Below are 144,179 nucleotides of genomic sequence, written 5' to 3' on the forward strand. Positions count from 1 at the left end.
ACATCAGTTGCCAGAAGAGCAATGGTGGCAAAGTATGTTGGAAATACTGTAGACGGGTTTCAAACTTTTGTTTTTTCCCAGAACACAACAAATATCATAAAGTGGAGAAAAGGAGCGAATAAAAATCACGCTAGGCAGCGGTCTATTAAAGCAAAATTAAAAGCACCCAAGAAAGCAAAGCCAGCCGCGTGGAATATCAGTGAAGCATCCACCAGCCGACTCACCAAGCAAATGGTCAACACATCTTACCAACTGAGCGGCTAGCACAACAGAATTTACTCCTGCATTTATTTCTCCCTGTTTTCAAGATCATTTACTTCTCCTGTAGAGTAGGTAAAAGGAGTTATTGCTAGATATTATCTCATTGAGATATTTTGTAGACATTTTTATACAAATACCTCCCTAAGAAAAGCATTAGGGGTTGGTGATACATTTTTGGAACTATGTTGTAACTCTGAAAAATCTTCTGAATAAAAGGTTGCTGGAATGCGTTATTGCTGAACTCTTTGTTTGTGGAATTGATGGCAGAGGACTATGTTGCAGAATTCTCAAATTATTTCATGGATCAATAAGTCTTTTTAACTCATGTTTTACAATTTCTGTGTTTTTATATATCATTTATGTTCATGATTTGAATAACAGGGAAAAAGAATAACCCAGAACTTGCTTTGCTGTACTCTGTGTTCAATCTCTGTTGTTTTTTATGTTTTCTTCAGAATTAGCATAAGCAGGAATTCTTAACTACTCCTATTTCCCCTGGTTCTTACATCTTGAATATAACTAAGGAATTCTTAACTGCTCCCTGGCAATATTCATCCACTTTCCCTCTGTCAGCATGATGAAGGATTTTTAGTTTCCCTTCACCCCCTGACCCCATCTCACCTAATTCCAACTTAGAATTTGTTTCATGGTTGATTACCTTGCTCTGTAGTACCTCCCTCTGTCAAAGAAACCATGTCCAGCAGTTCATCCTCATAGACTCCATTAGCCCAATGGACTGAACTTCTCATATTTACACCCCTGTTCTATTAAATTTCACCATTCAAAAATAAAAAAAAACTCATGTACTTCATAACTAGCCTAATATATCCCAAAACAAAGCCAAACCATAAAGAGAGAGCCCTCTCTGGATGCAGATTGGCTAGAACCTGCATCTAAAAGATTGGTCTGTGGTTACCTCGGCCGTATTTCCTTTTCTTACAACTTTGGGGAACAACCTGAGTGATAACATCATTGGCGACTCCACTGGGGACCTGAATGATTGTTTGTTGCTGCTGTCTATTTTCTAAAGCTATAGATGGATCCTGAGGTTAGCCAGGCAGCCTTTGAAACTATTCTTGCTATGCAATTACAGGAATAAATAAAATCTGCTTCAGTCTATCTCCAGTCTAGTTTTAGGCTTTGAACAGCTGTCTCAAAAACTTGATCAGTTTCCTTTTTGTTTTCAAAAGATCTTTAGGAAAATTCAAGACTCTCACAATTCAAAATTTCCTAGAAAGATATTGTCAAAAGCTGTGTTCTTCAAATATTTCAAGAAAAATAAAAAAATATAGTTAGAAGCTAGCTCCAAAGAAGAAAACCCGTTACACTAGATCAAATCCAGATCCAAATCCTCCAGCTATCTTTGAAAATCCTAATTTGATCCCTAAGAACCTTAGAAGCTGAGACAATTAAGAGAATTCTGCAGATTTAAACCTTGACACACCTCAACAGAACTCTATTCAAACTGAGCTTACTGTTGGGAAAACACAAGTCCTTTCTTCCATTACTGCTGCTTCTTCTAGTTCACCATCATCACTTCAGAACATCTTTTCCACTCCCCCATCCACAACACATATTTCCATTGTTGTCCCTGTTCTTCCCGCTAGTACAAAAATCCCTGTAAATATGGAAAATTGATATGCTCCCCTGCAGTTACCAACAAATCCAGGGGCTATGCCTCAAGATTATCAAAGCAAGATTACCTATTTTGATGGTATTGGCACCTACACAGCTCAACAACATACTAAGAAAATGACAAATTATTTCGAGAACTATGAAATTGATGATGATGATGTCATAATGAAGATCTTTGTTCAAAGTTTAACCAGTAATGTAAGGACCTGGTTTAGGGCACTCCCTATAAACACTATTGCTGACCCAGATGCCCTTTATCAAACTTTCTTGAATAGGTGGGAAAAGAAGAAGGACCCATTACACATCCTATCAGAATATGAAAGCTTGAAAAGAGGCCCATAGGAAACTGTTCAAGATTACTATCCCAGATTTAATAATGTGTACAATGCTATTCCTCATAATCTTAGACCTCCACCAGATTTGGCCTTGATCAAATTCCCTGATGGATTTCATTCTGACATGGCTTACCAGCTTAGGGAAAGAGCTCCTCCAAGCTTAGAAGACATGCAAAGCATAACTGTTAGTGTAGAGGCCAATCTGATTTCTAAACGAACTCGAGCTAGAGCTGAAATAAGGACTCCCTTAAAAGAAGAACCCTCTATGTTTGAGCAAAAACTAGATGCAATTATCAAAGGAATGGATAGATTGTGTGATAGAGTAGAAACAATTGAGAGGAAATCCTCTTGGGATGGTCAACCAAGTAACACCGGAAGAAATCCAAACTTCAGGAAAAATCAGAATCCTAACACTGGAAAGGTTGGTCTTGACCAAAACATTAGACCTCCATTCCAGGAAAACTATGCTGAAGCTTCAACCTCTAGTGAGCCAATAGAGGATACTCAAATTAATTTAATGGGTCTAAACAGTGAACAACAAATATTTTTGACCCAGGATGATCAAGAGGCTCACACCTTTAATCAATTTCAAACCAAATATGGGGAATCATTTGATTTTAGAGAGGTGGTTGAAGGGAAAGTACCCCTAGGGTCCTTTGGGCTAAGACTCTACCAGACTGAAAATTGCTTATTCAAAGAAACACACACACACAGCCATCTTTTTTACTTTCAAGCAAATTCTAATGTTTAGGGTACATACCTAAGGTCCTACGTTCGAGAAGACCGTTAGGGTGCAAACACTTCTTGGAGTTCCCTTCTTCTTTCTTTGACCTGCAAGACAAACAAATCAAAGAACACAACAGTACATGTATAGAAGTTTATATATAAATCATCTTTATGCTATAAAGTTAGTTATAAAAAATCTTTAAGTAACCTCTTTCATAAGAATTCAACACAAGAATTTCATAAGCATAAAGAAAGATTATTCGGGAACAAAGACGTGTTTCTTTATATATAAAGGCAAATAAAGTACATATATCGGAAAGATATCACCTGAACACCTTCAGCAGGCTCCAAGCAAGCTTCCTCCCGGATTCGTTCCAGCCTCAAGCCTTCAACAAGAGCTCCTTCCAAGTCTTACTCAATGATGATGTCAAGGATGAATGATCACCAATACACATGGAAACAAGGGTTTCCTATGCAAAATGGGGGAAGTGCAGAATGCACCAAGGACTTCAGACCTGGTCTAAGGGAAAAATCTCAGCATAATAATCTTGCTCTCCTTTCTCTCTCCCCTTGGCCTTCCCTTTGATGTCTTTTTATACCCTCTCCAAAGTAGTTTTTTAGTTAGGAGTTGGTTGGGAACAGTTGGGCCACGGGCACTAACAGGTGATCCAGCAGGTAAACCCGCGATCACCGCCCGAAAAAGAGGAATTTATATTTTTTTAAGTGTTTTAATAGATACACGCGGGTTGGGTATGACATACCCGCGTGTACATGCGTTTAACACAGGGCAAAGTCGCGTATAGGGAATAAAACACTGTTTTTTAAATTTTTGGACCAGGTCTGGAAGGAGGGGTTGCCCTAGGCCATAAGTGCAGCATCACAAACCATAAGAGTGAGATTTGGAGCTATAACAGATGCCCCCTAATGTATGAGGTCAGAAGGGGAACATGATGGCCGAAATATATTAAGTAAGTACAAGGAAAGGAACTCTGCCGAAAAACCGAGGAGGACTTCACCAGAATTCAGCCTGCCAAGCCACCGAAAGGAGATCAGAAAGAAACACTGTCTGAGGCGGGCATACCCATGCTCAGGAAAAGTAAAGCATGTCCGCATATCAAGTACAAGCGGATCCACTAAGTATACAAGTATAAATGACTGTAAAATACATAATGGATCATCTGATCATAATGAGTAAGTACATGTCTGAATATCACATATAAAACTGTCAATGATGCTGAAAGATGCAACGGATCACTGAAATCAAAGACTGATCCCATAAGGTACCAACTGAACATGATGGAATAGGATGGTACTACACTGCAAACTCAGGTGCCAGCATATAGAATGTCGCCATGACTGACTGCAACATATAAGGTGGAGTGGTATCAACTAGCAGCAACAGGAGCAACTGTCAAGTGAACCAATGAATGTTGATAAAACCTGAGGTCTTCACCGACCGCCGTGGTACATTTCTACACCATGGGAATAAATGATCTGAAGTCGACCATGTGAGAAATAGTTTGATTACCGGTCATTGATGTATACCGTTAACAAACACGAGACTACTCACCGATAATGATAATGAGCGTCAAGGTACCCAGTACAATCTAACAAGTGTGAATAGATGAGCTGAAGTCGAACACCTGTAAGAATCTATCAATCAGGAGACAATGATGGTTTCCCACTGTCGATAGTGAGGAATCTGCCACTAATGACTGCAAACCCCAAGGTATTGCCAAATGGACTCTAGATCTTTGCCCCAGAGCAATGAGTCGGAGTCGATAGGGAAAGATCCGCTAGAAGGAAGGCATTAAGGCATCCTCCATCAATCTAGCGCGAGTGTAACCCGTAGGCCAATAATGTGGAAGGAATCGGACGAAAAAAGATGTAGTAACCCAACCGAAGTACGTTTCCGGCGTACACAAGATGTGGCTAGCGCACGGCAGAAACCCTCTGAACCAACCAATAATGAAAGCTGACACAGAGGCGAGGTATCCACCAATAGGGTCAAATGGAAACCAAGGTACTGCACGAATCCCAATGTGCGATAATGTATGCTGATGTCGAACACAAGGGAAACCACTCAGTCAAAGACCCATGATACTGATCGATGCTGAGCACAAGGTGACCTATCAATAATGAAAATAGGGCCAGGGTGCGGTCTCTAGGTCTGCCCTTAGAGCAATGTGTCGTCGTCGATAAGGACAAGACCCGCCAGCAAGAAGTCAATGGGGACCTTCTCAAACCGGCACGAGTGAAGGACCAATATAACTGATGTGATGATAGACATGATACTGAAAACCAGGGATGGTCGACTGAAAAACGAGTCAAGAGACACCGCAGAAAGGCCGACTCAGGCTAACTTCCCTTGAACAAAAGCACGACTCAATATGACTATGTGGCAGCATAAAATGAATCTGTATAAGTTCGTCATGCAGGAGGCATGAACGAACCCTCCATATGATTGGAAGAGATAACCAATCGGGGGAGAACTGACTCGATAACAAGGTTATGGCTTACCTAAGTCAAACTAAATCCCACCCATGCGGAGGAGACTTTGCTTTGAGTGCTTTGTTCAAGGGCGACACGACTGACTCTAGCTGCCAACAATAAATGGAAATAATGTCCCTGTTCCCGCTCTTTTTGGAATATTTATTTTTTTTGTCTTTTTCTGATAAGCCGGAAAAAGAATAAAAGAATGCTATGGTACAGTGGAAAGAACGAGTGTCGGTGAAACAGATGATCTAGTTCCTGGGAAAGGAACATTCCTATGCTCAATGCAGGGAGGTGGAAAACTGGTCAGTGACACTCAAAGGTATGTTCCTTCCACGGATCTAGGTATGTCAAGCTGCAGAAGTCAAAGGTATGCAAGGTTGATTTTGCAGACATCATGGTCAAAAGTTGGCTTAAACACGAGTCCAAGTGAAGCCGGCTATAGGCCAAAAGGTGCAAATGGTCAACATGCAATGCAGAAGTACAACTCAACACACATAGGAGCCTCTAGGGTATAAGGCCAGAACGAAGCGAAGAAGCACAGAGGAATGAGTCTTCAACGCATAAGTCATGGCGGGACTACAGAGGACTCCCGAGCCTAGGGATGAAAAATCTGCATGAGTGCCAAGCGACAATAAGGTACTAACTAGGGCACCCATGATAAGGTAGGCTCTACCACACAAGTCATGATACTTCTAAGCAATGAGAAGGTTCCGCACCATAACTTGGTGGGGTCGATCCTAAGGCAAAATGGTAAAGGAAACTGATAAGTGCACAATGCAGGCGGAAAAACCTAACCTATATGCCAGTTTTGAGAACCAATACCTGTCAGAACGGACCAACCATAAACTTCCAAAGGAGAAATCTTCCAAGTTCTGTAAACATAAATAGGAACACTAGACACGAAGTTAATACATCCCACATATAAACTTCATATAAGATCTTTGTGTTATAGAATACAAAACTTGAAAATGCGTACCTCATATATACAATATGGTACAGGGAACCACGCAGCCTTGCGGCTTACGCATAAGAGTTCTGCTGAACAAACCCCTTGCAGGGTTCAGGCCAAGGGCTCCTTTGGTAGTCATAACTCATGGCTTCAAAGGGTTCCTCCTGTGAAGGCAAAACAAGATCTGAGAAATCATGAGAACTACAAGGATCAAAAGAGGGAATTAAAGGGTCCCATGTCTCTATAGGAAGAATCTCTCGGTCAACTGCCGGGACCAAGTCCCAAGAAGGAGAATAATAAGTCAAAGGATCCTTCTTAGAAGCAATTGAACATTGAGGATTCAATGCCACATAATTCACCCGTGGCGGGGTAGAGTCTACTTGAACACTTGGAACAAACCAAGGGGCATTCTGCAGTAAAGTTGAATTAGGGTGGTGATTATCAGATGCAAGCTGATCAATAGTGACAATATTCCCGTTATGAGGAAAGCACATTACTCGAAAGAGTGAAGACACCACAGCATTCATAGCATAGACATAATCACGCCCAAGTAGCATATTAAAGTCTAAAGGGCTATCAACCACCATCATATCGATTAAGACAGTCTTCCCACCTAAAGTGATAGGCAATTGAGGAAGAACACCCATAGATTCACCAGGTCTTCTATCATAGGCTAACAACTGACTCTGAGCTGTCAACAACTTTGGGGAACCCAAAGCTTTCCAAGTCAAAGAGGATATAATACTTGTAGAGGATCCTTCATCCACCATACATCGATAGACATTTGTGGAATTAACTCTGACCTTTATTTGGAAAGGTACAGTGGAAGGAAGACGAGGCTCAACAAGACTATCCCAATCAAAGGAAACACTCTTAGCACTTGGAGGGGGAACATTCGAAGAAACCGGAATGTCCCCTATACCAGAAGACTCTGTACTAGAGATCAAACAGACTCTTTTGTTAGGCACTTCACCCCCCAAAAGAGGAGTGTAATCGGCCAGCGATTGCACTGACTCTACCACATTTTCAACCGATGGTTGATGGGATTGATGAGAAACCATATCAGGTCTAGGAGTAGAAGTACTTTCAGACTCGGACCATATCGTTTGAACCTCTGGAATACCAGGGCATAAATGAGTAAGATGGTCTCCCTTGCATATCTTGCAAGGGAACTTAGGTTTAAAACTTCTACGTCCAGGTTTCTTATCAACCTCCATTCCACCAACATAACTAGCAGTGGTTTGCGGAGAGTCCTGAACATGACTTGCAGAGGTTGGTGACTCATTGCTAGTATGACTCGCAGTGACTAGACTTGTGCCCCCAGCATGACTCGCAGCGGCTGAAGACTCATCTCCAACATGACTCGCAGAGGTTGAAGATGAAGTGCTAGTATGACTTGCAGTGACTAGACTTGTGCCCCCAGCATGACTTGCAGCGGCTGAAGACTCATCTCCAACATGACTCGCAGAGGTTGAAGATGAAGGGATAGAATTATTCTTCTTCTTTGACTTCCTTTTTCTCCTCTTTTTAGATCTCTTACTACAAGAAGGAGAAGAAGAAGGAATCCCAGATTTCTCTTTGAAAGAAGATGAACAATTAGCACCCATATGATGCCCCTGAAATAAAGCATTCATCTGAGAAGCTTCAAGAGCATTCGGAATATTCGGAGTGGACCACAGCCAAACGGGTAGTCCAACATTCAACCCAGGAATATTCAAAGTGGCCATCAAGGGAGTACCAACGTTTCCAAAGAAAGGAAAAGCACAAGGATCCCTTTTTGGAAGGGTACCTTGGTTGGTTTCCACAGGAATATTAGCCATATCTAACTGATCCAAAGACCCTTTCCCTTGCGGGAACATAGAAATAACTCTTCAAAGAATATGGATAAGCAATCAAAACCTTTGCCCTTGAGGAGGCAACTCCACAACTTCCGAAAGAACGACCAAAAGCCTTTCAAGATCGGTAGAGTGGTAAGCCAGTCACTCAGACCACAAAGTCCAAATGTGACTAGACAAAAATACCTAAAGCCAACTATATACAAGGAGCAAAGAGCACTCACTATAAAGTCCCTAAAGATACAGCCAGTCAAACAACTTTCAAGTATTTCCACTCCGGGTGATGAGGACCGGACACCAAAATACAAGAAAGCGGAGTCAGGGGCCTTCCGAAGATAGTCTGGGATAATGACGGCCCAGTCCTATCAGCGAAGGTAACAGAGGAAGTTACGCTGACCTCCTAACAACAGCCTGCGCTGGTGCAAGCCCCCAAGCTTCGCAAGGGTGCCCTCCGGAAGTACTGTCGAGAGTGATACAACGTCGACCTCAGGTGCCACGGGATTCCCCTCCGCAGCCACCTATGCAGATCCCTAGGAGAGGCAACTATGGGTACCAACTCGTCGCAGAAACCAGGCTGAACAGTCGTGAGGTAAGTTCAGACAAGTAGGAGAGGGGGTATCTCTCTTCCCTGTCTTCACAGACCCTCGTGCTTAACTCCCAGATCCGGAGCTTTCCTGGTCTTCCTAACGCTATTGGATTTACTCTCTTTAATCAGACTCTTATGTTTGACGTTTTATGTGGCCTTGGAGAGTTAACTCTCCACTCGCCTATTCCAAGGCCCTAAAATCCTAAACTTGTTGGTGTAATAACTAAAACAAAAAGTTCTAGTGGATTTTAATTAAGCGCTTGATTTTATTAGGCTGTTCTTTAAGTCACAGGGTTATGGAGATGAAACTTGTGGTGTTTTTATGACGCAAAAGAAGTTAATAAAAACTTAACTATATGCACATGCACTTTTTCGTTCGATGAAAAGTAATCTCTAGAGGGTTCAGAGGAACTTCAAATTAAACAAAATTTTTGCTTTCTTTTCAAACTCCACACTCACAAAAGCTAACAAAGCTATGTATGCATAAAAAGGGATGCAAATCTTAGCCTAATGCAAGAACTAAATGTGGATGCAAGATTCAAAGACTACTCTAAAAACAAAGAAGGAAAGTTGCTGCTTTACCAAATTTTGTCTTGCCACTAAAATGCTTAGATAGAAGATGATTTGTTACTAATCATTTCGTCCAAACAATAAAAACAAGTTCTAAGATAAAAAACAAAGCACTTTCACTTCGCAAAAAAGGAAATCAAATGAGAAGCAAGTTTAAGAAAGCGAAACTCAAAAACTTTCAAAAGATTTTCTTTCAATCAAACCAAAAAAGTCTTTTTCAAAGGAAAGCTCTCAAAAACTGACACCAATGATTGATAAACAAGCAACCAAACACTTTTGTGAATTGACACCTTTCAAATGATGAAAACTCAACAAAAATAAAATGTGTTCGAAATCGCTTTTGACAATCAAAAGCAGCAATGAAAGTCCAAAATATCAAAAGACAAGTTTCAAGAAAAATGGTAACAAACAAATTTCCCGAAACGAAGGAGCAAATGGTCATAAAAATGATTTCGTTAAGCAAACACAAATGTCATGAAAACAAAATGGACACAAAGATTGAAGACAATCTTCCCACTCTGCCGAAACAGAGCAATCAAGATTCTTAAACAGAAATCTTGTGTGTCAAAAATCAATGACGCTTGCAATCAACGAAAAACAAGACTAGCACTCCTTATAACTAGAGAGAGTTCAGAACAAGATGCCCCCTGTCAAACAGAGAACTGTTACTGGAAAATAACTGCTTAAAACTGACTCAAACTACCAGACAAACATTCAGCCAACAGAAAATTTACAAATCTTGAAAATTATGTGATATACGCGCCTGCAATTATTTGCAGAATGCGTGTATACGCGACTGTAACTAAGGAAACCTGCGTATACGCGGGTTAACTTAGTGCAACTTGCGTATATACGCTTCTGTAATCCAGAAAAAGAGCGTATCTGAAGTCTTTCAAGAAAAAAAAAAAAACACAGACTGAAAAACTGGAAAAGCTTGGATTTCAGGAAAAGATCAGACAGTCAGAGCCAACAAACAGAGGGGCTGAGCCTTGATTGGCTTGAGGACTACCCAAACTAGGAACAACAAGAGTGTTGTCCCCAGCGGAGTCGCCAATTCTGGTTGAAGGGAAAGTACCCCTAGGGTCCTTTGGGCTAAGACTCTACCAGACTGAAAATTGCTTATTCAAAGAAACACACACACATAGCCATCTTTTTTACTTTCAAGCAAATTCTAATGTTTAGGGTACATACCTAAGGTCCTACGTTCGAGAAGACCGTTAGGGTGCAAACCCTTCTTGGAGTTCCCTTCTTCTTTCTTTGACCTGCAAGACAAACAAATAAAAGAACACAACAGTACATGTATAGAAGTTTATATATAAATCATCTTTATGCTATAAAGTTAGTTATAAAAAATCTTTAAGTAACCTCTTTCATAAGAATTCAACACAAGAATTTCATAAGCATAAAGAAAGATTATTCGGGAACAAAGACGTGTTTCTTTATATATAAAGGCAAATAAAGTACATATATCGGAAAGATATCACCTGAACACCTTCAGCAGGCTCCAAGCAAGCTTCCTCCCGGATTCGTTCCAGCCTCAAGCCTTCAACAAGAGCTCCTTCCAAGTCTTACTCAATGATGATGTCAAGGATGAATGATCACCAATACACATGGAAACAAGGGTTTCCTATGCAAAATGGGGGAAGTGCAGAATGCACCAAGGACTTCAGACCTAGTCTAAGGGAAAAATCTCAGCATAATAATCTTGCTCTCCTTTCTCTCTCCCCTTGGCCTTCCCTTTGATGTCTTTTTATACCCTCTCCAAAGTAGTTTTTTAGTTAGGAGTTGGTTGGGAACAGTTGGGCCACGGGCACTAACAGGTGATCCAGCAGGTAAACCCGCGATCACCGCCCGAAAAAGAGGAATTTATATTTTTTTAAGTGTTTTAATAGATACACGCGGGTTGGGTATGACATACCCGCGTGTACACGCGTTTAACACAGGGCAAAGTCGCGTATAGGGAATAAAACACTGTTTTTTAAATTTTTGGACCAGGTCTGGAAGGAGGGGTTGCCCTAGGCCATAAGTGCAGCATCACAAACCATAAGAGTGAGATTTGGAGCTATAACAAGAGGGATATGATGCAACTGTTTACGAGGTTCACAAGCAGTAGAAATTAATGAGCAGAACAATAGATGTCCCTGAAACCAAAAAGCAGAAAGATACCAAGCAGCCTAAAAAAGCAAAGGTTAATACTTCTTCTATAGAACTTCCTGCTAGAATAGACCTCAACCCAAAAGAACCCATGGTTGAGGACATATCTGACTTACAACCATCAAAAAATCAACCTTCCACTTCCTTTACTCCGAAAGAAAATACAAAGCAATCTTCTGAAATTAATTTTAAAGTAGATTCGGTTCATAACAACACTCCTGATAAAGGAAAAAACATTGAAGACACAGTAGAAAAAGAAAATCTTGCTTCTCGAAATGCAAAAGTCCAAATAGAAAAACCTTTCAACCTTGAAACCGAAATAGGCAAGCTAAAAATAACAATTCCATTATCTGAATTGGCTAAACATGAAGTCTATAGAGAGCAAATTAGCAGGTCACTTCAAACTTCAGAAAACAGAGATGTAGTGAATGTTCTAGATGACTAGCCAGAATTAATGTTTGGCCCTGAAGTAAATGGAAAATCAGTAGATGGAGGATTTCCTCCATTCTATGTAAGTATGAATATTCATGACAAAGTACTTCACAATGCAATGTTTGATTCAGGAGCTTCCCATAATCTAATGCCCAAATCTGTGATGGAAAAGTTGGACCTAGATATCACCAGGCCATACAAAGACTTGTTTTCTTTTAATTCTAGCCAGGTCAGGTGTCTGGGCCTAATTAAATATTTATTTGTATCATTAGTCCAATACCCTGCCAAGACAATTTTAATGGATGTAGTGGTAGCTGATATCCCACCCAAATATGGAATGTTTTTGTCCAGATCTTGGGGTGCAAAGCTCCAGGGATCTCTACAGTTGGACATGTCCTATGCTACCTTCTCAATTTTTATCCAGCCAAAGAGATTGTACAGGGAAACTTTGACGAAATATGTGGTCAGCAACCAAGAGAAACCGCAAAAATTTTCCTATCTATTCCATGCATTCTGATATGGACTCTTTCATCCTATACAATGCTCAAGTTTGACCCCCAACTGATGTCAAAATTTTAGCATCAACACAAGGAAAAAGCATAAATGAAGAATCTATTGCCCAAACACTAGAAATTTCTGAAATAATTGACATAATAGATGCACAAGGGGAACCACATAAAACTGAAAATCCAAATCTTCCCACTAAGCAAGTTTCTAAAACTCCTGATGCCAGTTGTAATCGGGAAAACCTATGGTATCTAGAGTTTGATGGATCAGTGAATAAACTAGGAGTAGGGGCCGGGATTTGGATACATAACATGCAAAATGATCATGCTGAAGGACATGCATACAGGCTAAATTTTAGATGCACAAATAATATCGCTGAATATGAAGCCCTCCTGCTGGGACTCAAATTGGTCAAAAGTCTAGGGGTAGTTTGGATATCAATTTTGGGAGACTCTGATTTGGTTATACAACAAATGAAAGGGAAATTTATCACCAATGACCTCAGGTTAAAAGTTTATAGAGGGGTAGCAGTTGAAATACTTAATACCTTTCTAGAATCACAGCTTAACAAAATTTCAAGGAACCACAATTTGCATGCTCACAGTGTGGCAACATTTGCTAGCACTTGTAAACTGCCGTTTGAGCCTAATCATCATTTTACTGTTGAAATTAAACACAGGCCAACTATACCAGATAATGTTAAAAATTGACAGGTGTTTGACAATGACACTCAGACCAATAATTTCTTGACTTTAAAAGAAGAATTTTCCAGTACAAATATAGACACAAGCACCATTTGTGAAGATCATCAAATGGACGGAATTAAAACTCCTATTTCAGCTAAAATAGCTAATCAGATTTTTCATCCAACAATCTTTATCAGCAAAGAGTTGCAAGAGCTGAAAGAAATAAACTTTGATGAAACTGTTGAAGGAGAGTCTAAAGTGATTGACTTAAAGGATATTTTTTTACCCACGGGCTTTGACTTCTCTAGAGGATATTTTTGACTCTAATGATATTCCAAGAAAACCCAAAATGTGGCCATTAAACGCCGAAATTGAGGACTGTAATATAGGAACTGCAAAAAATCCTAAGATGATAAAATTGTCTAAAACTTTGCCTCCTGACCAAAAGCTGAAATATATTGAACTGTTCAAAGAATTTCAAGATGTTTTTGCATGGAGCTATGAAGACCTTAAGTCCTATGATACTTTTGTGATCACACATACCATACCCCTAAAAGAAAATCAAAAACTGTTTAAACAAAAACTTAGAAGGGTCAATCCTATACTCCTTCCCCTCATTGAAAAAGAAGTCAAAAGAATGTAAGAAGCTGGAATAATTGCACTCATTAGATTTTTAGAATGGATCTCAAATTTAGTGCCCACTAGAAAGAAAACAAGAGAAATAAGGCTGTGTGTTGATTTGAGAGATCTGAATAAAGTTTCTTTAAAATACCACTACCCCTTACCTAAGATGGACCACATTTTGCAAAGGGTGGTGGGAGCCTCTAGAATTTCACTGCTAGATGGATTCTCAGGCTTTAACTAGATCTTAGTTCACCCTGATGATCAAGATAAGACTACTTTCACAACACCTTGGGGAACTTTCAAGTATGTAAAAATGCCTTTTGGACTTAAGAATGCAGGGGAAACTTTTCAGCGAGCCATGGACATAGCCTTTGCTAAAGAGATTTATGATTTTTTGGTCATATATCTAGATGACCTTACTGCATTTCCCAAATCAGATCAGCAATATTTAGAACACCTCAGACAAGTGTTTTTAATCTGCAAAAAATATGATATATCACTCAATCCAAAGAAATCATTATTTGGCCTAGAAGAGGGCAAACTGTTAGGTCACATAATCTCAAAAGATGGCATCAGAATTGACCTAGATAGGATACAAGCCATTCTACAAGTTCCTCACCCTAGAAATATCAAAGAGCTTCAAGCTTTCCTAGGGAAAATCAATTTTCTAAGAAGATTCATACCCAACTTGGCTGAACTGATAAGATTGCTGAATAACATGTTGAAGAAAGATTCCAAAGTCAAGTGGACAATAGAAGCCAAGCAAGCCTTTGAAGAAATCAACATAGCTTTAACTAAAACACCAGTCCTCACTAGCCTAAAATTTGACAGAGACTTTATAATCTTTTCCTTTGCATCTGAACATACTATTGTTGTTGTTTTGCTACAGAAAGATGATCAAGGATGTGAAAAGCCCATAGCTTTTTTCAGCAAAGCGCTTAGAGATGCACCTTTAAAATATCAAATCATGGAAAAACAGGCCTATGCTCTTGTAAAAGCTATTAAGGACTTCAGAGTTTATATTTTATACTCTCATGTAATAGCTTATGTACCAAATACTGTGGTCAAGGATATTCTAACCCAAGAAGGAATAGAAGGAAAAAGAGGCAAATGGATAGCTAACATTTTGGAATATGACATTGAAATTAAACCAACAAAGCTGATAAAAGGACAAGGATTAGCTAAATTTATGACTGAAACCAACTTTCAAGCCCTTGACATCAATGAACTGGATAACGAATAGGAGATGGCGACTCCACAGATCAATCAAGCCTTTTTACAATCACCTTGCTATTCTAATATAATTTATATATTGTTAAACCTACAGGCTCCTCCAGGGTTATCCAGAACTAAAAAGAGATTTTTGAAAATGAAAGCTTCAAAATTCTGTATTGTGGATAATGTGTTATTTTGGAAAAATCATGAAGGCATTTTACTGAGCTGCTTAACAAAGGATGAAACTGACAAAGTGCTTAAAGAATTTCATGCAGGGGACTGTGGTGGACATTTGTATTGGAAGTCAACTGCTGATAAAATCCTAAGAGCTGGATTTTATTGGCCTTCCCTGTTTTCTGATGTAAAGAAATTTGTAGTTTCTTGCCATAAATGTCAAATCTTTGAAGGCAAGAGAAAGCTTTTACCTCTACCCCTAAAGCCAATTTCCACTGAGAGACCATTTCAACAATGGGGTTTAGATTTCATTGGGGAAATTCACCCTCCCTCTTCTAGCCAACATAAATGGATTTTGACTGCCACAGACTACTTCACCAAGTGGATAGAAGCCATCCCTTGTAGACAAGCCAATGATTCAGTGATCATGCAATTCCTAGAAACCAATATCCTGTCTAGATTTGGCTGTCCGGAAAAGATTATAACTGACAATGTTGTTTCTTTTAAATCCAAAAGAATGATCAATTTTTGTCACAAATACCATATTACCTTAGGCCACTCCACAGCCTATTACCCCCAAGGCAATGGTCTAGCTGAATCATCCAATAAAATCTTGATCAATATCATTAAGAAAATATTGGAGGAAAACAAGAAAAAATGGCATAAGAAGCTTATCAATGCACTTTGGGCAGATAGATTGACTACAAAAAGATCCATTGGAACAAACCCCTATGAATTGGTTTATGGCATGGAGGCTGTATTCCCTTCATATTTGGGAATCCCTATGATAAATTTGCTGCAAGAAGTACATGCAGAACCCAATGATTTTTAGAGAAGAATCAATCAGACTATTCATTTACAGTAGACTAGAGAAGAAGTGTATCAAAGATCTCAGGTTCTACAAGAAAAACTTAAGAAGATATTTGACAAGAGGACAAAGGCAGAGGATTTTTTCATAGGAGACAAAGTACTGAAATGGGATTCCAGAAGGGAAGATAAAGGAAAACATGGGAAGTTTGACTTCCTATGGAAAGGACCTTTTGTTATTCAGGCTTCACAAGGAAACAACACCTACTTTTTGAAAAGCCTGGATGGTACAGAAGTAGAAGATGGGCCAGTCAATGGTCAGATGCTCAAGCATTATTTTGATCCACTTTGTTGAGATGTCAAGACTCTAACTTGTACATAAGAGTGTTTACTTTCTGCAGTTTACTACAACAATAAGATAGGAATGGATATGTAGCAAATTTTGGGAAAAGGTCAAGGAACTGTGCCACCTTTTTGTATTACCTATTAGTTTATCAGAAGAATTGAAGAAGAAGACTTGGGAGCTGAAAATATGATGGCAAACATTCAGAAAAACTACCAAAATAGGGCTGCAATTGTTTGAATGAGCTTATGAAAAATGTATATATGTTGCAGAAGTACAGTTTTATTTATTTACAGCAAAGGGAAAATTTTAGGTTGCAGCAAGCATTGAACGTAAGGCCATCTGACCTGCTGTTCTTTGCTTTTCACTAGAAGAGTCCATCCCCAAGTGGAGCCAGTGTTATGCTCCTATACCAATAGGTGTCATATTTCATGATTGACTAATGAAATGCCAAATATTTTCATCCTTTCCATGCTGCAAAGGTTTCATATTTTGAAAAAAAATCAAAAAAATTTAAAAATGAAAAGAGGGTATGCCCTAAAATAAAGATCAAAGGGAAAAAAGAATGAATTTGTCAAAAAAGAAAGAAAATGAACCCCAAAGAAAAAGAAAGACCGGGAATGTGTGCTAGCCCAAAATGCCACTACTATTCTTTGTTTACAAAGAAGTTCATTATTTGCAATCAGTTGGCTCTTCCCACACTTGATGGATGGCCAAACAACTTAATTTTGGCCAGTCCATGTTCAAATTTCTTGTTTTAGAACTAGAGAATAAGATCTGTCCAAACAGTTTCAGCTTGGCAGATAAGTAGTTAGGTAGAGAAGCAAAGGAGGTCAACAGCTAAATCTGAGCCCCTGGAAGAAATAAAGGCAGACTTAGATAGGATGGAAATTAAAAGAAAAGAACAGAGTAAGGGTTTGCTAGTTCGAGTGCACCCAAGCAAAAAGGAAGAAAAAATGTTAGGTGTAATAGGCTGGGTAGGTAGTTTTGATGTTGCAGAAGCAGGTTTGTGAGCAATTTTGTCATTTTAAGGTGATTCATCTCATGAATATTATAAGTGCCATGGAAAAGTGTGGCTACAAAGTCAAATGAAGTATGACTGATTTCCCTCCATATTTCTCCAAGGAACATTTACTAACCTCCCCACAAGGACATTGAGATCTGCTCAGTGCTCCTAGATCACTTCATTTCATGAAAAAGACTAAGTGAAATTCTGCTTTTACTAAGGATAACGAAGCCACATTTCTTGTGTAAAAATGTTTTTTTCCATTATGCTAAGTTTGCCAAATTCATAGCTTGGATCCTTTTATTTCCCTAAGCCTAAGTTTTCACTTTTCAACTTAGTGCTTTTGCTTGAATATATCTCCCATTTTTAACCCTTAACTTTATTATGTAGTTCCTACATAATATTTTTCCCGCCCCTATTATATAAAATACATGAAAACCCCAAAAACATTGTAAATATCTTGACCCCCGACTAATTATAGCCATATGGTAATGTTACGGGAGTTAGTGGTTTATTCAGGGCCATTAACAACCCTCCGCACATAAGAACATTGGAATTTATTTAACATTTGGTTAAATAAATAACCGGACCCGCAAACCCCAATAACCAAAGGTTATACCCGCCCACATTAGAAAATGTTGATTTATACAGTGGGTCCCCGCACCATAGCCTTCCGCCATATCCTGTTCACCGCCAACCGTTGGATCGGGGCTCGCCCATCCAACGGCTCAAATCAATATCATGAGCCCCCCTCTGCCTACACTTTAGCACCCATGGGATGGTGGTTTTTCCGCTATACCCTGGGACAGGTGGCAGCCTCCCGCACTGCTCACTGCCCTCCCCTCCAATACCACTTCTGTCCAAAAGCGGTGTGGGGGCCAAACTACTTACCGCCCCCGCTGCCTCCCTGCTAACATCACCTTCGCATCATCTGCTGATGTCACAACCACATCAGCACTACGTCAGCACCATGTCACCCCACTGCACAAAAAAATACCGCGTCATGCTGATGTCATCCAACTAAAAAGCGCCAAAAGCCAGCCAAAGTCAAATTTTCGTCAAAAACCATGAATGTGTCATTTTCACTCATTTCCGCTTGTTTTCTCTATGCGAACTGTGCATGCTGTTTTACGTCCAAAGCAACGTTTAACCACACAGTCCGCCACCAAGCCAAATCAAGCCCGCAATCCGGTCTTCCAGCTCGTCCTGTGACCTATAATTCGCACAGTCCACTGTTAAAACAGGTATTTACCTCGATTTTCACTTCCAAACCCTGTTTTTTAACTTTTCTTTACAATTTTCCAAAAAATACCCAAATTTAAGTTCAAATTCGCCATACCACCTCAAACAAGTGCACTAGAACCACTATTTTTGCCCATTTTTACCAAAAAACCCCGCAAACTCCGTCTTCCTCTACAAATTCACCCACTAAGCTAAATTCAAGTCAGCTTCGGTCTGAAATTCCCGAAGAAAAGCCCCAAAGTTGTCATTTTACCATTTGGCTACAAAACCCCAAATTTCAATTGAAAAATCACAGAGAAGTGAGTAATGGAAGCTCCAGTGGTCCTGAATATTGCTCCCCTTAATGCACCTCATAAGGACTTATAATGGTTGCCCTTGGCTGATAGGGATTTTCAAATACAGGACTTAACTGGTGACAAAAACCACCTCCAAGCATTCTGTGAAATCAGGAACAGTCACCTAAAAAAACTGATCTCTATGGGGTATGGGAATCCAATCTGCTCAGATACTATCTCCCCTCAGTAAATGTATTCCCAGATGTAATCCGCATGTGCTGTGAAAATTATGAACCTACTCAAAGAGCAGTCATGTCTCCAACTAGAACTGTCCTTTTTCATATAACTCCTGAGTCAATCAATGAAATGCTACACTTCAAACCTACTCAGCCTCTGACTCCTCTTTCTATGGGAGATTTGCTGGCTCAAGGCTCTAAATTATCCACTACAGAAATAGTCCAAATTTCCAAGTTATTTATGAGACCAGATTGCCAGCCCAGAGAGCCACCTCCTTTTCACCATGTCTGGTTCAATGAAGCTGGAAGATTCATCATTGATATGATATCCTATGTCCTGGGATTTAAAACAAGTGAGATGTTGATGAGACCATTTTAGCTCTGATTTCCATGTTTGTTCCAGGACATCCTCCTGCTATCAAATTTGATTTTTCCACTTTCATTACCAACAAAATCCATGAAAAATTCATGAGTCTAGACAGAGAAGGAGTCTTCAAGTACACATCATATATATATCATCTGTTCTTGTACTATCAAACAGACAATTTTCAGTTGCCTATCAGAAAATTGGATTCTAAAGGAGAAAGGAGGTCTGTGATCTTTTGGACCTCAGTCTTCCATCAAGTCCATAATTCTCCTTACACTTACTATGAATTCATTGATCTATTTATACATCCGGTCTCCTCTCTACTGATGAGAACTCCTCCTCCCAGACTCTCTAGTGACATCCAGTAAATTTTACAGCTCTCCAAAAGCTATAAAATAGGTGACTAGTATTTCTACCAAAATCACACTGAGATCAGGATATATGGCTGTGAGCTGTGCCCCTATAAACTGCCAAAATATGTGCCTATGAGATTGTTTGCTCTAAAATACTTCAGGCAATTTATCAACTCAGATTTGACTCATTTTTATGCTGCTAAAAAAAAGGCTCAGCTGAAATTAAGAAACTAGTTAGTCCCTTTCATCATTAACAAAAAGGAAGGATGGCAAGATGTTGAAAAGATATTGGGTGAACAACTCAAATTAAAAAGGAGCTTTTGGTGGGTACACTATGACCCAAATGGATTCATCTGTGATAGAAAGGTAAAAAATAGGCTATCAGCCTATAATCATTGTAGGATCCCTGAAATAGAGCAGTATGGTAATCAAGATGAGTGGGTAGAGGGCACATTGATAGAAGAGCTTACAAAGGAAGAAAAAATGGAACAAGCAATGAAAAATCTTGAAAAGACTCTTGACTTGGACTCTTTTGGACAGGTGTCTTTCAAAATACCTCAGCAAACTAGAGTGGGCACATCAACTGCTACAAATTCACATAAACTTGCCCATGAAAGCACTACACTAGTGGCAAGGACACCTAAGGGCAAAGAAGTGCTGGACTCAGAGCAGCACATAATGACAGATCAGCCAACATCATCATACCAACAAGGCCAAGGGCAAATTCCTCCTACCTAGACCAAAGCACTAGAGGTACCAACATTGCAAACTCCTCTAAATGAGGAAAAAGGCAGAAAAAGGGACCAAGAAGAGACCACACCTGTAAGTGGGCCAGCAGAGAAACTAGGGGCAAAAAGGCAAAGGGTGGATCCTCTACCTGAAGAGGAAATCATAGAGGAGATCATTGTTGGAAATAATACTGAGAGGGGGGGTGAATTAGTATTATCTAATCAATAAACTTTTTCATTTTCTTACTTCAGAATCATATACGCTACTTCATTTAAGTATACCCGCGTATATAAGCAACTGTGTCTATTGCACTTAGCATATAACCATTAAACTCATGATTCAGTTATGTGATCTTCAATGGATGCATCAGAACATTATTGCCATATTAACAATCAATAGTAGCAGTAAAACAAATAGATCAGCACACATAAGCAACACACATGAACAACATGATATAAGGCGGAAACCCAATGTGGGTGAAAACCACCTGCTGCAATTCGTTTCTATCTTCCTTTATTAAGAAACTTCTTTTACAATGTACTGGTGCAGTCCTTTACCAGCACGCAGGCTACAACCTACAGAAGGCTACAACCTTCTCTTGTTCTCTAGACTCTCCTGGAAGGGATCTCCAACCCCCTTTGCTCTTGTGCTAGCTAAGATACTAGTACGTAGGCGCCGACCTACAATCTTCTCTCCTCCGGGTACTATGTTTCATACATTTTCAGACTGGATACCCCTGAAGCACAACACATAATCTGAAAGGCCACGTTTCATCCAATTTTCATACTGGACCCATAAATATCATTGAAGCACAAAACAATCAATACTAGCATCATCAATCTTTGAATTACTGAATCACTGAAACCCTATCAACAACACAGTCACCAGAACACCAAGTAGACAACAGAACTCTGCAATAACAATCAGACCCAACTGCAACTTCAAACATCAAACTTCAAAATGTACACGCTACTACGATGAATCAAACCCGCATACATACGTGCTTTTTCAAAGGCCAACCCGCGTACAGATCTAAAAATATTTCTTATAACTTTGCAGTTGTACCAGACATCAGCCATACTCATAACATTTATAGAACATTACATGCGTCAGTATGCAGATCTAGAATAAGCTTAATGAACCATATAAGGATAGTCCATTTCAAACCATTTGATCCTGATCTCTCCTTAGATCTCGTTCTCCATCAACCGGTGAGATCCTCCTTAGCTCAGATCAAGCAATGCATCATCAACCCATAACCTGCATACTGGATCTCATCCTTCATCAAATATTCAAGACTTTTCGTATGCACTTGCCTAATGATCTTCTTCTCCTTTTATATTCTTAGGCCTTGCTCAATACCATGGTCCAAAACCATAACAAACCAATACCATGGACCCAATACTTGGGATCAACATGTCTGACGAGGTACCATGGTCCAAAACCATAGGTTCAAATACCAAGGACTAACTACCATGGACCAAAGGTAAGTTCTCCAACATATACGCGCTTTTCCTTGCATGAAAGTGCATGTATACGCATACGCGCCTTTGAAATGTATAACCCACGTGTATATGCAGCTTCGCTTCACTGAACCTGCATATATATATTTTCTCTTCATTCTTGTAGTCTGATCATCAAATCCTTGTTGCTGACCTGCTGCACTATGATCTGTCATCTCCTTGATTTGCCATCAAGGACAACACTTGTCTCATAATTCCAACAATCTCCCCCTTTGGACTTGATGGCAAAGCTAACTTGTCACACTTAGAACTATCATCTGATTCCTTTGAGCTGTCCTGCATCCCATGCATTCAATCACATCTGATATCTCTCCTAAAGATTCATCTAGTTATAACTAAGTGAGATGTTCTTCTATGAGTGGGTTGCCATCAAGTACAACTCATGCATCATAATGCCAACAATCTCCCCCCTTTGGAATTGATGGCAACAACACCAAATCACTCTCCCCCTTTGACATCAAGGGCAAAGGGGGGACCAAGATATTCTTTTTCTTTGATAAACATTTCGTTGTCCCCTTTTGAGTGAGCTCCCCCTTTGTATATTCCAAGGTGTACCAATCTAACCATGCTTCCTCTGAGTACATGCTAAAGTTTATGCTCTGCTGAAGTGTGCTATCATGCTCCCCCTGACTGTAGGCAAGATCTGTAAAAGATGTTCTTCAAGAAGAACCATGACATAAGCATCATAAAAAACCTTCCTATCACCAAAAGACTCAATACATACATCCATCACCCAACCAAGTGGGGATACATCAGAAATTTACATATGACAACCAAGATCATTACATGTTCATCCCAGGCATAACGGGGAAACCAAAATAGGCCGTTACATGACCTTGATAAAAAGAAGATATACATGACATAGAGACGAAATATCTAGAGCAGCATCTGTCAATCATCAGCAATCATGGTCTCCTTCTGCAGCCAATCCAATTGTCTCTGTCAGACCCATATCAGACTCTTCTTACTGATTTCCTTCAAAACAACATATACGCGACTGTATCCACAGAAACAGGCATATATACGAGGATATTAGTCATAGAACTCGCGTACAACCACTTCCAGATTAGCAACCTGTAAATGTCCTGTAGAGTATAATTCATCAACCTATAACAAAGTATGTCTGCATCAATTCATCCCTTTGAACAAAATTCTGCATATACAGACTCATTCACATTCTATCATATGTGAGAAACACCATAGCCATCTAGATCTGCATGAACCAAGTATCATCAATTGGGAATATCTGCATCAATCAACATATGTACGAAACAACCTATCATCATATAGGTAAGAACTCATCATCATCATGTCTCCAATAATGCAACTTTGAATAATCATCCATGTATCCAGCCAACAATCCTCATCCATATATGTGTCAAGAACAATAGGAATCTTCTCCTTATCCTTATGAAGATCACCATGTAAGCATCATATATGCACCATCTAAGAATCAATCCACAAATATGATCTGAACATCAACCATGTAACCACAAGAATCATATCATGGAAAGCTCATAACCACATCATAGCAAGATATATCATTTAGCCATATAGGCATCATCACCAAGGACTATTAACCATAATGCCAACAAGAATTATTAAAGGCATATGCTCCCCCTCAACCTGTGCCACCTATTAGATCTGATCATGCATATATCAGCAATAAGCATCAAGACATCATCATCATCAAGTTAGGATCAAAACACTTCTAAACATCTTACAAGTATCAAAAACATTTCCACACATCCTCAGCCGATTGTAACCATTATCAAACAGAGAAAATAATTGACTGAAACATAACAAATCCTTTTCCTGAACCTGTCCCTACTGCATTTCTTCAGACAAACATATACGCGAATGTGCAGTATCCAACTCGCGTATATATGCGACTTCCCTTTAAGAAACTAGCGTATGAGATTCAGGACACTAAGGTTTTACATTTTCAGCTCCCTCTGATTCTATTATGTCTATATGTTGTGCTGTGCCACATCTTCCTGACTGTACTTCCTTTTTCTTCCATATCTTCAAGTGTGATGATGATGATTTCTCCTTTTGGTATGGTACCCACACTTTGTTCCTACATTCCTTAGCTATATGTCCAAGCTTGTTACATGTGTAACATCTTACATGTCTCATATTCCTTCTATAACAATCAACAGCTCTGTGACCAAACATATTGCAAGCAAAGCAATATCCATTAAAGTATCTGGAATGTGATGATCTTTCTGCATGATGGTCTTGAACCCTTCTTCTTCTACATCTAGCTGCAACATGTCCAAGATTATGACATACATAACATTCAACATTATTCATAGGAGGAGTAAAAGATTTTCTTTGAAGGACTAATTTCCTTGCTTGATGATGAAATTGACCTTCCATCTCCTTTTTGAGCATTTCATATTTTGCATTAGAGTCCCTTGTCTTACTAGATTCACCTTCAACAATTTCATGAAAACCAAGACCAGTCTTGATAGTAGGAAAACTTTGGCTACTAAGAATATCATCCAAGGCTTTAGTACTATCTTGAAATTGTAACAGTTTATCCTTTTCTTCTAATTTACCTTTCAAGATATTTACCTCAACTTGAAGTTGTTCTTCCTTTTCTAGACATTGCTTCTTCATGTCTTCTTCAGCTTTCCTTCCTTCTTCCAAATGATGCCTCAATTCAAGAACTTCGTTTTCTTGTTTTTGGAGTAGATCTTTATTATGCTCTTTGATTCTTCAAGATCTTCCCTTAGTGAGCAGATCATAGCTTCAAGCCTTTCATAATAACTGGATCTATCTCTGAGTTTCTTGATGATTGAGTTCCTTTCATTGACTTCATTTCTTAATGATGTCACTTCACCCTGCAAGTTTTGACATTGATTTTCCTTGTCCTTGAGTAACTTTCTTACCTTGTTTCCTTCCTCTAATTGAGCTTTTAGTTTGGTAACTTCTTCTTTGAAAGCACATTCCCTTTTGTTCGATAGATCTTGTTGATCTTTAATTTTGTCTGCAAGCCTTCTAAATACTGCCTCTATTTGATATTTTTCTTGCTCACCCATAAGAGCAAATTCAATTGCTTCACTATCACTTTCATCATCTTCACATGGATGGAAACCATAGGATACCCAATTCATACCTGATAAATCTTGTTCATCTTCATTCTGAAGAGATTCTAAACCTGAAGTGCTTCTTCCACATAATCCCCAATCGATTCTCCCACTGTCATAGTTCTTCTGAGATGTCTTCTTCTGCTCAGGCGCTTTCTTCTTAAGCTTCTTTCCCATTGTTCCACGGATCTCCTTCAAGCGATCAAGCTTCTACCAAAGGACCTGTTCTGATACCAGTTGTTGGAAATAATACTGAGAGGGGGGGTGAATCAGTATTATCTAATCAATAAACTTTTTCATTTTCTTACTTCAGAATCATATACGCTACTTCAGTTAAGTATACCCGCATATATACACGACTGTGTCTATTGCAACTAGCCTATAACCATTAAACTCATGATTCAGTTATGTGATCTTCAATGGATGCATCAGAACATTATTAGCCATATTAATAGTCAATAGTAGCAGTAAAACAGATAGATCAACACACATAAGCAACACACATGAACACCATGATATAAGGTGGAAACCCAATGTGGGTGAAAACCACCTGCTGCAATTCGTTTCTATCTTCCTTTATTAAGAAACTTCTTTTACAATGTACTAGTGTAGTCCTTTACCAGCACACAGGCTACAACCTGCAGAAGGCTACAACCTTCTCTCATTCTCCAGACTCTCCTGGAAGGGAGCTCCAACCCCCTTTGCTCTTGTACTAGCTAAGATACTATTACGTAGGCACCGGCCTACAATATTCTCTCCTCCGGGTACCACGTTTCATACATTTTCAGACTGGATACACCTAAAGCACAACATATAATCTGAAAGGCCACGTTTTATCCAATTTTCATACTGGACCCATAAATATCATTGAAGCACAAAACAATCAATACTAGCATCATCAATCTCTGAATCACTGAAACACTGAAACCCTGTCAACAACACAGTCACCAGAACACCGAGCAGACAACAGAACTCTGCAATAACAATCAGACCCAACTGCAACTTCAAACATCAAACTTCAAAATGTACATGCTACTACGATGAATCAAACCCGCGTACATACACGCTTTTTCAAAGGCCAACCCACGTACAGATCTAAAAATATTTCTTATAACTTTGCAGCTGTACCAGACATCAATCATACTCATAACATTTATAGAACATTACATGCGTCAGTATGCAGATCTATAATAAGCTTAACCAACCATATAAGGATAGTCCATGTCAAACCATTTGATCCTGATCTCTCCTTAGATCTTGTTCTCCATCAACTGGTGAGATCCTTCCTTAGCTCAGATCAAGCAATGCATCATCAACCCATAACTTGCATACTGGATTTCATCCTTCATCAGATATTCAAGAGTTTTCGGATGCACTTGCCTAATGATCTTCTTCTCCTTTTATAGTCTTAGGCCTTGCGCAATACCATGGTCCAAAACGATAACAAACCAATACCACAGACCCAATACTTGGGATCAACATGTCCGACGAGGTACCATGGTCCAAAACCATAGGTTCAAATACCAAGGACTAACTACCACGGACCAAAGGTAAGTTCTCCAACATATACGTGCTTTTCCTTGCATGAAAGTGCGTGTATACACATACGTGCCTTTGAAATGTATAACCCGCGTATATACGCGGCTTCGCTTCATTGAACCTCCGTATATATATTTTCTCTTCATTCTTGTAGTCTGATCATCAAATCCTTGTTGCTGACCTGCTGCACTATGATCTGTCATCTCCTTGATTTTCCATCAAGGACAACACTTGTCTCATAATGCCAACAATCTCCCCCTTTGGACTTGATGGCAAAGCTAACTTGTCACACTTAGAACTATCATCTGGTTCCTTTGAGTTGTTCTGCATCCCATGCATTCAGTCACATCTGATATCTCTCTTGAAGATTCATCTAGTTATAACTAAGTGAGATGTTCTTCTATGAGTGGGTTGCCATCAAGTACAACTCATGCATCATAATGCCAACAATCATAGAAAGTCCAAGAAGTGAGAGGGCAACCAGCCCACAGACATCTCTAGTGGTAGAGACATCGACCAGTTCTCATATGCAGGAATAGGAGAAACAGCATAGTGTGGAAATTTCCTCAGCAATGCCACACAGCAAGCAAGGTTCTGATATCAAAAGAACATTCACGGACATCAAGGCCCAGAATGAGCCAATAAGACTGCAACTTTATGATCAGTTTCTCAAGATGACCCCCGCCAAACAGTAAAGGTTAATGTCTGCATATGACATTAAAGAAGGAAAAATGATCTTGAGTCACTTTAAGCGTAAAGTGCAACAACCACAGTCAGTAGATGATTAGATTAGAACAAATCTGGAGGCTCTTGCCAAAGACATTCACGCTATGGACCAGATTGAGTTGCACAAGCAAACTGGAGAGATGGTCTACTCCACATTTCAAGACAAAGCAATGCTAGCTCAACAATTGCAGAATTCATTGAACAACACATCTGCCCAACTGGATTAGGAAAAGGCATCTCCTTTGGCCAAGGACAATAGGATAAAGTCCTTGGAAGAAATTATCATTGAGCTGGGACATGATCCCAAGGATGCCAAGGGAATAAAAAAGCATTAATGAAGAAAAAGGAGGATGACATAGCTGCCCTCAAGAAACAATTGAAGCTACCAATTACTATGCATCCACAAACCACAGAGGTTGTGCAAGAAAAAGCAGAAGAAGACATGATGGATTTGTTAATGAAAATGAATCAAAGACTAAATGAGACAGAGCAGGAATTGGAGAAGGCATTACATGAAAAGCAGGGAGTGTCGACCTCCCAGCCATCTCAAATAGCTCCAATAGCTACAACAACAGTCCCTCCCATTGTTCCAGCATCAACAGCACCCAGTACTCCAGCAGAGAAAACTCTTCCATCTGGCCAAACCCTTTACAACAACATGGAAAATATGTTTTATATTGAGCATGAAGTACAACATCTTTTTAAAGTCCAACCTAACTTCTACAAGTACACAGACACTGATGAGACTTTGATAAAGATGCAAAGACATCAGTTTCCAGAAGAGCAGTGGTGGAAAAGTATGTTGGAAATCCTGTAGATGGGTTTCAAACTTTTTTTTTCCCAGAACACAACAGATATCATAAAGTGGAGAAAAGGAGCAAATAAGAATCACGCTGGGCAATGGTCTATTAAAGCAAATTAAAAGCACCCGAGAAAGAAAATCCAGCCGCGCGGAATATCAGTGAAGCATCCACCGGCCGACTCACCAAGCAAACGATCAGCGCATCTTACCAACTGAGCGGCCAGCACAACAACATTTACTCTTGCACTTATTTCTCCGTGTTTTCAAGATCATTTACTTCTCATGTAGATTAGGTAGAAGGAGTTATTGCTAGATATTATCTCATTGAGATATTTTGTAGACATTTTTATACAAATTCCTCCCCAAGCGAAGCATTAGGGGTTGGTGATACATTTTTGGAACTGCGCTGTAACTCTGAAAACTCTTCTGAATAAAAGGTTGTTGGAATGCGTTGTTGCTGAACTCTCTAGTTGTGGAATTGATGGCAGAGGACTATGTTGCAGAATTCTCGAATTATTTCATGGATCAATAAGTCTTTTTAACTCATGTTTTACAGTTTCTGTGTTTTTATATATCATTTATGTTCATGATCTGAATAACAGGGAAAAAGAATAACCCAGAACTTGCTTAACTGTACTCTGTGTTCAATCTCTGTTATTTTTTATGTTTTCTTCAGAATTAGCATAAGCAAGAATTCTTAACTGCTCATGTTTCCCCTGGTTCTTACATCTTGAATATAACTAAGGAATTCTTAACTGCTCCCTCGCAATATCCATCCACTTTCCCTCTGTCAACATGATGAAGGATTCTTAGTTTCCCTTCACCCCCTAACCCCATCTCACCTGATTCCAGCTTAGAATTTGTTTCATGGTTGATTACCTTGCTCTGTAGTACCTCCCTCTGTCAAAGAAACCATGTCCAGCAGTTCATCCTCATAGACTCCATTAGCCCAATGGACTGAACTTCTCATATTTACACCCCTGTTCTATTAAATGTCACCATCCAAAAATCAAATAAACTCCTGTACTTCATAACTAGCCTAATATATCCCAAAAAAAAGCTAAACCATAAAGAGAGAGCCCTCTCTGGATGCAGATTGGCTAGAACTTGCATCTAAAAGATTGGTCTGTGGTTAGCTCGGCCATATTCCCTTTTCTTACAACTTTGGGGAACAACCTAAGTGATAACAGCTTCCTATAGGTGGCGGCCTACAAAGTTCATACAAGTATTGTCCTAGAGTGATTAGCAGCTCACATGTTCGTAAGTTGTGGCTTGCACAGTGGTGGTGGCCAGTGATTATATGTAAAAGAAATATTTGAAGATAGTAAGAAGAAGACGACAAAGACTATCAACCATTACCCTTTTGGTTTCCACCTTATATCTTGTCTCTCTATGTGTGATGATTGCACATTGACATGTTGTACCTTATTGTTCTTATGGTTGTTTGATGTTTATCTACTCCTATGTTTTATATGTTTACATGATCTACTTTATATATTATGTTTTAGGTAGAGGAGGAATTACTTGTTGTAGAGTTTTATGAACCCATTTAGGTAGAGGAGGAATTACCTGTTGTAGAGTTTTTTCTAATAATTGATGATTCAATAATTGTGTAAAGAAAGGAACCTTTGGTATAAGTTAATCATAGAGCACAATATTGATTCACCCCCCCTCTCAGTATTTTTCAAGGTCTCCAACACTTCCAACCCTCTCATTTATCGCTCTAACATACAAAAGATATTAGAATAAAAACTGAAATCAAACAACAAAAGGCAACAAAAATAAACACATTCAAAATAGAAACCCTAATAACAAGCGAGCATGCATTCAAAGAAAGTATTCAATAATTAACTCGCACTCACAAGTTGACAAAAAGATGAAGGGTTATAGGAAAATGGTGGTAGAGAGGTTTCTAACCCCCTATTTTGTTATTTCGAATCAAACCCAAGAGGATTTAAAACCACTATAAGGAAGACAAATCCACCTATTTGAGGTAGATTTGAGAGTTTCTAATAGAAAACATGAGAAAACATGGCACAAGAATAAATATTTCAAGATAAATCGCAACTAGGAACAAATGCATGCAAGAAAGTTGGAGAAATTTTAGGAGAAACCCTATCAAAACCCCTAGATGAAGTCTTCAATGCTCTGCCATAGAAGTAACATAGAATTGAAAGGGCCAACACTGCTATGGCATAGAGAAAACTAGGGCATTGTTAGGGAGAATAATGATTTATTAGGTCTACAAAGGAGAAATGAAAGGGTTTATCCCATATATGAAATTTTCAAGAAAAAAGGTTTTAGACACAAGTTGTCCTATGAATCCTAACACCATACAAAAAAAAAGGAAGAAGAAGAAGAAGTTGTAAAGCTATGAGACAAAGACTATGAAAAATAACTCACTGGGATTTCTCAAGTGGAGTTACCAATTTATTTATGAATATTTCACCTAGAGTGGTAGGGTCATTTTCACCCAGAAGCCAACCTAGGGCTTATCCAAACAATAGTGTTCACAAACTATCTTTTCCACTCTTATGCATATGCATGGATAGAAAACAACAAGAAGGAAAAGTATGTTGAACCTTCTATTAAGAAATGGATATTTGATCCAACCAGCTCAATAAGTCTTCAATGCTTTTCACTCTTAATTTCCTTGCATTAAATACCTGCAAACAAACAACAATCTACCATATCCATATTCCTGGAGTACCCATTAGCATTAGCATGAAACAAAGATCAAATAAATTAACATTAACAAATTGAAAGATATTGATTTGGTGGGAAAAGGATCAATTTCTTATATTATAACATGGTGTACATTCATCATTCCTCCACATTCCTAATCTATGTTGTCCCCTTCACCACAACCCATTTTCAAGGAAAACAATGTTTGTGGCTTCGCAAGGAAGCCCACAAGTTTGTATTTTGGCAACACTTTGTTATCATAAAATTTTCTCCTTTGTTCCATCAATGGAATTACTTCTATAGATATCTTGGAGAGTTATCACATCAAACCTATACACTTTGATGACCATGTTTTATTTTTCCCTTCCATCCTTATCCTCAAAAATTGATCAACTTTGACCTTGTTTGCACTTATCCATTCACACTGCTACTTTAGTTCCATTTTGTGGTGTAATTGGAGAACGGTTGAGGCATTCAATTCTCCTTCTCAAGTCATCTGGAGCATTTTTTAGCCTAACAATGTTTTCAACTAGTGTCTAGGGGCATTTAAGGTATAAAACATGGTTATTATGAAGCTTCAATGGACCAATTTCTACATCTCAAAATTCAAGATGTTGTTCCTCCCTAATGAAACCAACGGGGTGACATTTTTTATCTATAACATACATCCCTAATTTCTGCATAATCAAGCTCTCACCAATGAATTTCCATTTTCATGTAAGGAGGAGAAAAAAACAAAGAAAACACCTCATTTACCTGTTGGATTGCTATGAAAGTGTCTCATATAGTCACGATGGTCCATGCAAATGCACCAACTATAGTTGCATAGCATACCACATAGTTTTGTCTTAAACAATTGTGTAATCACCGAAAATGTTAAAGCCTTAAGCATAGAGGTATCATCATGCTTATACAACTTATAGTCATGATGATTTCTATATTATTTTCCTTGCAAGTGTGGCACCCCACGTGCAATCAACACATGCAGTCACACACATCCATGTGACTATTCATCCATTTCTTGCATGGTCGTCAGTGCAACTGTGTGATTCATAGTCGCAACCATTGCCACAATTTTTGGTGCCCCATCCACGAGGACCTTACAATTCCCACTAAGTCACTCATATAGGTGTGAGTCCCAAAGCCTAAAAATAGTCATATAAAAATGTACAATACGGAACACCTAACATAGCTAAGGAATTAACAAAGAATATGGTGGTAGTACTCATCTAGCTCTCAATGCAACTCGAATGGATACTCCTATGGATGTCAAATAGCTATAGAAGTGCGTACTAAGTCACTCACCACCTCACCAAAGTACCAATGAGGTGGCACTATGGGCCCCACCACTTTATATACACCCCACCTAGAAATCTTTCAGAGACCCATATGGAAGCCCATGAGCTATATTTTCAAAATTATTCATGATATTGGGATCAAGTAGCAACATACTTCATCATAGAAAATTCAATTCAACCTACTAAAATTTTCCAATGTTTTGGCCCTTACCACACCTAGGATCATCTTCAAGTGCATCATGTTGTTTTTGTATTGTTTCACATATATATTTATATTTATCAATTATATCTATGTGGTACTTTCACATGATATGTTGGTTTCATGATCACATGACATTTTTCCACTTGACATGGCACCCAAACATCTAAAAGTGGGTCAACTGTTAGGTCCCTATAGTACTAGTGTACCTCCATTATTGTTATTGATAGTATAGCCCCCTTATTATTGTTGTTGTGCCCATGTAGCCCCAAAATTTTCACATTTGTGTCCCATTAAGCCCACTATTGTTATTTGTGTGCCCTTACATTATTATTGTTAAGTAGGCCCTGATTATATTGCAACCCCTTAGACTCCTATATATACCAATGAGGTATTGTCATTTGAATCATCTAATAGTTGTTCATTTATGTGATGTAAAGTAGGTTTCCCCCTTGAAGATGTTAATTTTCAAGTCGTTGATCTATCTTTTGTTCTGTTTTGTGATTTGGTTACATAACCTTTAGTATCAGAGCTTTGGATTCTAGGATTTCACTAATTCGAACAAGTCATCTTGGAATATTCGCTATAATTTTTTTTCTACGATGCTTCAAAATCTAAAATGTTAACCACGTGGATAAGATATATTTGTGAAATTTGGGTAAAAATTTTAGAGCTTGGTTCACTATATTTGCTGAGATATTGTCTAAAGAAGTTAGGGTTTATGCATGCTCCATAATTCAGTCTCAAACAAATGACCTAGGGAAAATAATCATAACCTTCTAATCAACCATCAGATTTGAATTTCATGAAATTAGAACAAAATTTAATGGGTTATAGTTTCTCTTGTATCAATTTTAGGGAAGAAGGATGAAACAGTGACATGTGGCATCCCGTATAGCTTCTCTCTACTGAACCAATCCATAATCAGGTCATATTGGGAGATTTGGCATAACTTTACCTTGAAGAATCCAATTTTAGTATGACTTGTGTCATAAGAAAGAAGACTCAGAGGGATACTACAAGACGAAATTTTAGACCTTGGGTGGCCAAAATTACATAGATATAATAGTTTCAATATTGAGATCCTAAGAGAAAGAAAAAGCCGTGTAATTTTTTTAAAATTTTGCATAAATTTTGTTAGAAAAACCAGTTTGAAGTGATTCAAAGGGAATATTGAAGAATATATCTCTTTGTTTTATTCAAAAATTCCTTGAAACAAAAAATGGATACACCTAGTAAGAAACCAGAAAGCTCTATTATGACGCCTGAAGAAGAGGAAGAAATGCAACATGATATATCAAAATTACGTGACCAAGTGCAAAAAATTTCACTCTCATAAAAAGTAACAAAAAATCAATTATAAACCATGATAAATGTTAATATATATGGTATAAAAATGAAAATGTGAGTTTTGAATTATGGTTGAAAAGCAGACATGGAAGAAATGATGAATTCCAAGATGGAAGGGTTGAAGGAAGGTTTGGCAAAGTTGCTAGAAGAAAGGCTTCCCAGTAGTGACAAAGTAATCCATGAAAATCATGATGGGGAAAAAGGCATATGAATTATTATTTTAGAGAATCCAATATTGGGTGTAAGGCCCACCACATTCCAAATATAGATATGAGAAATGTTTATGGCAAGGATTCAATAACATGGATACTACATATGGAGGAATTCTTTGATCTACATTATATGCCACACATACAAAAGGGACACACTGCATATTTATATTTAGAACAAAATTAGTTTGTGTGGCATCAATGGATTTTTTCTCTCAAATCAGTTGTCAATTGGACAATTTTTGTGGAAGAATTGGTATCACATTATGAGGATACAAAGAGAAATACCTTCTTTATCCAATTGATAAATCTCAAACAAAAGAGTTCAATGGCGAATCACATTGAGGAATTCCAAAGATTGAATATCAAGGTAAATGATATTCTAGAGGAGCATGGGGTTGGTGTTTTCATAGGGACTTCAAATAATAACATCCAACATGATGTTCACTTTGGGAACGTAATTTATTGGAAAATAAATTCAAGGTGGAAAGAAAAGTTGAAAGCAAAATTATGGCAACAATGAAGTCTATCACTCACAACTATAAAGATGGAAGTGTTGTTGCTCCTAGCCTCCCATAGCCTACAAGGTTGGCACCACAACAACTAGAGTAACAAAGAGAAAAAGGTATGTGCTTCTATTGTGATAGAAAATAAACCAAGGGTCATAAATGTGCCGAGAAGAAATTATTTTACATAGATTGTGAAGAGGAGGAAGAAAAGGAAGAAGAGACATCAAAAGAAGAGAATATGCACTACGAACAAACCTTAGAGAAAGAATAAATGAATCCGACCATATATTGTAATGCATTGGTAGGAATTACCACTCCTCCAACTCTCAATATAGAAGGATATATCAAGAAAAAAAGGTAATAGTTCTAATTAGTTCAAGTAGTACCCATAATTGTATTCATTGTAAGATAGCCAAGGAATTAAATTTCTTTCTATATCCAGCATTAGGGTGTCAAATGATGGTTGCAAATGGAGGAACTATAAATTTGTCAGGGAAGTGGCATAATATCAATCTAACCATGGGGGAATATGTACTGAATAGTCCAATTATTTCCATTCCAATGGGTGGTGCTAATGTTATATTAAGAGTCAAATGGTTACAATCTTTGAGGATGATAACTTTTAATTTTCAAGAGCGTTTGTTTAGATTTTCTTGGGAAGGAAATGGAATTGAATTAAGGAGAATCATAGGGAAATTAGGGAAGATAATATTCTTTAATGGCATGACAAAGCTTTTGAATAAAGAACAATGAGGCATTATTCCACAATTATGCTCAGTAGATGTTCAAACATAAAAATTATATGTTTCTCCATATCTCCAAAGAATCTTGGACAATCATTCCAAGGTATTTGAGACTCCCAAATTCCTCCCACCTATTCGTGATCATGATCATGTGATTCACTTGATTCGAGGAAGTGTTCCTCCAAACATCAAACCTTAACAATATTCATATGCCCAAAAGAGTGAAATTGAATGTGTGGTTGCAATAATGTTAGATGTAGGTATAATTCAACCTAGCCAAAGTTCTTTCTCTGCTCTAGTAGTATTGATACACAAGAAGGATGGATCATGGTGTACGTGTCTGTATTATAGGGAGCTCAACAAACTCACTATTAAAGATAAATTTCTCATTACTTTCATTAATAAATTATTGGATGAATTACATGGAGCAGTTTACTTCACCAAGTTGGATCTTTGTTCAAGTGCAGTTTACTTCACCAAGACTGAATACATTCTGTAAACGACATTCATAACTCATGAAGGTCATTATGAAATTTTTGTCATGCTTTTGGGCCTTACTAACACACCTTCCACATTTCAATATCTGATGAATTCCATTTTCAAACCCTTCTATAGAAATTTTTTGTTAGAGTTTTTTTATGATATACTAATCTACAACAAGTCTTGGAATGATCATGTTCAACATGTTGATAGGGTGCTCAAACTATTGGAGGAGAAACACTTGTATGCAAAAACCTCCAAATTTTTATTTGGTTTATAGGAGGTGGAATATTTGGGTTATATTGTATGTCATGAGGGTGTTAAGGTATATCCTAACAAAATTAAAGCCATCAAGAAGTGGAAAATCCCCGTAAACCTAAAGAATCTTCAAGGATTTCTCAGGTTGACAGGGTATTATCACAATTTTGTTAAGAATAATGGGAAAATAGCAACACCCCTAACAACATTACTGCAGAAAGATGCATTTTTTGGACTCCAAAATCAACTAAATCCTTTGAACATCTTAAAGAATGTGCCAAGATCTAGTTTTAGCTACTCCAAACTTCACAAAAACCTTTATGGTGGAATGTGATCCCTTAGGAAATGGAATTGGTGTTCTTTTAATGAAATAAGGAAGACCCATTGGTTTTGAAATTCATCCAATCAAAGGAAAGTATTTACATAAAAATATTTACGAGAAGGAAACATTGGAAGTAATAGATTCCCTAAAGCAATGGAGCCTTACCTAATGGGAAGAAACTTCAAGGTAAAATAGATCATGATAATCTTAAATACTTTTTGGAACAAAGTTTATCCTCTGAAGAACAACAAAAATGGTCACTAAGATGTTTGGTTATGACTCTAAAATCATCTACAAGAAAGGGAAGAAAAAATTTGTTGCAAATGCACTCTCAAGAAGGGATGAGGACGTGGAAGCATTTCTCTATGCCATCTCTATTATCCAACCTAACTGAATAACTGAAGTAAGGGAGGAATGGGAGAATAATTAAAAGGTGTGGACACTCATTCAAAAGTTGTAGAAATATCCTAGTACATTTGATACATTTATCTGGAAAAATGACTCATTATGGTTGAAAGATTTCTTATATCTATGTAATAATTCCTTGTTGAAAATGGCAACAAGAAAACAAATCTTGTAATTCTATTCTCATAGAAACTTGTAACAGTTAACTAAGTCAAGTCAACTTAGTAGGCTCAGTAAAATCGATTTGGAAGTCTATCTAGAGTCATGTAGAGTGATCCCTAAATTCTAGGGGCCCGAGTTGAGTTCTTATTGAGTTGTAATTATTTAATTAAGTTTAACTGAGTTAAATTAAGTTAAACTAGTTCTAACTATTGGAGGAACTAGTGATTGGTCAAGTGAATTAAATTGGATTTAATTCACATTTAGTGATCAATTAGATAACTGATAATTCACTAAAAAATAACTCATGCATGTCAGATCATAGCAATACCCAGTTGAAATTAGAGTTCAGGGACAATGTACTATCAATTGTAAAATCATCTAAATTAAACTGATGGTGCATGCAGACAGAGGAAGGCCTATGAGGATTTCACAATTAATAATTTAGAAATTTCCAAATTAAATAGAGGATAATTTCCTAGGAAACTGTGCAAGGAAATAGGAACTTAGAAGACAACAAATTTGGCTAAGTATTGGCTTGAGTTGGTTTGTGAAGTAGTGACATAGATTGTACTTGTGCAAAGATTTTTTGGGTTGAACAAGCATTGTATTTTCTTCTCAGATCTTATGATTAATGAAATATATATATAGCAGGGGCTTTTAGCTGTGTCTTTCCCCAGAAAATTATTTTGTTATGTGTGATTGAAATTCTTCCTTTTATGTTTCGTGATTTCGTCAATTAATTTTTGTTTCTGCTGATGAGTAGAGTAGATGCAAGTCAATTATTTTAGCATATCATAATTTTCAGTTTGAATCTACAATAAAAATCTACATGGTATCAGAGCTTAAATCACTATAGAAAAGGAGAATATGAATTTTTTGTACAAGTGAAATTGAATTTGCAATTTCATACCTCAGAGCCAACAGGATGTCATTCTACGGTTTGAGACGTGAGTATTCCCTTGAGGGTAGCTCGAATTAAATAACTTGGAAGGATAGGATGGAGGAAATATTGGAAGACAGTGAGCTCAAGGAATTCATAGATCATGATATCTTGAAGCCTCCAACATCTAATTCTAAAGATCTGGCAGAATGGAGAAAGTGTGTGGCAAAGGCGACAAGGATTATCCTAGAAGGAGTTCGAGATCATATTGTCTCGAATCTCCACAATAAGGAAACTACATTTGCAATGTGGAAGGCATCGATAGACCTGTTTCAAAACAAAAATGACCACAGGAAGTTGGCACTGAAGGAAAAACTCAGAAAGATCAAGATGGATATGGGCGACTCAATTCTGAAGTACTTGACCAAGTTCACCCAGTGTTGAGATGAGCTTGGAAGTGTCGGGGTTACTTTTGTGGAAGACAATTTGGTGAGCCTATCACTTCTAGGACTTCCCAAGAGCTGGCATAGTTAGCACAACTCTGTTAATGGGAGGGAGAAACTACCAGAGTGGGAGCGGTTGTGGTTTGAATTGGTAGGGGAAGATATTTGGTGAAACACCAGAGATGGGACCTCATCCAAAGAAGTGAAAGAGGACTTTTCAGTAGTCATCAAAGAAAAGAAATCCAAGGGAAATAAGTCCCAAGGTGAGGAGGGGGGAAAGAAGAAGGACTCTTCAAACATCAAGTGTTTTCACTGTCACGAGATTCGGCACTATGCCACGAAATGCCCACAGAAGAAAACAAGAAAGAAGGAGCTTACAGTAGCAGTAGGAGGTGAAGCTCTAGCTTCAAAATTCAAACTTGATTTCACTCTCATTTCATGCATAGAAAGCACTGTAATGAGAATCGTGTGGTATCTCGACAGTGGTGCCTCATTCCATATGATGGGGAATGGAGATGTCTTCAGTGACTTAGAGGAGAAGGACCTCAAGAAGAACATAGAGTTTGGAGATTATGGGAGGTATAGTGTGACCAACATGAATACTGTTACTTTTTAGAGGGAGTCTAGCTCTCCTCTCAGATTCATAGATGTGATGTATGTTATAGGACTAAAGAATACTCTTGTTTCTGTCACGATATTGGATGACCGTGGCTATGATGTGATTTTTAGCATAGGAAAGGTTTTCCTTAGACACACCGCCATGAGACAGGTGAAACAGATTGATGTGTGAGTCAAGAACTTGTATGCACTTGAGGTACAAGATGCATGCAAATCCTTGAGGAGAAAGGAAAAGGTTAGCGACTTGGTGGTTGAGAGGGAGCATGAATTACTTCTCAACATGTAGCCTTAGAAGAAGCCTTAGCAAGTTATGGAGCAACCACAATTGGAGAAGCAGAGAGGAGACTGAGAGGAGAAATCCACACAAGGAGAGACTTCCAATAGGGGGAAATTTTGAACCAAGTGGGAAGAGGGAGCACATGCAACCATACCTCTAGGTGAGAGGTGGGGTGATGTGAAGAAATAGTCCCAAGAGTTCCAAAATTCGGCAAGATCTATTGATATTTTTTTCCGAAAGAAAAATCATAATTTTATTAACGAAAACAAAACTAAATGTTGTAGATGCGAGACACATTCATCAGCAAGTCAAACACTGCTAATCAGATGTTCATAGAAAGCAAAAAAAATATTGTACAGATGGGGAGAAAGGTCATGCTTTTCTCCCTTTTTTCTTCTCAACCTTTTGTCACTCCCCTTGAGTCGATATCGAAGATACAAGTGCAAGTGAAGTGTCAGCGACAGGTTGAGGGTTTTCCTTATCAGAATTAGAATTGTCTGATGTATGTAGTCTCTGTCAGCCACTAGTATCCACTGTATCTGGTATTTTTGCTAGTTGTGAGTCCATCGGCTATTGTGGATTTGTTACCTGTTCTTCTGGGTCTTTGTCCATCTAATTGTTCTCAATGGATATGGGATGTTCCACATCAGCTTCCTCCTCCTCATCTGACAATGGTGGCAGAAATTGCCATCCCTTGAATTGCTTCCCTGCTTTTTTCTTTCTTCGGGTATATTTTTTGGATTCAGGGCACGTATTTTGTAGATGTCCAGTTCGCCGGCAAATTCTGCATCTAAATGTTGTATTTTCATAATCTAGTATTTGCGTCTAGCACCTTTGTTTGTGTTTCAATTGTATGCGGTCTATCATGCCTTTGCTGAGATCTGCTTCCACACAAATTCGTGCGAAAGTGAAAATTCTTTCCTCAAGCCTTTGTGAGTCCATTTTAATTTATCTCCCAATGGTGTTGCCAATACTTGCAAGGACTTGTTGGTTCCAAAGATGTAATATGAGATTGTGTAAATGGACCCATACAGGCATCCTGGATACAACCATAGTATTTGCTTCAAATTTTGGAAACCATGATGTGATGAAGAGGCCTTTGGATCCCCATAACCATGGTCCTTCCTATAATATAATGTCTCTGGCCTCTGTTGAAGGGAAATTTACAATGAAGAAACCCTTGGAACAAAGATGAATTTCATAGTGAGTAGTCCAGTTTGTGAAAATCCATTGGAAAAGCTTGACAGGTTTTGGCCAAAAACAGTTGAATCTATAGATAATAGCTTGTTTTTCAAAACTATTACAATGTTCATTTGTTTCTGGTATATCTATGTTTAATTCTGAGGTATAATTTAATTGCTCCATAATATATGGGCTAGGTTCAGTTCCAACTTGCCTTCATCTCGCTGTAGGAGTATTTTTCCCTTGGAGGATGTTCTTGAAAGAAAGCCCTACATTTTTGTGCTTCTATTGTGTTTCTATATTTTTTGTTGAACTAATCTCTATGCGACCTCCTGTTTGTTTTGTTTTACTGTAGGCTATTGTTGTGCCACCTCTCGATCTCATATGGAGTATTATTGTAGATGCAGATATAATATTATATTCCATGAGAGGTTTGGTGTCCTGGAGAGCTCTATGCCCATATATTAGATGTAGAGATCCGACAAGATCTCCAATATGGTGGAAAATGTGATTCTTCAAATGTAAAACAGAGTTTGTTGCAAGAACCCAAACCAAGATAGATATCCCCAAAGGGGTTTTAATAAAAATTTGATATCGCTGAGAGTTTACCAGGGATTCTGCTTCCATCTGGAGGTTTCTAGGTCATGCAATGGGTGTCTCCGCAGACAGTCCATATAGCGGGACTCGTTGATGCATGTCCATGCACTTGTTCATGAATCAGTGGACTGTTGAGCAATGTTGGTAGCCGATGGTTGTAGAGGGTTCAAGGAAATAATCGTCGGATGTGCTTCCTTGGCCGCCAAATGTTGAAGGTGCGGAGGGGTATGAGGTGGCACTACTGGGCCTAAATGAAGATCTAGCTTGTGTGCCAACAGGAATGCTACCTGAAAATCCATGGCGACAGGAAGAACACATATTGTGTTGAGCCAGCTAGGGAAGTATGCAATCTGAATGGTAAATGTGCTTGCAGGGCATCTCCCTAGCTTCGCCGCTGACCTTGAACAAGTCCTTGCAAATAGGGCAGTGCGAATTGTTAACTAGATGTTGAGTATTGATCTTAATCATGGGCATTGCATCCACAGTTGCACTTGGGGTAGGAGTAGGGCCACATCTATCATTCTGAGACAACTGTTCTATGAGTTGTTCTAACCCAGAGCCCATGAAATATTCCCCAAAGTTTGCAGGCAAGGCCCTACGTTCTTTTTCTGTATCGCCACCCAAAATTAACTCCATGTGGCCCTTAGCCCCCATCAGGCCCCATCTGAGAATCAGAAGGTGACTGTAGAACATATGGTCATGGATGTGGTCATCGCCTTCATTGATTCCTCGGTTGTCTAGCCGGCTAAGCAAGGCGGCCATGAGGTCAGCCCCAGAAGGCCTCTCTTTGTCCTCCATTAATAAGCCCTCAAAGGGGTTTGTTCAAGAGAAACCCTCCACCACAGGTGGGACAAAGGGTAGGGTCTCTAGCTGATAATCTTGATATACGATTGCAAGCGTGGCACCAGTAGGGAGAACTACTTCTAGAACCCATCTCGATAAACCCTGGAAATTCAAAGAGGCGACCTCGCACGTGCCTCGACTCATTCTGTTTCTTCCATCCTAGGGGAGCTGGAAGCTCGATGGAAATAAATTCAACGGAGTTTGGCTATGCTTCCATCTTAGGTTCCTTCACAACATGCTGCTACTCCTTCTTGGCTAGGCTCGAAATGTTGCCGAAGAACCCCTTGATCTATTGATATGTTATTTTTGTCTCATGGATCATTACCTTGCTACAAGGGCACACAATATTTAGTAATAGAAGGATCAATGTTAGTTAGATACTAAGGATTATAGAGAAGTATTTATAATAGAGCAGGAGGCTCAGTAGCAGAGTTAGTATCATCACAATTTTCCCCAGTGAACAGTTATAGACACAATTGATTCAATTTTATTTTTTTTGGATGATTTTGTTGAAGAATCTAGGGAAATTTAGTTGTAGTGTGATTCCTCGTTACTTTATAACAATTTTTGGAGTCTTTTTACTTTTCTTATTAGCTTAATGGTCTTCATCTTATTATTAATGCATGTGTGTGTGCTTCATCAAACTGCTACCAAAACATAAGAACAAGAACACAAGATGTTTCCTCTCTGTCAAGGCCAAAACCTCTCTTCTCTTGAGAGGAAAACCCTTTCGTGAATTTATCTTATTGAAGATTCTATTGATTAATGCCAAACCCTAGACCCCTGACAAGAATATCCTCCAAGCACAGGTCAAGTTCTTTCTTTTTTATTCACTTTGTTTCTTATCACATAGGTTTCCTTCTTCCATAACTTTTCCCTCCCAACACTTCGTCCTCCTTCTTGGTTTCTTGTACAGAGATAGACCTTATTTGATTGATCCTTCTAGATGAAGTGTTCCTCTTCTATCCCTTGCTCAAGTAGACTTATTATTTGACCAAGTGAGATCCTTCTTGATGTATGGGTGTATGACTATACCGCTATTCTACTACCCTAGTTTTCTTATGTGTGGAGGGTACCCTTAGTGAATTAGGGTCCTTTCACCTTTTCTATAGACATAGGCTCCTTTGCTAGACTTGGGAGTCCTTGTAGACTTGATTTCTCACCCAAAAAATGATATTTCATGGAATTTTCACTAGCAGTTGCTATTCCGCAGACATACCCTCCTTTTCCCCATGTGTGAGTGTTTCTAGCCTTATAAATAGTCCTCTTCTCCTCGGCCTTATTCTTTCTTCCTTCGTTTGTGAGGTTCTCTTCTTCGCTCTTAGAGAGAGGCCTTATAGACCTTAATTTCTAGCCCAAACAATGATAAGTATGGGATTGATGTACTAATGTTGTTATGACCATAAAGAGGTCTCCTTCCTTCGCACGTGTGACTTTGTTTGACGCTTAGAAAATCCCTCTAACGTTCGGTCTTGTCTTCTCCTTCTTCACTGCATGAGAGTCTCCTTAAACTCGTCTTATTTCCCTCCTTTCTCGGCTTCCCTTACTCATTGATTTAAAAGATGATTTGCATTGTCTTGGAGAGGTGTAATGACCCTTATATATAGATGTTTTCTCCTTCTTTTGGGCCGACTTGAGGATGAATAGATGACTTGATTCTAACTTGAATTTTATGCTTTGGATTTCTTCCTTTTACGATGTCGTTGCTTGGAGGAGGCTTGTGACTTTGCTTGGAGGTATTCTCCTGACCATAATACATACACATACAAGGTGTAACATGCCCTTAAGGTCTTAAACCTTTTCTTTTTACTATTTGACTCACCTATAGCACTTTAATTAGTGCTAGACCTATTTCAATGAGCAAGAACCTCATTGACATATATTATAAGATAATATTTCTTTTCTTGAATAATATAAATATCAAAAGTACATTTATGAAGACCGAACCTAGTTACATTTCCTTCAACACTCCCTCTTAACTAGGGAGGTATTCATACAACATTACAAGGTGTTTGGATATTATAAATCTTGAAGAATTCACATAAGAGAAATTGGATTTGCAATCCATCCGTTATAGAATCATATTCATCAACATTTTCATAGTGCAAGGCCTTGACTAATGGTTTCATCTCTTCATGAGATCATGAGCTACAATGCTGGTGAGACCAATGATTTATAGAAACCTTCATCATTGTCTCTCAAGGTACATACCCACCTGGGTGTCTTCTGAGTATGACCTTCTAGGACTATTGTTATCTTGGGTTCCCAACCCTCAAAGAATAGCAATCCTCTTGCCTACTTTTGTCTTAGATTCCCTACACATCCTCAAAGAGTATTAGATGCCATATGATTACCTAATCCTCCCATTATTTATTCCCAAGAGAAGACAAGAATGTTGTGTCTATCTTGTGTCTACATTTCCACTCATGTCCTTCATCGTGACTTATGGTTGTTAGTCCTGGTCTAGTGCATGACCCATGAAATGGAAAAACACAGTTGTCACTCCTTTGTAACCAAGGGTGATCCAAAAATCCCTCTTGATCAGGTACTTGTTAGAGCTCCCTCTTAACTAGTGACTCTTTCATTCATCAACAACTTCTTCTTCGTGGGTCCTTCAACTGCCTCAGCTCCTTGATGTCATGAAGTCTTTGTTCGAAATTTTTCTAGGTAGGGCACCATCTATCAATCACTTTCCTTCCTGGTTTGTCATGTCATTACTTCCTTTGTGGAAGTGGATTTCATGTGATACATTAGGTTTTATCTTCATCTGGATACTCTTTTCTCATATCTTCCATGCTTCAGAGTACTCTTCTCATGGATGTCATTGTACTTGTTTGTTTGCATGCTTCAATCTAGTAGCCCATCATGACTTCATCCTGATATTGCTTCAACATTCCTTTTTTTTTTGGTGGATGGCTTCTTCATCATGACATCTTCATAGAGTAGAATCAATTATCTGTATTTTTATATCTCCAAGGCCTTCATCGGTGTCAAGGGTCATTCCTACCTTTGTCAGAGTTTTCCTACCTTATTTCGGGAGATATCTTCAAAGTATCTTATCAGATATTGATTCTCTTTGATCATGGTGTTCTTCACATGATTGATCTCTTTCTTCATTTTTTCCTTCTTAGATATATGGGTCAACCATATTATGCTTCTTGCGAGAGAATTTCTTCATTTCTTACTTCCTAGACTAGTCAACATTTCTTCTTTCTTCATAGTAAGCAATCTTATACTCCTTATGTAAGCATATTATTTTTTTGACCTTCATTGCAATGTATTACATGCCTTCGAGCATGTCCTTGGTGAAAGAGATTCTTTCATACTTGATCATGTTATATAACTATTCCCATGACTCAATAATATACAAATTATAACATGACTAAACTTTGATGCATACATACCTCATCTTTATTCTCCTTTGATCATCTTAGCTTCATTTGGTTGTCCTTGGTGTGGCCCTTCTTGCTTCATATTAGCTTGCCTACATATCATCGTTTTCTTGAATCCCATGAATGGGATTCTCGATGAGACATCTGCTTTGGTTCATGAACCTTCTTTTGAAGATTCCATTATAGGATCTTAAAGACCCTTGCCTTGAAAATGTTTCTTTTATTTTGATGATGGAGGTCTTCTAAGATTCTTAATCACAATCAATATTCTTTTATCATGGATGAGGTCCTATACTAGGTTTGCTCCTTCTGTACGAATGTCTTGAGCTATATCTAGCATGATCCTATATTATAGAAGATATTTCTACCCATGCATTTTTATTTTCATTATAAATGCTACATATTCGTGAGTATCTAGAACTCTATGTACTTCATGCTTCTAGATTCTAGAAGATATTTCATGCAATTTTATTTTATTCATACAACTATCCTACTCAAAACCTTGAAAGAAGACTTTAAGTAAAGAGTTTGACCTAATCATAGTAGAGATCTGGAGGATCTTCCTTCTTTTTCTTCTTTTCTTCTTCTTTCACCTCTTGAGTCATGTGATCTTCTTCCCTCTTTCTTTTGTTGTTGTTGTCCTGCTTAAGCTCAGGAAAATTCCTTTTGTAGTTTCCATATTATTGGAATCCAAAACATTGGATTTTGGACATGTCTTTGTTGTTTGTCCTTCGTGGACCAACTCTTCCAAATTTTCCCTTTCTTGTGGCCATGGTAGAAAATGCTTTCTCCTTTGATCCCACATATTCCTTTGCCTTAAGTCTAGTTTCCTCTGTCCTGCATAGAGACCACATTTCACTGAGAGTGGTTTCTTCCTTCTTGGCATATATTATTGATGTGAAGTTGACCCAATCCTCAGCTAGAGCATTAAGTACTACAGTTGTCATCTCTCTATCGTGAATGACTTCCCCAAGTTCTTGAAGTTGATCTTTCATTTCAGAGATTTTCATGAAGTAGGGAGCTATTCCTTCCTTTGTTATCTTCATCTTTTATAATTCATTCCTCAGAGATATTACTTCTCCGGATGTGGATATAGAGAATAGCTCTACTAGATTATCATAAATTTATTTCGATGTCTTAAATTTGGAGACATAGGGAATGACAGAATCTTTGATTGATTCTATCATAACCCTTTGAGTTCTTGTCTCATCCTTATTGTACTTAGCTAAGGCTTGATTTTGTTCCTTAGCAGGGATAGTGATATTCCCTTTGACATGTTATAGGATTTAATTCTCCTTGAGAAGTACATCAATCATCTTCTTCCATGCAAGAAAGTTATTGGTACCTACCAATTTATTTCTTTCCTTGCAAAAAGACGTTGATGTATATTCAAAAGGGGACATGTAATTACTTGATAAATTTTTGAAATGTGATGGATTTTCTTCTTTCTTGAAGACTTGATGGCTTGCCTTCATTGGATCTTGATGTTCTTCAAGTTTCCTTCTTCAAGTGGACTTGCTTGATGACTTGTAGCTCGATGTAGGTCTTGCTTCAATCTACTCTTCTTTACAGGTGCCTTTTTGTAAGGCTCTTCTTCTTGTTATGTAGACCTCATTAATGAATGATGGATTGTAGGCATTCTTATCCTTGAAGGGATTGAGACTTCTAGGCTTGATGCTTTAACCTTGTAGATGTCCTTCCCTAATGAGTGTTCTTGAGATGCCCTTTCTTTGATGTGTCACCTTAGCTCTGATTCCATGTTGAATAATCTAGGGAAAATTAGTTGTAGTGTGATTCTTCATTACTTGATAACAATTTTTGGAGTCTTTTTACTTTTCTTGTTAGCTTAATCTTATTCTTCTTCTTATTAATGCATGTGTGTGCTTCATCAAACTACTACCAAAACATAAGAACAAGAACATAAGGTGTTAGCTCTCTGTCAAGGCCAAAACCTCTCTTCTCTTGAGAGGAAAACCCTTTCATGAATTTCTATTATTGAAGCTTATATTGATTAATGCCAAACCCTAGACCCCTAAAAATAATATCCTCCAAGCACAAGTCAAGTCCTTTCTTATTTTTGAACTTTGTTTCCCGACACATAGGTTTCCTTCTTCCAATACTTTTCCCTCCCAACACCTCTTCCTCCTTCTTGGTTTCTTGTCTAGAGATAGACCTTCCTTGAGTGAATCTTCTAGATGAAGTGTTCCTCTTCTATCCCTTGCTCAAGTAGACTTATTATTTAACCAAGTGAGATCCTTCTTGATGTATGGGTGTATGACTGTATTGTTGTTCTGCCGCCCAAGTTTTCTTATGTGTGGAGGGTACCCTTAGTGAATTAGGGTCCTTTCACCTTTGCCAGAGAGATAGGCTCCTTCGCTAGGCTTGGGAGTCCTTGTAGACTTTATTTATAACCCAAACAATGATATTTCATGGATTTTTCACTAACAGCTGTTATGCCATAGACATGTCCTCCTTTTTTCTACATGTATGAATGTTTCTAGCCTTAGAAACAGTCCTCTTCTCCTTGGCCTTATTCTTTCTTCCTTCATTTGTGAGGGTGTCTTCTTTGCTCTTAGAGAGAGGCTTTATAGACCTTAATTTCTAACCCAAATAGTGATAAGTATGGGACTGATGTACTATTGTTGTTATGACTGAAAAGGGGCCTCCTTCCTTCGCATGTATGGCTTTGTTTGACCCTTAGAACAACCCTCTAACCTTTGGTCTTGCATTCTCCTTCTTCGCTGCACTAGAGGCACTTTAAAATTGTTTTCTTTGCCTCCTTTCTCGGCTTCCCTTACTCACTAATTTCATAGACGAGTTGCACTATCTTGGAGAGGTGTAATGGCCCTTATATATAGATGTTTGCTCCTTCTTTTAGTCCGACTTGAGGCCAACTAGATGACTTGAGGCGGAATTGAATTTTATGTTTTGGATTTCTTCCTTTTAGGACATCATTTCTTGGAGGAGGCTTGCGACTTTTCTTGGAGGTATTATCTTGACCATAATACATACAAATACAAGGTGTAACATGCCCTTAAGGTCATCAACCTTTTGTTTGACTATTTGACTCATCTATAGAACTTTAATTAGTGCTAGACCTATTTCAATGAGCAAGAAACTCATTGACATATATTATAAAAATAATATTTCTTTTCTTGAATAAATACAAATATCAAAAGTACATTTATGAAGACTGAACCTAGTTACATTTACTTCAACAAATTTTTGGTTGCAAATGTTGCAGTAGCAACAACAACAATGACAAGTGTTGCATGTATAACATTCCAAAGGTATTGGATCAAGATAGAGTTGAATTCCTTTCTTGTTGAGAGGGAGTATTGAAAATAGAAATAAGAAATGTTAAAAATAACATCAAGAAAAAAATCCTAATTTAATTTGTCCTTGAATTAAATTAGGAAATAAATTATAATTATATTCTCATAGCAACTTGTAATAGTTAACTAAGGTAGGTTGACTTAGTTGGCTCAGTAAATTTGAGTTGGAAGTCTATCTAGAGTCATGTAGAATGATCCCTAAGTTTTAGGGGCCTAGGTTAAGTTCTTATTGAGTTGTAATTATTTAATTTAGTTTAATTGAGTTAAATTCTATTAAACTAGTTCTAACTCTTGGAGGAACTATGAGTGGTCAAGTGAATTAAATTGGATTTAATTCACATGTAGTGATCAACCAAATAATTGATAATTCAATAAAAAATAACTCATGTGTGTTAGTTCATAGGAAGTCCCAGTTGAAATTAGAGTTTAGGGACAATGTACTATTAGTTTTAAAATCATCTAAAATAAACCGATGGTGCATGAAGACAGAGGAAGGCCTATGAGGATTGCGCAATTCATAATTGAGGAGTTTCCACATTAAATAGAGGATAATTCCCTAGGAAATTGTGCAAGGAAATATGAGCTTGGTAGGCATCATATTTGGCTAAGTATTGGCTCGAGCTGGTTTGTGAAGTTGTGAGATAGATTGTACTTGTGCAGAGATTGTTCGGGTTGAACAAACATTCTATTTTCTTCTCATATATTTTGATTAATATAGTATATAGATAACACGGGTTTTTAGTTGTGGCTTCCCTGAAAATTATTGTGTAATGTGTGATTGAAATTCTTCCTTTTTTGCTTCGTGATTTCATCAATCAACTTTTGTTTCCACTGATGAGTAGAGTATATTCAAGTCAATTGTTTTAGCATATCAAAATATGCAGTTTGAATCTACAATAAAAATATACATTCCCATCTCAAACAAAAGATTATTTTGGAATTGCACACCTCTACTTTATGAGGGAACTCATGATTTTTAAAAACTTACCACAGGTTTAAGAAGGATTTTTTTTGGGATGGCCTTAAATATGATATTCAGAAGTTTGTGGCAGAATGTTTGATTTTCCAAAAAAATAAAGTTGAGACAATTAAGACCCCAGGTTTGTTGCAACATTTAGTCATTACAAGTTAGTGTTGGGAGGAGGTCTCAATGGATTTTATCATAGGTTTACCTAATTCTAAATGAAAGGGTGTCATTCTAGTGGTGGTAGTTGATAGAACTACCAAGTATGCACATGTTTTTGCATTATCTCGTCCTTTTAAAACCAATATGGTTGCTACTGCATTTATGGAAATAATTAAAAAACTACATGGAAACCCAAAGATTATTGTAAGTGAAAAATATCCCATTTTCTCTAGAAATTTTTGGATGGAATTATTTTATTGTTTTGGTACTAAATTAGCTCATAAATCATCTTATCATACTCGGTCTAATGGGAAAATAGAGATAGTGAACAAATTATTGGAAGGATATCTTAATTGCTTTGTATTCGATAAATAAACACAATGGGTTAAGTGGTTACCTATGTTTGAATGGTAGTATAACACTTCCTTCCATATTGCAGCAAAAATGACCCCATCTATGGCACTTTATTGATATCTTCCATATTCCATCACATCATCTTTAGGATAAAATTATAAGATTAAAGCAATGGAAGATCACATCGAGCATCAACAAAATTTCTCCAAATCTTAAGGGATAACCTCACTCTAGCGCATAATTGAATGAAACAACAAAAAAATCATCATCACAGTGAAAGAAGTTTTGACGTAGGTGACTGGGTATTTTCACGGCTACAACCATAAATATAAATGTCCCTCAAGAAAGCTAAGAAGGATAATAAATTATCACCCAAGTACTATGGTTCTTAAAAGGTGTTGCAAAAGATTGGTAGTATGACATACAAAATGGAGTTGCCTGCATCTTCCCGAGTACACCTATTTTTCCATGTTTCATGCTTAAAAAAGGTTATCGGTGACAAACTCCCAGTTTAAACAATATTTCCAGAACTTGACGATGAAGGAAAAATAATATTGGAGCTTGAAGTAGTCACAGAAAAATAACCCAGCACCTATGGAATTGATCAATTTAGAGTATCCCATTAAGTGGAAGAAATTACTCGTTGAACATTCCATATGGGAGGATGTAAATATTATAAAAAAGCACCCATAACTACTCAAGCGTTGAGGACAACACTTTTTTGAAGGAGAGGGGCATGTTAGGTCTCTATAATACTAGTGTACCTCCCTTATTGTTATTGTTAGTGTATCCCCCTTATTATTTTTGTTGTGCCCATGTAGCCCCCATATTGTTATTGTTGTGCCCCATAGAATCCCATTATTGTTATTGTTGTTCCCTTACATTATTATTGTTATGTAAGCTCTAATTATATTGTGACCCCTTAGCCTCCTATATATACCAAGGATGGCTTTTCATTTGAATTAACAAATAGTTGTTCATTTATGTGATGTAAAGGGGGTTTTCCCCTCAAAGAGGCTAATGTTAAATTCGTTGATCTATCTTTTCTTTTGTTTTATGATTTTGTTACATAACATCAACAATTAAGATATAATTAATCTCTCATATGACATATTGTTCCCCTATAAAAAATGCATAACCAAGTATAAAACCTTGAGTTAACCATAGGGAACTCATCCCCAACCACGTTTATTATTACCTTCCACTTGCACATGGTAAACATCTTCAATAGTCAATAATTTCCTCACCATCATGCATTGACCCACGCAAATAGCACCCATTGATTTAGTTTCATCCATTACCATCATCATCCACCTAGGAACCATTCACTAACATGACTTGAAATATTATCACATTTCTTCTTCTCATTTCATTATTGGTCATCCTTCCGAGCCACTCATTTGATTAATCACCATGAATGCACCATTGCATTTTCACTTAGTCTCTCACACCTCCATAATGCAGTATATAATTTGCACACTCACCCCCATTTAATTTTCCTCACATCAAGACCATCGAAAGCCCCCCACCCACCCTTTGTATTCATTCCCTTGCACCATCAAGAAGGTCACCACACATATGGGGCACTCATCTCCATATTTTACAATACAAACCACTTTTAAATTATTTTGGAAAGTGTACAAATATTATTTGCTAGAGAAAATTCTCACCCATTTTTAACATCTATTACCTAGTGACAATCCCTAATCACCCTTGGTTGGATCACAACTCTCATACACTATCTACTTGTTGGCTTAAGGGGGCCTGACCCAGGTTTAGAGTTGTTTGCAACAACAAAGAAAAAGCTAAATGTTGGCCCTTTCGACAACAACCTACATAACGTAGGCTGCAGTCTCACCCGAAGCAGTATTAGGGGATGTTAGAACCCAGTTTCTACATCCAAAGATAGTGTGATAAGCGGTTTATAGCTCTTATAACTCGGATCTACCTTCACGCATAAAAGTATCCTTCTAGGACTCGCTACTGTAACTCGAGTAAAATGGCATCTAGACCTTCGCGAAGGTCTATGATTAGTCTTTGCAGACCCTAAATAGGAAAATTATCCCTTTTCACACATTAATCAATAACCCTAGATCTTCCTTCGCACAAATCTACCAAATTCTTCAGAAATCATAAAAAAAACCCTTATCTTCACGAAAATAAATAATTACTTAAGTCATGTGTGATTAAGATAGGTTTAGTAATTTCTTGCAAAATTTATTCACATATTATAAAGTGACAAATCATTACAAAAACATAATCAACAATAATTCTCATATTGCAAGATGATTCTTCAAAATCAGTCTTTATTTATCTTCAATGTTCATATTATAGAAGCTTTCACCCTGCTCGCTCAACTGCAGGGGTCTGCGCACTCAGTTGCAAACTTACCAAGGCCTTCTGCACACTCAGTCATAGGAGCCTTCACCTTTCGCCTAAGTACAAGAAGCAGAGCCAACTTGCCTTAGCACTTGCCCAAAACAATTTCTATCTTGACTTACTTGCTCTTTGTTACTTCCTGGACTTGTATGACTCAACTATATATATAGCTTTCTTCAATGCAATACCATGGTCCGCGGATCATGGGTGAGTCTAAAAAATGACCTATTTACTTATCCAAACAAGGGGCTAAGACCCATTTGACTCCTATCTACCTGTGCACTTCACATCCACATTTCACGGAGACTTTACATCTTTTACAAAATTTGGGTTAACTAACCCCAAAACTGATCATAGGGACCTTAAGCCAACACTTCTCAATATTGATTTCATTTCATGTCACTGTGTCCCTTCTAACTAGAACATCATATTGCAACTGGCCCATTTTACCTAGTCAAAACAATCATTTTCACCTCTCATGTATGTCCTCTCGGCTCTAGGGGCTTACCCTTTTACAACCTTGTTTTGACTATTACCAATTTCATACATGATACAACCTTGGGAAATATATTGTATCAATCTCATGTTGTTAGCCTTAGTTATCATGTCGTTATCGCGATTAATTATTCTCTACTTGTATCATCTTCAAGCAAATTTCCTGTAACACCTTTTCTATATGGTAATGCCTTCTTTCCCATTGAAATTAGTTCATATCTTCCAGGATCAAAGAAATACCTTAGTTTTCACTCCCATTTAGTGTTGACCTTTAGTGAAACACTAGGAATCATCAATGCCTTTGTCTTTCATTGTTACCTTTAACGTTTAACACCAAAAACAAATTCACATTATGGGAGTGTCATACTTTGTGATAGTTATAGTTCTCTTGACGTCTAGTTGAAGACCCATGCATCAGGTTAGAACCTCCAGAAACAACGCCCTTTATCTTCAATTATGCCTCATGCATGGGGACGTACCCATAATCCTTTTCCCAAAGGCACCCCTATGGGAAAATTAGTCATGTACTTCAATATACAATGAATGTGTTTTTCGACATATTTTGACAAGAATTGTCTTGTGTATTTATAATCATGTTCAGAGTCATGATCATAAGCATAAGACATGCTCACTTCGTATGGATATTTTTGTACATATCTTCTATCAACAATGGGTTCTATGGTTTCTTCTAAAGGATCCCCTCAAATTTTTCTGAACAAGAATCTCTTTCCAAAAAGTCAGCAAGACTCATCATCAGACAATAAAATGTGTTGTATTTTAGCTATAATTTTTCTCCTAACTTCATATATCAAGCGGCAAATGTTATCAAGGAAAAATAATATACCCAATTGCACATGTTAGAGCATGCTCAACATAAAAAAAATGACATGTACAAGTGTACCAATGAGGCTAGAAAACATCATGAACTAACAAAAGTCAAAGGTTCCTAAGGTTCATTTAAAAAATCAAACCGCAAAAAGGTGTTATATTATTTTTTGTACTGATCCCTATGGTTGTTTGTTTGATAGTCATGCAGATATACAAAAGTGACAACTCAATATATTTTGGACCACTTCACATTGAATGAGTTGACTTCTACTAAAAGGACAAGTATTGATAGCTCAGTCTCGACCCATTCCACTGTCAAATTTGAATTAAGGATCTCCCAAAGGACTCCCCTTGTCTCCCACTAGCCCAACTATCATTAATGAGCTAGAGGGAGCTAAGAATTTGACTTGGGCCTATATATACAAGTAGAATTGGAGCCAAGTAAAAGAGGAGGATTATTGTTACACAACATTTTGTCACTATCCCTATACTCCCCATTCCTCGATCCTGGAGGACCTCTACAGTGAACCCTACATGCTTTCCCATCATGAAGAGACTCCCATTATGTCCCTCTTCATGAGAAGAACATTTCCCTTTTGCATCCTTTCACAATAATCTTCCTTTTACCCTAGTTTACAAGACCAGTGCTAATGACCCGTTTCCTCTTCATGCTGATTTGCAAAGTTTAAAAATCGGCCTAGCACCGTACAAAACAAATGAGCCTTTTCTTAGTCACTTTGATCCTCTTTTACCAAGTTTTTTAAATATGGAGTCGAAGCTTCCAGGTCTAGAAGCCTCATAATAGAAGTCTAGTAAATGGTTGGGATGGATGGAGTCGAGGAAGTCAGTTCGAGATCCTTTACCCTATTAAGATGGAACAAACCAAAGAGATAAGCCCTCTCCATCATAAGAGGAACCATCTCCCCTCCATCACAGCTATATAAACTCCTCCATTTCCAAGCTAATTTAGTCTTAGTCTTTTTGGAGCTTGAATAACCAACAAGATATCTATAGCTTGTAGCTTTCTAACTTATGTTTGTGGAGGGAGAATAGTGTGTTTGGTTTGGTTTGGAGCTAAAGGGAGGAAGCCTTAAAACTTCCATTGTTGGGGCTATCCATGAAATGCTAGCAGAGGTGTGGGAACCTGGATACGTCAGAGGAGACTTGCAATGTCAAGGCTTTGGCTGTAATCTCTTTCTGAACTTATGCAAATACAACTATTGATTGATTTCCTACATTAAGTGTTATCTTACATTTGTTGCCTTAATATTCCTTAACCTTTTAAGTAGGCTGAATGCAATTTGTAAGGTATCACATTTGTTTTTGTTGTTTGTTTGCTTGTTTCAGGTATTCAAAGGAAGGAAACAAAAAGTAGTTGGAGTAAGGAAGTGGGATCATCACCAAGCGGAATAGCATTCTAAGAGGTAGGCCCTCTTATTTGATTCTAGCCTAAGGAATTTTTCACTAGATTGTTTGTTTGTGTCTAGACCACTCTCTTGGGCTAAAGGAATTATCTTTGTCCACATCAAGAATTTACCTACACCACAAATTTGCGACTTTGTTGGGGAAGCCATCCTCTCATTTGGTTGATTTTCATTTCATGGTTTGGATGAACTTTTGTAGTATCACTTTTTCCCTTTGGTTTTCTCTGCTTTGCCTGGTTTACTGCTTTGAGTCTGAAATTTATAGTGGCAGGTCTGGTTTTAGCCTTTGAAATTTTTTATTTTTTCTTTAAATCCTTGGTCAGTGCATTTAATTTTCTGACAGTCACATCGATCAATGCGATTTTATCTAAAATAATCACGTTGTACCCCCTTGTGTCACTTGTTGTCATTTAGGAAATCGCACCGATTCCTGTAGGTGAAAATTAGGGTTTCTCCTGGATCATAACCAATGTGTCTTTCCCCCTACATTTTTGCCTCTTAGCCTATTTTTCCCATGTTCTCCCCGACTGGAAAGCTTCATTAGCTTGGTTTGTGTGCTTGTTTGGTTTTCCTTTTCCTTACTTGAATTTTTGAGTCTTTGGATGGTTTGTGGCTTTAGGGCATCTAGGTCATCGTCCATTTAGCTATTAGTGTGCTCAACAAGTCAAGTTGTTGGTTAGCTGCTCCATGCATTTTGTTTTTAGTCCTTTTATCACTTTGATTTCAACTAAACAAGTTTGAAAAGTTTCGTTTTTTCTTCTCTAGATTAAGCGTCTTTTTTGGGCATAGATTACATTGCTCATCTTGTTTTTGTTTGAGTCTTTGCGTCATTGATTTGTAAAGAAGTATCTTGTTATGCTTTGTATTTGATTGATGTCGATTGTTTGACAATTTTCATTGAAGTGTATGTGAAAAATTCATCTTATCATTCCATTGAAAATACATAATTCTAGTTTGCTGAGTCAATATGTTACATTAGCTAGCATCATTGAAAACTAGAGTTGCATCATCACTTGCATTCAAAAAGAAATGAATTCTCTTTATTGTTGAAAGGACTACTTGAAGTGCATTTTGATAGGAAAGACAGGAAGTGGAAAGAACTTTCATTATTTTGTTTTCAAAAGCAAGGTAGTGAAAAGGTCATCTTGCTTCCAGTTGCTTTTTTATTGCATTGATTGGTTTCTCTACTCTCATTAGTGCAGACATTCATCGAATTGAAAGGGTTTTGTCTCATTTAGATTCATATAGGAGTTTTTTCGAGTCACATCTATAAGACTTGAAAACCGAGACATAATTTCAAGATAAACTTTAAAATGTATTCAATTAACCTAAGGCACATTTGAAACTTAATGCTCACATTTAGAAGGTCTAGGCTAGAGACGTGTTCCAACGTCTTTAAACCTAGCAGTTGTTGTTTGCTTTGGCACTAGATAGTGCTAGTACGGACTTGTGCTCCCCGTATCATCACGTATATAAAGGGAAACCCCACTAGGTTTGCAATCCTTTATCTATTGGAAGCTGAGTCTACCACCTTGTAAACGTGATATACCGAACACAATATTCGGGGAGATTTTCTACCGTACTTCTCGGTTCACTGGGAGGTATTCTATAGTTCATGGTTACCTGGTAATCCTTTTTGCCTAGATTATCCTGAGCAGTCATTTTGATCTTTTTGACTCCCTAAATATAAAATATCATCGAGCACTTGTCCTTTCAAGCTCATTTCAAACTAAAAGTGATAGAGTCATCTTTGTATTTTCCTCGACTCTTAAAACATGAAAAAGCACCAGTTTGTTTCAGCGTCTTAAAAAATTGTTGCCCATGATCACATAACATTCCTATTAGTCTTTTTCTGGACCACATCATGAGTATACCTTTAAATACACTTTAAAAGCCTTGAAATTAATCTCTCTCTTCTTGTTGTTTGAGACAAAGTCATCATGGCTGAACCATCAGGTTCACCCTGTTCCTCTTCCTCTCCTACATCTGAAAGATCATCTGAGGAGCCTCTCCCTTAACTCCTGTAGTCACTTGAGGACCAAGGTGTTGAAATTGGAATTGTTCTGTGTATTCAATCTTTGTCATCACATCCTCCTCCTCCCTTAGATACTAGTTCACCTTATGAATCTAGCCCGGAATCTCCAGATAGTCCTATCTAAACTGCCGAGAGTCCACCGACTTCTAAAGGTTAGCTAGGAATGGTTGTTTATCCTCCAAATCCTTTATTTAATCCTATTGTGATATCACCACAACGTTCATACAGTCTGTATGATTGGTCAGTTATTCCTTTCAATTTATCCCCTCAAACATCTTCGGTTGTCCATCGCCATTTGTTTCCACCCATGGAATCAGAAGGTGAGATCCCAATCTCCTCTCTGGGTCACTCGGAGGTGTCCACTACACACAATCCTCACATTTTCAATGAGCAGGGATATCCATTCCCTCCTAAAATTTTCCCTTACATGGGAAGCATTTCGACCAGTGTTTATCCTGAGTTACCTCATGATTACGTTTCGTTAGCTCAGTTGGTGATAGGCACCCCTAGTGCCTCGTCGTTATATCACAACCCTATCTGGTCATCTGGTGCTATGCCTATCTCAGGTTCATTCATTCAGAACCCAGCCTCTAAGCTGATGGTGCATTCTATAGTCACTTCAGTTTTAGTGCAACCCATCATTCCAAATCCACTTATTTCATCGATCCAAGTTACTCATCCAATTCAACCGATAATTTTGAGTCAAGTCTCTATCAATTCTTTAGTCCGTCCAATAAGTGGATAGGTCATGCCACCACCTAGGGGGAATAATCCAAATGTTTATATGATGTATGGCACAACCAATGTGAGTGGCTCAGAAGCTCACATGGTTGGAATGGACTAGCTCTCTTCTGGTGCTCTTCTGAACCCTACTAGCCCTGTTGGATCAAGTAATGTCTAGTACCAACAGCTGAACCCTGTTGGTCCTTTTGGTTCAAGTAACATCTAGTACCAACATCCGTATGTGGCACAGGTTCAATACCAACCTTATGTTCCACATGGTTCACAAGAGATGGTCTATCCACCTTATGTCCCTTAAGCTGGACCTTATGTTTAGCCTGGTCCATCCACTATGCCTGGTGGATATGGCCAAATCCTATTTGGGAACTTTCAGGGAACTGTCCAAGTACCCTTGCAGCAGCAAGGGCAACCTTCGCAGCAGCAAGGGCCATCCTTGCAGCAGCAAGGATAATTGCAACAACAGTAGGGGAAAACCTTGCAACAATCTCAACAAACCTTGTAGCCGTAGATAAAGTATGTTCCTCAACCCTCCCAGCCTATGTTCTCACAAGGTCAACCTCTGCAGCCATAGGGACAACCTTTACAACCGCAAGCTCAACGCTTGCAGCAACAAGGTCAACCTGGGCAACAACAACCCTTATACTTATATCAGCAAAGTCAACCTTTGTAAGGGAAAGGTTAAGGTCAAGTCGTGTAGCAGCGAGCCCAAAATCCTTATGTACAAGGGAAACAGGTCCAAAATCCTTATGTCCAAGGGTAGCAAGTGCAAAACCATTATATCCAAGGGCAAGAGATTAACCACCCTTACGCCCAAGGTAAACAGGTGAAAAATTCATATGTCCAAGGTCAACAAGCTTAGGTCAACAGGCTCAATAGCCTTTTAACCCATATGTTGCTTATCAGTAGCATATGGATGGACAATTTCAAGGCTATCAAGGTCAGAATCCTCCCTACGGGCAAGGTCACCTATAGTGGGGGCAAAATCAAATTCCATATGGATAAAACCCTCCACTATGGGGACAAAATCCTTACCAACAAGGATGGGTTCCATAGTTTGGGCTTGCTTATAGGCCTCAAATGCATTTCAATACCCAATTGTCATTCTTGGCCACATTGGAGTTGCCAGATGTATCTAGACTCATGAATGATCCTATTATTCATTTGCCATACTAGCCTCTGGTTCCGTCCAAGATTCTGAGTGATTGTCTGAAGTTTGAAGGAAAAGCAAAAGAGGATCCACAAGTCCACATGATGACATATCACCTCTGGTGCTCCTCAAATTCATATGTTGATGATTCCATTCATCTCTGGCTTTTCCAACGAACTCTCATAGGTGTTGCAGCCAAGTGGTACATTGAACTGCCTCGAAGTACCTATCATGACTTTAACACTCTTTCTATGGCCTTTCTCACACATTTTCAACTGCCGCTTTGCTATGAAACTGGTACCCATCTGCTAACATCACTCAAGCAAGACACTGCGACCCACATCTCCGATCATATCCATGAATGGAGACGTCGGCGTCACTTGATCAAGTTTGATATTGCTGATCAGTTGTTGACCGAATGGTTTACCAAATCATCCGTCAACAAAATTTTTGAGGACATTACTATGGGTGGATGTGTCACTGAGGAACAAGCCATCGCGTGTGCCCAGTATTTAGATCTCATTTATTCACAATCTTGCTGGTTATATGATATGTTACCTAATGCACCCAAACCATCATTTCATCTGGTGACATCCAAGTCTCCAGCTACACCTACTGTTGATGGAGTAATTGGTTCAGTGTCCCAAAACCCCGCAAAATCTTCTTCTAAATAGAAGTTGGTCTCAAATAATGATCCCAATGATTCCTCTCGAAATTCAACGGGTCCTGGTAAAACCTCAGAGGTTCACGCTGTCCAGTCTACTGCAGCAGACAAATCCTCTAAAGGTAAAAATAAAGGAAAAGGAAAGGGTAAAGCTGATGACCTGAAATAGGGCCCTCCTAAGTCATCTATTGGTGATGATTCTCAATGAAAGCCCAAGTATCCATGCCTCATCTATGAGGAGGATCACTATACTAAAGATTTTCCTCAACAATTTCAAGTTAGTCATTTTCTCAAAGGGACCCCTACTGTCCTGAATGAGCCCTTTCTATCCCAGCAGACCCAAATGGTAGACAAGCCTCAGTCATCCGCTTCCTCAGGTTCATAAGTGTTCATGATGACTACGCTTATCAATGTGGCTACCAAGTCAAAATATTATCAAACATCTACCCCGACAGTAGGGAAAGAGAAAGAAAGTACCCCTTCTTCCTCCATCCCGTCAAATTCCGGTCCTCTCCATATAGAGTGACCTATTGTTGATTCCGCCATTCGACCACCTTCTCAAGGTGTGCTACAAAATTCCTCGTACAATTTGAATGTTCGTGCCATCCAACATTATAATATTGTTGAGGAGTTGGCTCAGGCGCCTTCAGCTATGTCTGCTCTCGAGGTCCTTCAAAGCTATTCATCTCAGCAGAAAGCATTACTATCAGCTATTGGAGGTATTGATCCAACTGACTCTAATCTCATTTGTTTTGATCTAGAAAACCACATTTCACATTTTCCTCATCAGATTGCCTTTCTCATTCAAGTCATAATAAATAAGAAAACCATTCATAAGACTATCATTGATGAAGGTGCTTCTACCTGCATCATGTATGTCGCTTGTTGGAAGGCAATTGCTTCTCCTACCTTGAACCAATCACTTAACACTCTGGAAGGCTTTGATGGGTATGATTCTCGGCCATATAGTTTCCTTCCTAACCTTACCATTACTTTGGAGGGTAAGACAATACACATCAAAGTAGAGATTGTTGATGCTAATCTTAAATATAATCTTCTACTCGGACGAAGTTGGACCCATGCCATGCATGTTGTAGCCTCCTCCCTTTTCTGCATGATCCATTTTACCCATCAAGGGAAGATTGTCATGGTCGACCAACTGTCCTCCTTTGCCTCTTCCTCCTTAGATGGCAATGTTCCTTATGTCAAACACATCGGTGCTCCTTATGAGAGTGTGGGGACAGGACATTTTAAAGATCACGCTTTGATGGGTATTTTTCCGCTCTGACCTCCACATGTTGCCTCTGTCAACATGATTTCGGTCAAGTCTGATCCTTGGGTCATTCCTTCACCGGATCTTGTTGATACATGGGGCGAGGTTATGCTATTAAGCCCTGCCGAAATTAATTATGTGGAGATTGTTTCGGCCTCGACTTCAGTATCCTCTGATCATTATGTTTCTAGTGTCTCTATCAACATGTATTCTCAATCCTCGTGGCTTGGTTCTTTGGAATCTCCTGATCCCTTAGCCAAGACTTTTATTTCTGATGAAAGTATCATGGAGGTAGTGTCTCTGAAGGAAGTACCTTGGAATGACACTCATCATCATTCCTCATTCTTGCCAAGCCTGATGGTCATGTCTACTTATCTTGAGAAGTTATCTTCTCAGTTACCAACCCAACCACTTCAGACACTGATCATGACTCATGAAGTTTGGTCAGAAGGGAACATGGGTAACATTGCCCAAACGATGCCGATTGATATTTCTGTTAAGACTGGTGTCGTTGAAAATGTCCATATCGGGGTAACTTGTTTTCCTAGTGAGATCAAGCTCTATACTCATTTGTTCCACGAATTCTGAGATTTTTTCGCATGGTCATATCAAGAAATGCCCGGCATTGACTCGAGTATAGTCGTGCACATAATTCTGACTTACTCTCATGCAAAGCCCGTTCGCCAACAACTTTGTCCAATGCACCCTAGAAAAGCGGCCTCCATCAAGGGTGAAGTTGAAAAACTTCTTAAAAGGTGGATTTATTTATCCAATCCCTCTTATGGATTGGGTGTCTAATATCATACTGGTGACAAAGAAACAAGGCACTATTCACATTTGCGTTGATTATTGTGACCTGAATCGTGCCTGTCCAAAGGATAATTACCCCACTCCTTTCATAGACCAGATCATTGATGAATGTGCTGGGAGTGAAATATTTTCCTTTATGGATGGTTTTTCTGGTTACAACTAGATAAACATTGCACTAGTTGATCAAGATAAGACAACCTTTATCTATCCGTGGGGGACTTTTGCGTATAAAAAGCTCCCTTTTGGCCTTAAGAATGTTGGGGATACATTTCAAAGAGCGATGTCTTATGCGTTCCACGACATTAGAAACATTGTTCAACCTTATTTGGATGATCTTCTCGATCATTCACGTAAGCACCATGATCATCCTGATCATCTTCGGCAAATATTTCTTCGCTGGAGGCACTACAACATTAAGATGAATCCACATAAGTGTGTCTTCTGCGTCGAATCTGGATGTCTCCTCAGCTTTATTGTTTCAAAAGAAGGAATTCATCTTGATCCTCTTAAAGTCGAGGATATTGTTAATTTACCCCCTCCCTCTTCGTTGCATCAACTCCAGAGTCTGCAAGGGAAAGAAAATTTTCTCCATTGTTTTGTACCGAACTATGCTGAGCTAGCTTCAGGGTTCAACCAATTTCTTAAGCAAAGAACGCCACTAGTTTGGGATGAGTCTGTCCAAAAATATTTCAATGATTTAAAATTATCCTCATTAACGCTCCTTTGCTACACCCTCTGAACTATCATCCCAATTATTTCCTTTATCTAGCTGCAGCCTCTAGTACCATTGCTATGGTGCTAGTGCAAGACGATGACAAAGGTAATGAACATGTTATTTATTACCTCAGTTGCAATCTCCTCAATAATGAGACGCATTATGCACATGTTGAGAAGTTGACTTTGGCTATCGTTCAAGCTATTCAATGCTTTCGGCATTACATTCTTCTCCGCACTACGACTGTGATTTTCGAGTGCAACCCCATGAATTACATCCTGACTCGTCATTTGCTTGGGGGCAAGTATTCCAGGTGGATTTTCATCCTACAGGAATTTGATTTGGTGTTCACTACTGCCAAATCTAAGAAATCGCTTGTCTTCACTGAGTTGATTTTCTCCCTTCCCTCTGCTTCTCTCCTACTAGTGCTGATGAGCAGCTCCCGAATGATACTCTTTTTCTGATTATCACTCTCGACCCATGGTACGGTGATATCGTCATGTATATCCAAACCACCACCTTCTAGTCTGCATTGACCAAGGATGATCGCTGACACATTTGGCATCAATCCCAACCTTACCGCATCATTGGAGATACTTTATACCACGTTGGTGTTGATTCAATTCTCCGTCGATGTCTAACTCTCGAGGAGGCTGAGAGAGTCTTGAATGAATTCCATTCTGGAGCATGTGACAGTCATCTGTCTGGATATGCTACTGCTCAAAAGATACTCTGCACTAGTTATTTCTGGCCCTCCATCTTCAAGGATTCCATCCTTGTTGTTGGCAAATGCCATGAATGCCAGATTTATCAGCGAAAAGTGCGCACCCCACCCGAGCACCTTCACCCTGTTATTACTGTTGGTCTCTTTTCCAAATGGGGCATTGACTATATGGCATGTAACCCTTGTTCGGTTAGGGGGCATGGTTATATTATCGTTGTCATGGATTACTTCACCAAATGGGTCGAAGAGATGCCTATATATTCTACTGATGATAAAACAACAACTCAATTTCTATTCAATCACGTTATTTCTAGGTTTGAAGTGCCTCAGGCCATTGTCACCGACCATGGCTCCCATTTTCGCGATTACATGATGGTTGAGTTGACTTCTACATTGGGCTTCCGTCACAATGGCTTGACCCCGTACTACCCTCAGGCCAACGGCCAAGTTGAAGTTATGGAAAAAGTCTTGGTTACAATGCTTCAGTGCACCATTGGGATGCACAAGTCAAATTGGCATCCCATGCTTTTTTCAGCTGTATGGGATTACCGAAACTCGACCAAAGATGCCACTGGATTTATAACTCTCTAGCTTGTCTATGGTCTAGAAGCAACTTTACCGATTGAGTATGAAATACCATCACTCAAGCTAGCTATCAAACTCCTCCCTGAGACCTCACCTCAAGAAGATCACCTCTTGTACTTAGAACGACTTGATGAAACTCGCCGTCTTGTTGCTTTAGTCATTGAAGCACAGAAAAAGCGTGTTAAGTCTCATTTTGATCAGTCAGTCTCCCCTCGTGATTTTTTTTTACGGTGATTTGGTTTTATTGTATGATCAAGCTAATGATAAGCAAGGGGCATGTAAATTCAAACCCATGTGGCATGGGCCCTATATTGTTAAGCATGTGTTACAAAAAGGGGCCTATGAGCTGATTGATTATGAGGGCAATCCCTTAGACAAGCCCCATAATGGGTTGTATCTCAAAAAGTACTATGCCTGAGTCATCTTGCATGGATACTTTTGTACAATAGTGTGTTATTCATTTTTGTGCAGTGTGGTTTGGTGTGTTGTTTCCTGCTTACCATGTCTTCTCCTACTTCGCAGATGTCTGTAAATCCTCACATTGGTTTCGCTGATGGTGCTTGCCATAGTACCTAGAATCTATCCTCCGTGGCATGGGCCATTTATGACCCCATGGTGAGTTGATTGATCTTCAAGGTATTTGTTTAGGTCAAACAACTAATAACATTGCTGACTATAGTGTAGTTATCGAACTATTGTCAGAAGCCATTACTCTTGACATTCGAGAATTAGTTGTCAACCTAGATTCACAACTTTTTGTTCTTCAACTTAACAAGCAATATTCCATCAGAAACCCTCAGATATTGAGAATGTATTTATGTATTTATCTCTTAGAAAGAAATTTTGATTACATCACATATCATCATATTCCTAGGCATATGAATACTTTGACAGATGCATTAGTTAATTATGTGTTGGACAAACATTTGTGAAATATGTGAAAAAACAAAACATTTGTACCATAGTAAGCAAGAAAATATAGCATATATATATATATATATATATATATATATATATATATATATATATATATATATGTATATATCGATAATGTTTGAGTGTCATACATCAAAACCCCAAAAAATAATATATGTGTTCAAAAGTACATCCGTGGCTCGCAGGCCTCAAAACTGTAAAATGATAAACCTATAGACTACTCGACATGGTGCTCATGATAGCACATTACTACTTGTACTACACGAGTTAGTAGTTAGCGGATCTGGTCTGATACCCCCACTGTGTGTTGCTGATACTTTCGTGAGATGTCACCCACCTGGGCATACTCTGGGATACCTCTAGTCAATCTCTCAAGGTTCCGCGTGATTTCCTCTTTGTTATCGATGTTTAGCCAATTTAGTGTTGTCTAAATTGCTAGGCTCGTAAGCTAATGAAGTAAAGGTGTACTATATGTACTTAAGCAACCTCTTAGATCTTTTTGTCGTTTGGGGGTGTTGTGGTCAATTTAACTTCCTAAGATGGAGTGATGATTTTATAAACAGATGAGTGATAGTGTGTGTAAGGTGATTTCTAAATGAGTGAGTGTGTGCAACTGGTGTTTTCTAACTACCTTCTAAACTTGCAAAGAAAAAGATTGAAAGAAATAAACTTGAAATGAAACTGAAAGCAAAGAACCACTTTCTAATGGCACTAGTCACTACTCATGCTGCTGCAAATAAAAAGGTAAGAAAACCACTTTAAAGACCAATGATAATGTTTATCTCTTCCTAACACTCTGCTTCCAACATATAGTACTATGTAAAACACGATTAAGAAGTAGTTAGAGATAAGTCTAAAAAGTGATAAAGCTCTAAATGACAAATTATAACACCACTGTGCCTTTCTCCAGCATTCTGCTTCCAACATACATTGTTATGTGTAACAAGTGAAGAAAGAGTTAGTGATATAAGTCAAAAGCTACTCAAAGCAAGCTGTAATATATTAGTATTCTGATCTCTTAAAGATGAACAATTTATGATAAGGAGACCATCAATATGTTAGCATACAACTTGAGAAACTAAACTAGAAATCAGGCTAGAAAAACAGAGTAAAGGCAGCAACTATGAATATGACAACTGAAAATACCATCAGAGATAAAGCAAATACACAAAGACACACAATCCCGGGCTAACACCTGCAGAAAACAATCCTGATCAGTCAAAGTAAATGCTGGAAATGAAATGACAGCGAAAATAAATCAAAACTGTACATGTTTTAAAGAAAAGGAAAATTGCTGAATTCGAAAGAAGGAAATGGCAAGAACATGAAGATAAAGTTACTGTACAAAGGCTGTTATGAATGGGGGCCCTCCATCCACAAAACCCAAGGAAAGATCAGCTACTTGAAGTCAAAACAGCACAGTCTTCTATTAACTCATATGCAGAAATTACAGTAAAAAGTGCTGAAACAGCAGCTTCAAAACAGAGTTTCTGGATACGCTAAAATTGCAGCAATTACAAAAACAAAATAGCTAAAGACTAATCCTTAAGCGTACGCAGACGCTGGATTTATAGTCGTATGAAGCAACTGCCTACTGCGTAAAACATGAAACGGAAAATTAACTAACAGTCATGCTAATTAAATGGTTCAGCAACACGTAAACAGGTCCGTGTGCTTTTCTGGAGGGTACAGTCGTCATGGAGGTTGAATCCAAGGTTGGATCCTGTCTCACATAACCTGTGTAGCCTGGAGGAATCGCCATCTGGAGTGACGTGACCTTTCAGCTCACCCAGCACCGTTTGAGCTGGCTTTGTTGACCGAAGTTTGATCCACGTTGACCGGAGGTGTGCGTGGCATTGCTGACTGAACCAATAGCATAGGAACCTTTAACACCTTCATTCCCACGTGCCCATGTGATTCGTTTTGCAAAATGACACGTGGAACATAGAGATCAATGAAAAGGCTGCGGAATGACCAGATAGCTGCGGAATTGCTGAATGGCTGCGGAATTGCCAGACAGCTGCGGAATCTCTGTGCATATGTCAAAAATCTAGACAAACGGTCAAACATTAGCAAAGTTAACCAATCATGCTTAAAGACATCAAATGTAATGATCTGGGTAGGTTTATGAGGAAAATAGGGCAAAAGAGAGGAATAAGTGAGGAAAAGCTGTAGGTAATGATGGATAATTAGGTGCAAATTAGAGGCTCTACATACCCCCACTCCGAGGGTGTTGCATGTCCTCATGCAATGAAAACATTGTTTAATCCACCTGCTGAGATGCCTCTGCTAAGACATCTAGTCTTCTCCTCTTCCTCTGTGTAGCCATGTTGACTCTTGGTTTCCTCACCAAGCATCTGAATTTTATATTGACCAAAGCTCTGCTTAGCTTCCTGCATTTCTTCTTTAGCTTTCTGTTTTCCCTTTGCCAAAGGCCCAGATGAAGCATGGTATTATCGTGGACCATCTTGTCCACCTTAGCTTGCTCTTTCAATTTTTCATTCTCTTGTATGATGTGGCGATTTAAAACTTCAAGCTCAAAAATTTCCTGTTTGAGTGAGTGAACTTGCTGCTCAAGAGGTAGAACAGTGCTTGGACCAGCAGCAGCTTGTTCTAACGTCTCCAGGTAATTATAAACCTTCTGCTGATCTGGGTCAATCTCTGGTGACCTCTTTGGACTAGGCTTATGCTCAAATTCAGGTTCATGCTCAAAAGGACTTTCCTCACGTGGAGGACTAGTCTCATCATGCTCAATATGTGGAGGACTTTTTTCAAAGTCAAGTCTTGTAGCAACCTTTTCAGGTGTGCTCAAGTCAATGATGAGTGACTTTTTATCCTTTGTGGCCCCCATTTTGCCTTGTAGCCTGCTGCTCCTTCTCACGGTGGTGATGCTCTGTTTTTCCTTTTGTTGCTTTTGCTTTTGTTTTTGCATCTTCTTGGAAAGGGCAGCCTCATGAAGTTGGGCCAATCTATGTGCTAATGGCTGAGTGTCCTCTTCATTGGAACTTTCAGGAGTAAGGTAGGTTTCTTGGGCTATAGCTTTTCCTTTATCTTTCTTTTGTCTCTTCCTACTCTCATTTTTCTTTTGAGCAGCCTCTTGGACAATTTCTTGCAGGGTTTCTGTAATGATTTCTTGGGCTGTTTGGTCAATGTCTACAGCAGGCTCAGGGTCATTTTCTTCTTTAGAATGATGTGCAGCAATTTCTTCTTCAACAAGGTCTTGGACAGTTTCTTCTTGGACAACAGTTTCTGGGGTAATTTCCTCTGTTCTTTTCCTTCTACTTTTTTTAGGCACTTGAGGTGAACTACCAGAGGCTTCCCCTATCTCTTGGAAATGATTTCTTACAAGAAATTTTTCCCATGTGTCTCTTTTTGCTTTCAATTGTTCTTCAACTAGTATCTTGACAAGCCCATGATGGTACAAATGTGGCTCAATGTTTCTTGGGTTTCTTTGGACTATTGAGCACATTTTTCTAAGGCTTGAGAGTAAAAAGTATGGAAGGTTAATGTCATGCTCTCCTAAGAAATGCATCATAACTTTGGCATGATAGACATACAAAACTCCAAATCTTCCTTCACATGTAAAGAATTTCTGTATTAACAGAAGCAAAGTTGTCCATTCTTCTTTGACAAGACTAACAGGGATTCCCTTTGTAAAAATGCTAGTGTCCATACCTGGATTTTTCAGAATTTTCTTCCATTGCTGGTCTTGTACTGATCGGTTTTTGAACCATCTCTCCCCAGTTTGTGGTAGTGAAGTGGCCTGTGCCAAACTGCTTTCGGTGACTGTAAATTTCAGATCTCCTATCTCCACTTGGTTGTCTTTGTCTCTGAAAGAACGTGCAAAAGCCTTCGTGACCTCTCTATGATAACCCTTAAATTTCTGGATGCACTGGAGCCAATTTGCCTTCTGCAAAGCGTCTTTGACTTGGGGATATCCTTCCAGAAATTTAGAGCCCTCTGGCTCTGCCCTCAAAAGTTTACCCATCAACTCTCTGCTTGTCTTACGACTCTATTTTAATACTTTGGAGAAAGGGTTATACGGCTTCAACAGTGGCTTCAACACAATAGATTTACGGCTTCAACACAACAGCCGAAATACACACACAACAGTAGTCGAAGTTTAGCAGAGGAGAAAACAGAGTATGGTTACGGTGGCAGAGTAGTGAATAAGGCAGAGCAGTGGAAAAACAAGGGAAATACGGAAGTGAATCAATAGCGTGAATGAAATTATGTGTAGGAGGGTTATGAATAATGGGAAGAAACGGTTAAGTCCCTTAGACATCGGTCATGAGTGTACATTTGGCTGCGGAATCATAACGCAGAGAGCCGTAGTACAATTGTCTACGTCACTCAGGTACAGGAATTTAAATGGAAGAGCAGCCGTGCTTGAGTTTTAAAAATCGTGATGAATAAGGACTATCAAGGTTGAGGGATACGTGGATTTCCGGTCGAGTAATGGAAAGGACTGGTAATCATTACATTAAATGGCTGAAAACACAATCCGTAAACCATGCAAAATGTTATAACCGTAAGTTTAGAAATTAGCTCATACCTCATGTATCCGCGCTTTGATTCCTTTTGCTCATCTGTGCTAAACTTTCATTGCTTATTGCTGCTACATGACCCTTTTTTCAATTTTTGCTGATGACTTTTGGACTGCAGATTCCTTCCTAAACAGACTGTGGTTTTTTTTTATACAAGTGCAGAAAGTGTATCGGCTGCGAAATTGTGATGTTGGCTGCAGAATTGCTCCTCAGCTGCGGAAACTGCAGTGATACCCTTCTGTCTGCACAAAACAACTTTAGCTGTGTGAAATAAATCTGACAATGATTTTATTGGTGAGATGGAATGTAATGGATGGATGGATGGAAAGAAATGAGGTGGAGTGAGAATGATTGGATGAATGAGATGGTGAATGAAATGGATGAAATAATGAAATGAGATGGAACAAGGAAAAGAGGGATTTTTTTTATTTTTTTTTGGAAAATGTGAGGTGTCAGGTGACCCTGATTTTCACCTCAGATTTTCTGCATAGGACTGCCAATCAGAGACTGGTTTTCAGGCCTATACTTTTATTCTTTTTTTTTTTTCTCTTTTTTTTTTTTTTTTTCAAGAACCAAAGATTAGGCTGATGGAGGAGAAGAATCCTTCTCCACCAACCTGATTGCAGAATCTTCTTTAAACAACTTGACAAATTCCTCTTTTGAGAGTGGCTTCTGGTAGATCTTCAAGCGATGGCCATTCACAATAAGAGGAGTATGAAATTCATCAATAGTTTTCACTTGAACTGCTCCATTACTAAAGACTTCATCAACCTCATATGGCCCAAGCCAATGAGTTTGAAATTTTCCTTTGAAGTCTTTAAACTTTGAATCAAACAATAGAGCCCAATCTCCTTTCTGAAACTTTCTTTCTTTGATGTGACGATCATGCCATTTAGTTCTTTGGTACTGAACTAGATCGGTCCTTAGAATTGCATCTTGTCTTATTTCATCTAGCTCATTTAGCTGGTCCATTCTGTGTTTTTGGGCTTCCGAGAGGCTCATCCCCAATTGGACTGCCATCTTGAAGGTCTTGATTTGGAACTCAATGGGGAGCAGGACTTCCTTCCCATAAACAAGTTCATAGGGAGAATGTCCTGTTGTGTTCCTCCATGTAGTTCTATAGGCCCATAAGGCTTCAGGAAGCCTTTCCGCCCAATCTCTTCTATGAAGATGAACAGTCTTGGTGATAATGCCTTCAAGAACTTTATTGGTAGATTCCACTTGGCCATTTGATTGTGGATGGTATGGAGTAGATGTTCTGTGCTTGATCTTATATTCCTCCATCAGCTTCTCCATCAATTTAGATGTAAATTGGCTTCCCTGATCTGTCACAATTTCCCTTGGGACACCAAAACGAGTGAAAATATCCTCAAAAAGAAATTGAACAACCGAATTTTCAGTGGCAGAAGGCAAAGCTTTGGCTTCCACCCACTTAGTAACATAATCAGTGCAAACCAGTATATACTTCTTTTGCTTTGATGGTGGATTAATTGGTCCAACGAAATCTAGAGCCCATTTCTCAAAGGGTTCGATGCATACCTGAGGCTGTAGTGGCATTTCATTTGAAGGAGTTGGTCTCCCAACTCTTTGGCAGCTGTCACACCTTCTAACATACTGCTTTGCATCTTTAAAGAGAGAAGGCCAATAATATCCTAGAGAAAGGATTTTATAGGCTGTCCTCTTGTCAGCAAAGTGCTCGCCGCATGGTTCATCATGACATGCCTTAAGGATGTCAGGCATTTCATCTTCCCGAACACATCTTCTGATTATACAATCTGGCCCTGTTTTGAACAATTCATTAGAAATCCAAGAATAATGTGAACTCTCCTGAATGATTTTCCTTTTCTCATTAGGAAATAAGTGTAGAGGTAGCTTCCCTGTAACTAGATAATTAGCCATATATGCATACCAAGGAGTCTTGGTAGTTACTGCAAATAAGTATTCATCTGGAAACTTATCTTCTACTGGAGAATCTTCATTAGTGTTTTGGATTCTAGACAAGAAATCAGCTACTGTGTTTTGTTTTCCAGGTCTATCTAACACAGTAATGATGAATTCTTGTAAAAGTAAAAGCCATCTTGTAACTCTGCCATTAGTAACAGGTTTGTTCATTAAATATCTTATGGCGGAGTGATCAGTATGGACAAAGGTTTCATAGCCGGTTATGTAGTGTCTAAACTTATTGATCGCATGTACTACAGCTAAGAATTCTTTTTCTGTAACAGTATAATTTAACTCAGTGGGAGTCAAATTTTTACTGGTGTAATAAATGGCATAAGGGATCAAATCCTTTTTTCCTAAAACAGCTCCTAGAGCTGTATCTGAAGCATCAGTAGAAATGTGGAAAGGGAGTTTCCAATTTGGTCCCCTTAAGATGGGTGCTTCAGATATTCTAGTCTTTAAAGCTTCAAAGGCAGATTGACATTCAGGATCCCATTTGAACTCACAGTCTTTGGTAAGCAATTTGAAAAGAGGAGATGCTATCTTAGTGAAGTTTTCAATAAACCTTCTGTAATATCCAGTAAACCCAAGAAAACTTCTAACATCTTTCTGGCAATTTGGAACATGTAACTTAGAGATGACTTCCACTTTGGATCTATCAACCTTAATCCCATCTCCTGAAATATGATGTCCTAAAACAATCCCTTCAGTAAACATCATAAAACACTTTTCATGACTTAAAGAAAGATTTGTTTCCTTACATCTTATCAGTACTTTTTCCAAATTTTCCAAAGCTTCTTCAAATGTATTACCATAAACTGTGAAATCATCCATGTAGACCTCTACACAATCATGAATTAGATCTGAAAAGATTCCTAGTACAACCCTTTGAAATGTAGCGGGTGCATTGCACAATCCAAAAGGGAGTACTCGGTAGGCAAAAGTTCCCCAAGGACAAGTAAATGTGGTTTTGTCTTGATCTTCAGGTGCTACCTGAATTTGATTATACCCACTAAAACCATCCAAGAATGAGAAATACTTTTTACCTGCTAAAGTGTCTAGTACCTGATCAATAAAAGGTAGAGGGAAATGATCCTTTAAGGTTGCCTTGTTCAATTCTCGATAATCAATGCAAACTCTCCATTTACCATTCTTTTTTGGCACTATAACCAAGGGAGAAACCCATTGGCTATTTGAAATGGGGTAAATGAAGTTTACCTTGAGTAATTTCTGGAGTTCTTCTTTCACGATTTCCCTAAGGTTTGGATTCATCCTTCTTTGTGGTTGCCTAATAGGTCTGCTGTTTTCTTCAATATAGATGTGATGAATACAAGTCTTAGGATCGATTCCTTTCATGTCAGTGTATTCCCATGCAAATGCAGTGGAATGTTTTTGCAAAAGTTTGGTTAATTCTTCTTGTTGTGGTCTTTCCAAGTTTCTGTTAATGTTCAATGTTTTTCCTGGAAGGATTTCAACTGTAGAACTACCAAACTCTTCCATTGAGAAGAGAGACATCTGTCTAGAGGAGAGATATTCAATGTCTGCATCTAACTGAAACTGTGTAGAGTCATATTCTAAAGGTATTTCAAAATTTTCTAATGTATTTAGAATTTGACTGTCTTCACTGATCTCAGAGATGGTTAGAACAGGTTGTACAGTATCCTCATCATCGACCCACTCATCTTCTCCTATTTCTGTTATTGCCTTTGCTGGAGGATACAAGTTGAATTTCTTGGTGGAATTACCATCTGATATATACATGTCCCCAGACCTACAACTGATAAAAGCATCAGCTGTTGCTAGCCAAGGTCTTCCTAAGATAAGAGGATGTCCTCCTAGATTGTTCTTGGGAGTTAAAATCATAAAATCAACTGGATATTCCCAAGAGTCTAGGGAGACTGGAATTTCTTCCAATACACCATCAGGTTTAATGATTGATCGATCTGCAAGTTGCAGTAAAGTAGGTGTAAAGAGAAGGTTAGGAAGTTTTAACTGATCCATGGTCTGTCTACTCATGATGTTGATAGCGGCTCCTAAGTCAATCAAAGTATTTGGGATTTCAACCCCATTAATATGAGTTTTGACAATAGGGCTACCGGGATCTACATACTTTTGCATGGTAATCTTACCCATCATAATGTCTGCAATTTTTCCAACTAGATGTATCCTTTTGGTATCTCTGGTTCTCTTTCCTGTTTTCTTCAAACTCAACTCCTTTATTGTCTTTGCTAGAATGGGAATTTCCCTAATGGCTTGTAATAAGGGGATCTTGATACAGACATTCTTCAATTCATCTAGAAAACTATAGTCAGGCAGCCAAATTTGCTTTTCCACTCCTTTGTCAATTTGTAATCTTTCAGGAAAAGGAGGTGTAGCCAAAGATGTAGGTTGCTCAACTATGGGAGTTGTGGGGGTTGATTCTTTTTCTTTTTCTTTTTGGATATTTTGGTTTTGAAGTGATGCTTCAGAACCCTTATTGACTTTGAGAGATTCTTCCTCAGAAATGCTTGGTTGTTGAACACTTGTAGAAGGTTGATCTAGGATTCTACCTGATCTGAGTTGTACTTCATTAAGAGGAACAACCATATAGGTAGGGAATGGTTGACCTTCCATCATGTAAGCATTTTGAGGGTTCCTATTATTTGGATTTGGTAATGGCTGAGAGGGAAGTTGATTTGACTTCTGCTGGGATTGAAGCAAGAGTTGAGAATTTTGATTTTGTGGAGGAGGTTGTTGTTGTTGAGGGTATGGCAATGATAGTTGTTGACCTTGATTTGGAAGTTGTGGAGCTTGCTGATTCTGAAAAGATGGAGGATATTGATAGAATTGAGCAAATCTCCCATAAGAATTTTGCATGCTTTGCATCCATGCTTGAAAAGCATTTTGAGGTTGAGGCCAAGGTTGTTGCCAAGGATTCCAATTTGGTTGGGTTTGAAAATTCATAGAGTTGTTAAACCCTTGATTCTGTTGCCCTTGCCAAGGTCTCCTTGCAACAAAACAGAGAGATTCAAGTGTATTTGGATCCTCTTGAAAGACTGCTTTGAGGCCAGGTATTGAAGGACAATCCTTAGTCTCATGAGTTTCTGAGCAAATTACGCATGTTTCTACAACGTGTGCATCCAAGGGACATTACCTTAAAGCATGTTTCTTTCTACATTTCGGGCAAAAAATGGCCAAAGCCTCAGCTTCTGCTTTTTGTTTATTGTGAATCTTAAGGGTATCTAATTGTTCACTAAGACTCCCTAAGATGTCAGTTTTGAATTCATCAAGCATATTGCCGATTTCAGCCCTACTTACTGATCCCGTTGCAGATTTGTTTGCTCTAAGGAGAGAAGGATCTCTAGGCCCTTTTTGAGTTTTTGATTTGCCCCTTGAGAGATGGATACATAGTTCTGCTATATCATTGAGTGAAAGTTGAGATATATCCCCTTTCCCCATCATATTCAATATATCTATCCATTCATCCCTAATGGCTTTTAATGGGAGGGCTTTTAAGGTCTCTTCATCCAAATTACTCATTTTTGCTCGTTTCAGGTTATATTGAAATCTTTCAAGTAAATCTTCTAAGCTCTCATCTTCTCTTTGTATCATTTTAAATACCTTGTCCTTGTGATTAGTAGGCATACAATAGTCCAAATACCTATCCAAAAAAGTTTGTTTCATCTCATCCCAAGACCTAATGGATTGAGTGAGTAACCCCATGAAACATTTCAAAGCTTGATCTTTCAGTGTTGAAGGGAACAATTTGAGTTTCTGAGAGTCATCCAGATAGTCATAAGTTCGACACACAACTTCAAACTCAAATAAAAATGTTTCAGGGTCCTCAGTTCTTAACCCATGGAAATTTGGGAGGACAGATGGCGATATGTTTTTCATAGTGGCTCGGGAATCCTCATTAACAATGGGAAACCCAAATGAGTTATCCCCTCCTCCTCCTCCTCCTCCTCTACCTCTACCACCTCCTTCTTCCTCTGCCATAATGGTTCTCCTTGGGATTTCAAAATCTTCTGGATCCTCTACAAAGGGTGAATGAGAAGAGATTTCTCCTTCTTCTTCAGGTGATTCTACTTCCTCAATTACAATTGGTCTTTCTGTAGGAGAAAGAGAAGAGTCTCTTCCTAGTTCAAATTCAATAGAAGGTGTGGGAGAGTCAATTCTTGGCTCTTGAATTCCAGGAATTCTAGGGCTAGGAGTGTCGGTTGGAGATAAGGGAGGTGTCTCTTGTCTATCTCCTGAAGCAGATGGACTTGTAAAAATTGAACTTTGAGCTCTAGCTAAAAACCTTCCCCTAGAATCTCTAGCTCTATGCATGTCATTTTTTTTATTATTTTTCTTCAAGTCAAGTTAATAGTTCTTTTTCTGATCTTCCAGGTCACTCTAGGTGCAAGAAGAGAGCATACTCAAGAAACTACTAAATCAATAACTTTATCTTTTCTGATCCTCCAGATCACTTTGAAGTGCAAGAGGAGAGCATACTTTGATAGGTTATCAACTTCTTTCCTTGAAATTTTATGTTTTTTTTTTCTAAGAATATGGCTACTTAATTTCACTTCCCCCGCAACGGCGCCAAAATGTTTAGTCAATTTAGTGTTGTCTAAATTGCTATCATAAATTGTCAACCAGGGGCTCGTAAGCTGATGAAGTGAAGGTGTACTATATGTACTTAAGCAACCTCTTAGATCTTTTTGTCGTTTGGGGGTGTTGTGGTCAATTTAACTTCCTAAGATGGAGTGATGATTATATAAACAGATGAGTGATAGTGTGTGTAATGTGATTTCTAAATGAGTGAGTGTGTGCAACTGGTGTTTTCTAACTACCTTCTAAACTTGCAAAGAAAAAGATTGAAAGAAATAAACTTGAAATGAAACTGAAAGCAAAGAACCACTTTCTAATGGCACTAGTCACTACTCATGCTGCTGCAAATAAAAAGGTAAGAAAACCACTTTAAAGACCAATGATAATGTTTATCTCTTCCTAACACTCTACTTCCAACATATAGTACTATGTAAAACATGATTAATAAGTAGTTAGAGATAAGTCTAAAAAGTGATAAAGCTCTAAATGACAAATTATAACACCACTGTGCCTTTCTCCAGCATTCTGCTTCCAACATACATTGTTATGTGTAACAAGTGAAGAAAGAGTTAGTGATATAAGTCAAAAGCTACTCAAAGCAAGCTGTAATATATTAGTATTCTGATCTCTTAAAGATGAACAATTTATGATAAGGAGACCATCAATATGTTAGCATACAACTTGAGAAACTAAACTAGAAATCAGGCTAGAAAAACAGAGTAAAGGCAGCAACTATGAATATGACAATTGAAAATACCATCAGAGATAAAGCAAATACACAAAGACACACAATCCCGGGCTAATACCTGCAGAAAACAATCCTGATCAGTCAAAGTAAATGCTGGAAATGAAATGACAGCGAAAGTAAATCAAAACTGTACATGTTTTAAAGAAAAGGAAAATTGCTGAATTCGAAAGAAGGAAATGGCAAGAACATGAAGATAAAGTTACTGTACAAAGGTTGTTATGAATGGGGGCCCTCCATCCACAAAACCCAAGGAAAGATCAGCTACTTGAAGTCAAAACAACACAGTCTTCTATTAACTCATATGCAGAAATTACAGTAAAAAGTGCTGAAACAGCAGCTTCAAAACAGAGTTTCTGGATACGCTAAAATTGCAGCAATTACAAAACCAAAATAACTAAAGACTAATCCTTAAGCGTACGCAGATGCTGGATTTATAGGCGTATGAAGCAACTGCCTACTGCGTAAAACATGAAACGGAAAATTAACTAACAGTCATGCTAATTAAATGGTTCAGCAACACGTAAACAGGTCCGTGTGCTTTTCTGGAGGGTACAGTCGTCATGGAGGTTGAATCCAAGGTTGGATCCTGTCTCCCATAACCTGCGTAGCCTGGAGGAATCACCATCTGGAGTGACGTGACCTTTCAGCTCACGCAGCACCGTTTGAGCTGGCTTTGTTGACCGAAGTTTGATCCACGTTGACCGGAGGTGTGCGTGGCATTTCTGACTGAACCAATAGCATAGGAACCTTTAACACCTTCATTCCCACGTGCCCATGTGATTCGTTTTTAAAAATGACATGTGGAACATAGAGATCAATGAAAAGGCTGCGGAATGACCAGATAGCTGCGGAATTGTTGAATGGCTGCGGAATTGCCAGACAGCTGCGGAATCTCTGTGCATATGTCAAAAATCTAGACAAACGGTCAAACATTAGCAAAGTTAACCAATCATGCTTAAAGACATCAAATGTAATGATATGGGTAGGTTTATGAGGAAAATAGGGCAAAAGAGAGGAATAAGTGAGGAAAAGCTGTAGGTAATGATGGATAATTAGGTGCAAATTAGAGGCTCTACAATCGACTCCTTCTTAATAAGGAGCGATATCAAACAACCGAGAAACATGCCTGGCGATCAAGGACATCCCAGCCGGTCGCTCTGGTCCTACATCTGTAGTTAAAAAATCGAAATGTCATGATCACGTATATTTGAAAAACAATAAAAAATCAAAAATTAAAATTTCTTTTCATACGTCCATCATCATAATATTCTCCCTCTGGGAGTGGCATATTTGGATTGCCACGGAAGTCAGTACCACTATAGGGCCAATCCTCGACTACGATCAGCTATCACCTTGGCCACGAAAAGAAGGCGGGCTTGTATGACATATGCTGGCCCCTAATGATTCTAGGCATCAATTCACTCCAACGTACCATCCGTGGGTCTTTTGGCAATGGTGGGTTCACCTCAATAAGATGATAGTGAAATAGTGGGATCCACTCCAAAAAGAAGGTCACTAGAACAAAACCATATCCAAACTGCTTCACGTTTCCTATCTTGGCTTTGGATAAGTGGCATTCATTTTTACCTTCATGGATTCTGGCTAATTGAAGATAGTCGACGTCGTACAGTCTATAGCATACTGGAATTTGGATTTATTAGACTCATGTAATGCATGAGCCCCAACCACTCTGTTTATAGTCAAGAGAAGTGTTTTCAATACAAGGTTGTTAACACTCGTGATATCAACATTGCTGCTCTTTGATTTCAATGCTTCTTGGTAGTGTTCTGCTAGAAACATGTTCACACTTGCCCCAATAGGCCTAGACCCATACAAATTGACTGCTTCCCCTCTTTAGGACAATCCAATGATGAAATAGATGTCAGAAGTTTCTAAATCCAATTCTTGGTCTCAAATCACAAAAATTTCTCAATTAATGTCCCAAACACTGATCAAATATTGTAGCAGCTTGGGTTAAGCCCAAAGACCTGGTGTGAGGAAGAATTTTAGGAGTCCCTAGTTCCTCAGGGAATTTAAACAGTTTGGGTCTACCAATGCCTATGAATCAATTACCTCATGCTCGTGTTCTTTTCCAATTGACCATTTTTCGTTGTGTTTTGCTTGCAAAAACCATAAATTCATGTAAAAAATCATCATTGACTGAAGAAATTTCAATTTAAGTGGAGATATCAAGCAAAATTTGAATTTTTTTATATTCACAGTGCTAACGCGACTATTTTAAAAACAGTAGCGCTGACAACACACTTGACTGTGTTAATGACCTTCGATCGGTGTGATCTCATGCCTAGAAATTGCGTTGACCAAGGGCAAATTTTGTTTGCTAAAATATCCTCCAAAAATCCAAAAATGATAAAAAAACAGGAAAAACAAGCATGAAAATGAAGTTAAGGGTCTCAGCTCTTACCTGCAACTAATGGATCGTCGAATGGTCTCCTGGATCTACCGCAATCTACAACTGAAAATCTAGGGCACAAATGGGTGAAAATATCTCCACACAAGGTAAAAAGGTAAAATGGTAAAAAATTATTTACTTTTCTCCTTTTTATTCATTTATCATGATATTTTAGGGCTTCTAAAGCATTTTTCATATATTTACCTCAAAAACTGGATAATACGTTTGCCTCTTGTGCAGCGACAAGTGACAATTGCTGATGATGGTATTGGAGTCACGTTTAAGCTCTCTCCTCGACTTGTAAAAACTCAAATGAAAATATTTCCGAGTATTTTTCCGTTTTTAACTCGTTAAAGAGAATAAAAATGGGGGGTCCACTTTCAAGCTCTTTTCTGACTCTTTAAACACAAAAAGATTGTTGAGCGCTTGTCATTTTGAATTTGTTAAAGGCTGCAAAATGATGTTCACCCAGTATACGTTTATCCCTTTTTCGAGCTGGGATAAACTATTTAGTAAAAAGGTACTCCTTGAGTGAAATGGTCAAGCAGTTCTCTCAAGTATTATTTTCTACCTCTTCAAGCTCGAGAGACACAAATGTACGAAAAGTGACCATGTGAAATTTTATTTTCCGTGCCTTTTTCAAACTCTCTAAACATGAAAAAGATACCGAGTTACACCTTTGTCGGACTCATTAAAACATTAAACAACATCGGATTCATCGCCATGATGAACATGAGCTTCTCCTTCCTAGGGCTCATTAATCTTACTAGGTCAGATTCATCTGATGGATGGACTTACAATGAAAGCACATGCTATCCCCTTCAAGCTTTCGATTAAAAAATAATTGAGGTACCTGCCAAAAAAGGTGGGGGGAAATGGGAAATCCTATCAGTTGTGTCAGTAACTCACTCTTGAACATGACACTTTCTGCTTCGTGTCTAGGTGGGATATCCTCACTTCATCATTGACTTTCCTGGGTTGGGCCATTCATTTTTTCCTTCCATTTTATCCCTGCAACATCATCATGACCTCCAATCCTATGGATCCAAAAGCTGCCAAACTACGAAGTCATGTCGCTGATATGTTCAAGAGTTATCATTCTGCAGTTACACTCATTCTTGATCCTCTGTATCATCCATTATCATTGAATCCCCTCATCTTGTGTCGATGATGTGGGATACATCATGGCCCTCCTTTGACATGATCACTTCCTGTCGACTTCAGCTCATTATCCGGGAAGTTGGCTAAGAGACTCCCTTCTAGTACCTTAGAGATTGTATGCCCTAATGGCAAGTTCCTCACACTCAATGACAAGTTCATATTTGATCCAGGTGGATGTTGGTGACCACCCACCTATCCCACTTGGACCCCCACAACTATCTCTTTCAATTTTCCAGTTTCCTTAATTGTAGCACAGTTTACTATTTTTAGTAGTTTTTCAGTTCTTGAACTTCCAAAGCCGTTTTGAGGCCCTAAATGACGTTCTTTTGGGAAATATGGGAGCAACATGGGTCCATGGACTGGTTTTTCTCATCCCAAAGTTGTATTCATCAGATATATCTTTCTAACGAGGTATTGTGCGTGTGAAACATAGATCGTATGCCAAAGGTACGACCCCAAGAAGTTGATGTACCAATTTACCCAAAACGAGTCCCATAGTTTGGCGCTTCATCTCCTAGGGTTAGGTTTTTGGATGTTTAGGGTTTTCCATTGCTTCTCAAAAATAAATAGGCCTTCGAGCCTAATTGTAATACAGTTTAGAGGCATGTAGCTGCCACATCTCTCCTCAGAGATAAGCTACCATCACCCGAGCTAGTTTATTTCCATTTCTGTTTGTAAGCATATTTTAGCATTTTACATTAATGAAATGAAGTATTATTTCTTCTACATCTAATTATTTATGGTTATCTCTGTAATTTTTTGCATTCCTGTTTAAATCCAGATCAAAATCATTGGCTTTTGATCGGGTGATTTCATGGGTGTTCGAATTCAGTTCCCTTATTCACATTCCGTGGATTATGCTGTTGGTACCTTGAGAGCCATTGTCATTACTGGTGGTTCCTCTCGCGCTTATTAACGATTCACATCATTGACCGTAATCAAGCAACTTTCTAGCATGTTCAACCTCAACATCTATTCACATGTTAGAATTTATACTTTGATCGGGTCATGTTGGAGCGGAAGACCCTAGGTTCAGATTACTCAAGTCCAGGTTGCAAGGCGATGTGACATGGTCATGATATACATGTCTCTCGTAGATTCATGGATGCAACCATACCATGAGTTTTTATATGTGATCCTTCTCATTATTGGATGGCTGTGACCATACCTTGGTTTCAATATGATCCTATTTATTGGATGGTTGCGCCCATGCCTTGGATCCATTTACATGATCTCTCTCTAGATGGCTGCATCCATAACACGATTCATGTATCATTTGTCAAAGTTTCAGTGATGTATATGTATCTATGATTTCTTGCAGGTTTTCCAATGACGGACTTCAGTTCCTTGCATCTACTTGTAAAGCATTTCACCCCACTCTAGTTCAGCCTTCATGCTTTAGGGGGCATCTGTTACACAACATTTTGTCACTGTCCATGTACTCCCCATTCTTCGATCTTGGAGGACCTCTATAGTGAACCCTACATTCTTTCCCATCATGAAGACTCTCCCATTATGTCCCTCTTCATGAGCAGAACATTTCCCTTTTACATCTTCTCCCAAGAATCTTCCTTTTACTCCAATATACAAGACCGGCGCTAATGATCTATTTCCTCCTGCACCGATTTTCATAGTTTAAAACTCATCTTAGCATTGTACGGCACAAATGAGCCTTTTCTCAGTTGCGCCAATCCTCTTTTGGCAAGTTTTTTAAATATGGAGTTGAAGCTTCCAAGTCTAGAAGCTTCGTAACGGAATTATGGTAAATGGTTGGGTTGGATGGAGCCGAGGAAGTCAGTTTGTGCTCCTTTCCCCTATTAATATGGAACAAACCAAAGAGATAAGCCCTCCCCCATCATAAGAGGAACTATCTCCCCTCCATCAAAGCTATATAAACTCCTCCTTTTCCAAGCTAATCTAGTCTTAGCCTTTTTGGAGCTTGAATAACCAACAAGATATCTATAGCTTGTAGTTTTCTAGCCTATGTTTGTAGAGGGAGAATAGTGTGTTTGGTTTGGTTTGGAACTAAAGGGAAGAAGCCTTAAAAATTCCATTGTCGAGGCTATCCATGAAATTCTAGCAGAGGTGTGGGAACCCGGATACATCGGAGGAGACCTGTAATGTCAAGGCTTTGGTTATAATCTCTTTATGAACTTATGTGAATACAACTATCGATTGATTTCCTACATTAAGTGTTATCTTGCATTTGATGGCTTAAGATTCCTTGACCTTTTAAGTAGGCTGAATGAAATTTGTATGCTATCACGTTTATTGTTATTGTTTGTTTGCTTGTTTCAGGTATTTGAAGGAAGGAAACAAAAAGTACCTGGAGTAAGGAAGCGGGATCATCACTTAGCGGAATAGCATTCTAAGAGGTAGGCCCTCTTATTTGGTTCTAGACTAAGGAATTTTTCACTAGATTGTTTGTTTGTGGCTAGGCCCGCTCTCTCGAGCTAGAGGAATTGTCTTTGTCCGCATCGAGAATTTACCTACACCACAATTATGCAAAGTTATGTTTCCAATGTTACCAAGTCAATGCACAATGTTTTTCACTGAGAGAGATTTCACCATTGAGAGTTTTCTTGTAACTTCTTAGAGGAGAGAGTTTTCTTACATATGATAGGGAAGAGGGCATTCCCTTAAGTGAGTTATTGAGCCTTGTTCCTCAACATACTCCCTTTAGTGTCTCTAGGATGATTTTTGTATATCTTTACACCAATCAATAAAGAGGATTTTCCTTCCCATATTCTCATGTTTATTTCTTTTATGTTTCTACAATTTTATGCTATGTATCTCGTGTTCTTTCATATAAATAGATGCATTGCATGTTTATTTGTATTTACCATTCTAACCATATGATTGTTGGCTCTCTTGCAGGTATAAACAAGTCTACAATAGATATTTTCTCCATCGCTGTATCAAATCTCAAACAACATATCATACAAGAAGTGAGAAGGTTGTCATTTGTTATTGCATACAACCTTGTGATGTAGAGTTTGTCTTTATATGAATGGGTATTTTAACTTTCACGAGTGTTGTGGGGGAAAGTATCCAACTCAGAATGACCCTAACCCACTCTAAGGGTGACAGTTCCTTAGCAACAACTGAAAGCAAAGCTATCTAAAGTTTCTTCTTTATGACATGCAAGAGATAAAAGGAAGAGATCCACTTACCGATGTCTTGCGCAAATGGTCGATCCAATATCCTTTGATTGCCGCTTGCTCCCAACTCCAAGTCTTTTCACGGGCCCAGCTACACGAGATCCTGCAAACAAGCCAAAGAAAGGGGACTACAAGAAGCATGCATGCATAACTGATTCAAGGATTAGCATAAATCAAAGACGCAAGTAAGACAATACACCATTGAAACACATGCGAATAGAAGAACCTCAAATGCTTTATTAATATATGGAAGTAAGGTTCAGGCGGTGATACAACCATGAGAGGTCCAATCCAGCATCACCTTCCCGACGGAGAGAAATCTCTTCTTCACCTCCCTCAAGCAATCACCCAATGCTCACAACTGTAAACCAACAGCAATTCTTTGCACTAAATTCCGGCCTCCTCTAGATCCCATGGGATGAGATCCTTATATAGAGTTTTGGAGTGAAGATAAGTCAGCTTGATGTGTGACTTGTTGTCCTCTTCAACTCTAGTTGTTCTTCAGTTCTTCACTTGGAGTTTCTGTCTTCCACTTGGAGTTTTAGAAGCTCTTAACTCATCATTAGGCGAATCTTATCATCAAGTGTCTTTTTAGAAGCTTCCTGAGCACTGGTACTTTGAGAAAAAGATTCCTCCACATGTCCAAGTACGCCCAACGCAGGTAGCCTTTGTTCTACTTGCTATGCAACGCAGGTAGCCTTTGTTGTACCTGCTATGCAGCGCAGATGCCTAGTGGAGCAGCTGCAATGATCCAAAACTGACCTGTTTTTGAGTGTTTTTCAGTGGAGAACTGACTTGCAGTGTTGTGGTTTGCTGACCTTGTTCCTCTAAGGGTAAGAACAACTTGTTTAGGGACTTTGGATCCCGTATATTATTGACATTTCATGCTCTATGTTGTAAGGCACAAAAATGTCTATAACAGTTGCCCCCTAAAGTATGAGGTCGTTTATCGGGTGAAATGCTTTATTAGGAGGATCCGAAGTTCATTCAATCGCCGGGAGGTGACCTGTAACAAAATACAATACAATACATTATCTTTTCATACTTTCTTTTCATGATCTAGCTGATGCGGGCATTTCCCATGCTCAGCTTTATAAATACATTTGTTGTACATAAACAGACGATCGTCTGATAGTAGAATGATAATTATCTGCTTTTAATTATCATCCTTTTAGTAGGATGATCATCTGCTGCACATGTCTATGCTTTTATCTCCTGAATATATATCGCAGCCCGAATGGATGAAACTAGATCCGGGGTCTTCAAACTTCCAATCTTCACACTAAGTACAAGTCGATCCATGTGAGAATTTCTTGGAGTCGAACATGGAAAGACATCGCTTGATTACCAGTCAATAATGTAAACTGTTAACAAGCGCGAGAGGAATCACCGATAATGATGATGACCCTCAAGGTACTGCAGCACAATTCACGTGGCGTGAATATAGGATCTGACGTTGAACACCACGCAAAGTCTCCCGGTCGAAGGTCATTAATGTATACCTATCGCCGGAAGTGAGAAACTTGCCATTGAGGCATGCAAGCTTCAAAGTACTGAGGGGGTGTTCCTAGATCAACTTCTTGGATAGTGAGCTGATGTCGACAAGAAGCGATCCATCAAAGGAGGGCCTTAATGAATCCCACATCAGTGACACGGAACGGAACTAGTGATGATGGTGAAAACGATCTGTGAAATATGATCCAGGGTGGCGGTCATGGAAGGATGAAAGATGATGTATGGTAGTGGATGGGACCCGGTTGACACTTTCTGAATGACATCTCTTGAACATATCTCGACACTGATGTGATGGATCGGTAGCATTACCCCATTTGGATGGTATGGCGAGACCATGGTGAAGGGACCGGTGAATGATAATAACCCAACCCGATATTTACGAAGGCAAAAGTGTCATGTTCAAGAGCGACTTGCTACCATTAAGCTTTGAGGTTCTTCCCAATTTTTCCCCAGTCATTTCTGACCAGTACCTCTTTATTTTTGTCAAGCTTGAGGAGGATAACATATGCTTGTTCTATAACCTGCCCTTCGGGCAAGCCCATCGCTATGTTTTAACGAGCCTAACGATGGGGAAACTCGTTCTCGTCTAAAGACAAGTTTGTCGCTATCTAATATTTTTAACGAGCCCAGCGACAAAGACAACTCGGTCCTTTTCATTTTTAGAGAGTCTGAAAAGGGTATATAAAGTGGACTCCAGGGGTCCTTTTTCGTCATCTAATCCCTTAAGTTCGAAAAAGTATAAAACAATACAGAAGGGATGAATGTTCGATATCTTTATCGAGCCGAACTAGACAAGCGCTCGATCTTTTTGTGCAATAATCCCTCAGGTCCAAAAAGATTAAAATCTAGAGGAGGGATAGCTCTTCCGGTCCTTTTAACGAGCTGGAAGGCCAAAACTCGGCAAACTTTTCATTTTTTACGAGTCAGTGAAAAGAGCTCAAAGGAGACTCGTCTTTTGAGGAACGAGTGATAAACAGGGATAGCAGCAGATTCCAGGTACAGGTTGGAATTTTCCAATAGCGACAGTATTACAAGGATGGCTAGGTGGGATCACTCTTCGCAGCTGTTCCTCAAAATAGGTAAACAATCAAGTGGATGTGAATGATCGGCCAAATGAAAAGTGGAGGTGACGGTGCACAAACACGACCAAGGCTTTTATGGCTGATGAATTTACGGTCTCAAATGGTTATTTACCGGTTCATTTTTTCTGAATGAGCTTGAACTCTGGGGGAACGCCTGCTCACAAGCTTATTTTATTTTTTAACGAGCATGAATTTCCGCATTAAAACTGCTCGGATCTTGCGTTTTTTTTTTTTTTTTTTTTTTTAACGAGCATGAACTTTGCCAAAACTGCTCGTTTGATAAGGTCAAATTCATATTTTACCATGACTAGTTTTTCTTTTCCAGAGATAGTACTGTTTTCATCAATTTGCTGCAACAAACTTGTTAGAAACGGATAACATGAAGTAAAAATACTAATATTTTACTTTGAATTACGTAAAAGCAATTTAAAAGATGTTTTTACCTCTCATTTTACCATTTCATGTGCATTTGGTTTGTTGGAGCTTTGGAGGTGCCTCTTCCTCTTGATTTTTCACCAGTTGATTTCGGCCCAAGGGAGTGATTCTGTGAAAGATTATATCCGTCAGTATTGCAGGGAGGGATCCCAGCCGAGCAGAGACGGAAAGATTTCTATCTGTGATGTTACTGACAGGTCTCTCAGATCTATTCTGTACACGATTTGTAGGATGGCCGGTAGTGCATCCCCTCATGTTGCCAACAGGTCATATGTGCAGCACGCCCTGGAATGTCTTCAGCCGAAAGTTTTTAACTGGTGTGATGCAGTACTGGTTTAGATGAAAAACCATTTGACCAAAGTAAAGGACAGGAGACTGAAGAATTTTGGCTTCGGTTCAGTTTTGACTGCCTTCGCTTTGGAGAAGATACCCCTGATGCAACCTCAGTACATTGTCCTCGACTTGCCATCTCCTACTGAGCCACGCATGCAGAGGTGGGTTGATCACATGGCTAGGCATGCAGGTCAATCTAAGATTAATTTCACTGATGCCTTCTTTAGGTGGTTCGAGCGGCAGGATATGGCTTTTTCCGAGTATCCATATATTGGCATGGACTTCCGAGGTGATCCGGATTTGGTACTACCGGATGGCGAGCAGTGGGATGATCTTGGTAAATATTTTGACCTTATCACTGTTTACTATTTTTATTTATAATGTCCTTGTGCTTTACTCTATCAAGACTCTAATCAAACTCATGTGTGCATGCAGATGTGGGCCCTGTCCGTCCAGCAGTTCGTCCGAGAGCTCCGGCCGCTGCCCCCGCAGGGGACGTTCCTGGGAGAGCTATTCTCCGTGACCTTGACTTGGCCGAGACTCTTACAGCTGTGCAGGAACATGTCGAGGGTCTTACCCTTGGGATTCCGGACGTACGGATCAACGAGTTGCCTCTACGATTGCAGCGACATACTGTTGGTGTTCCCAGACGATGGTCTCGTCTTCTGCGCATGATTGCACAGGCCGTGGCATGTTATCATGAGCATCACTAGGCTAGGGTGCCCCCCCAGCCATTTTTGAGTTTTGGGGTCATATGACCGATTTTGTCTTGGTTACAGAACATTACATGTAAACCGTAAACAGTTATGTATATTTTTGATTTTCGGAGTTTATTCCAGTTTTTATGTGATCCATGTATGAAACATCGATGATGCTTCTCTTTTTATCAATTTTGCAGATGTCTATCTAACACATAGTTTGCTAATGAGTCGGTTAATGTGTTTAAGTTTCTGGAAATGTGTTGATATTGGATAAAATCAAACCGTCTTTCCAAGATTTTAACTCTTAGGAACTTGCGATAAATAGCTGGATTTCGGACAGAGTAGGTACCATTGAGCTGTAGTACCACGAGCTGTGAGTCTAGCCTGACGACTAGCCGGCGTATGCCATGGGTGATGGCATCAGAGAGGAGCTCTATCAACGCGCTATACTCAGCGATATTATTTGTTGATTGACCAATACATACCCCCCTGAAACTCACTAACTCGCCGCTCGGGTTAAAAATGGCCCATGCTGCAGAGGATAGGTTCCTCGAACTACGACTCGCTCCGTCAGCATATCCAACCCACGGTTCCAATGGATTTGACATCTGCAATAAGTGTAAAAAGCGGATTACTTAAACCGGAACAAATGCTTTAGCGAAAACAAAAATGTAACAAAAGCATACAGGTTACTATTAGGCATAGTAACGCTTAAGGTACAACCCATTGCGGGGTTGCGCCAGTGGAACTCCGTCATAATCTACCAACTCGTAGGCACCTTTTGCTAATACACTTTTAACAATATAAGGGCCCATCCATAAGGACTTGAATTTCCCAGCTCCCAATTTATCGGATTCTTGGTCGTAAAGCAAGACCAAATCACCTTCCGAGAAGACACGGGGTTTGACATTTTTGTCGAACTGCGCTTTGACTTGTTTCTTATGGGCTTCGTTGGCCAAGGTGGCATCACGACGAGTTTCATCCAACTGGATTAACTCTAAGAAACGAGCTTCTTCTTCTGAGGTTCCGGGGAGGAGATCAATTGCGAGTTTAAGGGATGAAATTTCGCACTGGATTGGTAGGATCGCTTCCAGGCCATACACCAGTTGAAACGGTGTGAACCCAGTGGCATTCCTTACCGATGTTCGGTAGGCCCACAAAGCCGAGTATAGGATCAAATGCCATCTTCTTTTGTGAACCCCCACCATCCTTTGCAGCATGCGCTTCAGGACTTTGTTGATCGCTTCAACTTGTCCGTTAGCTTGCGGATAGTACGGAGTAGAGCTGTCGTGAGACAATCCTAGTTTGGCAGTTAATTCAACCATCATGTGATTGCGAAAATGCGATCCATGATCTGTTACTATGGCCTGTGGCACGCCGAATCTGGCGACTACATGATTAAAAAAGAATAGGGCTGCTGTTTCACCAGTGTTATCCAATGTAGGCATCGCCTCGGCCCATTTGGTAAAATAGTCAACTGCGACTATAATATACCCATGCCCCCCGGTCGAGGTGGGGTTACATTGCATGAAATCGATGCCCCACTTGGCGAAAGGCCCCACAGCTATTATTGGCTGTAAAGGAGCGGGGGTTCTTCTGGTTTTGCTATCAAAAATCTGACATGCATGGCAACTTCTAACTGCAGTTATGCAATCTCTGAACATGGTTGGCCAGAAGTATCCTGCTCGTAAGATTCTTTGTGCTGTAGCATATCCAGATTGATGCCCCCCACAGGTGCCTGAATGACATTCATTCAGGGCTTTTTCGGCCTCCTCATGGGTTAGACACCTTCTCAGGACCGTATCGACACCACGACGGTAAAGCGTATCACCGACGATCATGTAGTCTTTTGCTTGGTATCGAATGCGTTTTCATTCTGAGTGAGAGGTGTCTGGCCGAAACTTTTGGGTTTGGAGATAAATTATTATATCTCCATACCACTCATCACTTGCTGATATCAGAAACAAACTTTCGTCCACGATCGATTCTTTGGACGTTTCATCGTTGTACGATGACGGGAGATCGCATAATAATTCTGCGAAAACTAAAGCTTTCTTTGATTTGGATTTCACAAATTCCAGATCAAACTCTTGAAGGATAGCTATCCACTTTGAATATTTGCCCCCAAGCAACTGTCGCGATAGTATATAAGTCATGGGGTTGCAATTTGACAATACGGTGGTCTTCCTAAAGAGGACATAATGCCGAAATCTTTGTATCGCTTGAACAGCCGCTAATGCTAGCTTTTCAACATGAGAATATTTACTTTCTGTATCATTTAAGTTTTTACTTAAATAATATATAGGGTGTTCAATTCCATCGACTTCTTGAACTAAAACCATTGCTATGGTCGTATCTGCTGCAGCCAGATACAGGTTAAAGTCCCTTAGATAGTCTGGGGCGTACATTAATGATGCTTTGACTAGCGCTTCTTTCAAAGCATCAAAGGAAGCTTGTGCAACCTGGTCCCAGATGAAAGGTACATCCTTTTTCAGGAGACGAGTATAACCTTTAGCAAGTTCTGCGTAATTTGGAATGAACCTCCTCAGAAAGTTTTCTTTCCCTTCGAGTTTCTGAATCTGAAGCAAGTTCGAAGGTGGAGGCAAATTAATGATTGCCTGCACCTTGCAAGGGTCGAGACGAATCCCATCCTTGGAGACTATAAAGCCAAGTAAATGACCAGAACTGACGCAAAACACACATTTGTGCGGATTGAGTCTTATCTTGTAGTGTCGGCAACGTAGAAATATTGCTCTTAAATGTTGCAGATGATCAGTCCGTTTTTGCGAATGAGCCGGAAGATCGTCGAGATAAGGTTGAACGATGTTCTTGATGTCATGGAAAGCATAATTCATTGCTCTCTGAAACGTCGCCCCTGCGTTCTTTAAACCAAAGGGTAATTTTCGATAAGCGAATGTGCCCCACGGACAAATAAATGTAGTCTTTGACTGGTCCTGTGGGTGGATATTAATTTGATTATACCCGGAAAATCCGTCCATAAACGAAAAGATTTCACATCCGGCGCATTCATCAATTATCTGGTCGATGAAGGGTGTAGGGTAGTTGTCCTTTGGACAAGCTTGATTTACATCCCTATAATCGACGCACACTCGTATTGTTCCTTGTTTTTTCATAACTGGGACAATATTCGATACCCAATCGGTTAGAGGAACCGGGTAGATGAAACCAGCATGGAGAAGTTTCTCAACTTCTGCTTTAATGGCAGCGGCTTTCTTGGGGTGCACCTGCCGAAGCCGTTGTCTTACTGGTTTGACATCAGGATACATCTTAATTTCATGTTCAACGATACTCGAGTCAATGCCTGGCATTTCATCATATGACCAAGCAAAGACATCTCTAAATTCGCGGAAAAGAGCTTTATATATTTCTTGTTCTGAAGGGGAACAACCTTTGCCGACATAAATATTCTCTACAATGTTTGTTTTGGTCGAGATATTTGTGGCTATAGTCTCTTATATATTGGATAGGTTTCTCTTGGAATCCACCGTATTTACAGTATTTGTTAGGAACTCAAATACTGAAGGGTGATACAGGTCGCCTTGAGTATCTTCCTGAGGAAGGGAACGATGGTGGTTATCATCCCATGGTGCCCCCTCAATCAACATTGACTGCAGGATTCCTTCGTCACTTGCATGCACTTGTGACCAAGGATCCAAAGGGGTACCACATTCTCCTGACCTATCTACCCAAACGCTTGACGAGCATTGATTTGGGCTCGCCTCCCATGCCTGAAACATTGATTGCTACAATATTTCGATTGGGCTCGGGTGTAACACCATTGCCCGATCCATGATGACTTTGTCTTTTGCGACCTTTGTGGAAGATATCATGTTGCAGGTGGCCACCAATGGTACATTTCCTATGTACATATGATTTGGTAGCGAGAAAGTCCCCATCATCGTGGGGTCTTTCAACAGGCCTACTCCTATATCTTGAATTGAATGGTCGCTTTCATGGATCATGGGAATGCTTCCCGTAACTTGTGAACCATTAAGGAGGAAGTTCTGTTGGTCGACGACCGTAATCCCTCCTTCAAACGGGAAAGCGATCTTCCTAAAATAAGTCGACACGACAGCTGCCATGGCATAAATCCATGGTCTTCCTAGTAGGATGTTGTAATCTAGATTTCCATCTATGACTTCAACATCAATCTCTACTGTTTTTCCACCTAGTTCAACTTTCAAGTTACTTAGGATACCGTAAGGGGTATATGTCCTACCGTCGAAAGCCTTTAGTGTTGTCGAAGATCTCGACAAGGTTGGTGACCCCAACGTTTTCCAGCAGCTCATCGACATAATACATGTCGATGCCCCCTCGTCAATAATTGTTCTGTGAACAGTTTTGTTGAGGGCCTTCATTTGAATAAGGAAAGCTAGTTGAGCTGGTAACTGAGGGTCATACCCTTTGTGATCAAAGGACACAAGATTGGAATCCTTAGGATCAACCCCCCCTATTGCCGATAACAATGCCTGCCTCTGGGATGGACAATTTTGTAGTACTTCTAGAGTCGACATAGCGGATGGCGATTGAGCCAAATCTTCTACTATGTTATAATGCTGCACCGCTCTGGCACGAGAATTAAACGTCGACTTGTGTACTACATCCTTAGGTGGTTTAATCGTTAATTCTGGCATTATGGGCGGGACAACTTCTGTCGAAGTTGTTGTCGAACTACTAGGTTGATCTTTACCTTTTTCGTTTGACAGTTGCGGATTCCCGTAATCTTTGCTCCTTGTCGAAATCAAAGCATCATTTTGCTGTTTAGAGATCGACAACATCAACACTTGCGACGGGGAAGCATTTCCACTATCAACCATATTTTGACCTGGTTTGGGAAAATGATCTGTCAATACAGCTGGGTTCTTTGGACTCTTAAAGAATCTCTTGAGCTCAGCTTTGTATGGACATTCTGTTGTCTTGTGATCTTCGTCACATATCGAACAGGACCATTTCTTTTTCCCTTTCTCAGGAGAGTTCGAAGAAGTTTTTTCAGGTGACGGATCATCCTGTTGCTTCTTCTTCCCTTTGTTTTGCTTCTTCTTGCTTCCTGGTTGATTGGTTTCTTTGCCTTTATCTGCTGATATGGCATTTACTTCCGAAGCAAGAATCTCTTCATGGGCATTTCGATCTGAAGTCTTACGGGCTTTCTGAGGTGAAGCCTTTTTCGACTTCGCGCTTGCAGTGCCAGTCACTCCATCTCCGGCATGAGAGTCAATATTCAATTTAGGAGGGGGAGGAATTGAAAATTCAGGTCTGGGGGCATCAGGTATTTTGTCGTAGAGTGTGCCAGACTGAATATATACTAAGTCTAAATATTGAGCACGAGCAATGACTTGCTCCTCGGTTACGACTCCCCCTTGGCCACATCTTCCGTTATAGCTGGAAGTAATGACTTTATAAACCATTCGGCTAATAGCTGATCAGGAACGTATGTTTTCACCATCCTACGTCGACGACGCCACTCATGTATATGATCAGATATGTGAGTAGCTGTCGTCTGTTTGAAGTTGGTCAGTATTTCGGTTCCTGTTTCATACCTGATTGGTAATTGAAAATGGGTTAAGAAAGTCGTGGCTAAGGAGCTGAAATTGTCGAAAGAGGGTCTTGGCAATTCTATATACCATTTAGCCGCCGGACCTGTCAATGTCCTCTGGAAGAGGCGAAGTCTTATCGAATCATCGTTCAGGGTGTTCGATGAACACCACAGATGAAAGGTCATGACGTGATTCGACGGGTCTTCACCTGGATTTCCATTGAATTTAGGAATGTCCGATGGAAGTTTGTGAGGAATCATGGGCCACCAAGGGGCGTAGGCGATAGGATCGTTTGTCAACCGATGTAGATCGGGTAACTCCAGAGTTGCCACGAATGGCAGCTGCTGACTCAAGTTAGGTGAAGCGTACCCAGGGTACGATGGAATCGCCTGAGCAGTTGGTCTTTGCATACCAACATAATGTAATTGATGCTGATATGATTGATACGGTTGATGGACTACTCCACCATAGAGTGGTTGGTTTTGACTGTATTGTAAGTACGGTTGTCCATTGTTCGCAAAAATTTGCTGCTCGGTACCTTGGTACACTTGCTAGAACTGCGGTTGTTGATACTGCACCAACCATGGTTGTGATACCATCGGTTGTTGTGCGATGCTTACCACTGGGCCAAGATGAGGGGTAAGGGTACCCGTCTGTGTTTGTGATGCCTCGCTAGCTGGCGATTGTGGTTGGGTTGCAGGGTCAACGGGTTGTTGCATTACAACCTGAGAAAACTGAGGTTGACATGTAACAGGTATCGTTTGAACTTGCGACATAGTCACAATTGCTGGTGTCGTCGGGATGTTCGTCACAGGCATCTATTGTCGCATAGAATACACAACTCTTGGTTGCTGGGGTAGCATAGGTATCCAACCACTTGTAGTTATTCCAGTATAACTTGAGTATGGTTGTGAACTCCCGTATGGGTAACCTCCCGGAGGGGGTAATGAGAAAGCATATTGCCCCCCATACGGTGGTGGTCCGGAACCGAAAGGATTTATTACACGTCGAGGACCGGATTGCCCCAACGGATTTCCAAAAGGATCGATTTGTTGAGTTCCAACATAGGAGTTACCGGGCATTATCCCGGGAGAACAAACAGGAACAGACCATACTGTCGTCATGGCCCCCGAAGGGACCCCCGCAAGCTGTTGAGAGTTAGGGACAGATGGTGTGCCGGCGAACATTGTCGGAATGACCCCAGGGAGTTCTGCGGTCGCTGTGTCATTTGGCACAGTCCTAGATGTCGACGGTTGTTCAGACATTTTGAGTCTATCCAGTAGATTGCCTAGTGATTCTTCAGGAACCTCTCTGGGTGATAGGCTAGCTTCTGATGCAGTAGGAAGTAGAATGATCCCTGCTCCAAAATGTGTGGGAGTAGTTGCTTGCGGATCTTCTACAATCTCTTCTATTGCGATCAGACCGGGTGGAAGAGGAAGACCGTCAGGTCCGTAGAATATCTCTGGTGCCGAAGAAGGGGTTGTTTCGACAGCGACAGTTGTTTGAGGAGCAAGACTCTCTGAACCGATCACTGATGGACCTGATTCAGTAACACAAGTATTTGCTTTCAGACTAGGATCAATGTTACTGTCCTTCTGGGGCTGTTGAACTTCTTCAATAGGGGCAGGGTTTCCAGAAATGTTTGGAGTAACTGGAACCTCAGATGTCGTTGGAACACTTGTTCTAACTTTGACAGGAGATTTGGAACCAGTTGAACGAGGTTGCTTTGCTCGAGTTGTTTTCGATTCTGGGGACAAAGACGTTTGTCTCGTATTTCTCCGCGAACGACGGTTCATCGATTGACTTTCTTCCACGATTGCGGATTACTTGATCAACCAACAATGCACAGGGTAAAATGTGTTTTCGAATTGAATTAATTTTAGACGCTTTTAAGACACAACTTGCTTTTTCATGTTTTAAGAGTCGAGAAAAAGCTAAAGATGACTCTAGTCTCCTTCGATGTATTAACGAGCCCGAAGTGACAAATGCTCGGATGGACTTTTTCAGTTATAGAGTTTGAAAAAGGCCAAAAGAAACTACTCTGGAGTTCTAGGCAAGGGTGTGCCAAACCTTTCGCGAAACCACAAAATACGTTTTACGGTACGAGTGGTCGATCTTCGTGAATGCTGTGTTCACTGCATCGCGATCAGTAGGGCGGCCGACACGGCTTCCTATGGATAAAGGCTTTGTTCCTATAGGGGTCCCCCAATATACGCGACGGTACGCGGGGGCACAAGTCCGTATTAGTGCTATTGTCCCTCAGGAGGAATCACCCACCTTCGTAGAGATCAACAGTCACTATGTTTAACGACGCCGGTTCACGTCTCTACCTAGACCTCTACTGTGTTTTGTTATGTTTCAAAGCATTGTTAGATAAATTCAGTTCTTTTTAGGTTGATCTTGCTTAGCAGTTTGCCTTTACGGATCACCACGTGATGTATGAGACAACTCCTAAATGCAGTCTAAGAATGATAAGCAAGCTTTTTTTTCAATTCTTTCAACTTATGAAAACCTTAACTACTGAAGGAAAAGAAAGACATCATCTTTTCAAACAGATCATAGAGCACACACTGATGCACTTTTCCTAAATCGACATGCAAACTGTCAAAATGCACATGCACAATGCAAGTATTTCTTTTCTTCTTCCTTAATGTTGATGTATTACAAAAAGAAAGCTGTTGTATAATTTCGAATTCAATTTCAAGTGAAAGAAAACAAGTTTTTGTCCAATAATCAAAAGAACACCTTAAGATTCACTCGTTTCAACACAAGAAATACTGAAATTCGAACCATATAACGAAAGCAAATTCTCAAGCAGCTATGAACAGCAATAAACTAACTCTTAGAATCACAACGACACTTTCTCACAGGTCTAGATTCAAGAGGTCATAGCAAGACTAGTTCACTTTCGTTATGGGAAACTGTGAATGAAAGCAAGAAATACAATAAGAACAATCACGGTTTCTTCATACAACTAAGGCGGAATGAAGGCAAAGAGAAGTGGTTTCAGCTGGGTATACAAGTTGACAACTGGCTGCAAAAACAATACTGAAAACTGGGCAACAGACAGTGGAGAATCCAAGTTGCACAAGGCAAAACTGGATCAGCGCAGGTGCTGCACTGTGGATCTGAGATGCAGCGCAGGTAGCCCCTTCGGGACCTGCGTTGCAGTGCAGGTAGCCTTTGTGGCAGCTGCACTGATGAGACAAGTCACGTCTCTCTTAGATTCCGGGTCACAGTTTGCTCAAAAATGAGCGGTTTTTGGCCAAATCAGAGGCTGTCAGTCAAGTATACACTAGAGGATGATTAAAGGAAGATGAACATTATCACAAAGAGCTAAAAAGATTCCTTGTGGATCAGCTCTTCAAATCATAAACATGCCCAGCACTGGGCTAGAGTAGCTGCCCTCTACTTTGCATTCGAAGGACTCGAATGCAGTTCGATTCGGTACTCCCTTTGTTTAAGAAATGAATAGCAATAAACACAAGCTACCAACAAGACACGTTCCCCAGCGGAGTCGCCAGTCTGTTGTGGGGGAAAGTATCCAACTCGGAATGACCCTAACCCACTCTAAGGGTGACAGTTCCTTAGCAACAGCTGAAAGCAAAGCTATCTAAAGTTTCTTCTTTATGACATGCAAGAGATAAAAGGAAGAGATCCACTTATCGATGTCTTGCGCAAATGGTCGATCCAATATCCTTTGATTGCCGCTTGCTCCCAGCTCCAAGTCTTTTCACGGGCCCAGCTACACGAGATCCTGCAAACAAGCCAAAGAAAGGGGACTACAAGAAGCATGCATGCATAACTGATTCAAGGATTAGCATAAATCAAAGACGCAAGTAAGACAATACACCATTGAAACACATGCGAATAGAAGAACCTCAAATGCTTTATTAATATATGGAAGTAAGGTTCAGGCGGTGATACAACCATGAGAGGTCCAATCCAGCATCATCTTCCCGACGGAGAGAAATCTCTTCTTCACCTCCCTCAAGCAATCACCCAATGCTCACAACTGTAAACCAACAGCAATTCTTTGCACTAAATTCCGGCCTCCTCTAGATCCCATTGGATGAGATCCTTATATAGAGTTTTGGAGTGAAGATAAGTCAGCTTGATGTGTGACTTGTTGTCCTCTTCAACTCCAGTTGTTCTTCAGTTCTTCACTTGGAGTTTCTGTCTTCCACTTGGAGTTTTAGAAGCTCTTAACTCATCATTAGGCGAATCTTATCATCAAGTGTCTTTTTAGAAGCTTCCTGGGCACTGGCACTTTGAGAAAAAGATTCCTCCACATGTCCAAGTACGCCCAACGCAGGTAGCCTTTGTTCTACTTGCTATGCAACGTAGGTAGCCTTTGTTGTACCTGCTATGCAGCACAGATGCCTAGTGGAGCAGCTGCAATGATCCAAAACTGACCGGTTTTTGAGTGTTTTGCAGTGGAGAACTGACTTGCAGTGCCGTGGTTTGCTGACCTTGTTCCTCTAAGGGTAAGAACAACTTGTTTAGGGACTTTGGATCCCTTAGATTATTGACATTTCATGCTTTATGCTGTAAGGCACAAAAATGTTTATAACAACGAGGTTATTTAAGATCTAATTAGATGCGAGAGATTCTCTCAAGAAATGATTAGTGTGACAAGATAATGTGTTTATCCACAATTGCAATTTTTAATAGATCACTAAACATAATTTTGGTGTGTGTCAAAACAATTCCTACTCTCCCATTTGTCTATGATCTTGTGGCTATTAACCCCCATCACTAACCTCAACTCATACACTTAATCAATATAGAATTATTGTGTTTATCCACAATTGCATTTTTTAATAGATAAAAAAACATAGTTTTGTTGTGTGTCAGAACAATTTCTACTCTCTCATTCCTTTATGATCTTGTGGTTGCTAAACCCCCGTCACCAACCTCAACTCATACTAAATGGAGTTCCCAAATATGGTATTTATTCAATTATATTCCATACTCCCATCTCAATGAGGAATTTGTGTAACAAGTATGTTGAGATACTAATCTCACTGTCTGATAGGTGTCATGATATTTATTCATTATCTGCTAGGTGTCATAGTCAATTTTGATTCTCTTGACTTTAGTTGAGTTCTAGTTTAGTCTCACTGCAATAATTTATTATTGATGTCTCCAATGTAATTCTATTTAACTGTTTTGAATGATGAGAACAATGTTCACTCTATTTTTCAGTGTTTTGTCTCTTCATTTGTTGTCATGGTATCAGAGCCCCAATTCACATAAGTCTCTAGAAAGAGAAGCATGTCATTCGAGTTCATGGATGAGAGACCGAGGAAAAAGTGAGAAAGAAACTTTAATTTCTCACCCCTCAAGAAAAAGATTGCATCACTTTCACACCAGTGAAAAAAGGCCAATGTGTCACTTTCACACCTAGCAAAAAATAAAGTACTCAAAAGTGCTTAAAACTTATGAAACAATAAAATATTTAGGGTTGATGCACCCCGTAAGTTGAAAGAGTACACAAAATTGCAGCTAGAAATTCTGTCGAGAGGTGTTCAAATGAGGAAGCGGAAGTTTAAAAAGTAAAAAAGAGTGATTTTCAAAGGTGTCGTAAGTCATTTTTAAATTCACTTCACTAAGAGACAGACAAAGTCCTTTTATATGAAAATTCAAACGAATTAAATTCCAACACAAATATCAATGGCAAGGTTTTGTTAATTTATATTCTTGAGAAGGTTTTGTTAGTTTATTCATTGAGGGCTACTTCTTGAAGGAATATTTTTTTTTTTTTAAAGAGAGGGAGGCTTTTTTATGTTAAAACAAATTATTTTTATTCAAGTTTTTTTTTTAAACTTGAAATTGTTATAAAAAGGGAGCAGTGCATTTTATCAAAAGTTAAAAAAAAAAATGGGGTTTTATTATTGAAACAAAACAAAGGTTTTATTAAATTTTATTTCAAAGAAGAGGGCACTGCATTTTTTCTGAAAAGGAGAATGTAAAAAGGCACGCACATCCGTATTCAAAAAAATGGATTTCTCTAGCGCTTTGCTACAAATCCCAACTTTTCTTGGCAAAAATTATGAGTTTTGGTCTTTAAGAATGAATACTTTTTTGCAAACAAAAGAATTTTGGGATACCCTATGGAATGATTATGTAGAGACAACCCAAGAACAAATAGCATCCATGAACAATAATCAAAGGAATGCCTCCAAAAAACTAAGATATAAAGAGCACATCGCCAAATGTTGGATACAAAACTCAGATGATGACTCTATCTTTGACAAGATAACCAACACATCAACAACAAAAGAAGCTTGGGATATTTTGAAAGTTCCATTTCAAGGTAATGATACAGTGAAGATCATTAAATTTTAGACATTGAGAGCTCAGTTCAAAACCCTGAAGATGACTGACATAGAGAATGTGGACCAGTTCATGACTAGAGTCATGGGAATAGTCAGTTAGATCAAACACATTGGAGAAACCATTACATATTAGAATATTGTTGAAAAATTCCTTCGAAGCCTACCCAAGAAATATGACATGATTGTAACAGGAATTCTAGAATCCAAATATTTGACAACTTTCTCAATAGAACAGTCGACTAGTATCACTTCTAGCACACAAAAAAAGATTCAACTTGGCATAGGACTCCATAGAACAAGCCTTCAAATCACGTCTCTCTCTTAGCAATGGAAGAGGCAGAGGATATAGAGGTGGAACCAAGCAAGGCAGAGGTTGGGGTAGAGGATATAGAGGAAGAAGCAAGCGATGTAGAGGTCGAGGAAGAGATAGTTCAGAACATCATCATGCAATAGACCAATGAAGACCTCCACAAAACCAAACATAGAGAGGCAGAACATGGAGAAAATCTAATGTTCAATGTTATTACTACAAGAATTTTGGGCATTATGAACATGAATGCAAAAATAGACAATCAGGTCAATAAAGAGGTAGTGTGCATCTCTCAAACAATGAAAGAGAATCCTCTGAAACAATGTTTCTTTCTTGCCATCTTTCTAAAGATAGTCACAATGAGGACCTTTGGTTGTTGTACAGTGGTTGCAACAATCATATGACAGGTAACAAAAATATACTTTCTTGCGTTGATGCTTCCATAACATCTGAAATTACTCTTGGAGATTATTCCTGTATTAAAGTTGAAGGGAAAGGTAATGTCCCTGTTGTTACCAAACAAAATCAGGAGAAATACATACCTAATGTCTATTATGTTCCACATATGAAACATAACCTCATTGGTGTAGTTCAACTAATGGAACATGGTTATGATTTAATATTCCAAGGGAAAACATGTTATATCTATGACAAACCTCCCAATAGAAGACTAATAGAAAATATTGGAAAAACCAATAATAAGATGTATTCATTGACTCTTAGAAGTCGAAATCTCTCACAGTATTTTTCGCACAATGTGTCAAGAATAGATGAGTCTCAGCTATGGAATTCTAGGTATGGGCATATCCCATTCAAGAGTCTAAGTCTTCTTCAAAAACATTCAATGGTCATTGGTCTCCCTGTTATGAATGAAAAATATTGTAACTGTGAAATCTATATTATATCCAAGCATAAAAGAGATAACTTTCCCACATCTTCCTCTAGAGCAAAAGAGCCTTTAGAGATAGTCCATACAGATATATGTGGCCTAATTCAGACAGAGTCCATTGGTGGTAGTCTTTATTTTCTAACCTTCATTGATGATTAGAGTAAGAATATATGGGTTTATTTTCTCAAAAATAAATCAGATACATTCTCAATATTGAAAGAATTCAAAGCATAAACAGAAAAGTAGAGTGGAAAGCCTTTAAAATTCCTCAGGTCAAACAGAGGAGGTGAGTACGACTCCAATGAATTGAAATTTATTTTGTCAACAACAAGGAATCATCATGTAGAACAAAACAAGATATCCTCCACAACAAAATAGAGTAGCAGAAAGGAAAAACCAAACAATCATGAATATGTCCAAATGTATGTTGTATAAGAAGAAGTTGTCTAAATACTATTCCACTGAAGTAGTTTCAACAACAATATATGTTCTCAACATATTCCAATAACCAATCTCCAAGATGTAGTACCTCAAGAAGCATGGAATGGTAATAAATTGAATGTATCTAAATTTACAATTTTTGAATGAGTAGCATTTGCACATGTTCTTGAGTAGCAAAGAAATAAGCTTGATGATATGAGTGAAAGATGTATTTTTGTAGGCTATAGTGAATGATCATATGCCTATATACTTTACAAGGCAGTTACCAAGAAGTTTTTTTTAAGCATAGATGTTAATTTTTTTGAAAATAAATCTTGGTCTGTTCATATTCATGAAGCTTTAAATTAGCCTTTTTACCCACCAGAACTACTAAAACTGTAAGTTCAAGAAGAGCCATACCACTCTGAAAATGGTACCTCTTCTAACAGTGAATCCACCAGTGATTCAACATCTTCATAAGACGATCATAAAACAAGAAGCAATAGAGAAATATATTAGCAAGAGCATGAGTTTGATCAACATAATATGTTTATCTTTCTTTCATCTCAACCAACCCATTTTGAAGAAGCAGTTAAAGAAAAACATTGGGTTCATTCAATGAACCTAGAAATTATTTCCATAGAGAAGAACCAAACTTGGGAATTAGTTGATCTCCCAAGAGACAAAACCAAAATTGACATAAAATGGGTATATAAGATCAAGACGAATGAAAAAGGAGTAAAGAGAAACATAAGGCAAGGTTGGTTTCCAAAGGATTCTCACAACAATTTGGTGTCGACTATGGTGAAACATTTACTCCAGTAGCAAGGTTAGACACTTGCATAACTATTTTATCCACAACATCTTAACGAAAATGGAAAGTATATTAGCTTGATGTAAAATATGATTTCTTAAATGGTATATTGCAGGAAGAAATTTATGTGGAAAAGCCTCCCAGTTTTGAGGTTCTAGGATAGGAGCATAAGGTGTACAGGTTAAAGAAAGCTTTGTATGGCTTGAGACAAGCTCCAAGAGCTTGGTATAGTCGCATTGATACCTATCTCATCAAAAGTGGTTTTTGCAGAAGCAACAAAAAGCCAACAATTTATACCAAAACTCATGAAGGTAAAATTCTCATTGTATTCATTTACGTTGATGATATTCTTTATATAGGAAATATGATGTTGGTAGACTTTAAAGCAGTAATGCAAGCATAGTTTGATATGAGTGATCAAGGGGTCATGAAATACTTCTTAAGCATTGAAATTGACCAATATGCTAATGGCATTTTTGTTGGTCAATAAAAATATGCCATTGACATCATCCAAAAGTTCAGAATGGCCAATTGCAAACTAGTTGATACACCATTTTCTCAAGGCACCAAGGTGAGCGTACAAGATGTAGCACCACTAGTTGATTCCACATTGTATAAAAGTCTAGATGGTAGTCTGTTATATCTTACGGAAACTAGACTTGATATCATGTTTGTAGCAAGTTTTGTCCCCAAGTTTATGCAGTCACCCAGGTTTCTCATTGGAAGGTTGCAAAAAGGATCTTAAGTTATATTACAGGGACCCTAGATTATGGTTTGCTATATACACATTTTGAAGGTAACTCACTTTTAGGTTATATAGACAATGATTATGCCGGTAGTTTAGATGATCACAAAAGCACCTCAGGGTATGTTTTTCATCTTGGAACCTATATGATTTCATGGGCTTCCAAGAAACAATCAATCGTTTCAATATCTTCAGTAGAGGAAAAATATGTAGTTGCCGCTTCAGTAGATTGTTAGGCAATTTTCTCAGAAGACTATTGGAATATCTTTCAAATGTTTAGAAGAAACCAACTTAGATTTATTGTAATAACATTTCTTCAAATTCTTTATAAAAAAAATCATGTCTTTCACAAGAAAAGCAAGCAAATTGACACACGTTTTCATTTCATCCATGAGCTTATCAATGATGGAGACATCTTACCTTCCTTTTGTGGTTCTAGAGATCAACTTGTAGATATTTTCACAAAGCCTTGGGGAAAAAGTGTATTTGAATTTCAAAGAGAGAGACTAGGAATTATAAGTGCCACTACTTGTAACAATTGAGATTAGGAAGGGGTGTTGAGATATTAATCTCACTCTCTGCCAAGTGTCATGATTTTATGTCATTGTCTGCTAGGTGTCATATTTGGTTTTGATTCTCCTGAGTTCTAGTTCAGTCTCACTACAATCATTTATTGTTGACGTCTTCAACGTAATTCTATTTAACTATTTTGAATGATGAGAAGAGTGTTCACTCCATTTTCAATTATTTGCCTCTTCATTTCTTGTCAAAGTAGGCATGAATTAGAAGAACTTATTATTTAAGTTAGTGTAGAATCTTCATCGAACATCATAATAAAGTAGTTTTTTCCTTAATCACCTTATATGCATAGTTATATTCAAGAATGTGCTTGAACCACTCAAAAATATTGGTTATATATATATATATATATATGGTATTTTTCTTAATTCATTAGCTCCTATTTTTTAATAATTTCTCGATATCCTTTAGTAGTAATTCAATATTTTTCATAGGTTTTTATTGCAAAAAATTGTTCTTATGCTTAGGATTGCTAGTCTTTTCTAGGAAATTTCTTAGATAAATTTCCATTTTTAATTTCCACCATTTGATTAAGTCTTTCTACATCAACATCTGAACAATTTTTTTTCTAATTAATCATGGTACCTAATACTAGTGCAACAAAAAATGAAACCAATATTTTATTATATGAGATTACAATTACATTCTATTTTACAACTTATACAACATTAAACAAATATCATATGCACAATGTACACTATACGATCAATACATACATAGATGCAAAGGGAGAGTGTGTGTTTAATAATCATAAAACTAACCAAAGAGAATTTATTACATATTCTTATCCCCTTATTAATCAATTGATCTAATTAATTGAAACCAATTTAATATTTCAATTAATAGAAATTTTACATATTGACGAGCTTTATTCTATGATGTGTGTCTGGCTTCAATAATTATGGTCATAATATGTCATAACAACATTTCTCTACATTGAATATATTAAATATTTGATATATAAAATTTTCATGAAACACATTAATAAAAATTTTACATATCGATGAGCTTTATTCTATGATGTGTGCCTGGCTTCAACAATCATGGTCATAATATGTCATAACAACATTTCTCTACATTGAATATTTGATATATACAATTTTCATGAAACACATGAATTTTGATAATGATCATATATAATTAAATATTTCTTCCTCTATAAAAAGTTTTTCTTAAAATAATATAATATTATAGTCAAATTTTAATGATACAAATATTTATAATAAATTAAAAATAAAATAAAAAATATTTTATTTATTTTTAATGGTTAATTTAATAAATATAACTCTATTAAATTAATAAATAAATGTGTTGAAATGATGAGCATGCCATCGCATTACACAAAAACACACCCAAAAAAAAAGAAAATTACCATAATTAGTGTATTCTAAATCACCATTTATAGTAACATTACATAAATACAGAACCCTAAATTCGGATTCTGGATTAAGAAAATTAATTATTAAAAACCAGCATTTATGTAAACATTATTTCACATTCAAAGTTGACATCCAACAAACCCATTTTGGCTCCCATCCAACTCACCCATCTTTTTCTCATTGATAATATAAATAGCATTGTTTTGTAAAGGTAGAGCAACATGCCCTTTACTTTCATAATGGTGATATAGGATTTGTGAGATAACAAGGCTTGCCTTTTATCTAAAGGGAGGAGAGTGTATTCTTAGCTTTTATTTAGAAGTTATGATTGTTAAATAATAATGTAGATAGGCGTTCAACATCACTTTTATGAAGTGAAAGAGCACAATTTATTTATTTTCCTCATGTCACACATAGATGCTACAATATTCGCTCTAACAAAAGGAAAATAAATCCACTTTCAAGCAAGAAAATAAATCATTGATTTGTTTTCCAATGAATCCTACTTTCTAACACACCTACCACATATTGTTTTTATAAAAGTGGACAACAACCCCCCAACTATACATTGTACTTATAAAAATGGATTCATGGGTGACCCATCGATTTCACTTGTGACAAATTAGATGTTTAACCTTTGTGATACAAATTCAAATGTTTTGGGGAACATTAATGATTACAATTTTGTTCCTTAATTAAAAAATTCAAAGTAAAAATCACTTTAAAATAAGTGCTATATTCAATAATTAACCCTTGAAATTTATTTATTTCGTAAATAAACAACATTATAAACAGGTCAATGTCTAGGAATCTTATCTTGAGTGGATAATGCATAGTACGGGTCATAGAAAATTGCGTATCATAATCTTACTTTCCCCAACTATTTACTTATAGACATGTGATAATGTACTTATGTATTACTGACCATTAGTATTAGATGAAGTGATATTAGTCACGCGGTAACACACCCCTACCTTCCTCTTTATTGTTTTAAAATGTAGTTTAGACCATCTGGAATGAAGGGTTAACCATGTTAACATATTTCCATATAAATAAAGGACATGGGGCCTGACTTGGGCCCTGACTTCCACAATGATGGAGAACAAATGATCACAGTGAAAGGGCTAACATACCAAATCATACGTTCAACCACACATCCATGTTTTATATTAAATACAAATTACAATTTCATAGTGTTAAGCATCTTTACATTATGGATGCAAGACTTTATAATTTATATAGTTAATTTTGATTTAGTTTAAGGGATTACTTTAATACATTATTGTTAGTCTTTATTTCACTAGGGATTATAGTACTTGCTTAGGTTAAAGTGTGTTGACTCTATTATTTTGTTGAGTTTTTGAAATTTTAACCAAAGTTTCAAGAAAATGTCGAATATTTCTATTCTCCTGTAAATTCAAAAATAATTTTATAATTTTTGGAAATCTTATTTTTAATTTTCGATTGGCTAAGCGACCCTTGATGGGACATACTTCCCTTGGTGGAGGGAAATTTCTTTTCGGCATTTGTCATTGCTTGATAAATCGTTTTAAAATTAAAAAAGGCTAATTTTGTGATTGGCCATTCCGTCGGTAGGTTCTTTGACACTGTTATGCCTGACATTATTATTGCCCAGCTCAATGATGTTAGAATTGACAGAATTCTTGGTCCGTTATTTAAGCAGGGGCGGGTGGGGGAAAGGGGGGTAAACAAATATGTAGAGGAAGGAGAAAGGGTGTGCGAATAAATTGTGCGGGGGAGTTCATCAAAGAGAATGGACTATATTGAGTCAAGATTTCTTCCTCCATACAAAGCTAATTTAATATGTGGAGTGGAGGCATGGAGAAAAAATGCTAATTTTGTTGGTGAGTGCTTTGACAAGGTTGCAGGTCCCTTACTTAAGTGGGGAGGGGGGCTGAACAAATATATTAATTTAATATGAAACTGCTACTATTTTTTGCGTGGAGAAAGGGTATGTGGGAAGTAAGGGCGTGTGGAAAGTGTGGGAGAAAGGGTGTGCAAAGAAATTGTCTATGGAAGAGTTTGTTAAAGAGCAGGGACTGTATCAACTCATGTTATTTTCCTTTGCACTTGACGCAATGTATATTTTGAAATTTTGTCAATCAGATGGAAACCAATTCATCTCAGTGTTTAATAAGCTTGTTTATAACAATTGATGGTTAGTTTCATTTATAAATGCTTCCAACATTGTCGAGTGTTCGAGGTTTCCCTTTTCTTGAACAAGGAACAAGAACTTTTCCCTTCCCACATACTTTTATTGTACACCTTCCTTTTTTATTGTGCAGAGTGTGATAGCAATATAAGGAAATATAGGTTCAACTAACTATCAAATTTGGTAGAAGAAGCTTTCATTGTGCTCCTTTTGTAGTTGTGCACAATCACACCTCTGCACTCTGAGCCACCAAACATTGTTTTGAGAACCCTGTAAAGCAAATTCGCTAGAGCTCTTATGTGCAGGAAGGAGAAAGGGTGTGTGGGGAAATTATGTTTGAGGCTAAAGAAATATGCAAGAGAATCTTTTATGTATTAATTTAATATGAAATTGCCACAATTTTGATTTGTCATGGGCGTACAAAAACAAGTGAGAAATTACATTCATGCATAATAAAGTGTGGCCATTTTGATAGGGAAAATTGCAAACGAGAAGATTCGAATAAGTGCTTGCTCTGGCTATCAATGGAGAAGTGAACTTCTTGAGAAGATTTGCTCTCATCATGATGGAGGACTTGATGCTCACTATGGGACATGATCAGGTGTGCAAGAAGTATAGGGGAAAGGGTGTGTGGAGAAATTGTGTGTGGGGGTGTTTGTTGAAAAGAAGGGACTATATTGAGTCAAGATTTTTCCCTCCGCACTCGACATAATGTATATTTTAAGATTTTAATAAATCATTATCAAATTCAACCAACATTGTTTTTAAAAATAATTGATGCTTGTATTGTGTATGTTTTGTATCTACACACCTCCGCACTTAGTGCCACAGAACATAGTTTTGAGAACCGGACATCATACCTCGCAAAGAAATTTCATCAGAGGTCATTGAAATCCTAGTATTAAATAAAACACACCCACATCAAAATAGTAGTGTTCACAGTTGATCACCCACCCTTATTTTGAAGACTATCATGTTGGATACATTATTATGAACTAAACTAATTCCTGAATACAGTTTTTTTGTTTTTCATTGCAGGTGCCTTTTTGAAATTACGATTTACGGAAGGCTAATTGCAGTCCCCACTATGGTGAGTCAATTTACTTTTACGATTTAAGTATCATGATTTTGATAAATGATTTATTTAACAAATATTATTTTTTAGACCATGACTCTATGTTCAATGCCCATTCAAATTCTGAGTATGTTTACCAACTTTGAAAAGAATTATGAGATGTTGTACAAAAACATTAATTGAAAGTATATTTTCAAGAATTTGCTTTGATATTTTATATATTACCTAATATTGTGTAGATTCCAAATTATACTGTTATATACCTAGGGGGGATAATATGGGGTACAAAGGGAGGTAGCCAAGGTAATAATGTAATAATGGGATGGGCCATAGTAATAAATAAGGTGGTTAACCCATATCATGTAAGGGACCACAAGTAGTTAGTAATAATGTAATGGGCCCATGGTATTAGTTCGATGGTATGAGGGAACCATGGTCATGATCCATGGTATTGTATGTATGAATGCTTCATACATACAATACCATGGATCATGACCATGGTTCCCTCATACCATCAAACTAATACCATGGGCCCATTACATTATTACTAACTACTTGTGGTCCCTTACATGATATGGGTTAACCACCTTATTTATTACTATGGCCCATCCCATTATTGCATTATTACCTTGGGTACCTCCCTTTGTACCCCATATTATCCCCCCTAGGTATATAACATATACTAAGTGTGAGGGACCATTCCTAGAAGAATGTAGAGGGGAGAAGTTTATGTTACTTGCTCTACACATTCATTCTTCCGTGCAACACTCCATGATTGTATGCATTAAAAATAAATTTAATTTAATATTGGATGATAATTTTTTATTGACAAATGTTAAATCACAAATGAATTTAATATTCGAGAAGTTCGTATTAGACGAACCCATGTAGAGACAGTAGTGGGGATAGTTAATCACCTACTCGAACTTTTTATGCCTCAAATTTTTGTAGTTATTTTTACTATATGTTTTGAAATATGTTATATGTTTTAATCATTTAAATTTTTGTGGAGTGTGGAGGTGCGGAAGAAGCTTTTATTGTGCTTCCCAATGTAAAATTAAACACGTCGATGTTGAAAGATAAAACATATCATGAAATTTTAAAAGGTAATGTGATGATTCTAACCACTAATTCTAGTTATGTTGTCTATAGGAACATTGGCCCAGTGTTTATCATGCATTTTTTAGCATACACGTTGCTAATGCATGTTTGATTACTTTTCGAGGAAGCTAGCTCCAAAAATATTTTTTCTTCAGGTTGTACGGTGATCATTCTATTAGTTGCATGACATGCAAGATTTTGTCTACAAGCTCATTTCAAATGCAGATGAAAAACATGTAGCATTTTTGTTAGGAAAGTTGTGTGTCATTACATATGTATGTGAGTACTTAGAGCCTTTATACAATATACATTATAGTCTTGTAGCAATAAGGTGTACAGTTCAAAAAGTGGATAACATGAGAATGCTAAAAATATTTTACAATATAAGTTAGCATCATGTAGTTGTAAAGACTGAATTGTTTTCGTGCTATGAAATTAGTACCTCTTTTCTTCTTATTTCTATATATATGATCTAATTCATATCTCCAAAGTAGGGAAAATGAACACAAGTAAAACAAATACAGTTAAAGACAGTGATAATTTTCTAAGAGGCGTGGTTATTTTCTATTTATTTTCACTTGATTATTACATTATACAACTATGTTTTTTTTCCTATATTTCTTATGTACTGTAACTAAAAAAATGTTTTTTAAGATTTTCAAGAAACATGTAACACTTAGAGGTTTCAATCCAAGAGATCAAGTACAAGGAAAAACTATTTTGACTATTTTTATAAAACATTTGTAAATTTGTTAATTTTTTGGTTTAAAATATGTACAAAGGAACTTTGAAACTAAAATTCTATCTAGTAGATATGAACCTCATATTAGAATATACATTATCAATGACTTTGCGATATCTAGCTATGGCTTCATGATCAAATTCTTATTTAGTATCAATTATAATGTTCTTTTAAGCATTGATTTGAGTGTAGTATTTATGAATAGGAAAAAAATATCATATTTTGAATTGGTCTCAAATAAAGATAGTCTCAATGATGTGGTGATGTGACACATACAAATAATTAATGATGGAAATAAGCTTAATTATATAAGAAGATATCGTAGGAGACACAATGAAAAGTGCAGAAAAAATACAAGAAACATAGACAAAAGGTAGCTCTATCGAGGTTTAGCTAATTGTAAAACATACTTCTTTTTTGTTTTCTTGAATTAATTTGAATTCAATTCTCATAACTAGGAAAATAAATATTGAGTCTATGCCATATCAGTAACAATATAACATGCATCATTTTCCATGGCATTGTGTTAGTTACATATCAAAATTTTTGGACAATGAAAATAAGACAAAAGAAATACTTCGTGGTAATTTGACAGATAAGAAGACTGAAATGACAATAAAATTGCTTGTGCCAACACAGTTTATTAGACACCAAAAGGAAAAGTGTATTGCAAATTCTCGTGTTTTTATTAGAAATTTCGAAATAATTCCAAAGCACAAATATGATAGTGGTGACTATGGGAAAACTATTATACTAAATAGCCTTACCATTGCAGAGAACATTTTTCCTGTTTCAAGAGAGTATTGATTTTTCTGAAATATCACAATTTCAAATATCTCCTCTAGTCAAGATCTGTTTCCAGTTGGCACAATAGGTGCCATTTTAATTTCAACAACACAAATAGGGATGCAATGTGTACTAGAAATGAAATACGAGAATGCAGATCGGGAAAATGCAATAGTAATCTTAGATTTATCCAAGTGTTTCAATGATAGTAAGTTATTATTGTCTCTTATATGGTTTACATGTCTTTCTTTACAAATATTGCATATGTGATAGGTTCAAGTACACGACAAAATTTTTCCAAAATATCTTTTAATCCAAAGACAATTGTAAGAACGTTTTTCCACTAATATTTCTAACAAAAATATAGTTAAAAAACATGAATTTTTTTCTTTAACTTCATAGTCCATGTTCATATGTTCATCAAAAATAGAAAATACAGTGGAAAGTCTGAGAAAATTGCTTTTTTCAATGAGTGGAATAAGCATAGTAAACTCTCTCTCTCTCTCTCTCTCTCTCTCTCTCTCTCTCTCTCTCTCTATATATATATATATATATATATATATATATATATATATATAGAGAGAGAGAGAGAGAGAGAGAGAGAGAGTAAACTCTCTCTCTCTCTCGATATATATATATATATATATATATATATATATATATATATATATATATATAGAGAGAGAGAGAGAGAGAGAGAGAGAGAGAGAGAGAGAGAGAGAGAGTCATTTGATTTCAAGTTTCTATGTCTCATTTTTCTATATCAATTTTGCAGCACTTGCAATGACTACTAATGATGACTAGTGCATATAAAAATCCCTTTTAGACTAGATGTGTGAAATGTAGTAGTCCAATTACAACTACTATAACTATGGATGAAACTATAGTTCATTGTACCATTTGTAAGGAAAATTTTTGCTTTGTTTATTTCCATCAATTAAACTATATCTTACATGCAAACAACAAGACTATAACATATTGTGTTATAAGAGGCATGGAAGTAGAGAATGCATTACCTGATTTGTGAAAAGTTTCTTATCAATAATATTGTGCGAACAAATTAGTTATTATTGATTTGTTGTCCAGTTGGAGATCCGTAGCACATTTATAATAAACCATCAAAATATGATTATGCATATACAATGGCAGTTGTATTTCTTTACATTTTCGATGAATCTAATGATGGTGCAATTTTATTTTCTTGCATTGTCACGCAATTTACTGATGGTATTCTGGAGATAGTATTATTGTCGAGTTGTTAACATCAATAAGTGTTCTACGGAAAGTGTGGATATCATTGTTACCCATAACTAGTAAGATTGAATTCCCATTAATCATTCGCAAAAGGTGGGGGAGTGTCTACATTTCCACACCTCCACATATACACAATTCCAATATTAATTCCACTTTCTACTTTTTGTTTCAAGAATTTGAGCATTGTCAGAGGGTTTTTTTGGTTTCTTAGACGGTTGGGATCTGATTTCATCTTGTGGTTATGTCATCTAAGTTATTAGTAGTGTACGAAAACATATTTCAATGAATTTTTTTGTTTAAGTTCCATGTTTTTTGTGATGTCATGTTTGCTATTTTTCAATGTGATTTCTTACATTATTTTACTAATTTATCAAATTTGCAAATCATATAATTTGTCAAACAATATTAGAAAATGTATTTCCTTCGGGCATAGTTTATGTTTGCATAAACGTTTCCACTGCACTTGACCTTTCAAACTAAGAAATATGACAAGCTAATTCTAGCATGTAACTTTTTTGTTTATTTGTAATGTACAATTTGATTTAATTAGAAAATGAAAGAAAACACTTCCACACTTTTCTAAAGGAGAAAACTAGATTCGTCTAGTAGTAATTGTGCAAATTGATTAGATCACACATAAAATTTACACTAGTATGACGATCAATTTGGCATAATTTACAAAATTGATGTTCCATGAACATAATTACAGTATAGGTGATGCAATGTTATTATACTATTCTATTATACGTTTTGAAAAATTATTTGTTTTACTCTGCCAGGAAAATTGCAATATATAGCCTTTAGCATAGGCCAAATTTCAAAATTGGTCAAGCAAGTAGTAAAATTTGGTAACAATTTCTAAAGTAATGATTTCTAATTTGGTAACAATTCCTTCCTAGAGGTTAATGCTTCTATTGATTGTGTTACAAGAATGGAGGTTTGATTGCTCCATTCATGCTTTGCCAGAAATCTTCTAATAACGTTCTTGTGGCACCTAGTTCATCTTCTAGCTTCCCACATGTTTTTTGAAGTCCCAATATGTTATTCATTAGAATTAATATATCTTGGATAAGCATTAAGATATCTTGGCTGAGCATTAAGATATCTTGGTGATTGCATATAATTTTTCCTATATCCTTCTGCCATTTCTTTCTTCGTCCATTAGTCTCATTGTTAATATTACAATAGTGAAACCTAAACCACGATATTATGAGTGAAAAAGAATGCCCCCTCCCCCCCACTCCCTCGTCCCCATTTGTTCCTCCTCCATATAGATTACCACTATATTTTGAGTTATAGAGAATTCCTCCCCTGTTTATCTTTCATCCTCCACCACTCTGCTTACTAGTTCTTTGGAACTACAACGATACTGTCCAGTGCAACGCTAAATTAATAATGCTAAGAATATTGAAATCATCTTTCAAATTCATGGCATAGTTTCCATTTAAAGTAATTTTGGCTTAAAACAAAAGAAATTTAAGAAATCACTTCACTGGAAAAAGTATTTTCGACAAAGATGATACCAATAAGACTTAGAAAATTCAAGAAACAATAGACAAATGATAAATCAAATCCTAATAATACTTATCAATTTTAGAAGAAATGAGGCAAGTCACTTTCCTAGAGATTTTAGAAACAAGTTCAGTTCTAATGGACTATAACAAGATGAAAATTGGCGTATCGCTTTATTATAGATTTTAGAAACCATTTGAGAGCCAACGGGACTACATATAATTTACAAGAGGCCATAAGTTATCTAAATCATGAATTGACATCAAAGTTCTAAAAATACATTTAATAGTTATTGATTTTAATGGTATTGATTAAACAATGATCGTCATCAATATGGATAGTATTGATTTGTCTAATCTATAATTAGAAAATATCGTTCACATATCAGTTACTATAAACCATATCCATTTTTCTTAAGTTCCCACTCAAGATAGTCCAATTCATAAGATTTTGTTTCATGATTGTTGCATTTATCATGCTTTAGAAATCGATGTCAACATGCCATTTTATTAATATCCTAATTCTAATTCTATTTTGATTTATGTAACGATATAGTGACACTTAAACATTGATTTTATTGCATTGATTTATTGCTTCTTTATGGGAGTGTTATTTTCCATATTAGTTCGAACCCAATGTTTGATTTAGCTTAACTTTATGATTAAATAAAGCTCCCATGCTAATGAATACAAGTTTTTTTGGAATTATTCCATGAATTAATGCGTATTCATGACATATAGTCTCTTATATTTCTTTGCTACCATCCAATGATATATTATCAAAACAGAGTGAGAGAACCTTGGTATTAACATGAGGAAGAAGTGTTGTGTAGGAGAATGGATATGCGAAGCAAGAAACATGAATTTTGTTTCGCAATGTTTCGTATTTCCACATACATTCTCCTTCTACAGAGTTCTTTTGCACACTTCCGTTCTGCAGAATACTACACATATATCAATTAATTATCAATTTTGGATTCATAAAGGTTGTGGCATGAAAAGTTTGGTTTACGCATATATTAGATGTGGAATAAGTGTAGAGGATTAACTATATCTACAATCCAATATTGTATGTTAACTCAATATGGTTTCTATTGGTTCACATGAAGCTAAAAACTAGCATTCTGAAACTATTGTCTTTACAATAGGATTTTTACTATTGTCTAACATACGATGACCCTGAGATAATTTATAGGAGTGATGGAACATATTTAGAAATAAGAATGAATTTAGCCCCTTACATTATGGTAATTGTTTACAAATATTTTTCCAAAGATATTTCTCACAAATTACAAATCATTTCTAAACATATGTGCTAATTTTAGATGCAATGGGATATAAATATTCCTTTCTAAACTTTTATGGACACGCCTTTGGAGATGCCCATTTTAATAACCTTATTGACAACAAATATCAATTTCCAATTTGAAAATTATGCGTGGAAAACTTCCCACTCCTTTATGTTTTTGTTATATACCTGAGTTCAAATTCCCAAATAAAATCCATACTAGATGTTTTAGGTCAGCAATGGTAAAATGGAAGAAGGTTTTGTTTTCATTTTCGTATGCAGAGTACGAAGAGATTTCAATGTACAAAGTTTTCTCTACAACTTTGCATTCCACAGAATGGGAAAGCTTCTGCATAAGATAACAATATAATAGATATAGGGCAATATTAATTATTAAAATAACATAAGCAAGGAAATCAATAATAGTTGATTTTCCTCATAGTATTGTTGACATGAAATATTTCGAAGATTAGTTATTACTTTCTCTAGTTCCACGCCTCTTAGAACATAGTATGTTGTAGTCCTCTTGTTTGCATGTATGTTTGGTTCGATCTGCCTATGTTCACAATAGATGATTATGGATATGATCGAATAAGAAGGATTTGGTAGTTTGGTTCTAGCAATATGGTTAAGGCACACAACCAAATGAAAAAATCCCCACTAGGCTTTACATCTATTAATAAAAAATTAAATCACTAAATAATAATATTTATGGCTTTAGCTTTAAAACTCATAAGGAAATTTTCAATGTAGAAAAATACTTCTAAATATATTACATGTATGTCAATAATGTTGAGAGGCTTCCAAAACATATCACACCCATTTTACAATTTGTTGTTATGCTAGTATACTTCTTACTAGGATATTCTCTATTCCTTAGATGAGATATGGGCGATATTCCTTTACCATGTCATGCTTCTGAAATTGAGATCTGGGTTTTATTAGAAAGCTATTGCAAGGAATTTACTTTTGGAAAAATTAGATGCTAACTATCATCCCAAAAATTTTGTAATTTCTTATCTCGTACAAATATTATAGGTTACTCTGGTTAGATACGATAATCCCAAGTCCCATTTTATCATGATTTTGCTTTTTCATAGTTATGTTATCATGGTTTCTTTGAGGTGTCGAGAATGGTGATTTATTCGTACTTCTCCACACTCCCACACCTTTGCACTCAATCAACAAATGAATGCACAATGTTAGAGGTGTTGGGTGTGGAGCCTGATTATCTTCTTGATTCAGGGGTCTCAGATGCATTGGATCCCAGTTCCTAAATGGGCGGTAACGTTGCCCATATGATAACCTCTAGGGGGCTCCAGGGGGGGGTGACTGCTACTTTTAAAAAGGTCCCCCCGGGTGGGGGTTCAGGGACAGCACCCTTAAAGCTAAAAATAGATTAAAAAATTTCCTTGTAAAATATGGTAATTCCATATTCAACATAGGTCATTCATTAGGCTAATGATCTGACGATAGAAGTTATGTTAATTTAGGGTTTTTTTCCCTAGAAGGAAACCCTCGGTTTATATGAGGGAATTATATTATGGCTGTGTATGGTTATTTTCAGAGAGAGATAGAGGAGGTTGTGTGAGAGTGAAGAGGAAATTACACTAGATCTACTATAGGTTGTATCTCTTCATTTTGATGGATTATATAAAAGGAAGGACTGACTGTTTCTCCATGGGCATAGCCCAAATTGGGTAAACCACACACATCTATGTCTCTCTTGTTTTATATGTTTCTGTATTTGTGTTTCCGTAATATTTTATGTGTTCCGTTGCTTTGTAATATATAATTTTCTAACAATTGGTATCAAATTTGAAGGTATATTTTGCTAATAAACTCACGGGAAAGAAGGGTTCCTAGTTAGAGTGGGAGCAATGGTGGAAGATGGTAGGTTTAGGGTTGAGAAATTTAATGGCCAGAACTACCAATTGTGGAAGATACAGATGGAATATTGTATCTATCATAAAGATCTATACCTACCATTGAGTGGAAAAACAAAGAAGTCAATGAGTATGACAGACACAGAATGGGATTTTCTTGACAGAAAGGCACTAGGAACAACACGACTATGTCTAGCAGCGTCAGTGGCATTAAAAATTTCAAAGGAAATGACAACGGAAGGTTTAATGATGCCATTGAAAAAACTATATGAAAAACCCTCGGCCTCAAATAAGGTATTTCTTATGAAGTCTATTTAATATGAATATGTCAGAAAGTGGATATGTTTCTGATCATTTAAATGAATTTAACACGGTTACTAGTCAATTAAGTTCTATAGGGGTTAATTTTGATGATGAAGTTAGGGCTTTTTTATTTATGTGTTCATTGCTAGAAAGTAGGAATGGCTTACTTATGGCTATTATTAACTCTATCTCTATATCTAATAATTTAAGGTTTGATGATGTTGTTGGTGCCATCCTTAGTGAGGAAATGCGGCAGAAATGCTCAAGTGAGACATCAGGTAATGCTTTGAATGTAGAGACGAAGGGAAGAAAAATGGAAAGAGGAAGGAGCCCAGAGAATCACAATAAGTCAAGAAAAGGAGACTCCAAATCTAGATTAGGTATAGTGTGTTAGAAATGTGGGAAGAAAGGACACTAAAGAAAGACTACAAATCTCAGAAAGGAAAAGAAGGAGATGGACAACGAGAGAAAAATCATGAAGAAAATGTGGCAGGTGATGTGTTGCAAGATGCTTTGGTTCTTTCAATAGAAAATATTATCGATGTTTTGGTGGTAGATTTAGGGGCCTCATTCCATGCCACACCTGATAGGAAACATTTTCATGACTATGTTCAAGGAGATTTTAGACAGTTTCATCTGAGTAATGATAAACCCTGTAAAATTGTTGGAGTGAGTAAGGTTTTTATAAAGAAACATAACAGAAACCAATGACTATTGAAGAATGTAAGAAATGTTCCATATCTTAAGAAAAAACTAATTTCAAGATAGAAATTGGGAGGTAAAGGCTACATAGCTACTTTTATAGACAAAACCTAGAAGGTCACTAAATGAACCTTGTTATTATAAAAATGAGAAATTGTTGGTACATTGTATTTATGCAATAATATTTCTATTTCTGTTAATTATTTAACCTCCATAGGAGAAGATACTACACTCTGGCATCATAGGCTCGGGCACATGAGTGAGAAGGGGATGCAGATTCTTCACTCAAGAAATTTGTTTCCAGGTCTAAAGAATGTTGATATGGATTTCTATGAAAATTGTGTTTATGGAAAACAAAAGAGAGTTAGATTTATTAGAGCTTGGAAGGAAAAGAAAAGAAAAAAATAGATTTTGTGCATAAATATGTAGTGGACCTTCTCAGGTATCATCTCTCGGTGGCTCTCGCTATTATGTTACTTTTATTGATGATGCAACTAGAAAAACCTAGATTTATTGTATTCAGATAAATCTGATGTATTTGATACGTTCAAGAAATGGAACATTTTGGTTGAGAATGAGACAGGAAAGAATTTGAAGTGTCTCAGATCAGACAATGGAGATGAATACTGCAACAAAGAGTTTGATAACTACTGTTTAGAACATGAAATTCGCAGAGAGAAGACAGTTCCAGGAACACCACAGGAAAGTGTTGTGTAAGAAAATATGAATAGGACAATCATGGAAGGTGCAACGTGCATGAGATTGCATGCAGGATTTCCCTTACAATTTTGGGAAGATGTTGTAGATATTGTTATTTATCTAATAAACAGAGGCATTCAAGTTCCTTAGATGGTGGTATTTGAGAGGAGGCATGGGCAGGTAAAAAGGTAAACTACTCACTTTTAAAGACTTTTAGTTTTGAAGCTTTTGTCCATATCAATAAAGAAAATAGAACAAATCTTGAGGAAAAATCAAAGAAATGTAACTTTATTGGATATGGTGTAAAATATTTTGGTTATCGCTTATATGATTATGAACATCCCAAAATAATTAGGAGAGGAGATGTCATATTCAATGAAAATGTATTGTATAAGGATCAAATATAGGAAAAGAAATAGGAAAGAGAAAACAAAGAATACACAGTGCTTAATGAGATCACAGAAAAAGTACAGATGCCTAAAAATCATAATGATCAGCAATCACAACAACCAGAACAGACACCTCAAACACTTGAAAGTGGTGTTAGAATATGTACCAAGATAAGTAGACCCCCTGAACAATACTCTCCTTCATTATATTACATATTGTTGACTGATTCTGGTGAATTGGAGATATATGAAGAAGCAATGCAGGTATAAACTAGGAAGAAGTGGGAGCAAGCCATGGAAGAAGAGGTGGACTCCTTGATGCATAATCAGACTTGGGACTTAGATAATTTTCATGCGGGTAAAATAACATTATAGAATAAAATGGTTTATAGGTTGAAGGAAAAGATGGAGGTAGACAAAGGTATAAGGCTAGACTTGTGGTCAAGATGTTTGCACAAAAGAGAGGTATAGACTTTGATGAAATTGTTTCTCTTGTTGTGAAAATCACTTCAATCATAACTATTTTAAGTCTAGTGGTAGTAGAATATTTTCATCTTCATAAGTTAGATGTAAATACAACCTTTATCCATGGGGATTTGGAGGAAAAAGTATATATGCAGTAGCCACAAGGGTATGAAGTCAAAGGGAAGGAGAAGTTAGTGTGCAAATTGAAGAAGAGCTAGTATGGCCTAAAACAGGCTCTAAGACAAAGGTATCTAAAGCTTGACAAGTTATGTTTGAACAAGCTTATACTAGATGTCATTCTGATCACTGTGCTTATATTAAGAAACAAAATGATGGCAGCTATATTATTTCTATTATATGTAAATAGCATGCATGGCATGTATTATATATTATTGCTTGTTGCAGGGTATAACATGCAGGAAATAAATGTGCTCAAAGGAAAATTGGCAAATTCATTTGTAATGAAGGATTTGGGTGCTACAAAAAGAATCCTTGGTATGAGAATAACTAGAGACAAGAAAAATAAAAAATTAACATTGTCTTAGAGTGAGTACATAGAAAAGGTGTTGGAAAGATTTAACATGCAAAATTCAAAACCAATTAGTACACCTTTGGCTAGCCATTTCAAACTAAGTAGAGAGATGTGTCCCAAGGCCTAGGAAGAGATGGAATTATATGTGTAAAGTTCCATATGCATTAGAAGTGGAAGCTTAATGTATGTAATGGTCTGCACAAGGCCTAATATTACACATGTAGTGGGAGTTGTAATCAGGTATATGAACAATCTAGGAAAAGAGAATTGGATGAGAGTGAAGTGGATTCTCAAATATTTGAGAGGTACTGTTGGGTGTGACTTTTTACCTATTTTTTGCACCTTCTTTCCCAAATTTTGATCCTCTTATCCTCCAGGCCTATGAATTTTACATGATTAATCACCCTTTTTATCACTTTTATAACCTATTCCACTGTCATGTTATTTTTCTGTATTTTACTGAATAATACGATACTTTATTCCTTTTTGTGGCTAACTAGGGTGAGCATTAGAGGAGTATTTTGGAAGTTATTCTCTACTTCAGGTGTTACTCGCGGGAACAAGGCTATGGAGTAAACAGGCAGCGCTGATCAATTACAGAGCAGGGTAGAGTAGTTCATTGTTACACCCTATATGTTGTTATAGGTTATTATTACACCATGTATGCTGTTACACTACGCGCTAATACAAAGATCCGATGTTACACCAAGGGTGCTGCCACCAGTGATTGTCGTAACATCCTAAACTACTATTCACTCACAGGATGTTGTTGTACCAAAGCTGGCAAGTGTGGGTACTATTCCACATAATAGCTGTCGGCATTAGGAATTGTTTATTTTGGAAGCAATAGACCCAAGCGGTTCCAATCCTAACTAATGTATATTTGTATTTAGAAATAGGTTGTAACTAGTTTTATTTTTTATTAGCATGCGAATCATGAGATTCTCATGACTAATTTTTTTATAATTTCGAGCATGTAATAACTATAAAAGAAACACGATTTCCTATGTATAAGGGCAGAATATAGAAGAGTACTGTTACTCTGCTTCTCTAACTTTGAATTATTTTCAATATTAATAACTATGGTGATGTTATTACTGCTCTTCAGCTGATTTGTTAATTAATTTCATGTTATTCCTATGCCCCTGCTAAGGAGGAAGGGCCCTCCTCTTTGGCAAGGACTGCAGTGGTAGAGGTAGTGTACATTCTGGTTTCGTTATTTGTTATATGGTTTCTTGATGTTGCTATACAAACTGCGAATTACATTCACCATTGTTCCAATTTATATTATGTTGTTACACTGCGTCAATCAACAGAATGGTAGTAACTAGCTGGAGTAGATATTAGTCACTGTGTGGTGCACCCTTACTTTGGTAGTTGCGAAGTGTGATTTCAATTTTTTGGAGTGTTTTTATTTCTACATGAATGATTTGATTTCAGCGATTTGATTTAGTGATATCTTTTATTGTTCTTTCCATTTTTCATTCTTGGTTGTAGTGTATCAGCACAAATAGTGCGAACTCCATTGAAACAGCAAGACCTACCATGGGTTGAGAATTAAATGTTGCAGTCTCGGTCAATTAGGATTGATTAAAACATCACTACATTTTAGCACTGTTTCCAGAGATGGAAGTTGACGATATAGTCAGCCAAGTTGTTTGTTTGATGATAGAGTGTCCCTAGTCCACAATCGCTGGGTAGTAAGACGAGAGGTAAGAACCTGTGCATCACTCTAACATACTTGGGCAGGCTCACCATTGTGATCACTAGGGCACTTAGGGCATGAAATTTTTGTATTTTTTTTAGCATATCTTCAGCTCTTTAGTCGTTGGGCAGTAAGACTAGAGGTAAGAACCTACACATCACTCTAACATACATGGGAGGGCTCACCACTGTAAAATACTGAGACACTTAGGGTGTGAATTAATACACATAAGGTCCATGTGTGCAACTGTAGGAACTATAGAGACACCAAAACTATCCCCACTCTAATTAGTCACAGGAAAAATTGGTCATAAAAAGGAAAGGAAGAGTGTATATTTGGGAAGGAAAACATTTATCCAGGAACTAATCTCTAAGGCAAAAAAAGAACAATCAAGCTCTCAAAGGAATGCAAGGAAAATAGGGCTACAAAAAGCTATCACTCCCATAACAAGGGTAGAAACCTCTGATTCCTCTATCTTGGGGCCATATCATTCTACAGCTAACACCCACACTCTCAAGATCAAGATTCCAATCTAGGAGCAATAAGGGGAAGCTAGTAGCCAGAACTTGAGGACCAAGGGACAAGGGGAAACTGAGGGGGAACATCAAACACCTGAGATGGGAGAGCACATGTTGGTTTATCAATATACAGATACAAGTAGTGTGGTGAAACAACCATCCCCGAGGATACCTTAGCCATCAATCACACCTGCAAGGCCATCACAAGAACAGTTTGAAGGATGTCTATTACAACAAGGGTTAGAAGGATTAGTTATGGGGGACAACAATGCAAAAAACACTAAAAATTATGCTACCATTACCACCTTTGAGTTCCCAATCGAGGATATCAAAGGTGAAGGTCCCATGAAAAATATTCCTCTATCATCCTTACTGATGCGGGAGCACCAGCAACAAAGCGACCAAACATGGGCCACGGAAGCAGAACAAAGGAAAGTCTGCTTTAAAGCAGAAAAATAGATTTAAAGCGGATAAAGTAGATTTAAAGTAGACTTAAAGCATGCATGCGTCTTTCGTGGGGGAAAAAAGGAGCGGTTCTGATCGGTTCTTCTTTCAAACGCTTCTTATATAAGACAGAGATCGAGAGGACGTGAGATATCTGTTCTGGGAAGAAATTATGAGTGATGAAGATGTAGCCGAGCGTGAGCTTGTTTCTAAGGCTGAAACGCCTTAGTATGTAACCGTTTTGTGTGATATATAAAACCTGGGTTTAGTGTTTAAGTTTATGTGCGTTTTATAATTGATTTAGTGTGTGTTTGCATTTTGTAAAGAAGTTAAATCTGTATTGTGAACTTGTTGATGGATCGATGGCGATCTGAATTATCGTATGACTATTATATATAATTATGTGTGTGTAAGGCAGTTTGGGCAATGTTGAATTGACACAGTGTAAGAGATTCAACCCATTCGATGGGACAAGTTTTAATGCAGGAAATTGTTTTGGATCTCTTCAATTCGCAGAGGATCGGGCCAAAGGCTCAAATCGACATTGTGCAATCGGATCAGACCAAAGAGGTTCATATCGCCGCATACAATCTTGAACCAGACGCAGAAGTGTTATTAACTGTGTTTAGCTTGTGGAAAAGTGTGAGCGAATATTGAATTGGCCGATATCTATAGAGGCGGCTGAATTATGTTTTATAATCCATATATGTGTGACTGTGAGTTTTAATATCCAGCATATATCTTGTAATGGTTGATAAGCTCAACATGGATTGTGATTGCGAGTTGTTGTGGATGTCCGATCGGCCAGATTTGATGTTGCCGCTATAGATATATTATTTTAAAATCCATATATTGTTATTATGATTCGAGACTTATATTGCATGATGCTCGATTTAATGAAGACCCACGTTAATAAAGTTAAAAGGTTTTAATCCTAAATGCTTCCGTCAGGACTTGTGGGCCAGAAACCACAGTCCCAGGATCGAGATTATATATGAAAATGGATTTTGGGCTTACCCAAGTTCTCATTTTCATCAGTTGGTATCAGAGCGAGAAAAAGATTCTGCGGAAGGAGGTACAGTTCTTGATAAAGTATGTCTGGTCTTTATATTTTGTGTAGGTAGTAGCAGAGGAAGGTGAGAAGATTACAGAGGAAGGTGAGAAGATTGCAATAGCCTAGAGTGGTTACCAAAAGACCAAGTCTAGAGGAGAGCTTGGTGAGGTAAGAGGTAGCAAGGAGGACTTGCTGTTGCAGAGGTAGATTGCAGCTCACAAGTTAAAGTTATTACGAAGACCAGAAGCATATGACCAGGAGGTCATAAATTTTTGTGCCTCGGGAGTATGATGCGGGAGCACCAGCAACAAAGCGAGCAAACATGGGCCACGGAAGCAGAACAAAGGAAAGTCTGCTTTAAAGCAGAAAAATAGATTTAAAGTGGATAAAGTAGATTTAAAGCAAACTTAAAGCATGCATGCGTCTTTCACGGGGGAAAAAAGGAGCGGTTCTAATCGGTTCTTCTTTCAAACGCTTCTTATATAAGACAGAGATCGAGAGGACGTGAGATATCTGTTCTGGGAAGAAATTGTGAGTGATGAAGATGTAGCCAAGTGTGAGCTCGTTTCTAAGGTTGAAACGCCTTAGTATGTAACCATTTTGTGTGATATATAAAACCTGGGTTTAGTGTTTACATTTATGTGCGTTTTATAATTGACTTAGTGTGTGTTTGTATTTTGTAACGAAGTTAAATCTGTATTGTGAACTTGTTGATGGATCGATGGCGATCTGAATTATCGTATGACTGTTATATATAATTATGTGTGTGTAAGGCAGTTTGGGCAATGTTGAATTGACACAGTGTAAGAGATTCAACCCATTCGATGGGACAAGTTTTAATGCAGGAAATTGTTTTGGATCTCTTCAATTCGCAGAGGATCGGGCCAAAGGCTCAAATCAGCATTGTGCAATCGGATCGGACCAAAGAGGTTCATATCGCTGCATACGATCTTGAACCAGACACAGAAGTGTTATTAACTGTGTTTAGCTTGTGGAAAAGTGTGAGCGAATATTGAATTGGCCGATATCTATAGAGGTAGCTGAATTATGTTTTATAATCCATATATGTGTGACTGTGAGTTTTAATATCCAGCATATATATTGTAATGGTTGATAAGCTCAGCATGGATTGCGATTGCGAGTTGTTGTGGATGTCCGATCGGCCAGATTTGAGGTTGCGGCTATACATATATTATTGTAAAATCCATATATTGTTATTATGATTCGAGACTTATATTGCATGATGCTCGATTTAATGAAGACCCACGTTAATAAAGTTAAAAGGTTTTAATCCTAAACACTTCCGTCAGGACTTGTGGGCCAGAAACCACAGTCCCAGGATCAAGATTATATATGAAAATGGATTTTGGGCTTACCCAAATTCTCATTTTCATCACTTACCATCCTTCTAGGGGATGTCTGTGGAAGATCAGAAACCTTTTTATTTGAATTTGATGTCTTATGCAGAAGTTATGATTATACCTCAGATGCTCAGAAATTGAAATTATTTCCTGCTACTTTAAAAGGGGCATCCTTGAGATGGTTCATGGGAATAGGCTCCGCTTCTATTCAAACATGGAACGATATGAAGGAGATGTTATTTTCAAAGTACCAAGACTATTGCAGAACCAGGGACTTAAGGGAGGAGGTATTTAGAATGACATAGAGGGAGGATGATTGCCTAGAAGACTATGTAGAGTGGTTCCACTATAATCTGCAGAGGTCTAAACACAATGATTTAGACGATGAAATCTTGAAGACTATATTTATCAGAGGGATGACGGATGACTGCCTTGACATCCTAAACCTATTAGGGAAGGGGGATATATCACATGAACCATTCCTTGAAATTGTAAAGCTCTATCTAATATGCTCCAGAGGATCGTCTAAGGGGAGGAGCACAATTCGAGATGCCTCTACCCAAATACAAAAATTTGCAGGAGGAGGAGTGACCAGAGTAGAGATCAATAATTTGTTCAAAAATTTCAAGACCGATACCCTCAGTACTCTCTCTACCCAGATAACTATAGCGCAGATCAAGAAGACACAAGCAGAAGCTGATACACCTTTGGCTGTGTTCTATCTAAATTGTCGGAAGAAGCATCCTTTGAGGGAATCTTAATTGAACAACATCAGCTTGTGTAATATTTTTGAGCTAGAACATTCAACAGGACAATGTCTGGAGCTTCCCAGGCTGAAGGCAATACTTAGAGAGTCAAGAAAGGAGGAGCAATCCTCTTATTTCATCGCACCAAGGAGGCCATGGCAACCATGACCTCTACGTATGTGTCAAGATTTTTCTCTTTCAATTCATGGAACAATGCATATAATACTTAGCAATATCCATGGAAATATCCTTCTCCTTCTTGAGCACAGTTTCCTCAATCTCAACCATATCCTTGGAATCAGAACTAGAGATAAAATTCCCAGAACATAGTTCTACCTGGATTACCCATGCAACAATAGCTGCAGTTACCTCCTTTCCAAACTCCTACTCCTACACTACTTGTGTGACCCCAACTACATGTGAAACTGTTGAAGCCCTGAAAATTGGGTCTACAACAAGGGGGATACCCACCCGGTCCAGACCTTGGTTAGCAACTCCTTTTCCATTTGGTATAGTGGGTCCGACTGGGGATATGGGACTAGTTTCCCAATTTGTGTGTGTGTGTATGATGGACTGATATTTCTCTTTCTAACAGTTTCTAAATGGAATACTTTTACTCTAACTCTAATCTAATAATATGGAAATTGTATTCTAATAAGCAGAAATATCTAAATCTACACTAACCCGGGGTGTAACCTTTCTTTTATGTGATCTAAAATGATTTCAAATAACAACTAGTAATAAAGATCATTCAACTGTTATGAGAAAAGAATTCAATAAAGATGAACCACTTCGTATAAAAAGTTAGATGAAACAGTTGTGAAAAGCATATCGCATAATAAGCTATTCATACATTAAGCATAAATAAATAGCTATCACCGTACAAAAGTGCCAAATGATAACTCAGGCATTCATACATCAATATATAAATAACTGAACATGAAAATCACTTTAACACAAGGGTAGAAATAGTTAAGAGATAGAAGTACCATTTATAACTAGTCCTACTCATGAGCTTCAAGTGATAATGATTTATCTCTTCTTGATCAAACATCCACTAAGAGTACAAAAGTGCAACATCAGTAGCACATATCAAATTCAAATATCAATAAATCCGGTTCCATTCATTCATCAAAACCTCCTCAGAGGGTACAGAAGTGCATGTTCTGGGGATAAGTTTTTGATAAATTTCAGGACCCTTCTCTAAATGCATGAGAAGGGTTTAAATACTACTAACTAAATCTAAAAATAAATTATTACAAAAATGTAGGATGCGGTTTAAATGACCGTCCTTATTTCAGGGAAATAAAACAAAATTAAAACTAAAATTGAATCTAAAATGAAAACTACTTCCGTATCTGGTCCTTGAAATCACACGCATGCAACATCTGTTTGAGAAGAGTTGGCTGGCCAACTTCTGATTTTAGCTGAGCTGAGAAAACCGAATCGACAAGAGCTGGCACCATTTTTTCGGCCGAATTGATGATACACTTAAGAGTCATCCACTGGCTATGTGGCTTTACCAAGTATGCCCAGTAATAATCCTAGTTCAACTTGGTTAACCCTTGGATTGCTTCTGCCTTTTCTTGGGCCTTCTACTTCCATTCTGTCTTTAGTTGTTGTACGTTAGGTAAATAGCCTGGAGTGGTTTCTGCGATCAAATTTTCCCTGTGAAAATTTTCATTTACACAATCAATAATACTATTTGCTACCGTGGTTTCTCCTTCTATTGCTTGCTTTGCCTCCCTGATTTGTTTGTCCCATTTGTTAAAGAGCATTTCTTTGTGATTTTCATTGATCCTTGGTGCACCTGCTCTTTTTCCCTCGTCTGTTTCTTGCCAAGCCAAATATTCAGTCACCCGTTTATCAATTAAATCATAATCACTTTGTAAATCTACAACTTGATTAGTGGTTTTATCACTTATTTCACAATAATAGTTCCACTATGATATTTTTTGGCCCAATGCTTCTTGTTGTTGTAGTAATTGTTCATTCAAGGAAATGGATTCTGTGAGTTTAGGATTGTCATTGTGCATTTCCTATAGATCCTGTAACTGTTTTCCTTTCTCATCCAAACTTTTCTGGTAGCCTATCTGCACTTGTTGGAAGTCCTGCTATAACCCTTCAAGCTGTTTCCGTGCTTCATTGTTGGCATTGGCTTGTCGCAACTGTTGTTGCAAAACTTGTATTTGGTCTTCCTTTTCTTTTAGTAGTTGTTGTACCTCAGACGCTTTATCAATAGTTGTAGAGGCATATGCTCCTGCAATATGAGATAGTTTTGTGAGATTCTCAGTGGGATTGGTAGTGGGATCTTGCCATAGGACGTCTAATTGTTCTGCGTCATGAGAGAGCACGTTTTCCAATTTCCTTTTCTTCCTCTGTCTTCTCACTACTGCTTTGTGCTGTGGGCTATAAAATACATCAAGAGGAGGAATTTCTTCTATTTTGAGCATAAGCTCAGAGGATGGGGCAATAGGAATATGCTCCATATCTGAGACATTGCTAACTGTTCTTGTGACTACTTCTTTTGTTGCCTGTGCATTGCTCACATGGGTCTTGATGGTTTGTCCTTCAAGATTGATCAAGTCATTGAAGGTTTCCCATTCTTTATCTAGTTCTATTCTGACTGACGACGACTGAACGACGAGAGGGGGAGGATCTCTTTACGGAGAGGTAAAAACCTGTTGCTGTGGAAGTTCCGTTGACTGGGCAGTATCCTTTATTGACCCTTCGCTCTTATCCTGTTCACTTTCAGATCTTTTAGAATGTTCAGATGTTTCTTTTTTAGACTTAGGTTTAGATCCTTTTGTGCCTGAAATTCCACTAAGACTAACACTTGGAGTTGGTTCCCTTACGGGTTCTAGGCGTAGTTTTTCCAAAGGAATACTAGCTAACCTTCTTTCCCTGTATATTTTGAACTTTTGAAATTCTTCTAGAGAGAATTGCATTTGGGCTGCATGCAGAATTTCTTCAAGTGTGCTTTTCTGTTGGAATATGTCATCAAATAAATCATCTTCTATAGAAAACATCTTTATCTTGACTGCAGTAGTGAAATTCTTAGCAACATCATGAGGGTCGAATGGTCTTCCTGAAAATTTGAATAACTATAAACACGTTATATTTTTTACTTCTGTGAATGCATGGCCTACATCAAATAGTGAAAAGGCTCCACAGGCTACAGGAAACTACGGCCATATAGCCTTCTTTGTGTCTTTCAAATCTTTAGATAAACCTCCTTCTCCACAGGTTTGATAAGCAATTTCTTGAGCCATGAGTTTATAAGGGACATACAAAGGTAGGACGTGAGGGGAAGCAGAACTTCCAAATACCCTGACATAAGTAAACAATTCCTCCCCGAACTATCTCGCGACAGGGAGTATGTCCACCTCTGCCTTAGGAGAACATCTTGGAGCATCTTTATCATACAAAATTTTGTACAAGGGCAGCATGATTCCATGACAAATCTAGTAGAAGTGTGGAGCGAACTTAGAGTCCCACAATTCTTTATGATAGACATGGATGGGTAAGGGGTCTTGAGTTGTCCACTTCCAACCCATAACAGGAAACTTAGAAACATAACATATCGCATCCATTACATACACAGATAGGTAAAAAGGGGGATAAATTCTCTGAGCAATAGTTCTTTTGGACTGGTAATTTACAATGGCCATGACTAGGTTATCAGACAATATTTTAGCCCAATCTATAATAGTGGCATTCATGGTGACATCCAATAACGGTAGCCATTCAGATGAAAATTTGTTAATATCTGGCATTCCAAACAGTCTACAGAGCATGGTAGCAGCAAAGCAATATGGGGAGGTGAGAGGACCAGTACTGTACATACCATGTTTATCTTTCTTCAACGGTTCGTCCATCCTTCACCAGTATTTGGTGGTTTTTGCCAGGTCTTGATTTTCTTTTGCAAATTTCTCCATAAACTGTTTGTTATAAGTTTCCTGTGGCTCCGGTAAATGATACATGAGCTTTAAATCCTGTGCAGCGAATGAGCCAATAAGTCCTTGACCTTGAGTTTTAAACTGTCTATTTCTGATATCAACACTGTCCAGAATCCACTTAACTATGTCCGTGTATGGGAGAGTCTTGGGCCTTGCTGCTATCCAGTGTAAGAATGAGCAAGCTAGCTCTATGATAGATGCCTTAGAAGAACTATTTGAGCCCGCTGTAGCGGTAACTTCCATTACTCTGGGATTCTCCTCCTCAAGCATATTATACATGCCCTCCCACGTAGCAATTCCCGCGTCTCTATTACAGGCCGGTTTGTATACAAGGGCGCCATTTCTTTTTCTTCAGAGCTTGGAGCTTTGCTTTTCTTTCCCATTTTATCCTGTGTATTGCTTTGTATCATTCTCTGTTCTTCGTTCCTGCAATTCACAAGTGAAGTGAAAATAATGATAAGGCAGGGTGATGGGAAAGTTTTAAATTCTGAAGATAGATAAAGTATACCACCTTGCGTGAGATGATTTTTCGATAAGCACGAAACCATATTCCATTAATAACTGGAAACTAACTCATTTATTAGCATTAAAGCGCATAACAAGGTGTCAGTTTATGGAAAATACTTTTTTTGAACCATGCGCCCGAAAGATCTTCGATGAAGCAATTTTGCGATTTGCTTCGCAATATCGTAGATCGCAATATCGCAGAATTGTAACATCGTGGAATCACAACATCGTAGAGTTGATCGCTCGTGACATCGCATTATCGCATTGTCGCTGTATCACGAAATCGCAGTATCGCAATATCGCAGATCGCAGGAACGTGATATATGGAAATCTTTGTTATTCTGTTTTCTGCAAAATGCGATTTGTGATTGGCGTCATCGCATAGCGAAAAATTAAAGTGTTTTAAATGTAAGTTGTGCTTGATGTATGTGATGCGATATTTTATTATCGCATATCACGATCTCGCAATGTTGGAATTCGGTTTGTAAGGTGGTATCCTGTCATCTTTTTGCGATGTGATATTTCCTAAGGAAAGATTTTGTCTTACCTTATCATAAAACTTAAATTTTTTAGATTTTTCAAGGGGATTTCCTAAGCTTATGATGGTAAGTTTTATTCGAAAGGGAAATTTAAGCACTAACTTGATTTTTTAAATAAGGGTCCCCAATTATTTATTATTAGGAATAACATTAAATAAAAGGGGGGTTGTTGCTAGCCACAACAATTGGCGATTCACTTGGAAGAACCAGTTATCTCTACTGTTCTTTTGAATTTTCAAAACTTCCAAAACAGAAAATTTTCTAGAAAATTAAACTTTACTATAGAAAGACTAAGTACATTGTGTTTTTGCCTATCAATGATATTTCGTTTCTTCTTTTTCCCAACTTTGATTATTTACTCCCTCAAGCTAGTCTTTGTATCTACATCAGTCATTACTTGGTTTATAAATATAAAAACAAAGTCTTCTCTGTAAATCAGTTTTAAATATGCTCATTTGTCGTAGGTAGAGCCTCTACTGCCAACAAGCATTTATAGCTTCGATAGGGTTACCTATTATCTAGCAATGATCCTGTATCCTACTTAGAGAAATTTACAAATTTTCAAAGAAAAATCCATTTCCACACTTTTTGCTTTCATTTTCTTTCTTATCCTTAAAGAATAATGTCTTGGTTTGGTAGCCAATTCATGACACTGTCATTCACTGATTTATAACTTTGCTGAACAAGCTGGCTCGTGATGAGACCCCTTGTATTTTGATTGCAACAATCTTGAGTCATTGCCCTATTGTGGTATGTAGTATTTGGCAAAGTCAGCAAGCTATAGCATCTATGATCATGATAAGTCGGCTCGTGATGAGACCTCTTACTCTTTAAGTTAAAGTGTATCTTTGGTTCATTCTATGAATATTGTAGTTTCCTAGGTGGGGAGGAAGTCATTGTTTCCTTAAGACAGCTCTGGATGACAATGATAGAGTTTTTTGGAAAGAGCCTTTCTACAAAGAATCTTCATTTTGTTATTGATACCTTTCATTGGACTGAAATAAAGCAATTTCTAACTAAAGGTGGTTTTTCATGAAATTTACAAAGTCTAATATCATTTCTGGGTCTAGAGTCTTTAATTGTATCTTTCAATAGTAATGATCAATTTTTCAGAAAGAATTCTATTTATACAAGTGAAAAAACAAAATCTAGAAGAGAATTTGTGTCTTTTTCGTGAATCTCAAATGTAACCATTTACAACCGATTTTATTATGGAAAGAAAAACAACTACTCTACAAAAATAGAAGAATGATCTTCTATGGAAAATATTTTTTGAGTATCTGACCATTAACAGGTAGAGAATCTCTCTTCCCTGTTAAATCTTGTAACATGAAAGTAGACGGACCTATGACTTCTATGATTTGAAAAGGACCAAGCCACATTCTTTGAAATTTTGTATGTTTCCCCTTTTCCTCATGAGCCTTGTCCCATTTTAAAACTAGATCTCCCATCTGAAAATCTTTTCTGGATATCATATTGGAATCAAAAGAAGCCTTCACTAATGCTTGGTGATGGGTGTGAGTTATCTTAGCCCGTTCTCGTTGTTCTTCTAACTTAATTAATTCCAGCTGCCTTAGTTGTAAGGAAGAAGTTGGTGCTTCATCAATATATTGAACCAAGGCTAAAGAGGGAATTTCCAGATGTGTTCGAAGAACCACTTCTTTCCCATAAACTAAATTAAAGGGAGAAGTGCCGATGGAGGCTTTCTGTGTTATTCGATCTGCCCATAAAGCATATATTAAAGACTTATGCCAATTTTCATGATTTTGGTCAATGGTTAACTTAATGATTCTGATTAAGTTCTTATTTGTAGATTTAGCTAACCCATTCCCTTGTGGGTAATAATTGGCAGAGTATTTAAGCTTGAAACCCCTTATGAGTGAAAATTCAGTCATTGTATTACCAGAAAAATATGATGCATTATCAAACATTAAAGTGGAAGGCAACCAAAACCTAGTGATTATGAACTGATCTATGAACTCGATGATATTTTTAGCGTTAGCCGTCTTGAGTGGGACTACTTCTACCCATTTAGTAAAGTAATCTGTTGCTGTAAGGATATATCTATGCTGTTTAGAAGAGTGAGGAACGATCTCACCTATTATGTCCAATCCCCACTGATCGAAATGTTGTTCAATGGTAACTGGTTGCAGTGGCAAGGATGGTTTCTTTTGTCTTCCAGCAACGATTTGACAAACTTGCATTTCCTCACGTAATTATGTGCGTCTTTGAATAATGTGCGCCAGTAATAGCCTGCGCGCAAAATTTTATGAGCAGTAGTGTCTCCATCGTAGTGTCTGCCTGCTGGCCCATCGTGGAGTTCCTGCAAGACTTTTTCAGCTTCAGCTTTCTCAAGACATCTATGAAGAACAGAATCATAATTTATTCTGAAAAGAACGTCATTCACAAGTTGATATTGTTTGGCTTTTAACCTTAGGGCTCTTTTCTTGGTATGATCAAGGTTTGAAGGAGCATATCCATTCTTTAGATAATAAATAATATCAGCGTATAATGACTTAGCATCGTTTAGGCTTACCTCATACACTTGTACCTCTGCAGATGGATTTTCGGACATTAGCGATGCTCCGGCCAACATTTTGCAAAAGCCTTTACCTTTTACAATACTTGCTGGTTTTGATTTCTACGTCATATTCCTGTAAGGTAGTAACCCAATTGGCCCTTTTCTCACCCACATCTTTCTGTACTAGAAGATTTCTTACAGCTGGAAATGGTACTATGATCTTGGTATGTGTTTTGAGTAAAAAAGGTCTGAATATTTAATTGCTTTGAAAATAGCATAAGCTTGTTTCTCCACATCTCAATAGTTCAACTCAGCTCCTCGTAAATTGGAACTAAAAAAAGCAATTGGGGCTTCCACCTTTTCATGATTTGCTTGAGTGAGTATCACAGCGTATGATCTATCCGAGGCAAATGTATACAATATAAAAGGATTGGAAAAATTTGGAGTTGCTAAAGATGGAGCATTGATAATTGCTTGTTTGATCAGATTGAACGCCTCATATTCGTCGTGGCCCCATTTAAAATTTGCGTTCTTTTTTATCATGGTTTGTAAAGGACACACGATCCTTGAAAAGTCTGGAACAAATCTCTTTACAAAGTTAATTTGGCCAAGGAAAGATTGCATGGCTTTCTTGTTGTGAGGTAGGGGTACTGCAGAAATTTCTTTGATTCTGTCAGGATCTATGTGAATTCCAGATTTTGACACTATGAATCCTAGAAGTTTTCCTTCACTTAATGTGAAAAAGGATTTTTTCGGGTTAAGCGAAATCCCATACCTTAAACAATGCTAGAAGATTTGTTTCAAATCTCTGAGATGGTTGTTCGTTTCTTGGAATAAACAGTTATATCATCCAAATAGATTGCCAATGATTTATTAACTAACCCCTTGAATGCGATGTCCATGGCTCTCTGAAATGTGGCACCCGCGTTAATCAATCCAAATGGCATCTTTTGATATGCGTAGGTGCCCCACTTAGTTCTGAATGTAGTTTTTAATTGATCGTGAGGATGTACCAACACTCGATTGTATCCTGAGAATCCATCCAAGAATGACATTAATTCTGAGCCTGCAACTGCCTGTAGTATTTTTTCCATGGGAGGCAAAGGAAAATTATCCTTTTGGTAGGCCTTGTTAAGGTTTCGAAAGTCAATGCAGATTCTAATATCTCCATTTTTCTTTCTAACAGGTACCATATTGGAGACCCATTTAGAATGTCTAACGGGAAAGATTATTTTGGCTTTCAATAACTTATTGAGTTCAGTTTTAATCTGATTTTCTAAATTGGGATGGATCTTTCTCAACTTTTGTTGGACAGGTTTTTCATTATCGATCATTGGGATAGTATGTTGGATGATGGAGGTGTTGTATGTTTTGAGTTCATTGTAATTCCAAGCAAAGACACTTTTGTATTGTCTCAAGAGACAGATATACGCTAATTTTCTTCAGGGGCTAGGCCAACGCCTAGGTTGATGTTCTGTGGTTTGGCATTAGTTCCTAGATTTACTAATTCATAATTCAAAGTTGAACTTTGGAGTTTTGAATTGGTATATCTTTTGAATCGATCTTTCAAATCATAAAGGTCTTCTAATTTGACTACTGATTTAGGTATAGCATTGTTAGTACTGTCCTGTTGCAATTTTTGGTCATGTTGGTCTTTGTCAATTATTTGATTGGTGTAGGATCCTTCAGATGTGAGGAAACTCATGATATCAAGATCATCGTTGAAAATCCTCCAATTGGTAATGTTATCAGGAATAGATGGTCTAAAAATTAACTCAATTGAAAATCGGTCAGGGCTAAAATCTTCTGGAGGAATGAGCTTGGAAGCTACATTGGCTAGGAGGTCTGCGCTAGCACTCTAGAGTCTGGGAATTGATGAAATATTAAATGCTATAAAATGTTCAGTCAGATCTTGAACTAAAGATTGGTAATGCTTTAAATGACCTGATAAACAGTGTATAGTATTATGTACCTATCTGATTACAATTTCAGAATCTCCAAAAACTCGCAGGTATTTGACGTCTAGTCCGATTGCTTTGTATAAACCTTGGATTAAAGCTTCGTATTCTGCAGTACTGTTGGTGCACTCGAATTCAAGTCTGCAAGTTAGCATAGTTTTATCTCCATCTAGACTTACTAACATACATCCTTCTCCTGCTCCTTCGTTAGACTTAGAACCATCAAAAAATAGTTTCCAAAACAAAGATTTATTTACAGGACTATCTATAAAATTAATGCATTTAGAACTATCTGTTTGAGAGAAATTTTCTACTTGAGATAAAACAAAATGTTCTAAGTAAGGTGAAGTATGAGCATTAAAATTTCCTAGGAAAGAATCTACTAAATAGTTGCCAATGATGTTAGAATTATATGCTACTAGTTCATTTTTCCCTCTAGTTCTGTTACTATGTATTTCTAATGTCGTTCGCGTTCAACTTTTATTTGGTTTGGTTTACCATTGTAAGGGAGCCACATATGCGACTACTCAGTTTCAAAGTATCCATGAAGTTTTCTTGACCAATCTCTGCTAAGAATTAAGCCATAAAATTCGGGAATATCAGCAACTAAAATGTCGATAACTTGACATACCTTTGGGTTGGATGACAGCCTTATGGTAACCTGATTTAATTCACCAATCACTTCGACTTGCGATCGATCTAGCTGAACTATGCGCACAGCGGATTTCTGTGTTTGAACGTTCAATTTTGCACGTATTGACCTTGGTAAAATATTCGATGAAGCTCTAGAATCGACTAAGCAATTACGCACGTTTTTATTGAAAATTTCATAAGTAAGGAGAAATGGGGGAGTATCAGATCTCGATCTTCCTCCAATTAAGGAAATATCGTTTGGATCGACCTTATTCATCATATTAGTTGGAGGTTTTACCATATCATGGGAAGCTTGAGAGATTACAGCGGCTGGTAAAGGTGTAACTGGTACAACATGCAATTCTTTCATAAGTACTTTTTGCTGATGTTTTAACTTGCTCAATTCAAAAAGAGTAATATTGGCCCTAGTATTTTTCATATCTTCTATGATATTATACTCCATTTCATCCGAAACGATTAGCGTTTTAGATAGAGTTGATGTGTATGTTTGGATTGGGCTGGTTTGAGTCGCTTTAGGTGATGTTTTCTTGGCTGCGACTTTATCCTTAGTCATCGAGCTTGCGTTCTTTGGCTTAGGTGTAGGTTGAGGAGGATCAAGTTGATTTCTGCTGCAAGTACTAACCGGGAATGCCTCTTGATCCTCTTCATTTGGGAGGATGAAATCCCACATACCTTGTAACTCTACAACTTCTTCTTCATTGGTATGTTCTTTAGTAGCATTTTCCTCTTCTTCTTCTTCTGATTCAACATTTGTAATAGCATTAGGCGGTTTGGAATCAATTGAAGGATTTCTTTTAAAAGGCCTATATGGCTTTTTAGAAGAATTTTCTGCCACTGGTTTCTTAATGTCGACCATTTCGTTAGACATGGTCTTCAAAACTTTTTGTAATCCTTCTAAATAGAATGGATCTTTCGGTTGTTTTTCATGGGATCTTCTTTGAAAGACACCTTCTTAGATTTTCATTCTTCTATCGCATTTTTCTTTTCTAGGGCCATAATACGTTTCTCTACTGCTATTTCTTCTTTCATATTTTCAACTAAGGTTGTTTTTTTAGCCATATCAACAAAGATTGCTAAGTTTGATGGTAAAGCGGTAATGTACCATTCACTTCGCACTTTTTCGCTAGGCTGAGAAGCAGTAGGAATTTTTTTTAAGATTTTATTGAAACGTAAATTGAAATCTTTGATAGGTTCTCTTGACTTGGCCTTAAGGTTAGACAAGTCATTGATCAATGTCGATGTAGACTTGTCATCACCGAACTTGGTCAGAAATTTTTCTTGGAAGATATCCCAACTAGTAATAGATCCAGATGGTAATGAGAAATACCATGATCTGGCTATTCCTTGCAAAGTATAAGGAAAAAGTCGAACAACAGCATCTTCGTTAACAACTCCATTGAGATTTATGGATAGCATAAAGTTATTTATATGTTCTTCCGCTAGCATGCTTGCCTCAGGATTAAACTTAGGCAGTCATTTTTCAGGATGGGCCGGTAGCTGAATCAAGGGTGCAGGCATTAAGACTGCCCCTGGGTTATTCCATGGAGATTGGGCCATCGCTGAACTACTAACAGAGGAAAGTGCAGAAGATGATCCTTGCAGTTGATAAGATGAAGATATTATGACTCTAGATGGTTGAGAAGGAGTTGCGGAAGTTCCAGTAGGCTAATGGAAAATGATCTGAAGTGGAGGAGTGGATGGTTGACTTCACGGTGAAGAGGTTTAGATGGATGATGATGATGAAATATTCTTGCTATCAAGACCTTTAGGAGACTTCCTTGCTCTCTTCCTTGTAGGTAGAGGTAATTCGGTTGGTTGAACACCAAATGTTTCGCTCTTTAACCTGGTAAGAGGATGAGCAGAGTTATATTGCGAAGTCATGCTACCTTGAGATTTATCAGATTTTTGAGGAGATATAGAAAATCACTGAAGTTTGTGAATCAAATATTCAACTTCAAGAGGTTCAATAGTAGATTGTTCTGAAATGTCAGGGTTTTTAGCAGTGGCTATTGCTCCAGCGACTTCTGATTCTGGATTTAAAGATTCTAAATGCAATGGAGAAGTCAGGGGAGATGGTGAGGGCGATTTACTCTCAAAATGGTATTTAGATTTAGATTTACTTGCCATTCAGAGTTCCAGGCCCTCCTTCTAGTGCCAAATATGTTGAAGCCCCAAAAATTGGGTCTATAACAAGGGGGATACCCGCCCGGTCCAGACCTTGGTTAGCAGCTCCTTTCCCGTTTGGTATAGTGGGTCCGACTGGGGATATGGGACCAGTTTCCCAATTTGTGTGTGTGTGTGTATGATGGACTGATATTTCTCTTTCAAACAGTTTCTAAATGGAATAATTTTACTCTAACTCTAATCTAATAATATCGAAATTGTATTCTAATAAGTAGAAATATCTAAATCTACACTAACCTGGGGTGTAACCTTTCTTTTATGCGATCTAAAATGATTTCAAATAACAACTGGTAATAAAGATCATTCAACTATTATGAGAAAATAATTCAATAAAGATGAACCACTTCGTATAAAAAGTTAGACGAAAGATTTGTGAAAAACATATCTCATAATAAGCTATTCATACATTAAGCATAAATAAATAGCTATCACCGTACAAAAGTGCCAAATGATAACTCAGGCATTCATACATCAATATATAAATAACTGAACATGAAAATCACTTTAACACAAGGGCAGAAATAGTTAAGAGATAGAAGTACCATTTATAACTAGTCCTACTCACGAGCTTCAAGTGATAATGATTTATCTCTTCTTGATCAAACATCCACAAAGAGTACAAAAGTGCAACATCAGTAGCAGATATCAAATTCAAATATCAATAAATCCTGTTCCATTCATTCATCAAAACCTCCTCAAAGGGTACAGAAGTGCATGTTCTGGGGATAAGTTTTTGATAAATTTCAGGACCCTTCTCTAAATGCATGAGAAGGGTTTAAATACTACTAACTAAATCTAAAAATAAATTATTACAAAAATGTAGGATGCAGTTTAAATGACCGTCCTTATTTCAGGAAAATAAAACAAAATTAAAACTAAAATTGAATCTAAAATTAAAACTACTTCTGTATCTGGTCCTTGAAATCGCACGCATGCAACATCTGTTTGAGAAGAGTTGGCTGGCTGACTTCTGATTTTAGTTGAGCTAAGAAAACCAAATCGACAAGAGCTGGCACCATTTTTTCGGCTGAATTGATGATACACTTAAGAGTCATCCACTGGATATGTGGCTTTACCAAGTATGCCCAGTAATAATCCCAGTTCAACTTGGTTAACCCTTGGATTGCTTCTGCCTTTTCTTGGGCCTTCTGCTTCCATTTTGTCTTTAGTTGCTGTACATTAGGTAAATAGCCTGCAGTGGTTTCTGCGATCAAATTTTCCCTGTGCAAATTTTCATTTACACAATCAATAATACTGTTTGCTGCCATGGCTACTCCTTCTGCTGCTTGCTCTGCCTCCCTGATTTGTTCGTCCTATTTGTTAAAGAGCATTTCTTTGTGATTTTCATTGATCCTTGGTGCACCTGCTCTTTTTCCCTTGTCTGTTTCTTGCGAAGCCAAATATTCAATCCCCCGTTTCTCAATTAAATCATAATCACTTCGTAAATCTACAACTTGATTAGTGGTTTTATCACTTATTTCACAATAATAGTTCCACTGTGATATTTTTTGGCCCAATGCTTCCTGCTACTGTAGTAATTGTTCATTCAAGGAAATGGATTCTGTGATAAATTCTGTGAGTTTAGGATTGTCCTTGTGCATTTCCTGTAGATCCTGTAACTGTTTTCCTTTCTCATCCAAACTTTTCTGGTAGCCTATCTGCATTTGTTGGAAGTCCTGCTGTAACCTTTCAAGCTGTTTCTGTGCTTCATTGTTGGCGTTGGCTTGTTGCAACTGTTGTTGCAAAACTTGTATTTGGTCTTCCTTTTCTTTTAGCAGTTGATGTACCTCAGATGCTTTATCAATAGTTGCAGAGGCATATGCTCCTGCGATTTGAGATAGTTTGGTGAGATTCTCGGTGGGATTGGTAGTGGGATCTTGCCATAGGACGTCTAATTGTTCTGCGTCATGAGAGAGCACATTTTCCAATTTCCTTTTCTTCCTCTATCTTCTCACTACTGCTTTGTGCTGTGGGCTATAAAATACATCAAGAGGAGGAATTTCTTCTATTTTGAGCATAAGCTCAGAGGATGGGGCAATAGGAATATGCTCCATATCTGAGACATTGCTAACTGTTCTTGTGACTACTTCTTTTGTTGCCTGTGCATTGCTCACAGGTGTCTTTATGGTTTGTCCTTCAAGATTGATCAAGTCATTGAAGGTTTCCCATTCTTTATCTAGTTCGGTTGTGACTGATGACGACTGAACAACGAGAGGGGGAGGATCTCTTTACGGAGAGGTAAAACCTGTTGCTGTAGAAGTTTCGTTGATTGGGCAGTATCCTTTACTGGCCCTTCGCTCTTATCCTGTTCACTTTCAGATATTTTAGAATGTTCAGATGTTTCTTTTCCAAACTTGGATTTGGATCCGTTTGTGCCTGAACTTCCACTAAGACTAACACTTGGAGTTGGTTCCCTTACGAGTTCTAGGCGTAGTTTTCCCAAAGGAATACTGGCTAACCTTCTTTCCCTGTATATTTTGAACTTTTGAAATTCTTCTAGAGAGAATTGCATTTGGGCTGCATGCATAATATCTTCAAGTGTGCTTTTCTATTGGAATATGTCATCAAATAAATCATCTTCTCCAGAAAACACCTTTATCTTGACTGCAATAGTGAAATTCTTAGCAACATCATGAGGTTCGAATGGTCTTCCTAAAAATTTGAATAACTATAAACACGTTATATTTTTTACTTCTGTGAATGCATGGCCTACATCAAATAGCGAAAAGGCCCAACAGGCTATAGTAAATTGCGGCCAAATAGCCTTCTTTTTTTCTTTCAAATCCTTAGTCAAACCTCCTTCTCCACAGGTTTGATAAGCAATTTCTTGAGCCATGAGTTTATCAGGGACATACAAAGGTAGGACGTGAGGGGAAGTAGAACTTCCAAATACCCTGACATAAGTAAACAATTCCTCCCCGAACCATTTCGCGACAGGGAGAATGTCCACCTATGCTTCAGGAGAACATCTTGGAGCATCTTTATCATACAACATTCTGTACAAGGGCAGCATGGTTCCATGACAAATCTAGTAGAAGTGTGGAGCGAACTTAGAGTCCCACAATTCTTTATGATAGACATGGATGGGTAAGGGGTCTTGAGTTGTCCACTTCCAACCCATAATAGGAAACTTAGAAACATAACATATCGCATCCATTACATAAGCAGATAGGTAAAAAGGGGGATAAATTCTCTAAGAAACAATTCTTTTGGAACGGTAATTTACAATGGCCGTGACTAGGTTATCAGACAATATTTTAGCCAAATCTATCATAGTGGAATTCGTGGCAGCATCCAATAACGGTAGCCATTCAGATGAAAATTTGTTAATATCTGGCATTCCAAACAGTCTACAGAGCATGGCAGCAGCAAAGCAATATGGAGAGGTGAGAGAACCAGTACTGTACATACCGTGTTTATCTTTCTTCAGCGGTTCATCTCTCCTCGACCAGTCTTTGGTGGTTTCTGCCAGGTCTTGATTTTCTTTTGCAAATTTCTCCATAAACTTCTTGTTATAAGTTTCATGTGGCTCTGGTAAATGATACATGAGCTTTAAATCATGTGCATCGAATGAGCCAATAAGTCCTTGACCTTGAGTTTTAAACTGTCTATTTATGATATCAACGTTGTCCAGTATCCACTTAACCATGTCCGTGATTGGGAGAATCTTGGGCCTTGCTACTATCCGGTATAAGAATGAGCAAGCTACTCTATGATAGATGCCTCAGAAGAACTATTTGAGCCCGCAGTAGCGGTAACATCCATTACTCTAGGATTCTCCTCCTCAAGTAGATTATACATGCCCTCCCATGTAGAAATTCCTGCGTCTCTGTTACAGGCCGTGTCTGTATACAAGGGTGCCATTTCCTTTTCTTAAGAGCTTGGAGCTTTTCTTTTCTTTCCCATTTTATCTTGCATATTGCTTTGTATCGTTCTCTGTTCTCCGTTCCTGCAATTCACAAGTGAAGTGAAAATAATGATAAGGCAGGGTGATGGGAAAGTTTTAAATGCCGAAGATAAATAAAGTATACCACCTTAGGTGAGATGATTTTTCGATAAGCACGAAACCATATTCCATCTATAACTGGAAACTAACTCATTTATTATCATTAAAGCGCATAACCAGGTGTCAGTTTATAGAAAATACTTTTTTTGAACCACACGCCCGAAAGATCTGCAATGAAGTGATTTTGCGATTTGCTTCGCAATATCGCAAATCACAATATCGCAGAATCGTAACATCGCGGAATCACAACATCGTAGAATCGTAACATCACAGAGTTGATCGCTCGTGACATCACATTATCACAATGTCACTGTATCGCGAAATCGCAGTATCGCAATATCGTAGATCACAGGAACGTGATATATGGCAATCTTTGTTATTCTGTTTTCTACGCAATGCGATTTGCGATCGACGTCATTGCATATTGGCAAATTAAAGTGTTTTAAATGTAATTTGTGCTTGATGTATGCGATGCGATATTTTATTATCGCATATCACGATCTCCCAATGTTGGAATTCGGTTTGTAAGGTGGTATCCTGTCATCTTTTTGCAATGTGATATTTCCTAAAGAAAGATTTTGTCTTACCTTATCATAAAACCTAAATTTTTTAGATTTTTCAAGGGGATTTCCTAAGCTTATGATGGTAAGTTTTATTCGAAAAGGAAATTTAAGCACTAACTTGATTTTTTAAATAAGGGTCCCCAATTATTTAGTATTAGGAATAACACTAAATAAAAGGGGGGTTGTTGCTGGCCACAACAGAAACCTAACCCAAACCCAAACAATAAAGAAACTCGGGGCATAGAGGCTCCAACAACCTTCCAGACCTACCTTATTACCCCCATGGGGCTTAATGAAATTCAATTGAGATCGGCTAAGGTAATTAAACCAATTCACCCCCTATCAATACAGAGGAGGAATGTGAACCATCTAGAAGAGATACCGAAGGCTCTTAGGCGGCTTCTGTGCCTATCACAGCTGATACAGAGGAAGTAGTTACGTCTGTAACATCCAACCTGCAAAGAACTATTACTACTATCGCAACAGACTCGGGAAAGGCTGATACACCTATAACAACCAACTTGACTACTATAACTCAGGACCCTCCATATCCTTAGAGGTTGGCTGAACCTAGAATGACTTCACAGTCCAAATCTGGTTTTCTTAGGGAGTTGCAAAATCTTCATGTACAAATTCCTCTGCTCCAAGCCCTTAAAGAAGTACCTATCTATGCTAAAACATTGTGAGATTTGTGCATCAAGAAACCTGGGAGGAAACCTAAAGACCCTGCTACCATACATGTGATGGGGAAATTATCTGAGTTAATGTCTACTCAACCTCTTCTAACTAAGTATAATGATCCAGGAAATCCTACGATTAGTGTCTACATTAATGATCAACCCATAGCTAACATGTTGATAAATCTTGGGGCTACCATTAATGTAATGAAAAAGGACCTCTTTACCACTCTTAGGCTACAGGGACTTAGAAATACTCCTATTGTACTTGATTTAGTAGAGAAGGCCCGTTCCAAGGGGGTGTTAGAGGATATAGTGATTACAATAACTTCCTGGCAGTATCCGGCTGAATTTCTTATCTTATAGCCAAAATCCAATTTGGGGGGACATCCTTTGATCTTAGGGAGACCTTGGCTAGCCACTGTAGATGCATTTATAGGTTGTAGATCTAGATCTATGGTGATCTCAGATGGCCAGGCAATAAAGAACCTTAATATTTACCCCCGAAAACCAAATATGGATTTATACAACCCTTGGTGGGATGATTTTGAGCTTGAATGAGAACTTTCCCTACCGCTCCTCACTCTGGGGAAAGCCCAGTATTTCAAATATGAGATAGAAGATGACACCATTAATGGTTTTATCAGTGACTCACTTTTTGTCACTTTTGTTAAAAATGCGAATGATGAAGAAGATGTGGAAGATATAGATTTTGAACAAATGAGAAACACTCCAAATATTGATAGCAGTCCAATTGAAATAGAACCAAGAAATTTTTTGAATATTAACCCCAACCTGACTGCTGAGAAAAACCAACTGCTGATATAGAAATACAAAAAGGAATTTGCATGGGACTATACGGATATGAAAGGGATCCACCCTAACCTATGCACTCACCATATTTATTTAAAGTATGGATACAAACCAATCAGACAACCACAATGCCACATGAACCCTACACTGAAGGAGGTGGTGAAGGAAGAATTACAAAAATTCCTAAGTGATAATTTTATTTATCCGATATCTAACAGTTAGTGGGTGTCACCGCTTTTCATCGTTCCTAAGAAGAATTTCAAGTGGAGAGTCTATGTGGAGTACAGAGAACTCAATAAGGCCACTCAAAAGGACCATTTTCCTTTACCATTTATAGCTTAGGTCCTTGATACCCTTTTTGGAAAGAAATTATTTTCATTTTTAGATGGGTTTAGTGGCTACAATCAAATACAGATTGCCCCGGAGGATCAAGATAAAAAAACCTTTACTTGCCCTTGGGGAAACTTCACATACAAAGTACTCCCTTTTGGACTCTACAATGCGTCAGCAACCTTTCAGAGGGCAATACTATGGATTTTTTCTGACTTGTTGAATGATTGCCTTGAAATCTTCATGGACGATTTTACACCTTGTGGAGATGCTTTTGAAACAACATTAGCTAACCTAGAAAAGGTGTTGGAACGATGTGTATAGACTAATGTTGCTTTGAGCACTAAAAAATGTCACATGATGATGACTAAAGGGATCGTGCTCGAACACTACATTTTTGCTGATGAAATCAAGGTAGACCCTACAAAAATAGAGGTAA

The 144,179-nt window shown here is 37.9% G+C and overlaps 1 pseudogene; it reads right to left on the reverse strand.

The window, feature by feature from the left end:
- Window positions 1-40,965: 40,965 nt before the first annotated feature.
- On the reverse strand, window positions 40,966-41,779 carry LOC149258516 (E3 ubiquitin-protein ligase RZF1-like; annotated as a pseudogene).
- Window positions 41,780-144,179: the final 102,400 nt, after the last annotated feature.

Source organism: Pinus tabuliformis, chromosome 6 (assembly GCF_031772625.1).
Source record: "Pinus tabuliformis cultivar Carrire ecotype Pingquan chromosome 6, CPIR1, whole genome shotgun sequence".
Taxonomy (NCBI): Eukaryota; Viridiplantae; Streptophyta; class Pinopsida; order Pinales; family Pinaceae; genus Pinus; species Pinus tabuliformis.